This window comes from Stylophora pistillata, chromosome 7 (assembly GCF_964205215.1).
Source record: "Stylophora pistillata chromosome 7, jaStyPist1.2, whole genome shotgun sequence".
In the NCBI taxonomy this organism is placed as follows: Eukaryota; Metazoa; Cnidaria; class Anthozoa; order Scleractinia; family Pocilloporidae; genus Stylophora; species Stylophora pistillata.
The window spans coordinates 17,219,258-17,344,119 of record NC_142525.1 but is presented as its reverse complement, the minus strand read 5'-3'; the positions used below and the strand labels follow the sequence as shown (position 1 = coordinate 17,344,119).

At 38.5% G+C, this 124,862-nt stretch overlaps 8 protein-coding genes, 1 long non-coding RNA gene, 2 other non-coding genes and 1 pseudogene across 14 annotated transcripts; 8 read left to right on the top strand and 4 right to left on the bottom strand.

The window, feature by feature from the left end:
• Positions 1 to 9,716: 9,716 nt before the first annotated feature.
• On the bottom strand, positions 9,717 to 62,137 carry LOC111336213 (hemicentin-1). The gene is made up of 19 exons (XM_088726401.1): positions 61,999 to 62,137; positions 58,750 to 59,124; positions 52,862 to 53,107; positions 49,781 to 50,050; positions 40,424 to 40,681; positions 39,475 to 39,729; positions 38,515 to 38,762; positions 37,095 to 37,359; positions 34,162 to 34,410; positions 32,169 to 32,432; positions 31,344 to 31,592; positions 29,880 to 29,974; positions 29,383 to 29,444; positions 24,349 to 24,563; positions 23,880 to 23,924; positions 18,836 to 18,952; positions 18,187 to 18,217; positions 17,264 to 17,567; positions 9,717 to 12,878 (listed from the first exon to the last, which is right to left on the bottom strand). Exons 1-19 carry the CDS (start codon positions 62,057 to 62,059, stop codon positions 12,576 to 12,578), a joined length of 3,912 nt encoding a protein of 1,303 aa, XP_088582527.1. The 5' UTR covers positions 62,060 to 62,137; the 3' UTR covers positions 9,717 to 12,575.
• A 4,388-nt stretch (positions 62,138 to 66,525) lies between these two features.
• On the top strand, positions 66,526 to 68,595 carry LOC111336200 (uncharacterized). Its single transcript, XR_015989617.1, has 2 exons — positions 66,526 to 67,261; positions 67,651 to 68,595. It is a non-coding gene; the product is annotated as an uncharacterized LOC111336200 (transcript).
• Positions 68,596 to 70,487: 1,892 nt separating this feature from the next.
• On the bottom strand, positions 70,488 to 72,554 carry LOC148726917 (uncharacterized). Its single transcript, XM_088727995.1, has one exon. The coding sequence runs from the start codon at positions 71,352 to 71,354 to the stop codon at positions 70,935 to 70,937; it is 420 nt and encodes a 139-aa protein (XP_088584121.1). The 5' UTR covers positions 71,355 to 72,554; the 3' UTR covers positions 70,488 to 70,934.
• A 41-nt stretch (positions 72,555 to 72,595) lies between these two features.
• LOC148726916 (uncharacterized) lies at positions 72,596 to 75,196 on the bottom strand. Its single transcript, XM_088727848.1, has one exon. The coding sequence runs from the start codon at positions 74,990 to 74,992 to the stop codon at positions 73,832 to 73,834; it is 1,161 nt and encodes a 386-aa protein (XP_088583974.1). The 5' UTR covers positions 74,993 to 75,196; the 3' UTR covers positions 72,596 to 73,831.
• Positions 75,197 to 81,117: 5,921 nt separating this feature from the next.
• On the top strand, positions 81,118 to 82,589 carry LOC148726915 (uncharacterized; annotated as a pseudogene).
• A 714-nt stretch (positions 82,590 to 83,303) lies between these two features.
• Positions 83,304 to 88,140, top strand: LOC148726914 (52 kDa repressor of the inhibitor of the protein kinase-like). Of its 2 annotated transcripts, XM_088727700.1 has the most exons (5): positions 83,304 to 83,643; positions 83,838 to 83,882; positions 84,136 to 84,180; positions 84,274 to 84,345; positions 85,425 to 88,140. In XM_088727700.1, the coding sequence occupies exons 1-5, from the start codon at positions 83,607 to 83,609 to the stop codon at positions 87,809 to 87,811; spliced, it is 2,586 nt and encodes an 861-aa protein (XP_088583826.1). In that variant the 5' UTR covers positions 83,304 to 83,606; the 3' UTR covers positions 87,812 to 88,140. The 2 variants fall into 2 exon arrangements, with proteins under 2 accessions (XP_088583826.1, XP_088583827.1); XM_088727701.1 differs by lacking the exon at positions 83,838 to 83,882.
• A 139-nt stretch (positions 88,141 to 88,279) lies between these two features.
• LOC148726913 (uncharacterized) lies at positions 88,280 to 90,855 on the top strand. Its single transcript, XM_088727838.1, has one exon. The coding sequence runs from the start codon at positions 88,783 to 88,785 to the stop codon at positions 90,016 to 90,018; it is 1,236 nt and encodes a 411-aa protein (XP_088583964.1). The 5' UTR covers positions 88,280 to 88,782; the 3' UTR covers positions 90,019 to 90,855.
• Positions 90,856 to 93,152: 2,297 nt separating this feature from the next.
• Positions 93,153 to 94,912, top strand: LOC148726912 (leucine-rich repeats and immunoglobulin-like domains protein 1). The gene is made up of 2 exons (XM_088727977.1): positions 93,153 to 94,406; positions 94,558 to 94,912. The coding sequence occupies exons 1-2, from the start codon at positions 94,121 to 94,123 to the stop codon at positions 94,779 to 94,781; spliced, it is 510 nt and encodes a 169-aa protein (XP_088584103.1). The 5' UTR covers positions 93,153 to 94,120; the 3' UTR covers positions 94,782 to 94,912.
• A 796-nt stretch (positions 94,913 to 95,708) lies between these two features.
• Positions 95,709 to 96,667, top strand: LOC148726911 (uncharacterized). Its single transcript, XR_015989753.1, has 3 exons — positions 95,709 to 95,969; positions 96,191 to 96,427; positions 96,550 to 96,667. It is a non-coding gene; the product is annotated as an uncharacterized LOC148726911 (long non-coding RNA).
• On the bottom strand, positions 96,187 to 105,305 carry LOC148726909 (uncharacterized). Of its 3 annotated transcripts, none has more exons than XR_015989591.1 (12): positions 105,013 to 105,305; positions 102,657 to 102,708; positions 102,258 to 102,365; positions 101,805 to 102,161; positions 100,887 to 101,471; positions 100,121 to 100,462; positions 98,509 to 98,646; positions 97,902 to 98,143; positions 97,691 to 97,796; positions 97,080 to 97,334; positions 96,638 to 96,944; positions 96,187 to 96,421 (listed from the first exon to the last, which is right to left on the bottom strand). XR_015989591.1 is itself a non-coding variant. In XM_088727734.1 (12 exons), the coding sequence occupies exons 4-12, from the start codon at positions 102,307 to 102,309 to the stop codon at positions 96,787 to 96,789; spliced, it is 2,235 nt and encodes a 744-aa protein (XP_088583860.1). In that variant the 5' UTR covers positions 102,310 to 102,365; positions 102,657 to 102,708; positions 103,063 to 103,183; positions 105,013 to 105,305; the 3' UTR covers positions 96,187 to 96,786. The 3 variants fall into 3 exon arrangements, 2 of the variants coding, with proteins under 2 accessions (XP_088583860.1, XP_088583859.1); XM_088727734.1 differs by adding an exon at positions 103,063 to 103,183 and having other exon boundaries at positions 96,187 to 96,944; XM_088727733.1 differs by having other exon boundaries at positions 96,187 to 96,944.
• On the top strand, positions 98,844 to 98,916 carry Trnan-auu (transfer RNA asparagine (anticodon AUU)). The gene has a single exon. It is a non-coding gene; the product is annotated as a tRNA-Asn (tRNA).
• LOC111342371 (transmembrane and immunoglobulin domain-containing protein 1-like) lies at positions 104,263 to 110,089 on the top strand. Its single transcript, XM_088727849.1, has 10 exons — positions 104,263 to 104,423; positions 104,601 to 104,960; positions 106,616 to 106,873; positions 107,186 to 107,302; positions 107,515 to 107,551; positions 107,945 to 108,017; positions 108,323 to 108,376; positions 108,792 to 108,845; positions 109,068 to 109,121; positions 109,514 to 110,089. Exons 1-10 carry the CDS (start codon positions 104,363 to 104,365, stop codon positions 109,595 to 109,597), a joined length of 1,152 nt encoding a protein of 383 aa, XP_088583975.1. The 5' UTR covers positions 104,263 to 104,362; the 3' UTR covers positions 109,598 to 110,089.
• The last annotated feature ends 14,773 nt before the right edge of the window (positions 110,090 to 124,862 follow it).

The following is a 124,862-nucleotide window of genomic DNA, read 5'->3' as shown; positions in this document are numbered from 1 at the left end:
GTGCTGCGTGTTAGAATACATGCCCGGATATTCCGAGCACCCACACTTAAGTTACTTAACAGTTGCCCCAGATTAGAATACACCACAACGTACTACTGCTCACCTGCAAATTTCCTTTGTGGTAAATGCCTAAAATGATTATCGTTTCGTTCTAATTACGCCTATCTAAAAACCTGTATATAATATGATTCACTATGAGAAATAAATCAGTTATTACCCCTTGCATTGGTTGATGTGCCATTTTGTGTAACTACTATGGCGACATCGAACTCTTGGAACCTAACACTGCGTCGGTGGGGGTAACAAGGTAATTTGGTTATATCAACTATTTGCTCTGAGAAGGGCTAACGTTCGAAACGTCAGCTTTTAACTCGTTACGGTGGCCAATTTACAATTTCAACTTAGTTGATATAACCAAATTATCTGTTTCTTTGTACTTGCTTTGGGGCGGAACCCTTCAAGAATAGAAAGTCTTACGCAGTGCAAAGGAATGGTTTCAAGGGGATGCATGCCCCCCAACCCCACCCCCCTCTTGTTTAATACCAGAGAGTAAGTAGACAAAACCCTCGTCAATGATAACGTATCTTTACAAAACCAATTCTAGAATACTGATGGCAGCGAGGTATCAAGGAGACAACTGGGCTTTGAGAATTAAACAACAATAAATGTAAAATTCATCAGCGTTTAATTAACATTGCAGTTGGTTACATGTGTTGTAAAAAGGTATCAAGGAGTCACCAAAACAAAAAATAAACGTATGGTACAAGCGTAGAAAGATTGAAAAAAAAAAACAACAACAACAACAACAATAACAATATACATCAAACATCATTGTTAGCCTAGATATAAGTATTCCATTACAATCTGCAGGCGTGTTCAGATCAGTAATTCCGATGGATTAAGTCTACTGGTTTTCGCCTTTAGAAAACCAAAGGTTTCTGAACAGTAACTGTTCATTACAAGAACAGTTATGGACAGCCACATACCACACATTTGAGCTCTATCGGCTTCTCAAAAAAGTGTGAATAGAATATCTAAACCAACACTCGTTAATTAGACCAAACAGTTAACACGTGGTCTATGGTATTCATTAAGAACCAATAGGTATTGCATCATTCAGACTACGAAAAACCAATATCATTAAAAAATGAATCAAATGAAACTGGACAGTGTGGCAACTAGCTTTGACCAGCAGAAGAACCTAGGAGGTCTTGTAATGAAACCAAAACGAGGCGTTCGGGAATTTTCATGGAAGGGTTGTGGTACTTGTCCAAAGTAGACTGTACTTCTGTTTTGATTGGTTGACTGCGTCATTCGTGCGTTTGATTAGCTAGTGATTACTCCACATCTGTATTTGCACACTGGCAAAGTAATAAGTGACGTTGTAGTCCTTAATCAGGAGAAGTCTTTCGTACGTGTCTGTCACACATGTCCACTTATCGTCAATGGTTATTACTACGTGGTTGCTCGTCAACAGGAGAAACAGTCCCTTGACGTAAATAGCAAAACAAACGAACCGTTAAACAAGAATTCAATACCGACAAAGAGAAAAAGAGAGAGTGGTTGCCAGTACGAATTGGGCTGAACCACTTTGGAAATGACGAGTTCAATATAAACAAAATTTGTTTGAACGACCTTTCAACAATATACATATAACTGTAAAGTTTTTTTTTAAGCCTAAGATTAGTCGAGACGTGATTCAACCCATACTGAAAATTTAAGATAGTTTAGATAATTACGGTTACTCACAAAGGAGGGACCAATTAAATGCGTCCTTGAGGTTACTTCCTAGCTTTAGAACCTGAAAAATATGGGTTTTTTTTTGTTTTGTTTTTTTGCATTATTTGACTCAATTGAAGTCAAACATTTTACCTAAAGTTTCCAAAAAAATTAAATCTCTAAAAGCATCGGAGTTATTTTGTAATAGAAAAACGTATTTTCAAACAAAATTTATAAGTATGACACACGATCCTCGTAGTAGAGAGCGCTATTTATGCAATAGCGAAAATCAGACCTGAAAAAAAGCGTCGGAAAAAAAGTTTACAAATCAGGAAGGTGTCATAATCTCTTTCGTGGACGAGTCCCGTGGGGGAATTTTTGAGGCAGCCGTTCATCTTGAGGCTCGTTTTTCATGTTATTCGCGTATTTTGTTCACATCACGCACTTGACAAATTCTCAACAGGAAGCTCTTTAATTTTAGTTTCTGCGTCCCCTAAATGGTGTCCATGGCCCCTTAATAGAGGTATCCGCTGAATAGGAGTTCATTATAAAGGGAAAGGTGACTCGGCTTAGTGTTGAAAGAGGGAGTGTTGGTGGCTTTGCCTTTGAGTCCAAGCTGGTTACGGACCATTTTGCACACAAAATATAATCATTGTATGATTACATTGACTTACCAAGAACATCCAGGTCGATTGTGCTGTAGCTTCTTTTCGCTGACTGCAGCTTAAATCCTAAAATATACGTCCCAGTATCGGAAGCGAATACATTGCGGATTATCAAAGTGGCTGGCCGCTCAATCAAAAAACGGGGTCATCCTCGGTGTAAAAACCTGACGAGGTTTTCATTGTTTCATGAGGTATTGTTTTGCTGTACGCTATTGTTTACAATGTTTTATTGTCTTTGTTTTACGTCACTCGTGAGCTTCACAGGTTTTTACACCGAGGATGAGCCGACTCTTCTGCCACTGTTCTCAACAATCACTTGCAATCGCTGTTTACTCCAAGTAGCAACATACCACTATGAAGAGTGCATCAAGAAAAGAAAAATTCATTCTCGCGTCTTCATTAATGTTCATCATTATGTTTAAGGTAACACACCCTACTCTCAGTCGAGCAAAATAAGAACAAATGCAATTGCTTTGAGGAGATCTAATCTCAAAATTATCTGCTCCGACCGCTATCAACATCGCCATCTGCATTAACACTTATCTGGGGTGCTTAGGGTTTGTCTGTATTCGTAGAATATGTAGTTTCATTTGAGCTCCAAAAGGTCTACCTTGATCGGGATGGAACGGGTACGCAAGAGGTCGCGCTTAGTATGGACTTCTGTACGAACCCATGAATTGGAAACAAAAGGTTTTCGTACGTATGATGCACGATATTCTATCTCAAAAGGTTTTCGTATAGCTTTCGGGATGTCTTCGGTAATTTTCACATTCCCACACAGATTAATAATCACCTGAACCCAACATAAAATGAAAAAAGGTTTGCAAACAGAAAAATTTAAAGGAATTTTAGAAGCCTTTTTTGGCTTTGCATCTGATACAACAGCAACAAACATCGAGGCCGCGCGAAAGAACATGCCTTGAAGTCATCTGGTACTGGCTCGGCCATTCTCAGCATTTATTCTGACCTTAGTATTAGCAAAGTCGCGTGCTGCTGCTTCGCTCATGCCAGCTGTAGATCACAAACCGGAAAACAAAACGTCTATGTTAATTGATCAAGAAAAAATTTATTAATAATAGAGTACAGAAACTAAACAAATGGAAATATGTAAATGATGAAATGCATGCCGGGTAAACTTCTCATGGCATTGGTATATATGTTCTTCAGCAATCGTATATTTCATCCACATTATTCCCAACTGAAGCCCATACCCGCCATCCACGAGGGTGTAAATAGGTTTTCGGGATCCGAGCCTTGTTTGATTGCAAACTCGAGGTTTGGAAATTTTATGCCTTGTTAATTTAGGAATGTGGGGGACGTATGGCGAGATTCTGGACGGCAGATATTAACAGTAAGCGAGATTTAGGAACTTATCGGCGGGAATCGGTATAAGAACGGAAAATGCCACCGTCACAACTTTCTCAGAGATAATAACACTGCGTTCACTTTTTTATACTTCGAACCTTTTCCACGCGGTGTAATCCTCTACAAACGGTGGATCACTCTGGGCAGAGTAAACCCATACGCTTTGCGAGTAGACAACTAAGGCCTTTGTTGATGAATAAAGGGAGAACTGTAAAAGATATCCGGTACTAGCTATATTATATACTGAAAATGACATTAGACGCCACTTCCCCTCTCCTTCTCCTTCGAAAAACCCGAGGGTTGAAGGAAAAAGAAAAAAAAGAAATGGAAATATCCGTTTCATGACGGACCTATTCAGAATTTCCTTATACAGTAATGCGGTTGCGATATGCTTGCTGAAGAGAATAAATGTTAAGTATTGTACCGCCCTTATATGAAATAGGAGTTTCAAAACGTATGCTTCACTTGCTAAACGCCCACTGATCCTGAATCCACTGAGAAGGCCCTGATAATAAGGTAAGAAGCTTGATAGAATGCTTTAACGCATGACCGAGCCCGACCTAACACAGTCAATGAGTATTTTATCATTTGACCGTCGTTCTTCCTATTTCTTCCTTTTCTCTCGTACTTCTTTCGGATAGCATCTCGCCGCGCCGTACGGCTTTTAACGGCCTTAATGTTCATGCTATCGCGTACGGCTCTAATATGGGGATCTTTGTGCATTGTTTTTCAATACACGGAGGCTAGAAGATATTAATTTTCTGTTGGAGTGGCAAGAACAATAGCTGACGATTGAGGGCAGCAAACGAGTAAGATATTGTTCCTTTTTGAAAATCTTTAGATCAAACAGCGTTTTCTTTTAGGTCTTTTCGTTCTCTTGTTGCTTAGAAAATGCATTTACATCTTCTTTGCTTACCCTTCCTTTCCGCAACAAATCTTGCGGTAGCCACTATTCCAAACAACAGACAAACCAAGCTCATGCAACAAAAATTAAAAAGGCGGGAAATGTAACGTCGTGTTCATATGAAAAATATGCCACTGGGTTTCCGGAATTAGTAAACCAGTGTTTTAGTTGTCGGTGATGCAATCCCACTCATAAAATATTTTTCGTTCACTTTTTTAAACTTCGAATCTTTTCCGCCCAATGTAATTCTCCACAAACGGCGGATCACTCTTAGCAGAGTATACCCATGGGCTTTGCGAGTAGACGACAAAGGCTTTTGTTGATTAATGAAGGAAAACCGGATAAACATTTCCGATAGTGATTATACTATACCGTAAATGACAGAGAACGTCACATCCCCCTCTCCTTCTCCTTCGAAAACCCAAAGGGTGAAAGGGAAAAGAAAAAAGAAACAGAAATATCCGTTTCATGACAGACCTGCTCAGATTTTTCTTATATGGTTATGCGGTTGCGATATATGATCTCGTGAAGTTTCGTTCTAAAACATTGCTTGCTGAAGAGAATAAATGTCAAGCATTGTTCCACACTTGTATGAAAAAACAAGTTGGAGATGTGTGTACTATTTTCTAGGCGGCTACTGATCCTGAATCCTCTGAGGTCTTGATTCTTAAATTAAGGTAAGAAGTTTGATAGAAATGTTTTTAGCGTAGTGAGGTTCGTGCGTCACGACCAAGCCCGACCTTACTCAGTCAATGAACATTTTATCATTGTTAAGAAAGGCAAAAGGCACAGCCCCATTCCTTTCAATGACTATCATGAAGGTGCTTAGAAATTTCAACTTTGACGTTAAAAACTTGAGCTTTTAGAATTTCAAACAAAGACGCATATAAGATCTATCAGCGTTTAATGAGCATTACAGTTGGTTACATATGTGGTGCAAGCGGCAAACTGGAAAGATTGGAAAAACCAATCTGCATCAAACACTATTGTTTACCTGTAGATATAAGTAATCTATAACAATCTGCAGGTGTGTTCACTTCAGTACTTCCAATGGATTAAGTCTACTGGTTTTCGCCATTGGAAAATCGCTGAAGGTTTATAAACGGTAACTGTTCATTTCCAAAACGGTGTCATGGACGGAGCTTGTCCTGTAGGCACAAACCACACATTTAAGCATTTTTGGACTTCTCAAAAAAGCGTGATTATAGTATGAAAATCAACACTCGTCAATTAGACCACACTGTTAATATGGAAAGTGTGGTTTTCATAAACAATTAATAAGTATTGTCTCATTCAGACTACGAAAAAAACATTATGCTGGAAAAGAAAAACAATATGACAACAAATCAGAACAGTGTGGCAATCAGCTTTAACCAGAAGAACAACCAAGCAGTTTTCGTATTTAAACCAAAACGAGGCGTTCCTGAATTTTCATGGGGGACTTGTGCTAATTGTTTAAAGAAGACTGAACCTACGTTTTGATTGGTTGACTGTATCATACATGCGTTTGATTAGTTAGTGATTGCTTGACACCTGTATTTGCAATCACTTGCAATCGCTGCTTACTCCAAGTAACAACATGCAGTTATGAAGAGTCCAGGGGAAGAAGAAAAAATTTCACTCTCGCCTCTTCTTTTGGTCCTCTTTATATTTAGGCCGACACACCCTACTCTCAGTCGAGTACAATAAGACCAAATGCAATTGCTTTCAAGAGATCAATTCTCAAAATTATCTACTCCAAGTGCCATCAACATCGCCATCTGCATTAACATTTACCCGGGGTGCCTCAGTAGCGCTTGTCCATATTCGTAGAAAATGTAGTTTTCATTTGAGCCCCAAAAGGTCTACCTTCATCGGTTTGAAGAAGTAATAACTTTTACGGACTTCTGCACTAACCTACGAATTGGAAACAAAAGGTTTTCGTTCAAATTGTTTATCTTGCGAGATGTCTACGATAATTTTCACATTCCCACACAGATTAATCACCTAGACCCATCCCGGAAAGAAAATAGGTTTGCAAACAGACAAATTTAAAGGAATTTTCGAAGCTCTTTTGGATCTGCACCACCTACATCAACAATAAAGATCGTAGTCGCGCGAAACATGCCCCTTGAGTAACCTGGTACTGGCAATCCAAGCGTTCATTTTGAACTCAGTACAAAGCAATGTCGCGCATTACTTCTTCATTCATGCCAGCTGTAGAACACAAATAGAAAAACATAACACCTATGAAAATTGATCAAGAAAAATTTAATTAATAATAGAGGACAGAAAATGAACAATTGGAAAATATGTAGATAATCAACTGCATGCCGAGTTAACTTCTCGTAGCATTGGTATGTATGTTTTTTCAGCAATCGTATATTTCATTCCCTTTATTCCCAACTGAAGCCCATATCCGCCATCTGTGAGGGTCTTGATAGCTTTTTTGGGATCCGAGCCTTGTTTGATTGCAAACTCGAGGTTCGGAAATTTTTATGACTAGTTCATTTAGGAATGTGGGGGACGGATGGTGAGATTCTGGACGGTAGTTATGAATAATAGGCGATGCTTTGGAATTTATTGGTGGGATTCGGTATAAGAACTGGGAAAGCTACTGAAAAGAGATAATCAAACGGCGACCTTGAAGAAAAAGGAAAAGAGAAACGGAAATGTTCGTTTCATGACAGACGGTTATGCGGTTGCGATATATCATCAATTAATCGATCAATTTGTTATGTGAGCATACCGAAAAGGAAACGTCAGAGGTTATCCCTATCGAGGACGCTCCTACACAAAATATAAAAAATATATATTACAATGCAAAATGTAAAAATCATCAAGAAATGGATAAATAAAAAATAAAAAAACCCCGATATTTTGCAATTGAAGTTTACTACCGTGACGAAAAATGTTGAAATCCTGTTTGTGCACTATCTCTTTAGGAAGAGCATTCCACTTTTTTATAATTCTAACAAATATTGAGTGTAAAAAACAATTTACTCTTGCTAATGGCTGTCAGTAATTGAAATAAATGGTTTAATCTTGTTTCACCATAATAATTAAATTCAAAATAATCATCATTACAGTTGAGGCCATTAAGACCACGAATAGTCTTGTAGCACTCTAGCAAAGATAGATAAGACCTCCTTGATTGAAGACTGGACCACTTAAACATTGCTAGTCTTTCTTCGTACGGCGAGTCCCTAGATGACATCAGGAGAGTGTGTTTCGAGGCCCTACGTTGTACTCGTTCAAGAGCATCGATGTTCTTCTGTAAATATGGTGACCAGAGGGGGATAGCATATTCCAGAATGGGTATAACCAAGGTCTTGTACAGACGAGAAAAGACTTCTTTGTTCCCTGCACCAACATTCCCTTTAAGGAAACCCACAATCTTATTGGCTTTATTTACAACTTTCTGCGTATGGGTGTTCCAGGATAGATTTGAAGACAACGAGACCCCCAAATTGACCGTTTGGGTGACACACGGAAGCCGCGGCGTACAACCAGATTGCTTGTAAGGATTTCTGTATCATCTCTTGAAGTTTCGTTTTAAATCATTGCCTGCTGAAGAAAATAAATGCCAAGCATTGTACCGGCCTTGTATGAAATAACAGCTTCGAGATGTCTGCGTTATTTGCTGAACGGCTACTTATCCTGAATCCACTGAGGTCTTAGTTCTTGAGGTAAGAAGCTTGATAGGAATGCTTTTAGCGTAGCGAGGTTCGTGCGTCATGACCACGCCCCACCTAACACAGTCAATGAGCATTTCATCATTTGACCATCGTTCTTTCCTTTTCTTCCCTTTTCTTCCCTTTCTTCCTTTATTATTGTTAAACAGCTACTGATTGACGAGGTGCGTCATGACCACGCCCGACCTAACGCAGTCAATGAGCATTTTTATCATGTGGCCGTTGTCGTTCTTTTTTCTTCCCTTTCCTTCCTTACTTCTTTGAGTTAGTATCCCGCCGGGCCGTACGGCTTTTTACAGCCTTGATTTTACGCTATCACGTTCGACCCTAATATGGGGATCTTTGTGCAATATTTTTTCAATACACGGTGTCGAAAAGATATAAATTTTATGTTCGAGTGGTAAAAGCAATATCTCATGATTAAGGGCAGTAAACGAGTAAGATGTTCCTTTTTGAAAATCTTTAGATAAAACAGCGTTTTCTTTTAGGTGCTCTCGCTCTCCTTTTGCCTGGAAAATGCATTTACATCATCTTCGTTGCTTACCCGTCCTTTCTACAACAAATCTTGCGATAGCTATCATTCCAAACAACAGACAAACCAAGTTCATTCAGCAGTTTGAGAAGGCGGGAAATGTGACGTCGTATTTCATATGAAAAGTACCACACTCAGTTCCCGGATGCAGCAATGGAGTGTTTTAGTTCTCAGTAATGCAATCACGTCCATACAATGTCTTTCGTTCACTTTTATATACTTCAAATCTTTTCCACCCAGTGTAATCCTCCTCAAACGGTGGATCACCGTTATACCCAGAGGCTTTGCGAGTAAGCGACTAAGGCTTTAGTTGATTAATAAAGTAAGACCGGTAAAAGATATCCGATACCGACTATCGACAGATGACGTCACTCCCCCTCTCCTTCTCCTTCGAAAAACCCCGAGGTTGAAGGAAAAAGCAAAAAAGGAAACGTAAATATCCGTTTCATGACAGACCTGTTCAGATTTTCTTATACAGTTTTGCGGTTGCGATATATATGTCTGTAAGTGTCGTTTGAATTCATTACTCTCCGAAGAGTTTAAATGTTAAGTATTGTAATGCTCTTGCATGAAATAACGGCTTGGAGATGTATGTACTGTTTTCTAAACGCCCACTGATCCTGAATCCACTGAGAAGGCCTTGATTCTTAAGGTAAGAAGCTTGATAGGAATGCTTTCAGCGTAGTGAGGTTCGTGCCTCATGACCGAGCCCGACCTAACACAGTCAATAAGCATTTTATCATTGTAAGTTAAGGGAAAAGGCATCGCCTCATAACTTTCAATGCATATCAGAAGTGCTTAAAAATTTTAATTTTGACGTTAAAATCTTGAGCTTTAAGAGTTACCAGTGACGCATGTAAGATTGATCAGCGTTTAATGAGCATTACAGTTGTTTACATCTGTTGATATAGTAAAAAGTATCAAGGAGTCACCAAAAGAAAAAATAAATGTGTGGTACAAGCGGCATAGAAAGATTGGAAAAACCAATATGCTTCAAGCTGTTCATTGTTAACCTGTAGGTATAATTATTCCATCACAATATGCAGGCGTGTTCACATTAGTACTTCCGATGGATTAAGTCAACTAGTTTTCGCCATTGGAAAACCGCTGAAGGTTTAATGAACAGTAACTGTTGATTACCAAAACAGAGTTACGGAAGGTGTCTGTCCTCATGATAGGCACATACCAAACAATTAAGCTCTTTCGACTTCTCCAAAACGCGTGATTAAAGCATTACAATCAACACTCGTTAATCAGACCGCACATTTAATATGTGCGGTCATTTTTATATTGATTCTTAAAAGAATCAATATAAGCATTGTATCATTCAGACTACGAAAAAGCATTATGCTGGAAAAAATGAGTCAAATGAAACTGGACAGTGTGGCAGCCAGCTTTAACCAGCAGAACAACCAAGGAGTTCTTGCAATGAAACCAAAACGAAGCGTTCGTCGATTTTCATGCAAGGGTTGTGGTACTTGTTCAAAGTAGACTGTACTTCTGTTTTGATTAGTCAGTTGACTGCGTCATCCGTGCGTTTGATTAGCTGGTGATTACTCGACACCTGTATTTGCACACTGGCAAAGTAACAAGTGACTTTTAGTCCTTAATCAGGTGAAGGTACTTCATACCTGCCTGCCACACATGTCCCCTTACCGCCAATGGTTATTACTATATTACATGTTAAATATAAGGTTAAATAATCATACACTGCACTGCAGGGTAAAAAAACCAGTAACTCAATCCTTTTTGACTAGTTATCTATGTCTAAAATAAGAACCACGCCAAAGGCATTTGTCACTCTTTTGATCCTAAGTGCCATGTTAGAACTAATTAATCAAACATTTTGCCCAGGAAACCAACTTACTCTCTCTATACAAAAATCAACGATGGCTATCATTGACGTTTTACGTCCGACAATTATTTGTAATTAACACAACACACATGAATTCACCGCTGCGCCGTGATCTTAAAAAGCTGGTGTGTATGTGTTCCTTTAATCTGATCGCATTTCAGCCCAACGAAGTAGATGCCACGATATACAAACTGCTCAACAGCAGGTACATGGCGAATAGTGAAAAACTGGCATTTTAAAAAAGCATCTTCAAAACTTGTTCAACATCGCGTAAAAAGTGTCAGAAATAATTGAATTAAACCTCCTCTTCAAAAAATTATCGAAACGAGTATGCTAGAAAAATAAGCAAAATTCAACTACTACCAAAATTACCAAAAGGAACTAAAAGCAGAAAAAAACAAACAACAAACAAAGAAACAACCAAAAAGCTGGAGCAGATGAAATAGAGAAAAAAAAATTGCTGACCATTTTTAAAAGTAAGAAAGAAATAAGGGGGGAGTTAGCTGAAATTCGCAGCGAATTAAAGGAAAACATTCCACCTTCACGTGAACAATTATTTGTACTTTGAGTTTTCATGGCGTCCATTTATTTCTGCAAAATTTGATTGAAAATTACCAAACTGCACCAATTGCAGTAGTGATAGATCATGTAGCAAGCGCTTAAGGAACTAACTCTGTTTTCGGTATACATCCTCTACAAAGTAATATATAGAAATACCCGGTGTATGTGTATTATTCTCCGGCCACGCAATTCCTTCGTCCCCTATTCTTGGCTTCTCCCTTCTCTACCATGACTGCCGTCGTGTCTTCACAGCTTTCTACGTCAAAACATGATCGTTTTGGCCGTGCGCCAAATGTGGGCTTTTTTGGGCCGCCAAATCTTAATTTCAATGCGCAAAAAACGGTCAAGGAGAGCTCGCTAGGCGCTAAGGTCGATTATTTCAAATTTTAAACGCAGCTATCACCTAGAAAAAGTAAAAAAAAAAAAAATTTCGTGGCACTTTAAAGTGTGTTTTCTTTGGTTGGTGTCAAAACCCTACCCGCCGCCTGGCGAGCTCATGTTGTACTGAGAGCGCTTCAATGCTGTGCGGGAGGTCGAGGCTTCAAGCCCCAGACCGGAACAACACTCAGGGTCTTAAAATAGCTGAGAAAAATGTGCTGCCTAGGGTGATCGACGTTATCCAGACCGTCTATTTTCTTACAAAAAATTCTATGTATATTGGCACGGGCCATGTAATAACCACATCTTCACCTTCCAATTTTCGACTACGTATGTTAAAAAGTGTTTCCTACCAAAATAAAAAAAAATATATACGTTGTTTAACATTATGGTCGCTACGAAGTAAATTGATTATACTTGCAAAATTTTAAGGAAAATACCTATAATTGAACCGCAAGTTGTATAAGATGAGAGCTATTTTTGAAAAAAGGCTACCTTTCCGGTATATCGGTAAATTTATCTATTCATCTAAGTACAAACTATGTTATGAAACAGATTATATGCAAAACATATATTGATGTTCACATCTTCACATCCTAAATTACTATAAAGGTAAATGATTAGCCTAGGCCAAAAACCACACTGTGAGACTAAACAAGAAAAAACAAAAACAAAAACGAAAAAAATACGAAATGCTTGTTTTTACGAAGCAACAAATCGTACGCGCACTTGCTTCTTGATAATACTTAACTCTTACGGTGTTATAAAAACATATCACGCAAAATTTATCCTACATTACAACACATTTTTATGCCTGCGAGAAAATAACTATGAAACATGAGAATTAATTACTAAGGCTACGATTAGCATTTTCTTGTGAAACAATTGCAGCTCCTCTAATGTTTTACAACCTCAGTTAAGACTAAAATCCTGTCTCGTTAGCTGCCTCTGCACCATCACCTGTGTTCCTAGCTGAGGATTCCTCCTTGCTGCCGTTGGCAGTATTCTTGACAGCTGGGGTGGTATTGTCTTTAGGAAGCTCAGCGCCTGGGTCTTCAGGGTTTCCCTTCGGAAACTGGGTAATGTCAGCGTACTGTGTTTCAGCATAAGCCTCCGGCCGTTTGATCGGAGGCAATGCTTTGGGCGAGGTGGATACTGCAGGCATTTTCTTCATCTGATGGAATTCACCCAAGTCAGCATAAAGAACGTCACCGGGCTTGGGCTTCTGTGGTTAAAAATAATGAACTTAAGATAATTTTGAGATCCTCGAAATAAGTGTTGTCCGTTACCTTCTACAGGTATCCACTCGTTACGTACGCAGTCGTCTCGTACCCAAATTCAGACGATTTATACCTAGTTCAAGTTGGTTTGCAACAGAACTGCTAGTCGATTCGTACTCATCTCAATATACATTTATTTGAAATACCTCTGAAGGGAACACCTGAGCAGATGTTGTTTGTTGTTTACAACAAGTTAGTAGATTCAAACAAGTAAGATGCCCGCAAAATTCTGCTGAGTATATCTATTATCAATTGTTAGCTCAATTGGTAGTGCGCTGCAGTAGTATTGCAGTCAGTGGTTCGAATGCCGTACAGGCCTGAATTTTTTCAGTTCTGATTTTCACTATTGCTAAAATAGTGCTTTTACTGCGAGGATCGTGCGCAAATACGTTTCTATAACCGCAGTTCAGATATATGAATTTCATATATTCGTTGTGCATTTTTAGACTACCTTGCGACTTTCTAAACAATAACAGTGTGATTCTCCCTTTGTTATCAACAGCCATAAATTCGTTTATTCCTGTTGATTCGTTCACTCTATGTTCTTACTTTAACCATACTTGGAGTGGAAACATCCTATATTAACATGGACACGAAACGACTCAACTAAGTGGGTGCGAATCCGACCTGACTGGGTAGGAAGCAAACGTGGGTGCGGAATGACTGATGATGGTACTTCAAGATGAAATCGGTGTTTATGATTTGAGAAACATAGTCTATCACAGAAAATCTACTCATTATGAACGACAGTTTACAGGAAACCGACACACACCGACAGATTACTAGACGAGTCATCCTACAACCCTACATCACACAAAGCCACAACTATCAGAACTCTAACACGACGCGCACAACTAGTATGTGACTCGACAGACAGCTTATCCGACGAGAACAAATACCTTTTATTTATTTTTTTATTTATTACAATTTAATGACACATATAACTTACTTACTTACTTACTTACTTACATTAATAGATAATAATACAAAAGAGTGAAAAGAAAGGTGCCATAAGGATGGTCCGCAAAAGAGATAAATCCCCATGCACGCAAGACCACCTTTAACAAAAAAACAAATCCAAACTAAAATCAATCAAATCTTGCAGTCAAATAATCCCTTACACCCCTTTTAAAACAAGAAACACTTGGAGCCTGACGGACCGATAGTGGCAGCCCATTCCACATGTGGACAATCCTATTAAAATAGCAAAACCTAAAAGTATCAGTCCTCGCGTAGTTCTTTTTTAATTTAAGTTCGTCCTTACCCCTCAACGAGTATCTTTCCGAATGTGAATAAAATTGGATATAAGAGGATATATCTATATTAATATACCCATTAAGAACTTTATAAAAAAATAGTACGTCAAAAAAGAAGCGTCTGTCCTCTAGAGATAACAGGTTCAGTTTTTCTTTACGAGTGTTGTAATCATCATCAGTTTTTAGAATAAACTTGGTGGCTCTTCGCTGAATCCTTTCCAATTTATTAATGTTTCTAGCCGTGAAGGGTGACCAGACAATAGTACAGTATTCCAATTGGGACCTTACCAAAGCACAGTACAACCTTCTTAACATGTTAACATCTTTCAGACCCTTGCATGTCCTTTTAATAAGGCCAAGAATCTTGTTAGCCTTGCTTGATATCTTATCAACATGAGCATTCCAGGACAACTTGTTACTAGTAACTAATCCAAGATCACAGAATTCAGATGTTTCTTCCAGAGAGCTCTCATTCAGCTTAAGGTCAGAACGAAAAGGCATACTTTTTTTCGTGATACGCCTCAATTTGCATTTCTTTACATTAAAATCCATTAGATTTCGCTGACTCCAGATGTGTAGATTATTCAGGTCAGATTGAAAATCATGTTGGTCTGATGTACAGTTTATCAGTCTTGATGTTTTACAATCATCTGCGTACAGTGCGATTGTGTTTCCAGGCATAACCACATCAGGCAAATCACTAATGAATATTACAAAAAATAATGCCCCCAGTAGGGAGCCCTGTGGTACACCAGATGGGATAACAGACCAGGTAGAACTCTGTCCTTCAATAACAACCCTTTGCTCTCTGTGGGTCAAGTAATCCTCGCACCATCTTAGTAGGCTACCAGAGATGCCGAAATTACACAACTTCAGAAGAAGTATATCATGTGATACTCTGTCAAATGCCTTAGAAAAATCTAAGAACACGACATCCACCTGTAGTCCATCATCCAAGGCCTTTGTCCACTGATGGTGTGTTAATACCAACTGGGTAGCACACGAGCGACCCCTTATGAAACCATGTTGCCAATCTGTCAGGTAAGGGGCCACATGAGAATATATGGCATTATATACGATCTTCTCTTGGCATTTACTTGGAATCGATAACAGGGATATAGATCGATAATTCTCTACCACATCTTTAGCATCTGATTTAAACACAGGAGTGACATTAGCTCTTTTCCATGAAGAAGGAACTCTCCCACACCTGAACGACAAGTTAAACAGTAGAACCAATGGGTAAGATAGCTCCTCTGCACATTCCCTCAATATCCTCGCAGGAATGCCGTCTACTCCAGTTGCTTTATTAATGTCCAAGTTGCAGAGGATATTCTTAACTTCACTGTACGAAGTGAATACATCCATCAATAAGTTAGGATTAATCACATCAACATGAGAGCTGCCAGAGTTTGATGTTTTTGTAGAGAAAACGGAGCTGAAGAATTCATTGAACAGGGAAGCTTTTCCACAGGATCTTTTGCAGACCTGGCTTTGCCAGAGTAAGTTATTACTTCTGGTAGTCTCTTGCTCTTGGACTTAAGAGAATGAAAAGACCAAAACTTCCTTGGATTAGTCTTCAGCTTATCCGATAGAGACTTTAAGTACTGGAAATACTTAAAGGAGATAAGACGTTTGGTCTGTTTCCTAAGAAGTTTAAACTTTGTTGTCACATCAAGAGAAGCATTGGCCCTTAAACGCTTCCACAAGACTTTCTTTTTCCTCACTAACTTTAAGACCTCTTTATCTATCCATGGAGGTCTTGGCTTGCGTCTAAGCTTCATCTTTGGTACATGTTGATTGACTGCCGCGAGAACAAGATCTTGGAAATTCGCCGTACCTGAGTCAATATCCTCACAGGATATGTAGGAATCCCATAAAATGTGAGAGAATGTATTTCTTAGACCATCAATGTCAGCTTTATCATATCGGTAAACTAATCTTTGACTGTTTTTCGGCCTGTTGAACTTTTTCTTGATCGCGAAACCTTCACCGTGTTTTTACGAAGAACAACTACAACAACGACTTCATCCGACGAAACACTCACCGACCCACTACCACTACCGAAACAAACGACACCGCAACCCCTACGACTACAGCAACCATACCGTACATAAAAGGTATGTCTGAAAACATCTCGCGCATCTTACTACCCTTCAATATCCGCGTCGCCCACAAACCCATCACCACACTACGTCAGTTACTAACCAACGTTAAAGACAAAGACGAACCGAGGAACAGACAGGGAACGATTTATAAGATCAATTGTTCCGACTGCCAAGCCTCCTACATCGGTGAGACTGGCAGAAACCTCACAACAAGACTGACTGAACACAGACGGGCGACGAGGAAAGGTGATGTCAGCAATCACATTGCTGAACACCATCGACTTACCAACCACAACATTGACTGGGACTCTGCGCAATGCCTAACCTACAGCACTGACTATTTTCAACGACTGACTCTGGAAAGCTGGTTTACTAACTTAGAACAGACTCCCCTAAACAGATGTCAACAACTACCCGCCCCATACAAACGACTCATTCACGACATAAACATCACAAACGACCGAAAAAGAACAACCTAGCTTTACCGACAGACCGAAACAGACCAATCACGAACGACTTACGTCACTTGAGTCTTACAGCCAATAACATCACGGCAAAACCAACCGATCATTTCACACGAACTGGAATAAGAACATTCTACTGACAACAATCATTCACTTGACTCTGATGATGACTTCCGCACAGGTTGTCGAAACGTCAGTCACTGCCACCGACAAGAGTCCTTCTCAGGACTACACTCACCCGGACGATCAGACTACACCTTCACAAAATCTAGATTGTTCACATATCGGGCAGTAAATAGCCATTAAGGAGAAAACTAAATAGTATATAGGAAGAAACTGGGGGAGTTTCAAGTCATGTCGTTTTCAACAGGGAAAGGTTAGAAGTTAGTGTCAATAGAAGAAAAACTATAGGATTGCCTGTAATCTGGCAAAATAAAACAAATAAAAGAAATACTTAACTAACTACGCAAATAAATTGATAAACAATCTGTGGTTGGCATACCTTTTTTGAATTCTTTTGACAGTCCACTTCAGCGTAAGTGGCATCTGGTTCGTTCTTCAGCTTCGTCTTCTTCTTTGACTTGTCCACTATAGCGTACTGATCTTCAGTCGGCTTCATTTCTGCGGCTCTCTTATCCTTCTTTTTCCCTTTCTTCTTGGACTTATCCACGACAGCATAATCTGGTATCGCAGCAGCACCTTCCTCTTCCTGGTTGTGGTCTAAGTTGGCCCTTTCTGTGGACCGTGGACCCGTCTCTGCATATCCGCTATTGACTTGAGAATAATCATTCTTATTTGATGGCGAACTGCAAAATTTGCAAACGATTCTGTATAGTTTCTAAGCCCAAGATATAAGTAAAACACCAAAAGAACAATGGTATTCAATCAATAAACAAACGTCTTGCTGAACAGCCACTTTGATATACGTCGCCTGGTCAACAATTCGAGCACACACTTGGAATGAGTGGCTACTGCATAACAAAATAATTACCTGTTCACAAACTTAAAACGTCACAGAAGTAAATATACCTAACAGTTTAGACATCAACAAGGAAAACGTACTCAAAAGAAAGATTCTTGACTATAAACCGATGATTTCTAGCCTTTTTCTACAACTTAAAAAACAAACAAGGGACTGAATTTTGAAGACAACCGGAAGATCTCCAACAATCTTTTCTGGAGCCAATTCAATTTCGAATTGATGTTGACTGCGGTAAGCTACTACAAATTACTTAAACTAGAAAAAAAATTCAGAAACATTAATTTTCAGTACAAAAATTGTAATTTCATCCATTTGTAAACTAGTTATTTGCCTCACTCACTTTGAGAATTGTATGATACGCAATGATGCGACGACCTCAGTTCACAAAGCAATGTCGATATCAACAATGAGAACAAAAGAATAGACACCTGTTTAAAACTTACAATGGTCTCTCTTCAGATTGGGTACCGTGAACTTGTTGTTTAAATTAACATGTGGGAAAAAAGCAAATCAAGGTTAGCTGGCAAAATATATATCTACAATAATTATACGCTTGCTCAGCATGAACATTAGTATTAAAGCAACCATTCTTTGCAACACTCGCTTCGGTACTGTCCCGTTGTTCATTATCTATTTATAATTTAATTTGCGACCCGCAATTCTCCTATGAAAACTAAAAGAGCTTAAGCACTACTCCTGCAGAAAATTTAGGGGCGTGGAAAGGGCTAATAAAGTGTACCAAAAGGATTCATGGTAATTCTTTCAGATTTCCTTAATATCATTTAAAAAGATTTGATGATGAAATGAAGACCAGCATTGGAGATTACACATTTTACAACAATTCCTGCCTCTGTATTAACCCTGTAAAAATGATCTTCCAGACTGGACAAAATAACAATTGTGAGTGTATACATACATTCGGAGTACTTGCATTCCTTGCAGAACTTTAAATGCTTGTAACGTGTACTTTTCATCTCAGTTAAGTATGTCGACTTTGATATAATTTCATCTTAAATAACATGAATGTGCTGAAGCCCCTCATTCATACCTTGCCACAGTGAAAATAGACATAAACATCAACCCTATACTTACCCCTGGGATCTTTTCTACACTTCCTTCTTTTGTATAAGCAATAGATAATAATAGCAAACGTCACGGAAAACAAGATGACGGCCAAAACAACCAAGAAGACAATGAAGGCCACGCTCACTAAAACGGAAAAAATGTTCACTAGGCTGCATTCACGTGGACCTCGGCACCCTTTTCTCGGCGAATTCCGTCTCGCGATTCAATAGAAATCAGCAAAATTAATTTCATGTCGCTACATGCAATCTGGGAACTGAGAAGTGATTTCAAGAAGCACCGGCGGATTCTTCTCCGATTCCTATTGAATGGCGCGACGGCTTTGGCTAAAAAAGAGGGAATGCAAAAACACGGCCGCAAAAAACACTCATTTCTAACTATGTATGCCAGAATTATTCAAGCACTCAGTCGAGGGATTTCTTATGAAAGGGTCCTGTTTTATAGCAAAACAGTCACACTCAGTTTTATTAACGCTACTTACATCACTTAAAACTGCGACTTGTCATTAATTAAGAGCCCATGACTGTAAATATCGAGAATCGCTGGCTAAGCTGAAAAATCGAAAATTCTGATGATTTTCCTGGAAAACCCTTTTAGGGAGATATATTAGAAAAAAATATTTCAAAGTCTGAAAAATCAAATGTTTCCGAGAAAATGGGGAAAAACGAAAATTCGGGTTTTTACCTAGTTAATTATGCAAAAAATACAGTAAAATTGAGCAACTTTAGTGTGCTAGTACTAAAGGAGGATGTTTCGTAAGAAATCGGAGATGTTTTTACTTGAAAATATAATTCATTCCATTTTTATTTATGGCATTTTTAGGAGCTTTGGTTTAATTTTAAGAATTACAAGATTTTTTAACAAAGTACTCTCAATCACTTTTTGCAAAAAGCGAAAATTCGAGCAACTTCAAGCCTTCAAAACGCGTCTTGGTATGTGAGAAATCGTGTCAAAATGCATGCTGGCACAAAGTTTGGTCCTTATACTAAAATAATATTAAAATAAAAAATGTGGGTAGTTCAGAAAAGTGCCGACAAAATATAAGAGTTTACGACGCAATGTGGCCAAGGTCATGAATGTGCATGTTATAAATCAGCTCTAGAAATCGTACTTGAGAGCTACGAAGTAAACAAGATAGTCAAAGACGGTCAAAACAATTATTTGATATGGAAATGATATGAAATTATACAATAAAAAATCCATAGACATTGCTGAAGAGGGCTGTAAATTGATGTGTAGATACGAAATTTTCTGTTAATTTGAATTGCAGAAGACTTTGTTATTGTTGACTCGCTATTTCAACAGCACTACCTACACCTAACTATAGATAAGGGCCGCTGTATATTTCACCATTTTTTTTCACTAAATGTTTATTATCGACATTTTTTTTAATTGAATAGCTACGTTTTCAGCAACTGCGATAATATTTCTTTTGAAATATCTTGCATATCTTGAAAAATGTTGTGCGAGTAAACAAAGTCACGCAACACCGCAAGCTTCTGCTGTGGTTTTTCACCTAAGATAACAGCCCAACTATTTTTAATGCTATTTACTCTTATCTTTTTCGGAAAAAGGGCACATTTCTGTCACAAAAATTGATAGAAAGGACTTATGTCACTGTAACAATTATACCGTGTTGCAGTCTGGGCGATAATTCTCTATGATGTAATCACGGTCTTTTTCTTAAAGGTAAACACGTGCGAGGTTTTTCACAGAGCATAAAAAGGAAACGATGTCATTCTGTAGCTTTGCTTCTCTTCTTGGGGGGGGGGGGGGGCTTGTGGTGCAAGTTCTGGGATTCGTGTAGTGACTAGTGTTAGACAGTCTTGGGGAACGCGAAACTGTTCCCCCCCGCAAAAGAAGATTAATTACATCAGTTTACTGAACAACTTCAGATTTTATCCTGGTGGAATAAGGGTGTGGCAGACATTTGATAACGGCCCCGGCAAATGCATCTCTTTGGAAGGAACAAATGGTAAACTTTACGTTATATTCTCTTTCCAGTTTCTAGCTATAATGTAGCATGATCTCTCTTTAGTTCTGAGACTGAAAAATTCAGCGAGGGAAAGCTTGAAATCAAGATCGCTTGAAAACATCAAACCTGGCGCCAGTTTTTGTTATAAAAATTTATTTCAAGTTTTTTTTATTTCGAACGCTATACTGGAAAAAGAAACTTTTACTTCATTTAGGTAGCAGTGCACAAGCTGCACCTAACGCTATTTTCGCTGTGGGAAACACACCAAATCTCGCTCTGGACAATTTTTAGGTGTGTTTGATTTTGTCGTTAATCATCTTTCATGTTATTATTTTCCACAGAACGCCATTACCAAAATATTCCCTCGGCGAATTTAAAGAGATCGCCCCAAGGAGAAAACTTAAAGAGCCTACTAAGTGAAACCTACTGGCCGTGAAGCGAAAGGCGATGTTCAAGTGTTTCCATGTCCAAAAGAGGGCGGCACGCGTAGTTTCCAAAGGCATTCTTCTCTGGAAAAGCATCTCACGTTCGGAACATGCACAAAGACGGTTGAAAGGGAGACATTTCTTGATAAAGCGAAGGTTAAATATGCCGCAAGGCTCGAGGAAGGTTCAAGTTCCGTGCCAACTATTCCTCTACCTCCTGAAACCTGTCCTCGTAGCACTGAAGCCTTCGCTTTGAAACAAGTTAAGAAAGCTTACCGGTTTAACGAAAAGCAACGAGAATATCTGACAGTTAGATTTACCATCAAACAAGAAAGTGGCAAAAATGTCGACGCGGAAATGGTTGCAACAGAAACGAGAAGACCAAAGGGATCGAAAGGGAAGCGCTTGTTCAGTGTCTCCGAGTTTTTGGCGACTCAACAAGTAGCTTCATTTTTTCCAGAATGGCACCAAAAGTAAAACAGCAGACAGCCCTCTGGGCACAAGCTGTAACTGAGGAAGATATGGAAGAAGAGTTTAATTTGTCAAATTCTAAGGAGTCTATTTTTGAGCAGTTAAATTAAAATGTAACCTGGGGTTGATCAGAGAAAAAAGACATCTTACATCGCTCTGCTCGAAGACCTTGTTCGATGCTGCTCATGCAGCGCAGTTCAAAAGGCAAATGGCAAAAGGCTGCATCAAAAAAATTGAGTTTTATATGAACGTTGATATAAAATGGGGGCCATGGAGCATATTTTAGATCAGAGGAGCTATTTTAGTTCCCGCGTAGTGTGAGCTCATTGACACCAACTTATCAATGAAGGTCCTGGGGCCTTCCCTCCGAGGAGAGCCTCCATTTGTCTGTTTCTTAGTACGCCTTTCTTGGTTCAGAAAGACTGCTAGATAGGGTGTCCTGGGATATGCTCACCCCCGCAATTTTTGAAATCTAGAGCTTCTGAAATCACCGGAAACGCGCTTCAGTCCTAGGAAAAATTTGTCAACTTTTTCTTAATTACAAAGATTAAAATAAATAATAATGATAATAATAAATTGTTCTTGGTGGGGCTACAGCCCACTCAACCCCATAGCTCCGCGGTCCCCGTATTAAAGGCGCAAACCGGAAATGAAAAAGTCCCCTTCGAACCGCACTTGGCAGTCAGCCTGAAGTCAAACAGGATCAGGCCGGCGAGATGTTGTTCGATAAAGACTCATTAAAGAGTTTATACAAATAATTTAAAACGAGATTTATAGGACTGGATGCTTTAGAATGGAGTTTTGACGAAATAAAGGATCGTGTCCGCTTTACTCGGCAACTTCACCTTTGATCCAACGTGACAATTGTCACGCAATTGAAACATTTTGCTTTTCCTCAAGACAGTATCGAGACAAAAAACAAAAACCTCATTGACTTGAAAAAGAATTAAACGCTATTAAATACTGGTCATTATTCTTGTACATTTTATGTTGAAGCCGTCAAAAGAGCCCTTCCTACACCAGAACCGTTAGGCGGTACGATTTCTACAACTGGTTTGCATCATGCAAATTCGTGACCTCTGGCCACAGTGTGTCGCAAAGCTTTATGTTTTGCCGGCACGTTTCTGAATTACCCAAATTTTTTATTACATATTATTTTAGTATAAGGACCAAACCTTGTGCCAGCATGTAGTTTGACACGATGCCACACATACCAAGACACGTTTTGAAGGTTTGAAGCTGGTCGATTTTTCGCTTTTTGCAACAAGCATTTGACAGCACTTAGTTAAAAAATCATGTAAATTTTAAAATTACACCAAAGCTCCTCACAATGCCACATATAAAAGTCACATTAATTATACTTTGAAGCAAAAACACCCCCGATTTCTTACGAAACATCCTCCTTTAGTACTAGCACGCTAAAGTTGCTCAATTTTACTGTATTTTTTGCATAATTAATTAGGTAAAAACCCGAATTTTCGTTTTTCCCCATTTCCTCGGACACATTTTATTTTTCAAACTTTGAAATATTTTTTTTGAATATATCTTCCTAAAGGGGTTTTCCAGGCAAATTATCAGAATTTTCGATTCTTTTAGCCTGGCCAGCAATTCTCGATATTTACAGTCACGGCCTCTTAAAATGCAATGTGAACACTTCTTACACCACCAAGCGATGCGATAATGTACGACACCATTCTTTTGACACTATACTAGTATACATATTGCATCGTAACTCAGGTAGTTACAAATGCGAATAAAATTGATGGATGGTAAGAGAGGATCCTTTTTTTGTTTTTTTTGGGAAAGAAAAAGTTTTGTTCCATGTTCATTTAAAGAAAAACATGGTTGATGGAACCTCACTAACAGACTAGTTGTCCCTAAAAGGCTTCGACTCACCTTCATCAAGCCTCAGTTTTAGGACAAAATAAAAACTCGTGAGAGGGTGTGCGTTATCAGTGGCAGCATTGGTACGATTTAGAAATCTCGTCTTGGATTCATATTTTTCTGTATCCCCCGCTTGTGACAAATGAACAACACCTTTTCAACTATTTTTTACCATGACTACCTTTGAACAAGAAATGATGTCATTTACATTCTCTGGGATTAACTATGAAAAGGTAAACGACTGAAGATCATTTCTATGTGAACAGCATTAAAGCGTTTGTATTAAGCAAGTACTTACAAGGACAATTACTTTCTGGGATAAAACTTTCCTTGCACTTTGGCCCTGAAAAAGAAAAAACCAGTGATCAAGTCATTTGAAAGCCACCTTGCAGGAGTCAACCGGGGGCATCCTCATTTGATGTTTGCCCTATAGTTTGTCCATGTCCAGTGAACTAAAAATATAGTGTAACAATGTTTGGAAAACTCAGATAGGGTTGCAGTGAAGGCTGATCAAGTAACCAATGATTACCCCTGCTTCTGAGTAAAACAACAGTAATTTCATCTTAGTGGCTCGCGATAGATTAACCAAACGACTTGACCGGAAACTACTTTACATTTTCCGTATTCAATCAAAAATACGCCTTGGTTTACTAGAATAAAATGCAGGGAATGTGGGAGTCCAATAAAATACTAGTGATACCAGGAGAAAATTTTTATAATCTCTTGGTGACACGTATATAATCTAAGTGTGGACAAAAAAGACACACCTGAAGGATGTTCCTCCGTCGTCATGTCAACTGGGGTAGGCGTAGGCGTTGTAGGTATCCGTTCAGGAGAAATTGCTTGGATGGATTCCGGATCAACTTTTAAGTCGCCAAAACCTCTTTCCTCTGCCGAAGCCTTCTTCAAAACCGTTAAAACGTTTTCGATCTCGACATTTTGACTAAATATCAGTGACAAGTATACTGTTACACTGCCACACCTGGCATGAAAAATAACAAACGAAAAATAGACAGTCAAAGACAGCATGTGGCTACCGGTATAGCAAAATTTTTACAGCATTGAAAAGAACTAGAGATTGTATAAGTACGCTCGAGGGTAATGTTACAGAATATTTGTCCCACATGCAAAACAGTAAACCGGCCGCATCCCACATATTTATGGTACCCTGTTCTACAAGAGAAAGATGATTGAAGAATATATTTTCTAATCGACATTCAACCAATAATTAAATGGCAACAAATAACAATATTAAAAAAACTGATAATGATATCAGTGGTAATACAATTATAGTTTAAAGGGGTAGCTCAAAAGTCTCATGGTTTCCCTATCCTCTGGGCCAACAATGATTACCTATCATATCCTTTCAATTTTGCCTGTTAATTGTAAAAGGTTTTCTTATTTTATTGCAATCCCATTTTTTCAGTCTTTTGTTTCATACAAAAAGGTATTCTGTATTCTAGCATATTCCGTCATTCTGCATCTTAAGATATTCCGCCAATCCACCGTTCCTTCGTTCCATCATTCTATAACTCAAGGTATCGTAGATTGCAGTGTGCTCGCTTCGCAAATTTAGCAGCCCTTTTCGACATATCACAAATTCAAACGGTAAAATGTTCCCTTTTCAAAGAAAAAAATATTTTCTCAAAGCTTCCATGATGAGCAGATCACATATATTGAGATATCTATGCAAGGAAAGTTTGATTTAAATTATGCGTCGACGAATGCCACTCTGAAACTACCGTGAGATGTTTATTGTCGTTTGTAGCGTCACGGCATGAACTGAAGATCTATATTATTTGCTAAATGAAACGGTAAGATGCTTTCTTTTCAACTAAAAAAAAATTCTGCTAAGTGTTATGATACATTGATCACGCAGAATATCTTATTGATCATAAGATATTCTGCAGGAAAACTTTTGTTTAAAAAGTCGCGCGTTCTCCTGACATGATTGTGAGATATTTATCGCTTAGCTTTCTACTGTTTTCCGTAGTATCATGGCGAAAACTGAAAACAAAAGCACTTGTGGCTCTAAACCTAAAATCACGAAAGAGAGAACTTAACTGTGTATCGAGTGCAAACGACGAACTACCAAGATTCTTCGAAAAACAATAAGCAAGACCGAGAAACATCGGGTCAAAATTGGGGCAAGATCAGAATTCTGTTATTACACACTCACTAATCTCGACAACATACATGGCTTCACCTCCTATGGGAGGCAGAAGCCACAAAAATAGGTTGCCACTTTGAAATCTAGTGGTGAAAGGCAAAACAAAACAAAAATAACGCAAACAGACAAACAAACCAACAACAACAACAACAACAAAAAACAGCACTAGAGTGGTAAGATAAAAATGTATGAAAACCATGAGATAATTGTGATGCTCTGAGACGTTCAAGTCCATAAACGATTCTAAAAGGCCTTTGCTTGATATGAAACTAAAGGAAAAGAGCAGTGCCGTGAAAATAGTTTAATCGCAGCGAAAATCGCTGTGCCGCGAAAATAATTTATAACCGCAGCGACATTTCTTCATTTCATCATGACTTGAGAACAAACTCGAGCTTCACCAATCTTCCAAGACATATGTAACAAAATGGTGCAATCACAGGACCTTCATGGAAAACCATTTTCCAGAAACCATAAAATTTTTGTCGCTACCCAATTATGCAGCTACATCACTGTAGTTCTCTGTGATAGAGACCCTGTCCTTAAGATTGCGATGGGAATAGAAGATTGCATTTGTCTAGCTTGTTTCAAGAGTGAAAAGTGGTTTCATTGATAGGGACAATTTCTCGGACAAAGTCTATCACACTTTGGGAACAAAATAAAAAATTGTTAATAGCTGAAACCTCAGTCGCAGTTCTGTGCTTGCGAGGGGTAAGACATCCTCGGAGACCCAGGGGTTGTGAGTCGATTTCAAGTTGGGGCGAAAGAGCCCCTGGGGACATTGTCTCACAAGACTAGTTCTAAACGGTCGCAGTCATTCTGGCATCTGATCGGTATCAGAAAATCTTTGTGTTTTTCTGCCCAATCAGAGTGAAGTGTACTTAAGAGTCCTTTCGTGTGTTTTAACACGGACATATACAAGAAGTTCTGTTGCTCACCATGCATGTTTGGGCCGTGCGACGAAACTTTGCTCGAGGTGAAAAGTTTCAGTCTCAGCACACAGTGTAAGAGAAATCGATCAGATTGTCCGCGAAAATCTTATTGGAAATTATACTGATTACTTTCGCGGGTATCACAAGAGAACGTGTTTAAAAGTTTGCGAGGTTCGTGTAAAAAATAATGGTTGCAGGCGTTAATATGTCGCTTTAAACGTTAAACGAGATGTAAGCTTGAATATTTCTAGATTTTTTGTATAATTTGCTGTAACTGAAACTTTGCCAATCCCGTGAAGTTATTTCATCGAACGGGCCACGCAGGTATGTCAAGCAACTGGCGCTTCCGCAGCTTTCTCTTTGCTCCAAAATCTAATCTAATCTTAGCTTGAAAAAAAAAAACGAAAACCTAAGCGTGGAAACTATTGTTTATTAGATGTGGGTAGATGACCCTGTACTACGCTGACATTTACAATAAAGCAAACCCGCCCTTTCCATCCAATATTTCCTGGTCTTTGGTTTTGTTTTCCCCAATGAAAGCAGCATCGATTCCCAGTGATCAAAGGTATTTAACTTGGTCTTCAACAATCGACTAAAGAGGTGAAATGACAATGACCAAGGCACTAGAAGAGAATCCGTGGCCTTTCGAGCTCAAGAATTTGAACACTCTAGGCAGCAGTTAAAAGATTAAGCTCTTTCCAAACCCCTTCGGTAACTGTCCGAAAACATCTCTCCTTCCCACGATGTTCTCGATAATAAGTTTTGGTTCAGATTTTAATTAGCTAACCGGAAACACAGCTAAGCTTTCTCTAAGCGCTTGCTGGAGGTTTTTCACGAACTTAACGTTCTCTGCAATCTTGGCCATATTGTGAAAGACTTTAGGACAAAGCGAAGGTTAGATTTTGGCGCGCACAGAAAGCTCCGTAAGCGTAAGCGCCAGTTGCTCGACAGACCTGCGTGGCCCGTGCGACGAAATAACTTCACGGGATTGGCAAAGTTTCAGTTACAGCAAATTATACAAAAAATCTAGAAAGATTTAAAGGCCCATTTTCAACCGAGATGCCTTGCACGCCCAGATCATTTTTCATATATGAAAAATACGCAATTTTCCTCAAAGTTGCGGAATCGCTTTGATATCGTCTTCCATCTTACTAATTAGGGATTTCAAAGTTCCATCTTGAATCATGTGCGGGCAACAAACTATCGTAGTATCCATATCAGTAAATAGTTTTTAATTCTTACATGTATGACGGTGAAAAACGTCATTTGAAAAGTTGATGCCGCCGAAGAACCGGTCTAGAGGAAGGCCGGGTCTGCCCAGCTCGGCAAAGGTTATTCGACTTCGAGAGTCTGTGTATGATTTATGGAGGGCAAGGAAAACAACAATGGGTTTCGGTAACACTACAAACAGTGCTTTTGCAGAAATGTTATTGCATTGTTCCTACGATGGAACTAGAGACTCCGGGGAGATTTTTTCGAGGTGAGAACAATTATTTGACTGATTTTTACTTGAGATCTTGAGATATGTATGTAAGCGATCTCATTTGTTCAAGTCATTATTCTATAATTGAAATGCGTAAAGTAAATCAGTTTTGGCCAATATTGGTTATTTGTTTGTATTCTATTTAGTGTTGAAGCCGAACAATTTCCTTCAACATCAAGTAAGCTTTGTACAAGTTTTATACACAGACTCGATTTATGATGTTTCAGTCTCAAATATTTAGCTGCACATTTTTTTACTGTGTTCTTCACCAAATCTTTGTTTTTCTTTTTAATAGTGTTTGTGAATGACTATCAGAGTTCGCCATTTAACAATAGCGCGATTCCAAAACAAAAACAGACGACTGCAAAGGATCTCGGATGAAAATGGGCCTTCAAGCTTACATCTCGTTTAACGTTTAAAGCGACATATGAACGCCTGCAACCCTCGTGTTTTATACGAACCTCACAAACTTTTAAACACGCTCTCTTGTGATACCTGCGAAAGTATTCAGTATAATTTTCGGTGAGATTTTTGGGAAAATCTGATCGATTTCTCTTACATTGTGTGCTGAGACTGAAACTTTTCACCTCGAGCAAAACTCCGTCGTACGGCCTAAACAAACATGGCGTGCAACTACGCTTCTTGTATCTGTCCGTGTTAAAACACACGAAAGGACTCTAAAGTACAGTTCAATCTGATTGGGCAGAAAAACACAAAGATTTTCTGGCACCAATCAGATGCCAGAACGACTGCGACCGTTTTGAACTAGTCTTGTAAGACAATGTCCCCAGGGGCTCTTTCGCCCTTACTTGAAATCGACTCACAGCCCCTGGGTCTCCGAGGATGGGGGTAAGACTACCTTTGGCGATTTGCGAATGGCTGTGGTCGTTGTAGTCCTGAATCGATTTCATGGTAAGGTCATTACGTTCAAAGGTTTAAGGCAAACGATTTAATGTCGTCATTAATTTACACTGTTGTGAAGTCATGTGGTCCATTTACAGTCAGATAATTTTAATCTAAAAATTTGCGCACACCTCCAAAACGACTAAAGAAGAATCTAGAAATAAAAGGAACAAGCTTGTTTGTGCAATACTCTCACTACTGTCCTAAACATGAGATTATTTATTCTCTCGATTTAAGGTTTCCACATTTTCTACCACCAAAGTGTAGACTAAGAACTCTTCTAATGATACAGCACACAAGCAAGAGAATATCATACTCATAAGTTATAGTTGTAATGTGTTCAATGGGTATGTTCCATTTCTTCAAAATCTCAATCACCTGGAAAACGAAAATATCACCAACTTAATTTGATGAGGTGAAAGGTATTTTTCTAGCACTTCACTCGTGGAACTCCTGCAGCGCATCGAAGTCTCTCCAGGAGCTTCCCACGTCGCGCTGACATCAAATTTTTAACTGATTTCTTTAACTCGCGCGTCGTACTTCGCCGAAAAAGGAGGAAACACTTGTAATCTATCCCCTACAAGTAATCAGACTCCAGACCTTGAGATTCCACATTCCCATGCCATACAACCAGGCTACACCACAGGGAACTCAATAGTGAGCGTGGCTATCAAAAAGTTCCCTGCGTCCCAGATGTAGGGCGTAGGAACTCGAAACCCTGAGTTGTGGCGTCTGACTCCTGAAGCAAGACTCACATTTTATCGTTGTCCTTGGTTCATGACTAAAACAAACAACTGTCTCTATTTTACTTACATGTTCACGCAGCTGTTTCATAACTTCGCCAGGATTATCACGGCAGGCTTTGTTAATGATGGTTAAAGTAATTTCGAACTCCATAGCGTTTAGAACTGAAAGAAAAAAAAAATAGCTTGAACTTGGAAGGGCTCTTAGTTTTTTTACATGCTAGGCAAAATAACGACCACTCATGAAATAACTAACCACTGATGCAATACTCAACATTACTATTTCAAACTTCCCGTTGACGGATAAGTCGCGGAAAACTCACAATGCAATCTCTTTTCAAGAACTTCCTGAAGGTATGCTGTACAACATTTCATCTCAAGAACCTGTAGATGGTCTTTAAGATAATTTTCCTCTTCGTGGTCAAACATTTTCATACATGTTTTGACCAAGGGATTTAAGTTTGAAATAGTAGATTCGGCATAGCAATCGTTATCACTATATTAATGTCATGGGGAAATCCCATGCGACAGTCTTAGTGGAGGTTTTCGGAAAATCATCAATATATTTTTTCATAACCTGAGGATTTCCGTGACAAAATTGTGTATTATGACATTGTCGGAGAGAAAAGAACTTTGAGAAGAACATTTTGATTTTATAACGGACAAAGAAGTGGCGGGTACAGTAGTAAAATTCCACCTTTATCCCTATGAGTTTTGAAGAAAATAGAAAAAAAAAAAACAAACAAACAAAAAGCCCTTCGTCCAAAGCTATTTCAGATAACTTAAAAGGTTATTTTCTCCTTTCCCGGTAAATAACGTTGTATGATTTTCTTTTTTTTTTTTTGGTCGAAACTATTTAAAACTCGGTACCCATTGTCTTCATTTCTTACAAAGATGGAAAAAATCCATAACACAAAGAAATACAGTTATTTATTTTTGCCACAAAACGTGAGCAGGCGGTATTTCATAAATCCTGCAATCTGATTGGTTCCGTGAGCGGGTAGTATTCTCCCACCCAACCTACTCTCAGTAGTAAGGGAAATGAGAGTTTTCGGAAAATTCCTCATGAAAATTACTTTCATGATAGAAAAAAAACCCCTGAATTTTGTGTAATTTCAAGTGCAAAATGATAATACTTCTACTCCGTAAAAATCGCTCGTTTTTGGTCCAAACTGTAGCTAAAGCTGCGCGCTGATTTAGAAGCAAACACGCTTAAAACTTAGAAAAGCGAGTTTTTAAGCCATCTTTGGCCCATTCTTTTCCAATTTAGGGCTCTTTGAGGCGAGGTCACGTTCAAATTTGCCTCTTTATCGGTTATGAATAATAATTATTGTCCACATATTCTGCTCATTGGCCTTCTAATGGAAAGGAAATCAAGGTTAATCTCTTGTCATTTTTATGCACTCAAAAGAACCGTAAATTATGTGTTTCTAGAAGAATATATCGTATTCTTAAATACGATATATTCTAAAAGAATATATTGTATTTAAAATTACATTAACGTATAAGTACTGGTAATCTCGACTTTACTCACCTAAGTGAATCCATTTGACTTTTTTCGCCAATGCGTTTTCAACTGTGCACAGGAACCTCACAGCGCTATCAGGTTTTGCTTCAAAGCTGTTGCTTTCGGACACATTTTTTCGGTTGCTTGCTTCACCAAAAATAGCCACCAACGTTATTATCGGTTTGGGATTGCCTGTTCCGTTACAGGAAAAATTTACTTTCTCCCCAACCGTTACGTTCAGCGTTACATTTCCTGGTTCACTAATCATCGCTGGATCTTTGTAAATAAAAGAATTCAGGCTCCATGTTACATGAAGCCGTTTTCCAAAACAAGAAACAGATTCTAGCAAGGACACAAGGCATGCGATTTATATCACTGTTTCCGAGTTTTTGAAGAACAGCTTCAAAGACGATACTGTTGCTTAAAGTAAACGTTCTAAAGATTGTTTGGTAAAGTTACTGTGAACTAAATTACAAATTAGGTTGTAAATAGACATGACAAGACCAAGTATTTTGAAGATTACAAGTCTGTATCTAATGTGCAATTCGAGAGCAATCGGTGCTCATTTAAGTCGATTTAGAAGTTACGCGTTCATTCGATGATGACATGCACAAAGTTTTCTCTATTAGAGCATAGAAATCGAACAATCACCCAAAACCATCTAAAACAAACATAATTAGAACTAAAACCGCACAATTTCTAGGTTTGTGACGTGCATTTCCTGGAGCATGGAGAGGATTTCCACTGATTAGGCTACTGTTTTGTTTTTGTGCGCTAGATATAGGATAATTATACCGATTTCTCACTCCGAGTACAGCAAAATTGAGGACTATTGTGCATTTAGCTCCTTACAGTGAACAGTGATGCTGGCTGTAGCTGTATCAGGTGTACCCACTCCATTACTGGCTGTACATTGATATTGGATCACATCATTCAGAGCACCATGTCTGCTTACGGTCACGGTACATAACGAGTCATTGCAAGGAACATAAGAACTGCCATCCTTACTCCATTTTATGCTGGGTTTCGGATTGCCAAACACCGTGCATGTCAAATTCAAGGTATCGTTAACATTAGCAGTTACTTCAAGCGGTGAAAGTAACGCCAATGGAGCATCTGGAACACAGCATGTATGATAATAAGTTTATATGATTAGTAATGTTTGTTGTCAGTGCACACCAAAGTCAAATGTAATGCCTTCACAGATAGAGCCCCTCATCTTACTAAATTTGAATCCCTCTTATCACGACATATGGTTGACTGGCTAAATAAAAGTAAGGATGATAGCTGAAAATGTTGTTAAATTTAATATAAAAAGCAGCTGGTAGCTTCCGAACCAAAACCTCTCGTGGCATAAGGGTAGAGCTGAAAAAGTTTGTCTCTTCGTATTTGATGAATAAGTGCCCTACTACTTAACCAATGGCAAAATGAAACATACTTTTTTTCTACAACAGAAAGGCACCTGCGCCCCCATAACCTCTTCCTCCGCGGTCCCTACCATAGTGTAAGCTATTTGAACGAACGTTTATCATTTAATAAAAGAAACAGCGTCACTTTAATCACAACTGTACATACTACTGAAAGGACCTGTGGGTACTGGTTATGTTTTTTGAACATGTAAAACCAAAACTTGAGTTGGTGGTTATCGCTTGGTTCGAAGTAGTTTTTATTCGAAATGTGGTATTTGATGGAACAGTTTCGATAATATTCAACAACACGAACGACGTAAAGACTACAGTCAAGTGAAAGAACTCAACCTGTAATTCGCCTGTCCACATAGTCTCTCATAACATCTTGATCTCGTTTACATGATAGGTGGGGTAATCCGCCAAGGGTCACAATTTGCCATGTAAACGTCTCAAAGTGATGTAACCCACCTGGCTAGGATCGCAATCACGCTAAATGTATAAGCGCGCCAACAAACTCACCTCGGGATCCCGCGGTTGTAAGACTGTATCTAAACGCAAGAAATTTTGCGCTTGGAAAATATAAGTGCTACCATAGTTACGTGATCTACTTTTGTTTGCAGTTTCAATTTTACTCTTCCTGGACTGAGACACATTTTGCTAGAATAAGGCATTAAGCTGCCCTCTGCTTTGTTTCATGCTTTGCTGGCACGATTTACTCACAATGGTAGACGAAGGGCCTGAAGGCGCTGTTATAGGTGCTTATTAGGCATACTCTGGCTATATCATGATCCCATGTGCCATCTTACAGTGTTTGTCAGTTTTCTGCTGGAAAATGTTACACAGTAGGCTACCTTTTTTTACAGGCTTAGTCGTGACTTTCAGTATCTCGTTGAATCGCAAGTGGCAAGACCAAATTGAATACGTGGTTATTGGCTCGCTTGGGATTGAAGTGCGTTCCGAAAATTGAAAATACCATCAAAATTTTGTCAATAAAAAGGCTAACGAAATACAATTTGGCTGAATGCCTGTAACACTTTCTATTAACTCGACATCTCTTGAGATCCTCAAAACTAGGTCATGATCTCAGCACAAATATTGAGCTACGGAATTCGTGCAGACTTCTTGAACAGTCTTTCAGATCGCTTCCAGCCTAAACTATATCAAATTCTTTTGTAGGTAAATCATCTTCTCTTAATTTAGTGCATGGAGAATTCTCTCTTAGATGAATAAACTTCGCTGTAATATGAAATTTGTGAGATCTTTCCTTTCAAAGTCGTGAGAAGGTCGATTAGGCTAAATCTGGCTGTCAATTTGCCTCTAAGACTAGAACTGTAATACATTGGCTTGAATACAATAAAGCTCTCATTGATTATTACTATGAAAACGCCTATTCGATGATTTTGTTTAAATATACATGTATATCAACATTAACTCACCCACAACTGTAACCTTGACCGTAGCATTATCTCCTGTCCCAATTAAGTTCCGAGGAACACAGGTATACTCGGCATCGGATACCGCAATTACATAAAATGTTCCTGTGTTGTTGGTTTGATTTAAGCTGCCATTCAAGTACAAATGAAACTCAGCTGTAGGACTGGCATCTGTTGAGCACTTAAGGGTGAAATGACTTCTGCGAAGGACTGTGGTATTTTCTGTGGTAAAATTTGTGTCAACAGGATGATCTATAAAAAATAAACTGTTATTTAACTGAGTGTTTGTCAGCAAAACATTTCCTCGAATAGGACCAACAGAAATCTCTGTACCTTTAACATAGCACAATTAATTATAATTCGGGGAACTATTTCCAGTAAGATTCCTTTGAACTGGAACAGGCAAACTTTCAGGCTAGCATATGGCAGCTCTCACCCAATAAATACCACACCAGGCTTAAAACATCTACTCATTGTTCTATCATAAGAGAAGACACATTGTTAATAATTTGGTATCATCATGAATGACAATGAATAAATTCTTTAACGTTTGCTTATTGAGACAACAAGCTAGAAGTTAGTTGTGCCATTGCGCAAAATGGTTGAGCAAAATGTGTAGCCTTTCAAAAAGGTCAGGTTTTCACGAAATAAATATTAAAAAATCGACCAATTATATAGAACAACCATTCCACAACAGCGCAAGATACCCTGAATTGGTATACTGCACGGCTAAATGAGGAACAGTAGAAGTTGCCACGGTTTCCAACAGCTTCGAACATGTTCTTTACAGATCAAGTACCTTGGCAAAATATTTTCAAACGAACAAGGCCTTTCCCTTTTCTTATTGATGTCTCTAAATGTCCCAACGGATCGCGTAAATCTGCTCACTCTATTCTGCAATACATCGGCGCGAGGTTGGTAATATCCAATAGAATTGATCTTACTGTGCGGCTCTTCGATTCGAAGCAACATTCTAGGATTAGCATTGGTAACTGATGATAAGGTCCTAGGAATCAGAAAGATCCCCTCCATCAGATACAAATTTTATTGGTATTTATTAGTAAGATGATCCCTTGCTCGACACCATGCGAGTTTTCCATAATTAAACGTTTGCTACCAAGTAGCTTGCTGGACAAATTCCTAGCTCTAACTCAAAGAGAACTTTCAGTCCCGTGACGATGATCGCCTCAAGAGACAGTTCACATATATCTTATGTATAGACGAGTAGTGTGGGTTCAATAGTTTAAAGTAACAGGAGAGTAAGTTTTGCCGATTTGATATCAGGGAAATTGCGAGCCTCTGGGCCTGATCTGGTGGGCGTTGATTCTAATCCTGGAGAAAAACATGAGTGCTCTTTTACCCTTTGATATTTGAGGTCTTACTTTAACTCGATAGATGTATTGCACCATCGGTAGACGCATTTCACCCGCTATGTTAAGTAAATTCTCAAAACTTCTTCATAAAATGAAGAGTAAGCGATTACCTTTTAGTTTCCTGAATAAGTTTTCCAGCTTTGGATCCTTATAGGCGGAAAGATTTCTTGACGAAAAGTAACACTGTAGTCATAATGAAATGTTGCACGACTCACCAATCCTGTCAGACGACTGACTGACGGCGAACGGACAGACGGACATAATTCGAAAATCATGAAATCTTCGAATTTGACCAGACCTAGATTTTCAGTTTAAAAAATTATCCTTTGGTTGTTAATATTGAATAGAAAGCAGTTGAATGGCTCCATTTTAATATACATAGTAGCTTAAAATTGCTCAAAAAGATAACGCGGTAGTCCAGTAGAATTTTATTACATAATCTCTGTGTAAAAAAAAAAATTCTGCACACCATTTCCAACGCCTCAAGCACAGGGATAAGCGAATGGACAATATCTAATATCATGAACTAACTGGTTACTTGTAGCTTCTCATCTTTATGTTGTGGCATAAAGGTATGAAGCAGCTCTTCAATATTTTTAGTGAAACTCCAAAAAAAGAACAAATCAAAAAGAGTCGTGAACCTAGGAAAGTTGCTGGGCTTAGGACAGCAACTCCGTTTGTACCATACTACTCCAACTTTATAAAATTAAAATCAAACAGTCCAGGTAATTCGAAAACCAAAACTAATTCTTAAACTGTAATGGTGAGGAATATCTATTATTTATGTTCGGCATAAATCTCACAGCCTTTCAAGCCATTGAAATACTTGCTAAGCACAGCTTGTAACATGAATAACAAGTAATTTTAAGGGTACATTAACAACTTTGATACAAATAGTTGACAAGAGGATATACATGCAACTACATTTGACAATACTTATAATTTTACAGTCACTGTTCAAAAAATGGAACAGAAAACTATCAGTATAATCTTAACATGAAATCAAGGTACCATTACACATTTTAAACATATATTACTATAACTTAAAGAAACAAAAGACCACTGAAAGACAACCACAGGCAGTTTTGTGATGACATGATTTCTTTTAGTACAATTCAATGTATCATTTGACTGCAATGTGTGTGTAAGCTTTCAAATGACAAATGCTCTTGCAGCCATTCCTCTATTTAATCGACTTGGTTTCTGCAATGATTCACATTAAGGAGTTTGCCCTAACGGTATGCAGTAAGCGCTTCAACAACTAAAACGCACTTTACAATCCTTCTTTACAGCTTTATAGCGAATCCCTATCAGAATAAAGACGAATAGAAGTCAGAATAAACAATAAGTAAATACTTTGCTTTAGATGGGCTGTTTAATGAAAGGGGAAAAACCTGACTAGAATGTACAGTCTGTACATAGCTATTTGCATCTACTTACTATATCAGATGCAGAGATTATTTTTTCCAAATAATTAAATAAATGTAAAACTTAAGAGAACTGGTTACGATTTATGTCTTACTGCGGTAAAATAAGTTTTCAGGCGTAGGTGTGCTGACTTACAGTGAACAGTGACATTAACTGTAGCTGTAGCAGGTGTCCCCACTTCATTACTGGCTGTACATTGATACTGGATCATGTTGTCCGTTGTCCCAGGTTTCCTTACATTGACAAGGTGGTATGAGGAAGTATTTGAAAGCACCTCATATCTACCCGTTTCTTTCCATGTTATGATAGGCTTAGGGTTACCAGACACACTGCAAGTCAATGTAATATTGCTGTCCTTCAATGCTGTCACCACTAATTCGTGGATTGTTAGATGGGGGTTCTTTGAAATGACACAAAAGAATAAAATGAGAAAAGAAAAACCGACAACAAAAGACATAAAAATTAGTATACTAAAGCAGTTACACCGCCTATATTTAACCATAACCATGAAGAAAAACGTCATCTTTATCTCCATCATTGCAATTCGACAAACCCACTCGTCAAAGCTAAATATTCCGAAGTTCTTGGTCAGAAGTTCTTTTCAGACTAATGACCAACCAGGCACTTTTAAATGCGCTCGTGCACGATGCAAAACGTGTCCTTTCATTCACAACACTGATAAAATATCGGGACCTAAACGATCCATTAAGATCACTGATCACTTCACGTGCACCTCCGCCAATGTAATTTATTGCATAACTTGCACTTATTGCAAAAAGATATACATCGGCGAAACAGGCAGAAGACTAGTTGACCCATTCCGAGAACACCTTCGAGACGTGGAAAGGAATGACAGGGACACATCGAAACCAGTCGCTAGACATTTTAATTTACCTAATCATTCTAAGCAACATATGGCAATCTGTGGTCTTTCCTTACACTTAGGTAGCACGGAAAGCCGCAAAAATCTTGAACTAAAGCTCATCTTTCAAACCGGCAGTCTAAATCCCACAGGGATCAACGAACGCTTTTCATTCCACTAATTTATTCTTGTTTTTCTCGTTGCCATGTTCCCACCAATAACGTAGCTCCATTTTCTGCCTTTAAAAGCACACAACCAACAATTCCTCTATTCGCTCCGACGAAGGGCTAACGCTCGAAACGTCAGCTTTGTAATTGTTACAGTGGCCAATTTACCATTTCAACTTTGTTGATATATCCAAATTAATCCTTATAAAACGTCTGAAGGCTAACGAAATTTTCTTTTCAATAAAACATGAAAATAGATTGAATAAAAATAACCTTATAATTCTCTATCTGCTTGCATTCAAACGAAAGGAGTACTTTAGAAAATTCAAATTCACTAAGAGCCCTGCATTTAAAACAAACTCATAAAAAAAAACCCAAACTTAACAATGGTTACCAAAGTAAGAATTATTGTTGGCACTGCAGCTTATGGTGCTACCACAGAATTTGCAGCCTTACATTAAGAAAGGTCAATACCTGTACATCAGAGAGATGATTTTTCGCGATCATAATAACACTTACAGAGTACTGTGACGTTGGCTGTAGTTTGTACTGATCCCATAGAATTTCTTGCTAAACATATGTAAACAGATTCATCGTCTTCTCTCGTCACGATTTCTCGGTTTAGAGTCTCTGAAGGGGACAGCATTTTGCTGTTTCCCTGTTTGGTCCACGTTATGTTGGGTTTAGGGTTTCCAGTGGCATTACAGAACAGAATCACGCTACGTCCTTCTACAACTTGATAAGCTGATGGAGCATGGTCAATATCAGGAGCAACTAAGATGGGAAGAGATTGCAAATTTTTTTTATACTTTTATAAACTGATCTCAGAACAGCAATAATGAGATTAACCATGATAAATCTCTTGAAAGAGAAGAGTTAGTTTGTCTAATTGGCGTTTCAACAATTCCCAATCCCCAACCTTGTACATTTGTAGCGAATTCACTTGCCATGTATCATATTCTGACAACCCTTTCACTATGTAGAGATGAAACAATTTTCTAGTGTATATTACAGTTAGAAAAAAGGGGCAAAACTCACTTCAGAGATGATGTGAGCGTCTAAGAGAGAGACGTACATATTTTTTTGATACTTTGGCAGAGCATCAGAGCGCGGAATCCGAGGGTCTGAGGTTCGATTCCTCATGGGGACTCAGAATGTGTTCTCAGTACCACGCTCGTGACTAGACGAAAAAACATCTTTCTTATATTCTACTTTCTTCTAAAAGAGCAAAAATAAAAGGTAATGGCCTCCTGTCCTTCTTTAGTTATTCCAATTCAAAGAGTTCATGCTAATGTGAGCCAACCACACAGTTATATGAGACAGTTGTGCACCGTGGTTCTATGAGCACTTAAAATAGGCACTTAATTTAAATGTTTTAACATTTAAAATTAAAATTACCAGTACGCAAGCAAAGAGATTTCTCAAAATTAATCCCATTTGTTTCATCCCTATTATACTCGAACATAGTCAAAGTAACGACACTTACAGAGGACAGTGATTCTGACTAGAGCTTGTGCTGATCCCACAGAATTTGTGGCGGTACATTTATAAACAGATCCATCGTCTTCTCTTTTAAGCTTTGTTAGGTTAAGAGTCTCTGATGTAGACAATTCACTAGCATTTCCTCGTTTAGTCCAAGTAATGCTAGGCTGTGGGCTTCCAGTGGCATTACAAAACAGAGTAACTCCTCTTTGTTCCAAAACTTGATAAGCTGGTGGAGCATGGTCAATACCAGGAGCAACTACAATCATGGGAGTAGATTGTATATCATTACAGACTAGTTATGAAAATTGACAGGCAAGATAGAAAATAATTGTAATGCACTTGTGCCACCTGAGTTTCAACATAAGCACGAATTAAAATTAATCATCACTTATCATTTTAACTGATTGATGGATTTAACCCTGCGCATAGACCACTTTCATAAATGGCTGCCGGATTAATATTCTTTTGTTTAAATTGAAATTAGCCCTACTGGCCTCGTTCTCCAGTACAAATTCAAGAGAATACATTATCTCAAGCGAGGCCAAAAGGGCTAATTTAAATTTAAACAAAAGAATAGTTATACGGCAGCCATTTATGAAAGTGGTCTATTACATGGTTTAAGTTGGATGACAATTGAAGCGGAAGAGTATTTGAATGATATAAAAGCAATCTTACTCTTTTGGCCAAATGGACCTGCTCCTTATATCATTTACACAGTGCATAATATAACAAAGACATAAAGAATAATCAGTGCAACCCAGCCTTCCACTTGTCACAGGATCAACTCTGTAACTTTTGAAACTTTCCAATGCATCATACTTAATGATAGTTTTCTTTTCACTCACAATCTATATTTGGGAATTACTTGTAGCAACTACCAAATGAAAAGTAGCCCAAAAAATATCAGTATCTAACATATCATACTTCTCAAAATAAGTATCAAAACTTACAAACAACAGAGACGTTAAGAGCATCACTGTCACCTATGCCAACCTCGTTTAAAGGGACACAACTGTACACACCATCTTCTTCAACAGTGATATTAAAGAAACCAGAGCTGCTGTTACCAGAACTAGTACCATTAAAGTATAGGAAATAAACATGAGCAGTAAGATTGGCATCTGTACTGCAATTTAAGAGCAAACTTTCGCCCCTTAGTTCAGTCGCATTGGTCAGCTTTGATGTCAATCTTGTGCCTGCTGGTGGATCTGAAACAATAAGTTATCCCATTTACTTTCACAACACGAAACAGTGCTGGCACACATTCTAAGCAATATCATCAGCCTGAAAAACTTTGTTCGCAATGAATGCTTCATGTTGCATGCACATAAAGGGTATTTACCAATCACACCTGATGAAAGAACCACATTTCATTGCAAGTCAAAACAATTGAGTTAAGAAAATAACACATAATCTTACCTGAGAGACAAAGGCCACAACAACAGTTTGCATTGTGTCTGGATGTTGAAAAGGCATATTAATTGACTAAAAGACACTACCTTTATAGGTATAAAAGCAGCCAAGCTGACTTCAAGTAAAAAAAAAAAAAAGACCAAGGTGCTCATCGAATGATCACTGTAAGAAAATGTTTACACGATATTGAGGTCTTGATTTGTCTACAAGAAGCTTTGAATATTGTTGTTCACCGAGGGAAACCTTCTCCCCTGCATAAAAAGGTTGTAGTTGTTCACTTTAGAGAACAGAAGAGCAGATTATCATGGCTTTCTGTTTGTTACACAATGGTGTCACTAGAAGTATATGCTCAATGTTCATGGTTTGACAGCATGCTGCTCATGGTCCTCGTCTGGGAAAAAAGTAATCTTTTATGAAATAAAGCTTAGCTTTCATATTCGGTTAGAAACGACTGCAATCTTCTCTAACTTCAAACTTTGCCCTTCCTGAAGAATTATTTCCATAGTAGTCTGGGGTGTTCCTTGTGTCAAAACTCTTTGGTTGTAATTTCTTTATCATACATGTGGGCGAAAATACTACGCAATTTCTTTTGATGCTAAGATTGATGGTAATGACTTCTTTGCATGGCCTCTTTGCAAAGCATGCAGATGTAACCCTGCAACTGATCCTTCACAACAACATAGAGATCTAGGAGTCTCTTTGGCGTACTTGCAAAGACCAACTGTCTACCAAAGGAACAACTCCAGCCTTATAGACCCACAATGCTGAATTTTGCTCAGATCACAAAAGGCCCCCGTCTCTAACTGGGATCCACATATCTTAATAGGTTGAGGCCTACGCTTTTTACATATTGTATGCTTCTGCTTGTAGAATTTTGAAAGAGGAGTTTATAGACATTATCAATTTAACATTAATTACAATGCTTACAGAGATAGCTGAATCACTTACTATAACTTGCAATACATAATTATATCACTAACAAGAGAGATTACAGTATTCAAAAGGATCTTATAATGCTGACATCAGAAAAATAACTATATCTCCCATTATTATTCAACAGCACCAAGTAGAGTACAAATAATCTGTGAAATGTGTACCAACAGGACATGACATTTGGACAAATGTTTATTCATAATGTAAAAAGATATGTTTAACTGGTCAGCTATGTGTGCTTCCTTTCTCTGTCTGCTTTGCTTTTTCAGCCTCATACGAAGTGTGCATAAAATAAAGCATTTGGATAATTAATAACTTATTACACGTTTTAGTGCTTAGTATTGCTGAGTGTAATTTTTTTTGTTTGTCCTTTGATTCGCCCTACGGGCTCATCAAACACTGCACAGCTCGCACAAATACTCAGCAATACTACACACCAAAACATCTGATAAGATATACCCACAAACTACTTTCCATAAACATAACAGTGTTGTTTACCATGCTCCTGACATTCACTAATATACTCACTATATGAACTGATACAACGTATCAAAATAACTTTTACATTGAATATGTTAACCTTTCCATCGTGATTATACAACCCTATGAGCCACGCCGCTTTGGGAAACTAGGAGGAGTAACAGGCATCATTATTAGACGGTTTCAATAAGGTTAAGCATAAACTGCGAAACAGCTAAAATTAAGTTGTGACAAATTTAAACCCCTGGTCGTAAAAAAAGTGTCATTTAAAGTATCAAAACCTTAGACTGTTATGTGTCTTATGTTGTGGCTAAAAAAAACACCATCCAAAGTCATATTCTGCAACCTAGGAGTATCTGTTTTTGGCACATGTAATGAATTGACAGACAACTGAAAATTCCATCTTGAAGTTAATACAAAGACGAAATCATGCGCATAATTGAACTCCAAAAATTAAGGATGAAGATCTATCGACATTTGAGTATTGAGATTCCCGACAGATTACATGAGCAGGAGCAAGACTTTCTTAAGTTCTATTTTCAGGAATGTACATGTAAGGGAAATCTAAAGCACCTTGGAGGACTGCAAGACTTTTCCTTCCAGCAAAGGGTAGGGCAAACCACACGGATGAATTGGTGAAGACGGGTATATCCATGATCCAAACATGATAGTATGCAAGCTTGTAACCACTGCTGGATCCTGGTATGACCAAGTATATAGCATCACTTCCACATGAAAACATAGAAAGGGATACCACATTTATGTTTGAGCAAGTATAAAAGGAGGAAATTCATAAGGCCTTCACCTCTTTAAAAACAACTCACATCATGAGCACGGATAACATCACATCTAAAGTCTTGAAAGCTACTGCTGGTCAGCTGGCATGAGTATTCCATTGTTTAATGAGTCCTGGAACCCAGTAATTTCCCCTAAATTTGAAAATTACCTACGTTTCCCCTCTTCAAAAAAAAATTACAAACTAAGGTGGAAAGTGAAAACTTAATTTATTATCATTATCAAGTTCTTCATATCTTCCCAATCTTTGACTCAAGGTCTTCCCTTTTTTGGTTTTCAGCAGTTATTTGCTTCTTGGCACTCAAGAGTGTACTGTCATAACCCTCCCCAAGCAATGTCATCTTGTTTAAAGTGGTTTCATTACAGCAGGTCACTTTCATTCTGCATAGATGATTAAGGTTTGCCTGAATACAGAGAATAGAAAACAAAGTTTAAATCCATATTGCAATCATTTACAATCATGAGCTTTAAGCCTACTTCAAACAGAGTATAAGTAATGACTTCTTTTTTCAGTTTGCACTATTATTTTAATTAATGTACATTAATCACTATTATTTTGGTGTGACAATGCTGAATGAATATTATAAATTATAATTTATTTCTATTTCCCTTCCTGTATTAACTTAGGCTTAAATATGTATAGGCTTTCAAGCTGCTATTTAATAGATCATATAAATATTTATGGTACCTCAAAGGATCCAGTTTTCAGCATAATACCAATAGCATTTGCTGTAGCACTAAGGTGACGATTCCTTTGCTTCAAGAGTATCGAACCCACAACAGCAACACTAGGTAACCAGCTTATTTCTGTTTTCCTGCTCACAGCAACCGTCATGAGAAAAGAGTAAAAAGTGGATGCCTTTTCCTCCCATTCTTTCCAATAATGACTCTAAGTTGAAGTCTTTCAAGTCTTCTTTACTTGACTTACCGTATTTACCCGTGTATAAGTCGACCTTTTTTGACCAAATTTACACCCTAAAAATTCGACCTCGACTTATACACCGGGTATAAAAACTATGGTCAAACTATGGATAGAGAAAGTGTGGAATGCAAGACCTGGTGGTTTGTCCAGAACAAAAAGTCTTCTGGTGTGGGACTCATTCAGTGCACATCTTGTGGAATCCGTAAAGCGAAAACTACGTTTGAACAATACTGACATTGCCGTAATACCAGGTGGTCTGACTAGCATCGTTCAGCCTTTAGATGTTTGCTTAAACAAGCCGTTTAAAGACAGAATACGTAAGAAGTGGTGTGACTGGATGGTCGAAGGAGTCAAAGAGTACACGAAGGGAGGTGCCACGAAAGCAGCATCACTCGAAACTGTCTGAATGGGTCAGCGAATCGTGGAATGACGTACCAGCCAATATGGTGCAGTACTCATTCAAGAAATGTGCTATTTCTAATGCAATGGATGGTACAGAAGATGACCTTATTTGGGATGAGCCGGCCGAGGAAAAATGGCGGCACGCTCGATAACAAGTGAAGAATCTTTGCTGTTTTTTCCTCTCTCAGCCTTGACTTTCGCTCACATTTCATCCTAAAAGATACTTGATAATTCAAAAAAATTAGGGTCGACTTATACAAAGGATATACGATAAAATTGGCAATTTCTCAGGATTTTCGGGGGTCGACTTATACATCGAGTCGACTTATACACGGGTAAATACGGTACGCAAAAAGTGACGGATTCTTCATCAATGGAAGTTTGTTTACTTCCCACGAAAGTTGACTTAACACATTTGCAACGACAAGCTTCGCTATTGGTTTGCACTTTAAGACAGCATTTGCTATATAATGCGGAGGACCATTCACTAGCGACCTCCCCAAACTTTCCCAGGGCTGCAAATAACGGCCGGTCAACGGACAATGTCTGGTCAAAATTGGGTACTGACCGAACAAATCCTTGGTTTGCCGGACATCTTGTCCGGTCCTTTACCGACTCGTTCAAAGAAATTTTAACTGTTTGCTAATCACAAGGGACACAGTAATGTTTCCGAAAAAAAAAAAAAAACAATATAAAAGTAGACAAATAAGTGGTCGAGAAATTCCCGGCAGTCGCAAATTTCCGTGATGTCATCAAGTCCTGTCGCGACCACATATCATCGTGTCTTCCGTTATTTTATTTACTTTATTTAAGAGTTCCCAGTTAGTAGAGGGTTTTACCTTTGGCTAAATACCATAATTTACTCTTAAATAAAGTGATTGATTGTTTGATTAATTGAACGATCGGAAAGCACCCTCACGAAGAATAATCTTGCTGCATTGAGAATACTCCAAGTAGCATTTGCTGCAAAGTGCAAAATGCAACCAAAAGGCCCAAAACCTGGAGAATCCGACTACTCTTTTACTCTAACAAAACTTGACAACTGTAACTTTAAAAAAAGGGCTCTGAGCTGTACTGAAAACAAAAAAAAATTATTAACTTGTAATTTTTATTGCCAGACCGACTTGAATTCAGTTGTTTTTTAGTTGTAAAAGGATTACTGTGCAATCTGGGTTCACTATCGCAAAAGTTCCAACTGTTCAAATTTGACCGGCCAAAAACGGGTAGTGTCCGAGCAAAAGCATGTTTGACCGGACAACGTGACCGGCGACTGCCCATTAGTTATTTGCAGCTTTGTTTCATACTCTTCCCTTAATGTTTTTTTGGCAGTTTACTAGGATATAGTGACGATCACATCAGTCTTACTTGGTTTGTGCTGGCTTTTTACTGGTGTAGAGGCACTTCTTGGAGGTTCAAATGATGTTAGAAAATTGGTGTTCTGCTGCTGATTAACGATAACTGGAGTGTTAACTTGTTGTAATACTGGTACAAGTACAGGATATGTATGTTCGTTATGCCAATTACTTGGGAAGGCACTTGTTGTGGGCTCTGCGGCGTGAGGTGTTTGGAATGTGAGAGATTGCGAGGGATTGTTATGTAAAATCTATTCGTTAATTTCCGTAAAATGTTGAGCTTCTTGGCTTTGGTGGTGTTCCCCAGATACGGACGAAATATTTTGCGAAGAAGCTGAATAACAAGAATCAGAAGGCTCCGCTTCAGTAGATACTTGAAAACATGATGTGAGAGACTTTGATGACTTCGAAGATTTTCGGGATTTTTCTTCTTCGTTGAACGCTCGCTAAGCTTTGTTCTTGGTTTTTTAAAATGTCTCTTTAGCGTTTCTTTTAGTTCATTAAGTTTGTTGTTTAGTTTGTCAAATTTCTGCAATTGCCTGTAGCAACGTTTACAGACGAAAGAGTCACAACAATCGAAGGATGATAAATCAACATCTATCACCTCCGAAATAATTTCGAAGATGTTTAGTTTGGACTTTCCAAAGATCTTAATTCTCCCACTTAGGTCTGGCCGATCTTCACACAAAAAGCATCCCAAGTTTTCAACAATTTTCTTTGGTGTAGAAGCACTCATTTATTCCATAAACATGGCAAAAAATTCATGCAAAATGTGAGCGCTCACGCCTAAAGACTTTCCCGCGAATTTGAGCTACTCCTGTCTGATTGGCTAATTCGTAAACAATAACATTGACTTGCCGGGGAGAATTTTTAATTCGACACAAAAAGAACGTCTGCAAAGGAGGCTACTTGGTCAGCCGATTAAGAAAAAGTTCACAGGAATCGAGAGAAGGAGTAAATGTTCCATCCATACCTATATCTCAGAATAATGACTATGTCATTAACCAAGTCGGAGCGTGTTCTCTTCGTAGTACAGTGTGTTATGACAATTTCAGTGGTAATTTGTCTTTTTTGCCAAGTTCTAAAGTGACTGCATAATTGCTGCAATTAAGAAATATAAATGATGGAGAAACATCTTTAAACATACTCTGACCAAAGCAAAAGAGAAAAGCTCTCGTTCTTCTTGCTAGTCAAAAACATTACAGTGATGTAAAAGGTCAGAGGACAAAATTATAAGAGATTGGCTAGGGGTCGTAGGAAGCTAGCCACCCCCATTTCAGACTGTTATAATTGAAACAAAGTTTTTACACTTTAAACAATAAGTCTATGTAAAGAAAATCATGAATCCTTCATATCTGGCAGTCATGGGGAAACAAAATAAGGGCTTCTCTAAGCGCTTTGTCCATAGAGCACCCCAATGCAACAATGTACTAACTTCCATTGACCACATGGAAACATGGTAATGTCAAATATACATGCATGTACCTGTACTGATTTAAATTATTCTTTTTCTCATTATTATTTTCAGCGATAATGGTTGGACGAAATTTTAAAAAAGAGCTCATAGTTTTTAGCTGGACTTAATCACGTGTTCAGTCACAATAAACAAATGATGAGGAAGCACATTGGAGTAGTTAAGGCACATGACTTGTAATAGTTGAGCAAGTAGTTGAGACCTTCCTCCCTCCTACTCACTGGATTTCTTCTTGGCTACCCTTAGTTCAACTCGTGTTATAAAATATTCACATAAAGCATGTGCTGTGATTGGTCAATTTAGAGTTTACTATTTGCCAGTGGGTGCACGCTGCTGACATGGGCAAATGTTTTGCAAAAATTGTTTCTTAAATAATGGCTTGAGTCTTTTCTGCCAGAAATGCAGAAATATCTTCACAGTTGCCTGAAAATGAGACAGAAATGCCTTCCTTTGTGCTATTGATTCCCCATTTCCTGAGCCACCAGCACAGAGAGCAAGTTTAAGCGAAAACTTAAAAGAGCTTGTTGGCAAACGGCACACAAAAAAAGACAAAAAAAAACGCAAACTGGTCTGTGTCCACATTTAAGGGTAACAAGCAGCTATCAGAGATTAAGTGGCTGTTTTTAATACACTTCAATAATCCTAAAAATAAGACAAATTAGCTGTTGAAGCCTTAACTACTAACTTAAAGTAACATTTTTGTAACTGTGGAACCCCATTTAGTGCTCTATGTAGACAATTTTGATGAAACTTTTAACATTTGCTTCTTTCAGGAGCGTTTATTATGATTGGAGGTTAAAATAAATTGAATGCTCAAGGTCTATAAGAAAGCGTACTTTGATAGACCATCTCTTTTTCTGTTACTTTCAGCTTGGTGAACAGATGAACAAAGAAGCTCGACAAGGAAGAGCTTCAAGTTTGAAATCAATGCGGTTGGACAAAGGTACGCAACAAGGACACAATGAAATATCAAAGAATCACCCAAGAGTACTGAACGATGTATAAAGCAGAGAAAGAAGAAGCAAAAACCTATGAAACCCAAGATCAAGGTAAAGGCTACGAGGCGCTGAAGCTATACCTGCAGAAAGTCATTCCAAAGTGCACATCTTTTACCAGTATCCGAAGAAAAACAGTCGAACAGCCGAAGATGGAGTTTGGTACAAAGCACGAACACTTGGGAAAACACATCCTTGCTAAATGATGAAAAATATTAGCGACGAAGCGCAGTTATCCAAATCATTGCATAAGAGCTACTGTCATCACTCTCTACTCTAATGCTGGATTTCAAACCACCACATGGCCATTTCAGGATACTGCAGGGAGCAGTCTCTGGCAAGTTACAACTCTCATCCTTCAAACTCAAAGCTCCACAAGAGCAACCATGTCTTATCAAGAGCCTTTCTTCCTCCACCAACAATCACAGCCAGCCATCAGAAGTTTCTCAGCAATTCGTGTTGTTCCAGACCAAAAAGTCGCTAAAAAATCGCTTTTTGGCGACTGCAGCATTCAAAATGTGCAATTTGTTTTGAAAAGTTCTTGCTCTGATTTTAGTCCAATTTTCAATTTTTATATGAAATTAAAAGATGGTTTTTTATTTTCGTCTGACACTTTGCTTCTGAATGAACAATTACGCCAATTTTTTTCAGTAAACGTGATTACACTTGCCTTCGATTGACTTGACGAGTGAACCCACGCTGCAAGTTGTGCAATGACTAGTTTTCACGCGCCAGTTTCACTGGTCGTATAAGACTGCAAAAACATTTTTGGTTTAATAGAAGGGAACTCTTTTACTAGGATGTATTGATGTTATGTTATAAAACAAATGGCAAATACCACAGCGCACACTATTGCGTTATGGATGCACTTTGGAGGTTTGCCAAGCACTCAAGAAGCTAGAATCACTCGAAATAAACGGTCAAGCAGTAAGAGTTTAAAAACTAAAGAGGACCTTAGGAGGAATTTCCAAACTCATGTCCAATGTTAAGTGAGGAAGAAAATGTTAAATTCCTAATTATTCCAATGCACAAAACAATAAAAGAGGGATTTTGGAGAAAGAATAAATCTTGGTCTTATTTAGTTGTAAGATATGCAAACTGTTTTAATGCACACTCTTCGTTTCAGTCATGAAGGCAAATGACATACCCACTCTTCTACCTTTGCTGCACATCATTTGATTGCTGAGTTCCTTGAGCGACTCTTACACTTCTTTCGTGCTTAGCAACCTCCCGAGTGCATCCATAACTCAATAGTGTACGCTGTGGAGTTAACCATTAGTGAAGCCTGTGTTCTCTAAATAGCCAAACTGGTTAGGCTCCCACCAGTTGGAATTTTTAACCCCTTTACCTTGGAATATTTGTTTTGTTGCTTGTTTTAATTTAATGGCAATGAAAAACCCTGTTGGGGGAAGTGGTGAGGGAATTTATTGTCAGCTATTGTTATTGTCACTATCGTTCCACTGTACACCATAGTAAAAAACTGTCAATAGTAAATTAGTTGTGCAAAACTGGCTACATTAAAAACACAGTCATCTACTTACAGTGCACTGTGACAGTCACCACTCTTATCTTTCCATCACCATAAAAATTGTACGGAACACAGCGGTAGTCCACCTTTTTAACTCTTTCATTGACGAAAGTTGTAATCACCCCATCACTGTCTGTATCATTTACAAACTCAATTCCTTTGTAGAATCGATACTTTGCAGAGGGTCTGGCTGTGGCACTGCATGTGACATTGAAGGTTGTATTCACAACTACAGTGTTGTCAGTCAGATTAGTGGTCACAATGGTGTCTATTGGATGGTAGTCTGGAGTAAATTCAAAGCAGTAAGTAATAAAACACTGCATTAGTTAATACAAAGATTACTTTTTCTCCAAAAAGATGGTTATTAACTCAGTCTGTGATACATTGAATAAGCCTGTTTTAGACAATTTTAAAGTTTCATCAATGACCTTATGATACATATAATTATTTTACAGATCTTTACTTTAACGTCTGTTGTGGTTCCTGAGAATATCAACACCCACACCACTGATGGAGTTTGACATTCTAAAGAGGTCAAAAGCCTAAGCAATTCCAAAGGTTAGAGGAGGAGGAGTTCATTAGCTTTCACAAGCAAATTTAACTTCATTTTGTGTAATTTTTCATTATTCATACCAAAAACTGTAGTAGATTTAGAAAAAGAAGAGTAGAGCAGACATAAATAAGTAAATGGTTGGCATGCAGTGCCAACATCATCAGTATAGTTATCAATTGTAAATCTCAATGGCCACTCAAGGATCCTCAGGAATTTCCAAAAAAAGGTGACTGTATATTTTTTTTTTACGGCAACTATGATAAACCAAACATGCTGAACAAAGCATTTCACTGCATTCACCTTCTTCTATTGTCAGTGGCCTTTCAAAGCCGTTTTCTGATCATAAAAGCTCAACTTCTTGATAAACCTGCTCTTGGCAATTAACGAAAAAAATAATCGTTGTCACGAATGACATTCAAGTCACCAACATTTCATAACGTTCTTGCAAATGTTTACATGTATCTTACTTTTGCTACTACTTGCTAAACAATTTCCACAACGTTGTGAACACCTAAAAGTTCACCTGCACACTGCATTTTGTTCTCTGTAAGTCTAAGACAGAAACAAGTCCCAAAGGATTCTTTATCAATGCTTTTGTTGCCAGCCCTAATTTTGAAAAACTTCTTTTTTTTGTTGAAATTTGCATCCTGTCAAATGCTTGGGATGGGTGATTGAAGGACAATGAATGCAAATCACATGTTTGTTTGACATTGGTGAAATTAAAGTTCTCACAACATACTCCACTTATCTATTCAACTCAAAAGATATTGTCCTGCTTCAGAAAAAGGAGGTACAAATTAAATCAAGAAATACTTTTAACACACAAACTGAACCCATCTTTAAGCAGTTGAATATTCTTAATCTTTAAAAAATATATTGATTTCAAATAGGAAAGATTATGTGTTTGTTCAAGATAGGCCACCTTCCTGATGCTCTTAAAAGACTACTTTTGTTGTTGAGCAGTATTCATCACAATTACACCAGACAATGCAATTCCTCCTGCATACCACCTTGCAGAACAAACATCTAACAGTTTAGGCTATGTTTTCAAAGACCTAATTTTTTTCAATTCTATGAAAATAAAATTCCAAAATGTTGGTACACTTTCCCTGTTTAAGTCTGAATTGCAAACATTTTCACCTTGAAGTTGAATTCCTTATTCTTATTTTGCTTTTTTTGGTTTGTGACTGTATGTTCTCTCCTTTTCAAACTAAAATATACACATACTATATGTTATAAGGCATGTAGTGTACCTAAAGGAAACAGGTGCTGGCACTTGGGTCCTGGCTTCTAATAAAACCCCTACAGGGGTATGGCTTATCAGCGAGAAATCTGGAAAACTTGCCGCAAATTTGCATACAATTATTTATATTATCCACAAAAATTTACAAGTTTGTGGAGGATACTAATAAGAACTTCATAAAAATAAATAAAGAATAGAAAAAACAGATTATAAAAAGAGCTGTTTTTGTTAGCATAAGCCTATCTTTGCTGTCAATGGCATTAGACCTTCTTTGTTAATAGAGCTGTATTCACCAGTAAATGTGTGCCCTACTCTTGCATTATAGATTGGCTGAGTAGCTACTGGACAAGGAACCTTACTGTGTGCTGCTACGAAAATTTGTGACTCAAAAAACTTGTGTACAGCACCCCTTCTCCAGGTCAAATATATGGCTAAGTCTATTAGCAGGTGGATATGATTTCCATACCATTACAGTTGAAGCCAAAAGTAAGGATTTAAGCATTCTATGTTGTCAACGTTAGTAAGTGTATACAGGTGTGTGTTCAATGAAGCAACTAAAATAAAGCACCTTTCTCAAGAGTGGACTTATGATTTTTCTAACGTCATTTCAAAAACTTTTCTTCCAGAATTCAAGCTGCTAATCTAGGGGTGCAGTTTATCTGTGAGGGGGGCTTATCTGCCAATGTTAATTACAAATTATACATAGAAGGATAATTCACTTTACAGCTATTGAACTAAAGCAGCAGTTTCCCATCTCAAAACTGACAGTTAAAATCAGAAACATTAAACACTTGAGAGATTGAATTCATTTGTGTGAGTCACACTAAATGCATGAGAATTCAGAGCTCTGAGTTCACTTCCAATAACATGTTTTTGTTTTTCTTGTTTTTCAGCTAAATACAGCTACAATTATTTATAAAACTTCACCTGTCAGGTTGTTATGAGAAAATCTCAAACACATTAACCAAGCCAATGTTTTGACCAATACAATTCTTTTGAATGTGTTTGTGAAAAAAATATATTTGAAAAGCAAGCTCTAGGGGCTTTAAAATTTGAAATAAGTCGTATACATTATGTAATCTGATGCATCTCAAACTCAAACTGGTAAGTATACAGTGTGCCTATACTTTCACAATGGTAGTTTGTCACGTAGTATATAGCCCATGAAATATAATTAAGAATACAAAAGTACAAAATTCAGCTCTAAGCAATAATCTTTAAAACTAAGACTTTCTGGTGTTTAAAGTGGCTCACCCTCTCATTCAACCCATCAATATTTTTCGGCATTGCTAACTCACTTTCTACAATGATGTACACAGTCCTGCTGTCAGGGTTTCCCACACCATTACTTGCTGTACATCTGTATTCTCCTTCTATATGTTTACCAGTGATTTCCAAGGTAGAGTTAATGGTGCTATTGTCAGACAGTCTTGTCCAACTGATACTTGGTTTTGGATTACCATCTGCTGCACATGTAAGATTCAGTAACACACTTTCGTTTAGTCTCTGATTGCCAGCAAAGAAAGTTGTAATGTTTGATTTATCTGTAACAAAAACAAGCACACGAAGTTGTTATTGCAGAACATCATAATTATCTTCTTGTTGAGGAAAAAATATTACAAATGAAAAAGATACATGTGTCATTGGCATAATAATAATTATAATAATAATAATAACAACAATAATAATAATAACACCTTTATTCAGACACGATAATGTTTAAAGCTGAACAGCTTGTGGGGTCATGTGTAAATGCAACTAAACTTTTAATAATTAAATAAATTCAAACGATGATGGTTTTTGAGGAGAGGGAAAAACCGGAGTACTCAGAGAAAAACCTCTTGGAGCAGAGTAGAGAACCAACAAACTCAATCCACTTATGACGCCGGGTCCGGGAATCAAACCCAGGACACATTGGTGGAAGGCAAGCACTCTCACCACTACACCAACCCTCGCTGAGATTGAGAGCATTTTTCATGTAACACGAGTGCAAGACTATCTTTTTCACGTAAATTATTAACAAGTAATAGCATGATTTTTCATGCAATTTTGCATAAAATGAGCACTTGTAAAATTTTCAGACTATAAATTGCACTCACCCTATGGGCTTGTGCAGCATACAAAAAAGTCATGTCTTTGAAAAATTAACTTACGCTTATTAACATCAAATTTCACTTGAAACCATTTTGTCACTTACTGTATTTACCTGTGTATAAGTTGACCTTTTATGACCGAAAAATCAGCTCAAAAATCACCCTTGACTTCTACACAAGTTATATACAAAGACCTGATCCAAGCAATCCAAGGAATTAGTATAACAATTGCTTGAAGTCCATTAGGAAAACCAAGTTGACAAAACCAGTTCTAACTGTGTTTGAGTTTCGTCAGTTTTCAGCACATTCTTCATCAACAAAAAAGTTTGAAATAAAAAATATTACGTTGGCTTAAACAGACACCTTCTGGAGCTGGTTTCTATCGTACCTTCTGACCTGTAGAGCAGACATTTTCCTTACAGCTTCGCTGCTGTTTATGGTTGTTGAACTCTCGTTTTCATCGAATGATTAAAGTAGCTTAGTGACCTGGCAAATGCTGATTTCTCGCGTGGTCTTCTCTGTAAAGCATGTAGACCAATTATGTAAACAAAGGCTTAATATGTGAATATATTTTTTCTTTGTTGTTAGCAACCAGAAAAGGACCAATGACATTGTAACTACAGGTTAACAAGAAAACAAACCTACTTGCAACTATTTACATTGCTAACAAGGTCTCAACCACACTAATCACCTCACCACAAGTTTACGAAGATGTCTTCAAAATGAATGAAATATTCAGCTACTGTATGTTTAAGTTCCAAGTCGTCAAGTTCACACAGAAGTCAAACAACTGTGCAGCAGGCCATGAATTCTGCATCAGCGAAAAGTTGGTTTGTGACTGGTGAAAGCAAGTCAAGAAACTAAAGTGCATGCCTAAGAACAGGTGCAGCAAGTGGGAAACAGTGCCAGTGGCCCGAGTTAGAAGACAAGCTTCTCTGTTGGCTCAAAGAGCAAAGGCAAAGTGGCTACATCATCACCCAAAACATGATTATCATCAAGGCGAAGGCAATGGCCACTGAAATTCAGTTAACCTAATTTTTCTGAACTAGAAATGATGAAAAATCCAATTTTTGAGCTTGAAAATGGCGGGTCGCCTTATAAACAGGTAAATACAGTATGCTAACTTGTTCAAATATCTCAAGTATGCACATTCCAGCTGATAATAAGCTTCCCCATAAATTAAGTGCCACTATAATTTCTTTTCATAAAATGTTTGATTCATGAAGATAAAATAGTGATTACTAGCACATAAATATACATGGAGAAAAATCCTTCACCAGAATGACTGAAAAGTAATCATTATGAGAGAATTGGTGCAAGACCTAATATGCATAATTACTTAATAATCCACAACTTTAAAAAGTAATACCAAATGAGTCAAAAGAGTTTTCATTATTCCATCAAGTCTTGGATGACCACTAAACAGTACTGCAATTTGTTATTCAAAAGTAACATTTTGTCCAGGTCTCTCGAAACAAACTTGTCAGGGAGAAGCTCTTTCTGTTCTCGTCTTAATCTACACCTAATATGTACTAAGATTCAATTTTAATCATGTTGAGCTAAAATTTGCAAATTTTGCTAAGCTATAATTTTATTTTATTTCATATAATATGTTTAAATTGACATTGTTCAGTGCTCCACCAACTAAGCTGACATGCCAACCAGGAGCAGATCTTTTAATAATTGGTTTGTAATAAACCCATGTAGAGTGTGAAATTATCTTCGATATTATCCAGTTCTAAGAGGTGATATCAAGGGTTTATCTAAGGGTTGGGCACCTGGCAAATTGACCACCTATGGAAATGTCTTTTCCTAGCTGCTTTCAAAAGGTTGACCAAAAGAAGAGACAGAATAATTAACTGCTCAATATGACAAACCTCTGCCTGAGTAAAGGTCAAGAAATAAATAAAAATACATTTCATCAAACCTTTCCTGTTCTGATATGTTGAATAGCTTCTATTTGTCCTTCCTACATGGCAAATTCTCCTTGAATATTATGTTCAATTTGGAATTCTTTGTGAAGGCCCATTACCATGCGGAGACAATGTTTTTAATAACTCTATGAAATGATGTTGTTACAATTTGAGAACATGATTTTTTTTTTCAGAAATTATATTTGGTGCCCTTGCAACTGAGGTGGTAAGAGTGTTTACTTCTGCAAATATGTTTGAAATAAAAAGTACGTACACATGTGCAAACATTGCAGATAGTACCAAATCGCAAGAAAAGCTAAAAACCAAAACGATATGTTATAATAACAATATTTTCAAAAATATATAAAATAATATTTAGTCTTCCAGTCTATTCTGAAATGAATAATTTACCCTTTGTGAACAACTGATTTAAAGATCTTTGATTGCACTCTCAAATGGTTGCCTAGCACCTGATTGATTTCTTTCTTGCTGACTCTTGTTTCACTTTCTCAGTACATACAAGTAAAGTTGAGTACAGAGTAAGTCCATTAATCACCAAAAACTACTCCAAAAACTCAGTTTTGATGACTGTGTTAGCAATGACAAAATTTTATCTTCCATTCTCTAAAACTTGATGCACAGAAATATCTTAATAACCCCATGTGATTGTTTGTAAACCCATATAGCATTATAATCTTGACAGGAATATTTTTGGTGGTACTCTTTTGCAATATTGCTTGAACAGAGGTTTGGTAGGCTGCAACAGCATACACTTCCCAAACCTTCCTAATTTCAAAAGCCAAATAGCATTGATTTGTGTAGCCATTTGCTTGACAAATTACCAGTTAGTTTTTATCCTCTGGAGCTTATCATGTTAGGGAAGGACAAAAATGGTAATTTTAAGCAGTAGAAGCACTGAAGAAACTAAAATGCCTTCAACCCCAGCCCAAAAGAAATACATTATCTTGCACTGTTTGATGAAAAAAGGAGTTATAAGCATACAAGCAAGTAGGATAAGATGAACTAACCATGAAAAGAGGCTGATAGTTTCGAAAGAAACTGTTTGGGGCTGCGTTGGTGGGAGTAACGAAATAATTTGGATACATCAACAACGTTGAAATGGTAAATTGGCCAGCGTAACAATTACAAAAGCTGACGTTTCGAGCGTTAGCCCTTTGTCAGAGCGAATAGAGGAATTGAGGGTTGTGTGTGCTTTTAAAGGCAGACAATGGAGCTATGTTATTGGTCTGAACATGGCAATGAGAAAAACATGAATAAATTAGTGGAGTGAAAAGCATTTGTTGATCCCTGTGGGATTTTAACCATGAAAAGAACTCCTACTCCTACTTTTAACCTAACCTAACTTTCACTCCTACTCCTACTTTTAACCATGAAAAGGACTCCTACTCACCCCCCAAAAGAACTGTTTCCAAGACTAAGGGTTGTGCATGTGTATTTGGTAAATGTCAGTTGCCATAATTGTTTTTTTGACTGGTGTACATGTGTGGATGGTTAACATGCAGGCTTCTTGGGTCTAGAGGCTGGCTAGAAAAGTCAAGAAAAACATTTGTGGAAGACTGGAAATCAGCTGTTGACAGAAAGGAACTGGTGTACATACTGTCTACTGACTTGAGTAAAGCCTTTGACTCTCTTAGCCATTCTCTAATCGTAAAGAAACTCGAGGCCTATGGCATTGGACAAAATTCTCTCAACCTTCTTAGATCATACTTTGACAATAGGCTCAATAGAGTGAAAATAAAAGGAGTGACAAGTGACTGGAAAAGGATGGTGCTTGGCTGCCCGCAAGGCTCGTCCTTTGGCCCCATTCTGTGGAATTTGTTCCAAAATGATATGTCATTAGATATAAATAATGCTAATTTGAGCATGTATGCCGACGACCATCAGATGTATGTCACGGGGAAGAAGCATGACGTTGTCACGCAAAGTATCAAGATACATGGAGAGAAAGCTCTATCCTGGTACAAGAACAACTATCTCTCAACCAACCCAGAAAAGTTCCAGCTATTACCAATCAACCTGAGAAATGTTGACAAAGACAACGATAATCAAAATTTTTCTGTTGATGGTCATACTATTAACAGAATGGGGGAAATACGGCTTTTAGGAGTTCAAATAGATGAAAAATTGAGTTTTACTAGTCATATCAGTGATCTATGCTCTAAGGCCAGTCAAAAAGTAGGGGTCCTAGTGCGGCTACGCAATTTGATACCCTGTAATGCTAAACTATCACTTTACAGGTCTTCAATTCTGCCCCATCTAACCTACTGTCATTTAGTATGGCACTTTTGTAATGCATCGGATCGGAGAAAGCTTGAGCGGATTCAGGAGCGAGCACTTAGGGCGGTGTACAAAACTAGATCAGTGTCCTATCAAGAACTGCTAAGTCGCGCCAAACTACCGACGTTGAACAATTGGCGCCTACAAGACATTGCCACTTTGATGTTTAAAGTTAAGCACAGTCTCGTACCTAAGAATATTTCTGACTTATTTAATATAAAGAACACTCAATATAATTTACGGAACAGTGACTTCGAACTGCCAAGATTCGAAACTGTAAGATTTGGTAGGAATTCTATTAAATATATGGGACCTCTCATCTGGTCGAAGTTACCAAGACACCTAAGAACAATAGAAACTCTAAATTTGTTCAAGAAGAACATAAGAAAAGTCGACCTTTCAACTCTCGTTGAAATTTAAACCTTAACTAAAGAACTTTATAATCTTTTTAATTATCTACTGTAAATAACTATCATCTACATATGTAAATGTATATGACTTTTAAATTTTTTAGTGTCCCCCATTAGCTTATAGCTAAAAACATAGACACTTAAATAAAGTTTTTCTTTCATTCATTCATTCATTCTTGCCCTCACAATGTGTATCCGCAGGATTGTATCCTAAAGTGCCTGTACATCATTCAACATGGGAATCCCATTTCATGAAAAGGACTCAGTAATTCTCTAAATCAGGCAAACAATCATGAAATGGTATCTTATAAATTTCAGAATTTTCTTTTTATTTCTGAAACATCTGTGCAGACTGGAAGAAAAAAAAACCTATATAGTTTTGCAACTTTTAATATCGATTAAGTGAAAAGGAAAAAAAAAGGAAACAGTTCTATACAGATCATAAGGCTCTTTATTATGTTCTTGTACTTACACTGCACCAAAATCTGCACTTCACTTTCGTCTGTATCAAGGTTGCCAACGGTTATCCCATAGGTATACTTCCCACTGTCAGATCTTGTTATTCCAGTTATTTTGAAAGTTGTTTGTGTGTCTGAAATAATCTGCACATGAAATCTACCCTGAAATGCACTCCTGACGGTTGGGTTGCTGTTGGGAAATTTATTTACAATCAGCTCTGATGAACCATCTTCATAAATTCTCTTCAGTTGAGCCAACTGGATGACTCCACCAATGTTGTAACTCCAGCTAAGAGTGACATTTTGATCTTCTGTAACATTCTGTGGGCTGACGGGCTTCTGATTGAACAATTTCTGGGCCTCTGTAAATATCATGAAGACAACCATCACTGATGATGGTAGGTGCACATCAAGTTTGATATTTTCATAACATTATTACAATATTAGAATTAAGGAACAATATATATATATATATTCAACATTAAGTGACTAGAAGGAAACACACATGATTCGCTGCAACTCTGAGTTTCGCGCGTTACGCACTCATCAGGCAATCTGCCTGATGAGTGCTTAGCGCACTAAACTCAAGAGTTGTAGCGAATCATGTGTGTTTCCCTCTCGTCACTTAATGTTATATACCGCTCTACAAAAATGTGTATTGAGCCCTTGTCAACAGTGCTGACTACAATTCACAATTAGTAATGTGTGACCGGGCACAGGATTTCGTACACTAACGCTTTACCGTTTAACGAATCAATCCGTTTACTATCCGTTTACTATCCGTTTAAAACGGATCATTAAAGCGTTTAAACGCTTTCTTCATCCGTTTAAACGCTTTGCTCATCCGTTTAACGTTTTCGACAAAACGTTTAAACGGTTAACCTATCCGTTTAAAATAAAATACATCCGTTTAACGGTTACTTGCATCCGTTTAACGAGGAGAGCGAGATTTGTTTTCATGATTATGCAAATTTATTTCGATTGACGTGTACGGCAAAATTTACAAAATCCGTGGCTATCGAGTTTCTCATCTTTTATTTCCGTCGATTGAAAGGAAACGGAAATTGCTTTATAAAAGCTGTAATTACACATTACTTTACGAAATCGAATGCAAGATGAAACACGAGCGAAAGAAAGTTGAGTTTTGTTACATGCGTATGCAAAATTGTTTCGATTAACCGACGGTGAAATCTACAAAATCAGCGGCATTTCTCAACGTTTTCACTTGATAGCGCGTTTTCATTTCAGTCAATCCGTAGAAGAAACAATGTAGGAACATGAAAAAAAAAAACGACTTTGCTTCTCAACTCTATTTTCTTTCTATCGAGAATGTTCAGTCCACATGGTATGATTGATAGATTGCTTCCTCTGCTCATACAAATTTTCAAACGCATTGCGAGCTCTCCAGGGCGAGACTAACTCTCGGCTCGCTTCACTCGCCAGTGGATAGCTTAATTGCAGGCTAGTAATTTCATTTTACTTAGTTTTCTATCGTTGTCGGTCGAATATTATTAGTATGAAACGTCAGTGTTCCGCATGAACAATTCGTATAATTGTTCGCAACGGTTTCTGATCGATATGTGCATGACTTTCCGCCGTTCTTTAGCCCTCCTCGTTCGTTCAAGGTTTTTGTCCATCCGTTTAACATTTTGAGCCATCCATAAAAATAATATTTATAGATGCTGTTCAACCGTTTAACGTTTTAAGCCATCCGTTTATTTTTTTTTCTCGGCCGTTTAACGGTTTACGGAATCCGTTTTTGGACTTTGCTCTACCGTTTAACGCTTTGGACTATTCGTTTAAACGGACATGCAAACCGTTTAAACGCTCTTACTACCCGTTTACTATCCGTTTACAAACCGTTTATTTTTACCCGTTTAACAGAAAAGCGTTAGTGTACGAAATCCTGTGCCCGGTCACATGTAGTAAATATAATGAGTTGAAGATTTCATCAGCTATTAAATTGCTAAATAGGTAACCTAGAGCAATGTAGATTTGTAGACATGGGTTACTCGGTCAAAGACATTTATTGCTAGTTTCATGCTCCTCATGGAGCAATCAAACAGAGATGAACAGAATTTGAAAATGCAGAAAAATTCCTAGTGGCATTACGTGTAGAGATTTGATTGGTCGGTAAAGTTAAGTGAATACATTATTTAACAGGAATTTCTTAGAATGTCTACAATTTGATACCAGCTCGCTTCTGTTGTTCATTGTTGATATTTCGGGTTTACAGATAATGAAATACTTTTCCCATAAACACAAGCTGCATCTTTTGCTCACGTTAGAATATGATTGGGCCTGTTTAACCTTCCGCCATTTGTTTTTGTGTGGAATACTCTTATCCTTTACGCTCCAAATGTATTTAATTTAATTTATTCCATTTTAATTTGCAGTGGGGAGGAACTAGAAGGGAACATACGAACCATTCGAGCTAGTCCACCTTCCCACCCATCCCACCCCTGGGAAGGACATCCATCACACTGTAATCTCGTGTAAGGGAAATTAACGTCTCCTACCCCAACCCTGTAGGAGACAGGACCTCCATTTATTCATCCCTATCCAAGAAGACTAGAATATCTAGCCATTTCTTGATGTTAAAGAAAGGTAGCAAATTCTTCTCAATTATTTTAAGACCCTGAGTGTTGGTCCAGCCGGGGCTCGAACCCTCGACCTCCCACACAACAGTCCAGCCCACTATCCATTAGGCTGACTGGGCGGCAGTTATTGGTACTCAGAGTTTCATGCCATTTACTTATAAGCATGCAACTGAATGAATTAGATCTCAAATTAACACCAAGACTAATTCTATACTATGACAAAAACAACCACTGGCATCCCCAACACAGGAGCGATGCCATAGATTGTTGAATAGTAATATAAATGTACCCTACACGGACAAGGTGGAATAAATGAGACATATCATGAAAGTAAAAGGCTTCAGCTGAAGGTAGTGTAAGTAAAGTGAAGAATGCAGGTGACGAAAACATGGGTTGGAAACAGCCTGCAACGAAGTCACAAGAGAAAGCGATGCACAATACACTTAACGTTCACACTTATAAAAATAATCGACTACGTTTTTTGTCTGGTGACAAATAATGAACTGCAATATATAAGCTCACACTTTTAAAGCTATAAAATACGGACTCTTGTCTGTTACTATGGTGTAAAAACTGAGTCAGAAGCCCCAACTTCTAGGTTGATGCGTCTTCCGTTAAAGTACGAACGCTTTTACTCGAAAGTTTCTTTAGCCTTGTACTTACCAAAACCCTGAATGAATAGAAACATCACAAAGGAGCGGAATGATGCTAAAAACAACTCCATTTCTGATCACATATCAGTTCACTTAATTACAAATAATTTCAGAGGGTGCGAACGAGGAAGTGAAATTTACAAGTCGCGATAAACTTTCTGGGAACTCTGGGTAAATTAGACCATTTCCGAGTCATCTCTGTAAGTGATCTGGTGCCGAAACTACTGCGCGAGAACGAGGCTAGGTGAGAAGTCGCTCTCATCGGTGTGAAGAATAAAGGGCCGCGGTAGTTGAAATGTGCGAAAATTTCTCGAAAATCAATGGGGGAAAGTGAAAAAATTACTTTTGAGAGAGAGGCATTCAGGCAGTTTCAGACTCTTCACGGATCTCATCAGCTGTTGTTTGAATATGGTGTTGCAATAACTAACAACGTGTGATAAGCAGAAAAGAAATCAATCAACTACATTTCATCCCTACTGACCTGTTTCGTGGTTGCCCACTCATCAGGGGATCTAAATGACAGAATAACGTAGTACCATTGCTTATATACTATATGAATTAACATAATTGATTTAGCAAGAAAAGTGTCAGCTGTTGCGCAGGAGGTAATTTGGACATATCAACAAAGTTGAAATGGTAAATTGGCTACCGTAACGATTACAAAAGCTGACGTTTCGAGCGTTAGCCCTTCGTCGGAGTGAATAGAGGAATTGTGGGCTGTGTGTGCTTTGTGTGTTGCGCAGGAGGGCTTTGTTTCTGTGTCGGCAGGAAGAGACGAGTTCGTTACGTTTGTTTAGTGTAGATAGGTCGGGCTGGAAGATGATCAGGAATTTGTCTTTACGGCATAGGTTGCATCGTTTGCTTGAGCTGTTGTAGAGCAGGTGTGAAGATAGAGTGCGCCAGGTGATGGATTTGCCGATGTTGTTGTCTTTAAGTGTCCAGATGTATTTACTGAGCTCGGCAGAGTTGTGGTGCTTTGCGTGTCGGAACGATGAGGTGTGGTTATTGTAGCGGGTCTTGAAGTCTTTTGCAGTGAGTCCGATGTATGAATCCGTCGAGTTGTTTTCTTTACGTGTGACGGTAGCTTGGTAGATAACAGATTGTTGGAGGCAGTTTCCGTGAGCGGGCATGAGTTTTTCTGTCGGCAGTTGCATTTCTTGTTATTGCTAGCGGTAATGTCGGCGGTTGTGTCGGCAGCATTAGTCTTTACGTGGGAAATCAGGATTCTTTTGTAGTGGTTGTCAGTGATTTGTTTCGTATTGTTCATGCAGCTGTAACTGATCTTGATTGTGTTTCTTTTGAAGATTTTTCGAAGCTTATGGTCTTTAGGGAAGTGTTTGTCTATCAGTGTGAGGAATTTATGCCCGATGTTAGTGCTGGTGTTCTTGGTGAAAGGTGGGTTGTACAAGGGGATATAGTTGCGTTGACGGTTCTTGCGCCTCTGCGTGTGTGTTGGTTCTTAGTGAAGTATGTAGCTGTATCTACTCTTGTCTAGTGCTTTCTGGTAGGCGGGAGCTGCTTGGTTGAAGTAGGCTTTGTCGGATGAGAGAGAAGATAAGCGTCTGTTGATACCGGCGGGGATGTTTTTTGTGGTGATCGGTGGGTGGTTGCTCTCGTGATGGACGTATTGCAGTGTGGTGTTAGGCTTTGCGTATGGTTGGTATGTGTTTTGGCTGAGGTTAAATGTGACGTCTAGGAAGTTGATTACTTGTATGTTGGCTTCTATGGTGATGCGGAGTCCGTTGGCGTTAAAGATACGGCATATCTCTGTCTTGATGTTTTCAGTGTCCATAGGTGTGGCGTGGACAATTAATTCAGTGATGAGTGGGCAACCACGAAACAGGTCTGTAGGGATGAAATGTAGTTGATTTATTTTTTTCTGCTTATCACACGTTATACTCGCTCTACTATATGTATCGAGCACTGTTTTGCGGATATCAAGTTTAACCCTTCTGTGTTGCAATAACTAAGTATTTCAGGGAAAGGTAGAGTGGTGTTCTCGATCAGTCCGTTCCCGGATGGAAAATGCCTCTGTGATCTTTTTCAAACGAGGACAGTTAGGCTTGAGGATCGAGTTTGCATTATTCCTGTTGGTCCCTGGTGTTAGTTATTGTAACATCACATTCAAACAACAGCTGATGAGACTCGTGAAGAGTAGAAACCGCCTGTCCTGTTGTAGTCAAATTAGCAGTCGCATCAATGCTTGCCATTGACGATTCTTTGACTCTGAACATCGTCTCTAGGTTCTAGACCCCGTCAATTTCCCCCTTCCCCTCGTCTACCCGAACTGGCTCTAAATCCCCTTAGATAACCTCTGCGACAGGCAGTGCTAAGGATTTTCAATAAAATGAAGGCGAGAAAATAAACTAGCTGGTGCTTCTCTAAAAGAGCTGGCTCTAACACAATAGGGAGAAGAACAAAAAAAAAAAGGGCGCAAAGAGCGTAGAAACACTTTAATTTGAAATGTAGGCTATCAGCCAAAGAAAGGGAGACGCATAAATTCCAAAAACGTCTCTCGAACTATCACCTCTCTGACAGCCAAGTCAGCGTGCTATCAAAGGGTCTTAAGTATGATGCACGATCCTCGCAGTAGAGGGCGCTATTTATGCAATAGCGAAAATCAGACCCGAGAAAAAATCAGGCCTGTACGGGATTCGAACCACTGACCTCTGCGATACTAGTGCAGCGCTCTACCAATTGAGCTAACAAGCCAACTGGGAGAAGGCCGTTAAGCTGATTCGTAATAAACCCGTGATTCGTAATAAACCCGTGATGGTCAGTGCAGTATCGCATAGGTCAGGTCTGATTTTCGCTGTTGCATAAATAGCGCTCTCTACTGCGAGGATCGTGAAAAGGATTTGTATGGGATTTTCTACAAGATATCCATAGGGATAGTTAAAAGCGAAAATATTAAATAAAAATGGCTTACCTTATTCCATACGTGTGTTGCTTGCTCCTGGTGTCGTTATTTTTACCGATTTCACTTGATTTAAGCGGGTTTTTTTAATCCTGGTTTTCTCTTCTTAAAGATAAGACAAGGCCGAACACTTCTGTCCAGACAGCCTCCCGAACGAAGTAAAAAATCCCAAGCTAAAATGTATCCACGGCCACAAATCCACCGCAGAATTCAAGGGCAAGGGTTGACCTTTCATTTCGATTCTCTAGCCACACAACCTCAGCCCTGCGATCGACGCCAGGCGGCTCTTCGTGTCCTCAGTGAAACGTTAAAACGTTTGTAGACATCCGAGTCATTAGGGACCTTCAGATCCGACTATGAGTACGAGTACGAGAACGAGTACAATTTTTGCGCGCGGGAGTCCTGGGGCTTAGTTGTCGTAAACGCGGTCGTGGCCGTCGTCAGCTCGTAACAATAATACGGAGCTTAAGCAACCACGACGACGAACGGAGGACGACGACCGGAAGTAGCAAGACCGTCACTGCGCAAGCGCGAACCAAGAATTCTGTCGTCGTCTTGTCGTCGACGACTTGAGAAGGACCTGTTTCACGTCGTCGTGAACTTCCGAACTTCAAAGCAGCTTTTCTCATTAAAAGGTGCCGGTTTATGGTCAGTTTTTAGACAGTCTATGGCCGGTTGGAGTTTCTATTCGCTTCTTCGTTTGATTTAAACTGCCCAGTTCAGTTTTTTAAACAAATTAAATTCGAAAACCCACCAACTCATATTCCTTCCTCCGCACAACAGATGTCAAGTCAAGCGGTGAAAGCGACCACGTAAGGTTGAAATTTATTTGGGTATATTTTATGAAAGAGTGCTGTTTATCATTTTTATTGAATGAAAAGTTTTAAATGACAGTGTAATTCACCTCTGCGTTCGGTCAAAAGCTGTGTATGGAACTGCCGGATTATTGATACTTAAAAATTTTGCGTGTTGCTGTTCTTCAATCGAGACGCTTTAAACAACAAAGAATTCTTCAGATCGGTGTGTTAACATGAGCTTGAATACCTGTCAGGTTGTCCGAATCTATTTTCAAAATGTTTGATATAGATTTACAGCCATAAAAATTATTCCGACAAAATCACACGGGAAAAAATAGTATTCTTAGGTGAAGCGCTACGACTGCTATCTGTGCCGATCGCTAGCTAGCATTGATTAAATTGACAGACTTACGTCGTTTGCACGCCAAAGGAAGGAGCATCAAAGGTAGAACATATCAAGCTAAAGCATGTTGAAGATCAGACAAACCTTGTGCAAAATAGGTTTGATTATATCAGCAACACTTAGAACTGAATTTAAATCTCAAACAACTTGCGTAAAATTTAACATTTTAAACTTTTGCGATGCGTAAATTATTGCAAATAAAGCTAAACTTTCGATATATATGTGGAAATTTGATCCATGAGTGAGAAGAAGAAGGTTTTGGACGTCTATGAACGATGTCATTTCTTAAACTGACGAAGCGAGAATAAACGAGATTTCGGACGTCGTCGTCCTCGAGCAACTTCACTGCTTAAGTTTCATTTTCCCGCTAAAAACGACGTCCTCGTTCCAGACCCTCCTCGATTACTTGACGTCGTCGTCGTCACTTTCGTCGTGGTTGCTTAAGCTCCCTAATGCTCCAGCAGTTGTTGTGAGTATGGAGTGGCGACATTTTGTCGGTTGTGGAAACTTTTAGCAGACAAACCACACAAGATGCTCTGGCATTTATGTTCATGGAGGATATCATCGATGAAGTCGAGTTTTCGTTGCTTTTCGAAACGGTGAACAAGAAAAATCCGTCCTTTCCCTACTGGTCATACGATCGCTTTGACTTGACTCGCGTCACGGACGAAGAATGTAAGGCTGAATTTCGTTTTGGACTGCCCCTGTTGGCAAAAGTTCTGGCCATTCCTGATACATTTATATGTAGAAATGGGATTGTGGCAACTGGCATGGAAGGTTTGTGCATTCTTTTGCGAAGATTTGCGTACCCTTGCAGATTGAGCGATTTAATTTCAAGGTTTGGGAGATCTGTACCTGAACTAAGCGAAATTATCTCGGAAGTTTCAAGCCACATCTTTGATAACTATGGGTATCTTTTACGAAGCTTGAACCAGCCCTGGCTGCAGCCCGATTGTTTGCAGAACTTTGCAGATGCAGTTTCCGGTAGAGGATCTGCGTTTTTATTGGGGGTTCGTGGATGGCACAGTTCGACCAATTGCCAGACCAGGAGAACACTAGAGAGTGCTATACAATGGGCATAAAAGGGTGCACGCCTTAAAATTCCAGTCAGTTATTGCACCTAATGGGATGATAGCTAACCTCTATGGTCCAGTTGGTAAGACATTCATATACATGATTTAACTGTCAATTAGTAATTCATGATATTGTTTTAGTTCGCCACAAGTTAAGGTCCTTGTTGACATACTTATTGTATTCAGTTATGGCTTGAATCAAAATAATAATAATAAAACAACAAAAATCAAGAATATTGTTTAAATACTAGGGTTATTGGTTTATTTTTTTAATTCTCACCAACTGCATCCTTTCAATAATTCCAGTTTAGCTTTTCACTTTCCTTTAAAATTTTGGCTTTTTGAGACCCCCATCTCCCTTAAATTTTCACTGACTTTTTCTGAACCACATGTTTTGTTGTTACTAGTACATCTCAGTATGCTAGCCCACTTGAACCTGACTTACGTACATGTATGTTTTTGCCCCCTCTAGAAGGACAACGGCATGATGCAGGAATGCTGCACATGTCAGGCCTGCTGACAGAGCTGAACCATTATGTATATATTCACCAACAGGACAACCATTGTGCATCTATGGTGATCCGGCATATCCTCTCAGACTTCATCTCCAGGCAACATACCGTAATTCCCATTCAACAGAAGAACAACAAAGTTTCAATTCTTCAATGAGCACTACCAGAGCAGCAGTTGAGTGGGTTTTTGGTGACATTTCAACTTATTTTGCATTACTCGACTTTAAGAAAAATCTTAAAATAGGTCTAAGCCCAGTTGGGAAATTGTATTCTATTAGTGCCCTGTTAAGAAATGCTTTAACTTGTCTGTGTGGCAATACGACAAGCACATTTTTTAATTTAGATCCACCAACCATTGAGGAATACTTTCAATATTAACGTAGATTTGATAAGGAAATACATGTATATTAACTGGAGAGTGACACAGCATTTGGATTTAGTTCAATATAATTACATTAATCCTGATTATGATATTGTTACTACTTTTTCAAGAGGCAACAGTACAGTCTTTAGCCATGTAAGAGGCCATAATGATTAAAAGTAATCAAGTCAAGAATTGCTTATATTTATAGCATAAAATTATGCCAACCTGAAGAAAACAAACATCAGCAAGATGAGCCTTTGCTACCACCCCAGAATGCCAATGGAGCCAAATTAACAATGCAGGAAGGATAGTTATGATTTTCATGGTTTGAAAACTATTTATTCTTGACTTAAAGGCATTTACTCTAGATTATTTTCTTAATTTAGTTTTATTTTTCAAATTGGCACATTTTGTCCAGATATCTGCTTCAGCAGACTATTACACTACTTTGTTATGATGTACAAAATTTCTGGCTTGTACGTGTTATCACTCACAACAGACAGCTACAAGTGTATTGCTGGTAAATAAATGAGGAGTTTTTGTGTAGTTGTATCATGAGGACAGGAGTGTATTTTGAACTGACCCACCCAATGTGTATGGAATGTGACAATACTAACGTGCTCTGAACCCTCCTTAATTAAGGTCAGCAAAACATAAAATAAAATGCTGAAAAACCTCTCCTCTGTTAATTTTCTAATAATCCATTCTCTTGAACTTAAGACCTTTAAAAAAAAAAATTAACATTAATAGCTAACACAATTAATGGTAACCCAGTAGTTTACATTGTGGGCTATAAACAAATAATTCAAATTGAACATAACATTGTTAAGAATCCCAACTGGTCGGAAGCAAACCAGTTGGCTATTTACAAGCATGGCCAAGGATTTGAAGTCAGAGCCACCGTGAAACAAATTCAGGTAGTGGTCAGGGCGGGACTCGAACCCGGGAGCGACGGATTGCGAGTCCAACACGCTGACCACTCGGCCACGCTGCCTTCCAACATGTGAATTTAAAACAAATTACAAACAGGGAAACAATAGTTTGATTTACCTGTCTAGCAACAACCATTTGTTACTTTTAGATTGACCAGAAGCTTATTAGAGCTGGTGGTTTGAAAAATGCCCCTCTGTAATAATTGAGACTACACCCACCCCTGGAGAGGTCTCACTAAAAAAGGCAAAAGCACTCAGCACATGACATGACTTTTATTGGCATGCCCACACAGCTCATGGCTCATTATTACACAATTTATGTCACTTGAATGAGGACTTTGAGTTCAAGACTGAAAAAAGTGGTCAATATTTTTGTGAATACTCAAATAATTATTGGAGGACAATCTACAGAAAGCCCTAGAAAAAACCTTATTTTCCATAAGATATGTACTTGAAGAAATGCTGAAAAATATATTACAATGAAATATAAATATGATTGAAAAGCAGTAGTAGGAAAAGGGGGTTTCTGGCACATTTTCAAAATACCCTGAAAAACAAGGCAGTTTTGAAAACTGATTTTTTTCATTTTTTATCTCATTTTAAAAAAAAGAATGATGTTTTTCAGGCAAAATGATTGGCGCAGTTTCTTTCAAAAATCAAAGAAGAATTGAATTTTGAGATTTGATTCAGTGGGTTTCTGGCACAATTGCCTGAAAAACAGGGCAGTTTTGAAAAATGATTTTAATTTTTTACCTCATTTAAAAATGAGCAACGATGATTTTAAGGCAAAATGATTGGCGCAGTTTCTTTCAAAAATCAAAGCAAAATTGAAGAATTTTGAGATTACATTGATTCTCAAGACAACCTCAAAATTCGTTTGAACCATCAGAAAAAACTAATGACAATATCTCAGAAAAAAACACATAGAGGCTTATGAAGCATTCTCTTCATCGAAATCCTTCAGGAGGTAGCTAAGTTTTAGGTGGAACAATCTGAAGCTCTTCTCTGACAAATCCCCGCTTTGGTCCATCTTTCAGATAGTAAAGAACAGGTTCTTTTTCATTCACAAGTGCTTTTTCGATATTGAAAACTTTTAGAGACCAGATTGGATCTGTTGCTCTTCTTTCTCCACCTTCTAACTCGCCGGGAGCATGGAAATATCTCACGTTTTTTGAATAGTCAAGTCTCTTTCTTTCAAGCCAACAGGTCTTGAATAAGAAGTTGAACTCTTTGCGTCAACCACCTTTTCTTTGATTGCGTCAATTGGTTTCTTTCCAGTCAATCTTGTCTCCTCACGATTTAATGCTGAAACAACTTCTGGAAGCCTCTTCACCCATTCTGTTGATCTCGTTGTGTCTTTGAAGTTCATCGCTTGGCCGTATTGGAAACTAAAAAGGCGCTCACCCAAAGTTCGATTAAATCGCTCAGCTATCCCTTGATCTCTATGAACGTTTACGTTTCCCCTTCTAATTCTCACATCATGCTTTGCCATCTGTTTAGTTGTTTCACCCATGAATTCACGTCCAGGATCAACCTGAAGAGTTTTTGACCATCTCAATGGTCCTCTCTTGTAGATTGTCTGGAAAGCCTTTGAGACCTCAGAAGGTTCTTTTGAGGTGAGAGGTTCAGCAGCCTTGAATCTGCTCGCAACATCGACCTCTGTCAATGCACATTTATAGACCTTTCTAAAACGTTTGTCATGAGGAAGGAAAAGAAGATCAGCCTGATGGACTGCATTTGTAAAATCAACATCAAACGTTGGCCGTGGGATATGCTTAGGTGCAGGCAAATAAATCTGCCAGATGGCTTGTCTCATCAGCCAAAGCTTTGCAACATCTTCAGGAACCCGAGCTTCTTCTGCCAACTTTTTCACTGCACCCAATCCCTTCCAAAATCCTTTCGGGCTATGGTAAACTCTTGAAAGTTTTCTCTCCATTTTCTTTTGCTTTCACAAAAATCGACTTGCAGCCAATCCCAAAGCCAAAGCCATTCCTCCTGCATAAATCATTTCACCTTGTTTCTGTTGTGTGCTCGGTTTGCAGAAGTTAGAAAAATGTGGTTCTTTCATATCAAGCTCTTCACTTTGTGCCTCGCTGTAAAGCTTTAAAGCATAATCTGTATCAACAAAATTTTGATTTGCCTCTTTTTTGATTCGTTCGCTTGCTGCAATCCAATCGAGAAGCTTTGTTCGATTCTCTTGATATTTCTCATAAGCTGCCTGGTATTTTTCTACAGCAAGATCATGTCTCTTCTTCTCTTCTTCAACACTATTTTTATCTCCACTCAAATATTTTGCGAGATAGCTCCCACCAACAAATGCAGTTGCATTGATGAGTGCTCCTCCGATCATTATTGCTATGCTTGCCATTAATTTTTATTAATCGCTGGCAAGTTTTCATCATCAATCAATATCGATAGATCAATTTCTATAGCGCATTTCCATGTAAATGCTCTAATGCGCTTTACAACACTGTCCGGGGGACTTTTCCAGACTGCCGGCGGCAGTTTACAATTAATAAAGGAGAAATTTTTACAGATGCCCCCTCCCCCCCTTCCCAGTAAACAGGCCAGACCACATCACAGTAATCTCGTGATGTGGGTTCTTTAACGTCCCTTGCCGAAATTAACTAATTGATAGGTGCAGGAGACGGGACCTCCGGCTTTACGTCCTATCCGAGAAGACGAAGCAATGTGAGTGAAGCGTCTTGCTTAAGGACACAACGTCAAGCCCCAGCCAGGACTTGAACCCGGGCCATCTGACCTAGAGTCCAGCGCACTGACCACTGGACTACTCACGCCTCACAAATTAAATGAAATTCTATGAAATTCTATGAAAATTAATTAATTCTATGAAATTAATCTCATAGAATATTGAGTTAGTGTGCGTTGTCGCCGCAAACTTAAATGCATTTCTTAAGATGGCAAAATCTTCTGTTCTTCGAGATATTTTTTTGCTGTGATTGATCCAGCGATCACGAGAGTGAACTTTACATAGTTCATGAGATTTGAACGCGGATCAGAAGTCATCGGTTCTTTGATAACTCTCTTTGCTACCCATCCAATTCCAGCAGCCAATCCAGTCAATGTAGCTGAATCAGTCAAAGTTTTCACAAGTGTATTTTCAGACATTTTTATTTGAAAGACAAAAAAATCAATCTATTGGTTTTACTCCTTTTGGAATTTGAGGCAACTCCGCTGATTCCCCCGCAGAGATGCGCTGAATTTGCCTTGGTTCTGGCTTTAGTTCTGGGTTTGGTCGTGATTTTACGAGCTCCATCAACTCTTTCCTTTTATAGTACAGTCCAACCAGTGAAAGAACAATACTTGCTACTGAAAGAATTTGAGTGAGTGAGAATGATGATGATGATGATGATGGTTCTGGTTTTGGTTCTGGTTCTGACTCTAGGTTTGGTTGCTTCGAAGAAGCCTTCACCTTTTTTCGCTCTCTAACTCTTCTGTTATGTTCAGCAAGTTTTTTCCCAGCAGCGACACGCCCTGGATCTTTTTTCGGTTTCGTCTTATTTTGATCAGTTGATGCGACCTGTTGTGCTGGCGGTGACTGCGAAGGCTCTGCTGGATCTTGAGATTCTTTTTCTTCCATTTTATTTCTTGTCACATTATTTTTAAGTTCTTATTCAAGTTCTTATTCAAGTTCTTATTCAAGTTCTTATTCAAGTTCTTATTCAAGTTCTTATTCAAGTTCTTTTTCAAGTTCTTATTCAAGTTCTTATTCAAGTTCTTCACAATTACTTTCTACTTCAACATTAACCACATTTGGTTTTAAGGGAACTTCAACATTTTTGGCAGTGAGAAGAGCAGCACTTGCGATCACCATGTACTTTCCATACTTCAAACTCAAGCTTCCTGCAATCATTCCGAGTTCACTCTTCACAATGAAGTCATCGTTCAGGTCTTTCATGAGTTTTCCTTCATCAACAGGGAGAAAATACGCCAACGCTTTACACGAAAGCTGAAGAAATGTGTCGACTATCACATCGCAAGTCTTTGAAGAGATTGAGGCCTCATATCTTTTGAAGTACTTCTCAACATCTTTTTCAGAAAGCCTTTTGACTTGATCCTGGGTGAGAGAAGCACCAATCATTTCCTTTGCTCTTCCACTCGCAAAGAGAACAGCAAGTTGCTCTCGGTGATCTGAATCACTTGTGGATTCTGTTTCAAGAATGTTCATAGCAATAATATCTGTGATTGCTTCTTGTTCTTTGCTCGCTTCGCTCATCTCTATTTTATTTCTTTTTCAAATTTTATATCGAAGGGATGGCAAAGTGATAAAATCAGATGAGAATATTTCTCATTCTTCAGCTTTGCTATTAATTTAATTTGCTCCTCTTTCGTCAAATCACCTGCTTAATCATCAAATGTCGCCTTCATATCCTTGGCCGAAGGTGTGTAGAATAAAACCAGTGCAGCAATGTTTTCTCTGAAGGGTTTTGCAATACTTGTCATCTGCTGTGTGAGCACCCAAACGCTGATTCCCTTATGTCTTGCGCTGAATGCTAAATTCACGAGTTCATTTGTCCTCTGCTTCACATCTTTTGAAACCACACAGTCATCAAGGGTGATAAGTGTATTAGTTCCCTCATAAACAAAACTAATGAGCTTGAGACAAAAATCAATCTGATTTTGGAGTGGAGTCAAGATAAAGAGGCCTTTGTCTAAATCTCCAAAAATTATTATAAGTTTTGTTGTGGATGAATGTTGGACAAATCAAAAAAATGTAATCGAATTTCTGATTGAATTTATTGCTTAAAAGATTGACGACATATTTTGTCTTTCCTGAATTTGTTGGTCTAACTATTAATGCATTGAAAGGAATATTCTGAGGATTCATATTTTATAGTGGCCATGTGAAAAAGTTGAGATCTTGTCTTCTCTTATGATTCTCTTATCATTATTTGCGCTCAGAGCAATCTTGTTGATGTTCTCACTGAATATCTCATGTCTGTGTGATCTGATTACATTCATCTTTCTCATTTGTATGTTTCCGCTAAATAAGCACTTTTTGTAGTCTTCGTGAGTTATATTCTTCTTTATCACAGTCTTCTTGATTCCCTTGCACTTCTTCTCTTCTTTGTCCTCAAGAATCTTGTAGCTGTAAAGTTTTGCTCTCAATCCAACAAACTCCTCAATAATCTTTCCACCAGCCTCATCTTTCATCATGCCCACAACTTTTTTGTTGCAACCAGTTGGGATTTTTGAAATGTGGTCTTTTGGAAAGTTGCTGGTGTCAAACTTTTCTTCAACATCTGCAGCTATGTCCTTGTAAAAGTCTTCAGTTTCAATCTCGTACATGAGACTGTCAGTGTCTGTGAAAAGAAGCTTGGCTTTATCTCCATATTTCTTTTTTATGTAGTTGTAGTGGAAATCGTACATCAAAGTCTTGCTGAGATCAAGAATAGCCATTCCACAGAAAACTGGCTTGTCAAACTTTATTGATGTTCTCCCCATATGTATTGCAATGATATTTTCGTCAAATATTGTGCAATGCTTGAGGTTTGGTTTTGCTGAAAGCTTTTGTGCTTTCTTTCGATTGTTCGGAAGCCTCACATCAACTCGTTTCCTGATGTTTTCCATTGTTTTTCCAAACACAGAGTTGTTCATCAACTTGAAGAAATCCTTTTCAAATTCATTCTTTGCATTCGTGCGCAGATTTGTGTTGAGCTCTATATAACTTTTCAGCCAAGGTTCTTCTTCAAATTTGATTCCTCTGTAAATCTTTTTAACTCTCAAGCCGAGTTCAAGGCACTGTTTGAGATTCTGGTGATGAATGACATATTTCTTCTTATCGTTTAGATTTGGCACAAGTTTCTCAACTTTGTTTGAGTTGATCATGATTCTCTCTGAAGCAAGAGGATAATCATTGTGAAGATCATGAAGCTCTTTTGGATATTCAAGATCAACCTCAAGAATGCAGGGAATATCTCTCCAGTCTCCAATCTCTGCCTGACTCATCCATTTGAAACCTCTGACAGGAAGAGGTTTGCACATTGCCCATCCATAAAGATTGTTTGCGTCAAGATAAGTCAGATATTTTGATGGTTTACTCTGTCAAACTTTAAATTCACGTATTTGCTGTTTGCTTTTCCATAGCGATTTGGGATCATTGAGATTCCTCCACGAATTCCTTTCTCAAACATCAGAAGCATGTCTGGATCACTCAAAAGCTGAAGCTCAACTTTTGTCACCTTCAATGCTGCATCCCAAGCCAATCCAGGAGCAGTGTAATACCAAGTAGGATCGAGATTGTAATTCTCAAGGCAGACGTTTCTGAATTCTTCAAACACATCTGCAAGCAAGAGAACATCTGGTTTGAGATAAAGATCATGATAATCACCCATGTTCTTCATCTTGAACTCATTCCAGATTTTCTTTGCGTGCTCATAATCTTCCTCGCTTATATCACAGTCATTCAGCTTTGAGTAAAACTCTCTTTTTGGTGGAAGTTCTGTTTCTCCGAACTTTTCAATGCTGCTCATGTAATCATATGGATAAACACCCTTTCTTGAGATCAATTCGATGTCAGCGTCTCTAAACACCTCCCCAGTTTTCTTTAGCTTATCATGGCTCAGATAACTGACTAATTTATCGAGAGAAGAAGCCATGAACTTTAAACTATTGATAAAGCGAAGCTCAGTCTTGATGGTAACTTCTTCTTTTTCTTTGTTGGTGTAAGAGCCAACAGCAAAAGATTTGCTGAAGCTGATGTACTTCTCTTCATTATTGGGAATGCATTTTATGTCACCCTCGGTCTTTCCAAGATTCTTGACAAAAAGATAAGAGTCATAACCAGCCAAGTTGTGAAATATGACAGGAGTGACCTTCGGCTTTGCGAATTGAAAATTGCAATTTCTGTGTGCAGCTCCTCTATACTTGCTAGTGAAATGACAGTGAGCTCTAACTTTGTCGCGCGAGTTGCCAATCAAAGCGAGCACAACAGGATCAGTGGGGAAAGACTCACCACATATCCAACAGCACTTCGCCGCATTCAACATTTTCTTGTCTTCATCAGTCAAGATCATCTTCTTTTTAAAGTGAAATTCTTTGTGAATCTTCTTGATATTCTCTTCTAGCATTTCAACAAAGATCTGAGCAACATCCTCATCTTCAGACTTTGCTCTGTAGATGACTGGCTCTTGAGAATGAAGCTGGTCATCAATGCAGACAACCTTATAGCAAAAGCCGGACGGTTTATGTTTTTGATATTTAAGGGTGACACTCTTATCGCTTCTTGGCTCACAAGAGTGAATTGGTTTTGTGAAAGATTCAAAGTCAGCATAAACAACAAAGGGCACTCTTATTGATCAGTTGTTTCTTGAATTTGATAAAAGTTCCTTTTATTGGCATTTGAATCTTGACAGCCTCATTGTTTGCGCAGAGCACCTCGTGCTCCGCAAGCTTTTCTCTGCTTGAAAAGTGATTCAAACACCTGAGACAAAATTCTTTTGGTTCTTTATCCTTTGAAAGTTGACTCGAGAGAAGCCTGCTGATGTTGTTTATCAAGCAGTAGTGCTTATTAGCATCTCCGTCCTTCTCGATAAGAAGAAGATTGATCACCTGATTCCTTTCTTCGGCTGGTGACTTGCTTATTCTGAGAGGATAGACTCTGGCCTTACTTTCATAACCAAACACGTTTACCGCGATATTTTCGTTCTGTTTTTCAAACTTTTTTATATTGTGAAGCTCAGCCGGGAAGTTGATTCCTCTCTAGTCGAGTTGATCAGATTGTTCTTTAAGAATCTTTGTTATTCTTTGAGGGTTTTTCTCAATTGGATAAAGCGCTCTTGTAATGCACCATTTAAAACATTCATTATCTTGATTTTCCATATTGATTATTGATTTTTTTTCCTTTAAGCGCTTTTGGAAGTTCGGTGTAAGAGCTGCCGTTCAAAGGGTTTACTCTACAAGATGCAGGTCAAATGTTATGACTCTGTGAAACTCCCAGTTACTTCCATTATTGTTGAATTCTTCAATTCTTTCTTGAATGGTTTGCATAAATCTTTCATACGCTTCGCTTTCATCAGTTGCATTAAGATTTTCAATTGTGTTGGTGTGGAAATAAGCGTCACTGAAGATACTGAACTTCTCCATCCATAGCTCGCCTCTTCATCTCGCAAGAAAGAATCATCTTGAGTCTTGTCTGGCGGTTCTCTCTCATGATTTTCAAAACTGCCGATTTTGCCTCCTGCATGAATTGATTTGGCCCAAAACCTTCAACTCCATCTATTCTGAACAGCCTTGCGAAACCTCTCAATGCAGATGCTGACTCCCGAACTGTAGCGCTAGTGCTAAATGGATTCTTTTCGTAGTTTTCAACGAAGTCGTTCCACTCATCTGCTATTGTCGCGTCATCCGAATTGGTGGCGTATGGTCTCAATCCAAGCATCTCTTCAATTTCTCTTATTTCTCTTCTCCTTTGTTCTTGCGGATCAAGCGTTCTCTGCTGCCCAGAATTTCTTGTTGGTCTGAGAACTGGAGCATTGAAATCTGCTGGAATTGGGTGGTCAATAATGTTTGATATCAACTCAATCAACTCCTGCTTTTTGAGGCTTGAATTTTTTTTTAGCCCGAGTCGTTTTGCCTCGGCTTTTAATTCTTTAACATTCCAGTTCTCCATTTTTTATAAAAATATAAATTTTTTATATTTTTATAAAAATTTTATCTCGGTTTTTTTTTTTTCTGCTTTGGAAATTTGCTGGAATAAGATCAGTGTAGTAATTATAAAAATCTGCTTTTCTTTTCAAAGTAAATTGTGAAATTTTTCTGAGCTTGCCTTCGAAGTGATCTTTTATTTCTTCATCTGTCAAAAGCAGAAAGAGGTTTTCATCAATATCTTTTGGAAAGCGATAAGTTTTCTTCAGTCTTAATCTATCTTCTTCTATTCTATTTTTCCAATATTTATTTTTTATCTTGTGAATGAGATCAAAATCTATGTATATCATTGTGAATTGACGGCCTGTTATCTTTTCACGCTCGTCTCTCAACCATTTTTGATATTCCTTTCTCGGTTCAAGATATGCAGCTTCAAGGCGCCTTTGAACGAGAAAAGTTTTGCTTTTTCTGAGTCTTCTGTCAACTTCTCTCTTTTCTTCGTCGCTAAGAAGATCATAATCATCAAGAGTCCATTAGAATGGTTTTAATAATCTTCTCACTGTTTGTGTTTTTATTTTTCTTGCTGGATCTCGAAATTTACAGAAAAAGCGGAATTCTTTGTCTGCTTCATCCATTTCTAATTCTTCTCGCCTCGCCTCTCGCCTCGCCTCTCGCCTCGCCTCTCGCTTCGCCTCTCGCTTCGCCTCTCGCTTCGCCTCTCGCTTCGCCTCTCGCTTCGCCTCTCGCTTCGCCTCTCGCTTCGCCTCTCGCTTCGCCTCTCGCTTCGCTTCTCGCTTCGCCTCTCGCTTCGCCTCTCGCTTCGCCTCTCGCTTCGCCTCTCGCTTCGCCTCTCGCTTCGCTGCTCGCTTCGCTGCTCGCTTCGCTGCTCGCTTCGCTTCTCGCTTCGCCTCTCGCTTCGCCTCTCGCTTCGCCTCTCGCTTCGCCTCTCGTTTCGCCTCTCGCTTCGCTTCTCGACTTCCTGACATTTTTATATAATATAAAAAATATTTTTAAAAAAAATATAAAAAATGGAAGAAAAGAAAAATTTGATTCCAATAAGCACAAAAGATTTCAGAGAAATTGCCAAAGGCTGTGGAATAAAAGACAGAAACAAGATTCCAAGCAAGGAATTGAAAGAAATGCTCGGCTATTCTCCTTTGAAAAACAAACGGAAGGTTGAAGTGAGCGACGAGACGGGTTTTCGCAAAGAATATCAATCACTCGGAGAAGCCGCCAAAGATTGTGGAATTTCGAAATCTTCTACTATTAAATATGCGCTGGATAATCAAAGAAATTTCATCAAAAGAAGATCAGACCAGAAAAAACTATTTGTGAGAGAAATTTGACATGATGTCGATAAAAACTGAAATCAAAGATTGTTTTTAACGATGAATTATCATTGAGGGGGAAGAGGATTCATTTTGGATAAGTCATCACAGAAAGCGAATGTCTTTCAGCGTGGGAGATTACATCAGAGTTTTAAATAAATGACAAATAGGGTTAAAGAACGTACTTTACCAGCTAAAATATTCGTGTGTGAAGAACTACGCTCTCAATTTGCATTCGTGGACAAAATACATTGAATTCAACATCCTAGAAGCAAAAATGGCAAGAAACTTACAAGACCTCTCTCAGATTTATGAAGAACTTAATGCGATCAGTACGGCGCACCCGGGATTTTCTCAACATTTTGAAAGATGTTATGAAGCCACAAAGAGAGAGATGCAGCCAGAAATCGAAAACGAAGACACAAACACAGAAAAGAAAGAAAAAATCAGAGACATCATCCTGAAAGGAATTGACGCGGAATTGGAAATGGATGTTGACATTGATGAACATAATGCGCCCACAGTTAGCCAAAACGTAAACGACACAATCTCCCCTTTGTTGGATTTGCAGCAATCTATAGATCTTTGCAGAGGGAGAATCCTGATGCTCTCAGAAAGATGTGGAGGCCACTTACACATGGCTAAGACTTTTTTAAGCAAAGCAGATTACAAGCAAGTGAGAGACGTTTGCGGCTACGAAAAACGCTATTGTGATATTTTGATTTGGTTCCATAAACTTTGCCATAAATATCCAAAGATAAAGAAATCTTCAGCTCCAATAAGAACATTTAACAGAAATCAAAAAATTGTAGTTCGAATCTGTGAAGAAAATCGTGCCCGACTTATTTGATGCGAGTTTAACTTGCAAGAAAACTCATTAAATATGCAGCGACGCGTTTTTTTTCTGAGTTCTTTTTTCAGAGAATAATATTGATCAATTTCGCTCAGTATCGAAGCGAATTCGACATCTGTTATCGAAGAGTCTTTCAAGGCCTTTGAGACGAGTCGGCTGATTGTTCGTTGCTTCGCTTCAGCAAGGGAGACGGTTTTTTCATGTTTTTCAGTCTTTTTTACGAGAGATTTGTTCGCGATAGTCATCGCGGCAGACGCGAAAGCAAGCAAACCCGCAATTCTTGTCAAAGGCACAGAAATTATAATTCCCACACCGCTCAAAGCACCTGCGAAACCACCTATCGACAAAAAAGCTGCCGTGATGGATGTGACTGACGATGTTATGCAGCACACAGCTTTTACTCTCTTGTATTATTTTTGCGACTTTCTGGTGATGTAAAATCTCATTTTCAATTTCCTTCTGGCAATCACAAATCTTTTTCAACCTGAAATCAGAGCCCGAATTTGGGAGAGAAGGATAAAGCGGTGGAGCACTTGGTAAAATATTTTCAGGAGACATTTTTAATAATTAGATTATCTCAAACTCAAATCTCATTGGCATTCCATTAAAATCTATTATTTTGTCATTTTCATCAGTCACAGAAATCTTCATTGATGTGATGTCATTCCTTTGAGATATTTTTCGCGGTGATGGGGTTTCAGAAAAATAGTTCACCCTCTCAAAGGGTTCTCCTGCAATGTCAAAGCACGCAAGAACCTGTGACGGCTTTCCATTGAATAAATTTTCATTCTCATCCAAAAGATCACAGCGGACAAGATAGTTGTTAAATGATGAAAAAGTTTTGACAAAATTGATTTTTTGCAAACGCCGTTTAATTCCAAGAGGATCAGCCAGATCATTATCAAGAACAATCTTTTTGTTTTGAGGATTTTTAATTTCCAAACTTGCCCTTGTGGCATTCAGTTGTACTTTGACTCCTTCGTTTTTCAATATATCCTCAAGAGCTTCGCCAAGGCCTTTCAGTGAATAATTTCCTTCAGGAATTGTCTTTACAGATGAATTGTCCTGAGCATCAAATATAGAGATTTCTCCAGAGCGACTCAAGTTGTGCCATGAGTTGTAAAGAGAACAGCTCACCAGCCTGATATGCTCAACGCTTCGCTCAACAAGGTTCAAAGGAGGTTCTTTGAAAAGAACTGCGAAATCATTTGAAACTTCAATAATTGTCAAAAAAAACCATTTTGATTTAAAAAACAAATTAAAATGCTAACTGCGTGGTTAAGATCACATGAAGCAAAAAGAATTGCTGAGAAAAAAAGAACAAAAGCCTGGAATGATTTCAAAGCAGAATATCCGAACGCAGATTTGAGCAAGTTCGAAGTGGTGGTAACATTCCTTAGCAAAAAGGAGGGAAAAGCAGAAGTTTACTTAAATCAAGCTAATGGTGTTCAAACTAGCGTCTCAGGATCAATCAGAAAAGACTGGGATGATGAAATGAAGCGCGCGCTTGGAATAGCAGGATTTCCCATCGAGCTCACTTTGAATCCTTCTGCAATTAAGGAGGTTCCAGCAGTTCCATTTCACGAGACTTCGAAAAGTCGCTTGAATGAAGAGATAAAGATATTTGTCACCCCAAATCAATATTTCGAAGCAAAACTCAGAGAAATATTCACAAGAATGAAAATTCAGCACAGCTCAGGCGCAGAATCAAAGAGATGGCTTGCTGGGCCGAATATGAGCTACTGGCCTCAACAACTCAACTTTGCTGTGTGGTGCGCTACTTCAGGCCGTGGAATCTCTCGTGAACTGCTCGACATGGTTTCAGAACAGATCAAATCGTTTCTACAGTTTCACATTTATTTCACAACCAGAAGAATTCTCTTTGAGATGGGTGGAATACAGAGTGGATCGGCTCTCCCGGGCGACACAACTTTCAGTCAGATGAAAAATAACTACGATCAGCCGTCGTTCCAAAGATTGTGTTCAGAATTTGGAATTTCGTCAAGCACAGACTTCCGCTTCAAAGAAGGAGGCAATCACGGTCTCGGATCTGTTTTCATTGATGTCACAAATACTGGATCTATGGCAACTGCAATCCCATATCCTGGTGACAACAAGTTCAGCGATGAAGGTGGAAAAGCTGCAAAAGGCAATCTGATATATTTCATAAGGAATGACAATGTTTAAGTTGAAAAACAGTTTGAGTTTTTCATGTCAGATAAGTCAGAAGGCTTGGCGCAAGCCGGGATGGCGAGATTGAATCAGTCGATTGAGGCATTTGTTTATTGTATTCTTGGTTCACAAGTCAATGTAAGATCGTCCATCTTGGGTTTATCAGGAAGTGCGAAAGAGGCTCAGAGTGAGTTCCTTGTATTAGTTGAGGATGCGATCAGAATGACAGACATCTCAAAGAGCGTACAGAGGTTTCAGCTCGCGATTGATGAGGCGAAAGTCAGGCTTGATCTTGCAATCTCACCAGGTAATTGGCTGATGCCTTCAAATCTTGTTTTGAACACACAGAGCACAGTTGGGTATAATAACAAGCTGAAGAAGGCACGTTCTGACATGAAGTTTGGGGTCAATAAATCAGGGAATTTGGAGATGAAATCAGTCCGAGTTATGCATATGAATGGGGGCTCATCAAAAATCAAGAGACCTGCTTCTCAAAAGACTTCAACTGAGGTTCAGTCTGAGACCACGAAGACAAGCGTGAGCAAGATCGACAGCAACAGCGTGAGCGCCAGCGAGAGCGATACAAATCATGATAAAATTAAGGTTGGATTGATTTCAGTTGGACTGGTCTCTGCCTTCCTGATTCATCGCCTTTTGTTTTGAAATCGCTCAACCATGAATATGGCAACACCCATTATCAGAACCCAAGCATTTTGTCCGAGAAAGCTGATCACTGAGCCAGCAGCTCTAAAACCGAAGCCGACGATTGTACCAATGAGACCTGGTAAAACTCCAGCGATCTTTTTTCCAAGAGTCTTCAGCCCGTTCCCCACCCCTTTTGCAACAGTCTTCAGGCCTTTTTTCAATGTGCTCACAATCACTCCAATCGTTGTTCCAACTGCCAAAACAACAGCAGAGACTGTAAAACCATACTTTTTGAAGATGTTTCTAACTCTCTCACGGAGCGATAATCTTTCTTCTAGTCTCTCTCTTTCATTCTCAAGAGCATCAATCCGTTCTTGATTTTCTGCTATCCTTTCTCTTGCTCGTTCTCTTATAGCAGGGTTTTCATTCTCATCATCAGCAATATCTCGATCATCTTGAATTGACTGTTGTAGCTTCTCAATTTCTTCGCCCTTCTGTGCAATCAAAACCTCTCGCTCTGGACCAAGTGATTTTTTAATTTCTTTTGAGAGACTTGGACTCAACCTCTGCTCATTTGTGCCTCTTTCTTCAGTAAACAAAGGATATGTCTTCTTGCCTTGACCAAACATCTTCACCTGCAACCTTCCTTTCTTGCAGGGGCGGATCCAGGGGAGAGGTTGAGGGGGTTGCAACCCCCCCTTTGAGCAGCATTTTAATTTTTTTTAATTCTTCTTTAAAAAAAATAAGAACAAAATTGTCTTTTACGAAGTTGTTTCACTTCCACCATTCACCTGCTTTTGCGGATTTAAAAAGATAATATACATTTCGCAACTTCTGTCAGTGTGGGGGATCAGTTACTTGGGAGAAAGTCTTATTAGGATCGCGTGACGTCCTCAGGGTCATATATAATAGGAACACAGGTGAAATTCATTCAAGCGTAAACGAGCGGGATTGGGACCGAGCGAATGTTTGAGTCAGTTGCTGAGGTCGAAGAACGTACGAACTGGAAGCTGTCATGAAGAAAATAACCGATTTTTATGCGAAGAAATCAGGTAAGTTCGTGTTTTTTTTTTTAAAAGACGGTTAATTATATTTAATAACAATAATAACTACTTTCAACACCCGATAGCCTTGACATACCGTGCAATTCATACAACAGATACAAAGTGTATTTTTCATTGTCCACCAGTTGAAAGCTGACTGGCAAGAAAATCATGTCTTTTGAACATAAATAAACATTTTGCAGGTTCAGCCCAATCGAGGCCTGAAGATAATGAAGGTATTAATGAAGGTAAGCAGAAATAAAATTGTTCTTAAACGGAGACAGAGAAAATAATTTATTATACTTCACTACGTGAACTGTCATTATAATTATAAACACAGAAAGCTTCGACATCCGATAGCTTCGACACGCGATAGCTTCGACACGCGACAGCCTCGACATACCGTGCAATTCATACAAAGTGTATTTTACATTGTGCACCATATTGAAAGCTGACTGGCAAGAAAATCATGTCTTTTGAACATAAATAAACATTTTGCAGGTTCAGCCCAGTCGAGGCCTGAAGATAATGAAGGTATTAATGAAGGTAAGCAGAAATAAAATTGTTCTTAAAACGGAGACAAAGAAAATAATTTATTATACTTCACTAAGTGAACTGTCATTATAATTATAAATACAGAAAGTGCTCCTCCTAACAAGCAGCCAAGAATCAGCAACCCTGACGATCAGGCTGGAGGGTCTGGGATCGAAGGTAGAATTTCTTATTTTTATTTATCCGAAAAGTAAACTTATATCGGCCAGCACCAACAAAAAGTATTTATTCCAACGTTGCAAGAAGTCTAGTGAATTCCAAATAAAACTGACTAGTATTATAATTTCGTTTTGTACACAGCTTTGCCCGATGAAGTATTGGTCGAGGTGTTTAAAAACTTCTGCCTTAAAGAATTGCTTAAAACAGTGTGCATGGTCTCAAAGAGGTGGAGGCACATTATAAACAACAATAACATTCTGTGGAGTTGCCTACTTCTTGATGAGTGGCCCATGCAATATTTAAATGAAGAACAAATTGTTAATTTCATGTCGCACTCCAGTGGGTTCAGATATTTATCTATAAGATATATCGAAATAACAACATCAGAAAGGAGGCTTCAAACATTGTTAGGAGATAGTCTGGGATTTTCTAAACGTTTGAGATATCTGGATTTAAGTGGCCAACCGATATCATCCCTTAATTTCCTATTGACTGACTCTAATTCTTCTCCTCTTGAAACCTTAATCCTAAATGACTGTAGAAAAATAGATACTTGTTGTTGCACGGCTATTTTAGAGCAATTACAAAATCTTACAGTACTATCACTCAACAGAGTAGGATTCACTGCCAATCAAGTGGCAACTATTACTTCCTCATTATGCTCATTGAATGTTCTGTGCCTGGTTGGTGTAAGCCTTGAAAGAAACGACGTAAGGCTGATTTTGCAAAAATTGAACAGCCTTCAGTTTTTTGAAATATCTTGCAGTTCCGAAGATAAAGAATATATTGATGCTCTAGGGGAAGAATATGACGTTACTTTTGTCTGCCTCTAAGAGTAAAAGCATGTTACATACTATAGCGGCATAACAGTGTTATGTTATAGAAAATAGTTTGTCATTTAGTGAAGGTATATATAACCAAGACATTTTTCATGTGACCTGTAAAGTACAATAAAAGCAGGCTATTGTATTTATTTAATGCATGTGTGTCAATTTTATTGAGGTTATTGCAAATAGATAAAGGACTAACCTATTAAAAGTTGTGAATGTATACAAATAAACTCTTTTTGTAAATTTTAGATGTAGCTGCAAAATGTCCTGTGCCTACCACTTCTGGTTCAACCACAGGCACAAAGATTGATTTGGGAACTGTTGTCAAAGATGCTGCAGGCTCTTGGGATGTTTTGAGGCGATTATCGCACGAAATTACAGATGAAAAAAGAATGCAATACCTTACATTACACTGCAAACCTTCTGAGTCTGATATACTTCATTCTCATCAAGTTACCAAAGGAAAGAAGACATGGAAAGTTTCTTTTCAATCGAAATGGCTGAAACAGTTCCCATGGCTTTGCTACAGCTACATACTTGAAGGTGGGATTTGTAGTCACTGTATCTTATTTCCTAACAAAGTTACCAAGGGTACAACACCAGGTGTATTGGTCACAGTACCGTACCAGAAATCTTACACTAAGGCACTTGGCAAGGATGGCATCCTCAACTGTCATGAGCAATCTGCGATGCATAGATACGCAACTGAACAGGCAGACCTCTTCAAACAAACTTTTCAGAATCCTGAGAGGTATAGAGTAGATTCCCAGCTGGCGACGGCCGAAGCCAATCAAGCCACAGAGAACAAAGAAATTCTACGACAGATTGTTCTAGCTGTTGAGTTTCTAGCAAAGCAGAGTCTGTCCTTTAGAGGACATCGTGATGATCGTGTCGATTTTTCAAGTTATGAAACTAACAGAGGAAACTTTGTTGCTCTACTTCAATTACTTGCGAAAGGAAACGAGCCTCTTAAGAAGCACCTCATGTCAGCAAGCCGACAAGCAAGATATACCAGCAAAACTATTCAGAATGAGGTCATTCACGTGTATTCATCAAAAATTAAGGAAAGGCTGACAGCAGAGCTGAGGGACAAGGGCCTCCCTTTCACGATTATAGCAGATGAGGGTACAGATCCACACTCAAACCAGGAGATCTTATCTTTATGCCTGAGGTTTGTGGACCAGTCTTCGCCAAACGATCCTCATGTCAAAGAATGCCTGATTAGTTTTATGCACTTACAACGAACAAATTCCACCATGATTTCAAGGAAGATTTTGGAATCTCTCTCTGATCCATCTGTTTCTTTGGATCCTAGCAACATCCGTGGTCAGGCATATGATGGAGCTTCTGTTATGTCAAGTGGAAAGGAAGGAGTGCAGGCTAAGATAAAAGAGTTCAGTCCGTTGGCTCTTTTCACGCACTGCTATGCTCACTGCCTAAACCTCTCCATCGCAGCAACATGCAAACTGGCAGAAGTGCGAAATTTGATAGGTCTGATTAACGAAGCATATCTTTTTTTAAATAACAGCCCGAAGCGACAGCAGCTGTTTGAGTTGACACTGAAAGAATACCTTCCTGAGAATTCTCACAGCAAGCTTCCAGGTCTATGCAAGACACGCTGGGTGGAAAGGCACACATGTCTAGATGTTTTTCTTGAAATGTATGAGATTCTTCTCACATTTCTTGATGCTATTGTTGCCCCCCACGAATACCCGAATTTAAAATCATCTACTGGAAGCTGGAACTGGGACAAGGATACCATCACAAAAGCCCAGGGACTGAAAGCCTCTTTGTCGTCATTTCAGACAGTAGTGGTTTTCATTACAACCAAGAATATTCTTGATGAAGTCAAAGCTCTTGCATCAAAGCTGCAGAAACGGGACCAAGATATTTATGAAGCATACATGATGGTTGATGAAGTAATTGGAAACATCAAGTCTGCTAGAAAAAACATTGACAGCGACTTTAAAGTGTGGTACACAGAAGTATTAAACCTTGCCGAGAAACTGGGAATCGTGGAAGCCGTACCCAGGAAGACAAGCATACAGAGGAACCGCTCAAACATTCCCAGCTCTAGTCCAATTGATCATTATAAAAAATCTGTGGCTATTCCCCTCCTTCATTCCTTGATTAGTCAAATGGAAGACCGGTTTTCTGTCGAAGACCGCCACGCACGCCACTTGCTTTATCTTGTTCCCTCAATCATAGTTCAAAACACCATGGAGCTATCTGAAGCAACAAAAGGCATGCTGTTCTGGGAGAATGACCTTCCTTTTCCCAAATCCCTTGGGAATGAGCTGCGAAGATGGCAAACTATGTGGCAGTCAACAGAGAAGGACCTCCCAAACAATCTTTTATTGGCACTTGGCGCGTGTGACGAGGATGCTTTTCCAAACATCCATCGTCTTCTACTCATCGCATGCACCCTACCAATCAGTAGTGCGGAAGCTGAGCGGTCCTTTTCGCTCATGAAACGGATCAAGACCTGCACCAGATCAACGATGTCTGAAGAGCGCTTCTCAGACCTTGCTGTAATTGCGATGCATTACCCTGAGAGATTCGAGGTAGACGAGATCTGCGAGGCTTTTGTAAAAGCCCATCCAAGAAGACTTTTTCAGGCTTCGTTGTTTGATTAATGAGGTATGCTAATGCAGTAGAAAAACGACAACAACTGCTGGACAGTTCAATCATACATTATTATTTTTTAATTTCTGTCTGAGAAATAAGATTAATCCCAGATTTTATATCATGCCTTCACAAAATCTAAACATCATATTTTTGGGGGACAGGTATGACACTGGAACTGTTAAGAGCTCACGCCAGAGGCATGGGGCCATCACTCGCCTTCTGCCATTGGCGATAAAAGTGTACTACAATAATGTACAAACGGGCCGCCGCAAGGGTTTCAATAAAAGCCGGTTACCGGCGGTTTACTGCCGCCTGTCATGCCTCTTTCAGCCGTCTATTCACAGTTTGTAATTCTTAGTCTCTCTTCTACTAGAACTAAACTAATAAGTAATGCAAGAAAGCAACGGAAGAATTCTAGAACGGAAGACAACGTCAAAAAAAACACTCTTTCCAACCTTGAAATACAGGCTACAACAACACGCCTTTTGATGCCCAGAATGCTGGAAATTGCATTTCCGAGCTTCTAGATTTCAAATTTTTCTGGGGGGGCATGCCCCCAGACCCCCCTAGTTGGAAGGGGCCTTGCGGCCCCTTCTAAATCACCGACATCTGTACAACCCCCCCTTTCAGAAAATCCTGGATCCGCCCCTGTCTTGCTATAAGAAACCTCAAGCTCTGAAGCTTTTGCCTCAGGAAAAATTATAGTAAGTGATTCTCATGCATTCTCATTTGAAGTTAAAACTCGCGAACCAAAAATATCACCTTCAATAAAAGATGTCTCAGCAGTTTTTGAGCCCTTTTCTTGCTCTCTGTTCATTGTCGTCTTTGGAATTTCTTCGCCTGAGGGCCCTAGAGTTGAATTCTTGTCTGGTTGAAAAGGTGTTGTTGTGTCTCCTTCATCATCATCATCATCGTTATGTTCTAACAGAGGATCAGTATCTCCAAAATCTGCTATTTTTTTTAAGTATCTTTTATAAAAATGGAAGTCAGTGAAAGAATTGGCCCAAGTTTTGAAAAAAAGATGTCAAACGCTCTCAAGGCAGACCGTGTGATTCACAGAGTAACATTCAACCCGAATAGTGCTTTCCCTGGTGAAGTCCTTAGGGTTCCAGTTCCAAAACTTGATAATGGGGTAGTACTTGTGCCTGGATCGCTTGCACTCATCCTCAACTTGACAGTCAGTGGGCATGCAAACAATTTCCTCGTGAACAATGTAGCAAGAGCTCTTGTTGATCGACTGACTTTGAAATTTGCAGGAGAAATTGTGCAAGACACTGATGGTTATGATTTATTCAAGCTTTGGGAGGACCTCTTCTTGACTGAGAATGAGAGGGCAAACATGTTCAGAGAAGATATTCTGTCTGAAGATCTTTCGAAAATCAGATGCAGCGCTGGAGATAAGAAGACTTCAGGCGTTGATAAAGAAAATAAGCTCAATGAAGTTTATGGGAAAGTGTACAGGATTTCATTGGATCATAATATTTTGAAAGATCATGGAGCCTTTTTTCCGAGAGCTCTTTCTGATGAGCTTCTCTTCGAGCTCAGGCTTGCACCTGCTGGTAGTGTTGTGAAGGTATCCGACCCAAAAAAACTTTATTATAAATTGACTGACATCCAGCTTGAGTATGAAGTCATTCACGGCGAAAAACTCGCTGATGAAGCCCTTTCTAACTACAAAAATGGAAAGAGATTCATGTACGGGCATATCACTCATCTCAAGACAATCTCAATAGATAAAGGTTCTGACACGATCATCAATGAGAGCATCAATGTTCCAAGGAGGTCCATGAAGGGGCTTCTTCTCTTTTATGAGACATACACAGCAGGAACAAGAAATAGTGAAAAGGCGTTTAATCCCAACATCACTGATGTTAAGCTGACTGTTGATGGTATTCCAAATAAGATTTACAGCCAAGGAATGCAGGCAAGAGATATGTGGGAAGAAGTCTTTAGAAGATTTGGGAAGGAGAACAGCGCGATGAAGGCAACAGACTTTTATGCTGGAGAAAGATTCAGTCTCTTTATCGATCTTAGAAGCATGAAAGACAATGATCTTTATGGTTCAGGATTGAGATTGGTGAATACAAAAGATGGAGTTCATCTTGCCATTAACAGGAAAGGATCGGGTTCAGGAAATGTTAAATGTCACATCTTCATTCTTTCTGATGCTCAGCTCAACATCCTCAACAGAGAGCTTGAAAGTGTGACCTATTAATAACGCGATCATGAGTTTTTTCTGAGATATTGTCATTAGTTTTTTCTGATGGTTCAAACGAATTTTGAGGTTGTCTTGAGAATTGTTCATTTTTAAATGAGAAAAAAAATTAAAATCATTTTTCAAAACTGCCCTGTTTTTCAGGCAATTGTGCCAGAAACCCACTGAATCAAATCTCAAAATTCTTCAATTTTTCTTTGATTTTTGAAAGAAACTGCGCCAATCATTTTGCCTGAAAAAGATCGCTCTTTTTTTTTTAAATGAGATAAAAAATGAGAAAAAATCATTTTTCAAAACTGCCCTGTTTTTCAGGGTATTTTGAAAATGTGCCAGAAACCCCCTTTTCCTACTACTAAAGCTGTTAAAATTTCATAGTCAAATAATTACTTAACAAAAATCTAAAGCCACAAAAAGTATTTATTTTCAATGAAATAGGTACTTGATGAAATTCAAGAGAATAATAAAATTAGTTTTTAAAGTGTATTTGTGAATATTGAATGTCAAAGTTCCTACCAACATCGATGCATACTTGTAATAACAGAGGGTTCCTGAGGGGCTTATTTCTTAATCACCTTTAGTAGCTCGGTAAGAGCCATCCTCAGAGACCTAGGGGCTGGGAGTCGATTTCAAGTTAAGGGCAGAAGAGCCCCTGGGGACATTGTCTTACAAGACTAGTTCCAAACGGTCGCAGTCGTTCTGGCATCTGATTGGTGCCAGAAAATCTTTGTGTTTTTCTGCCCAATCAGAGTGAAGTGTCCTTTGAAGTCCTTTCGTGTGTTTTAACACGCAAATATTCAAGAAGCTCTGTTGCTTGCTATGTTTGTTTGGGCCGTGAGATGAAGCTTTACCCGAGGTGAAAAGTTTCAGTCGCAGCACACAATGTAAGAAAAATCGATCAGATTGTCCGCGAAATCTTACCGGAAATTATACTGAATACTTTCGCAGGTATCACAAGAGAACGAGTTTAAAAGTTTGCGAGGTTCGTATAAAACATAATGGTTGCAAGCATTGATATGTCGTTTTAAACTTTAGATGAGATGTAAGCCTAAATCTTTCAAGATGTTTTGTATAATTTGCTGTAACTGAAACTTTTCCAATGGCGTGAAGCTATTTTGTCGCACGGGCCACGCAGGTATGTCGAGCAACTAACGCTTATGGAACTTCTTGTCCACGCCCGGCCAAAATCTAATCTAATCTTCGCTTGAAAAAAAAGAAAAGCTAAACGTGGAAACTTTTGTTTATTGGATGTGGGTACATAACCCTGTACTGAGCTGACATTTACAATAAAGCAAACCCTCCCTTTCCATCCAATATTTCTTGGTCTTTGGTTTTGTTTTCTTCAATGAAAGCAGCATCGATTCCCAGTGATCAAAGGTATTTAACTTGGTCTTCAACAATCGACAAAAGAGGTGAAATGACAATGACCAAGGGACTAGAAGGGAATCCGTGGCCTTTCGAGCTCAAGAATTTGAACACTCAACGCAGCAGTTGAAAGATTAAACTTTCTTCAAAGACTTCAAACCCCTTCGGTAACTGTTCGAAAACATATCTCCTTTCCACGATGTTCTCGATGATTAGTCTTTGATCAGATCTTAATTAGCTAACCGGAAACACAGCTAAGCTTTCTTTAAGCGCTTGCTGGAGGTCGTCCACGTACTTAACGTTCTCTGCAACTTTGGCCATATTGTAAATTCTTTACTACAAAGCAACGATTAGAATTTGGCGCCCACAGGAAGCTACGTAAGTGTAAGCGCCAGTTGCTTGACATACCTGCGTGGCCCGTGCGACGAAATAGCTTGACGGGATTGGAAAAGTTTCAGTCACAACAAATTGTACAAAAAATCTAAAAAGATTTAAGCTTACATCTCATCTAACGTTTAAAGCGACAGATCAATGCCTGCAACCATTTATGTTTTATACGAACCTCTCAAACTTTTAAACACGTTCTCTTGTGATACCTGCGAAAGTATTCAGCATAATTTCCGGTAAGATTTCGCGGACAATCTGATCGACTTTTTCAGTGACCCACAAAATTAAAACAAACAGGTAATGTATTGCCGCAAGCGAAGTTATTCCTTTGAAATTGTTATGAAAGCACTACATGCAGCTGTACGTGTATGAAGACCAGACAGTTAATAGTTTGAATACGAGAGAAACACTCGATCGTGAAGTCTCATGTTTAAAACTATCTCGCGGATTCTACATTCCTACAATGTCCACGTCGCTAACAGACCGATTACTCAATACTTCATAAGGAGCAGTTTTCAAGATCTGCCTAGACTGCAGAGCCTCCTCTATCGGAGAGATCGGCAGGAAACTGAACAAAAGACTGGCTTAACACAACGAGCGACGAGAAAAGGCCACGTCGACAGTCACATTGCTGAACATTATCGACTTACAAACCAATCTATTAACTTGGAGTCTGTACAATGCTTAACCTTCAGCATGACTGAAGTACTTTCGACGATAGACTCTGGAAAGCTGGCTCAGTAACTAAGCAATGACTCTACTCAACAGATTTCAACAACTACTGGCACCAGTCAAACAACCTATTCGCGAAATTTACACAACAGACAAACCGAACGGAACGACGGATCGAAACAGACCAATCAAGATCTATGTAAGCCGCAGTGTCAACAACTTTATGGCAAACTGGCCGATCGGTTTGAAACGGACTCGACTTACATTTCTCCACTCGCAATAGTCCTTCAGTTGACTATGATGACAAGTTCTGCTACAGGTTGTTGAAATGTTTACCAACAGCAGTCCTTTTCAGGACTACAGTCGTCCGGCCGATTAGACCACACGATCACATCGTGTACAGACCCTATTTACTTACTGGTATAATTTTATGTTTTGGAAAATTTACACGTGATAGATTCAAATGATTGGATTTTTGATGTCTTCATTATTCTTACTAGTTTGAAGGTGATGTTTGAAGGTGTAGTTGGTAGTACTGCATTTAGTGATATCGCTATTGACGATGTCGAGTTCCAGGAAAATACAGAGTGCGAAAAGACAGTCGAAACGTTAGGTAATAACCTCTGCCAGTAAAATTGTGACTGAACAGGTTACACAGAGTTTTAACTTGGTCGCATGAGACAAAGTGGTGCCATTCCACATAATTTATAGAAGAAAACTTGTTTTGTTAGTTTGGAAATCCTTCTTTTTCTCATTTTTAGTAACATCAAGAGAATATTACACAACCAAAAGCGGTGCACCTTATTGTATCTGTTATGGTAATTTAGTAGGAACCCTGTGACCGAGGTGTTTACAGTATTAATTGACGTCCTTTCTATCAAGTAGCGAGATTAATCTCGTATTCATAGTTTTCGCACATGTGATCAGTGTTTTAGCTACACGCTTGACCGACGATGGTGCTCCTATGAATTTGCGAAAGCCACTATGTTTGAAACCGACAACATGAACAAATTTCTTTAACTTTTAGTTCCACCAAGAATCTTATCGATTCCATCGAATCAAACAGCCGATTTTGGAAGCAACGTAACACTAGTTTGTACCGCGATTGGTAGCCCTCAACCTACCATTGTGTGGTGGAAAAATGGTAAGGTCCTCAATGAGAGTCAGGTGACTGGTAACATCACTTTACTAAACATCTCTCAAGCAGATGGCGGATTTTATGAGTGCTCAGTAAGCAATCATTTGGCTACTGAATCAAGAACAATGGAACTCAAATTTGAAGGTAAATGGTTAGGCTCTCAACCCCACCAAACGTTTTTGAGTGTTTTTTCTTCTCCCTTTTTTCATTAGTAATTTTTTTGTAGTGATCAAAAATGCCTTTATGTAATTATACTGGTCTTCTAGGGAATTCTAGCTTTTTCTTTTGTAAATTATGCCATTATTTAGACTTGAAATAGATAAAAAAAACTTTCAAGCTAAAGAGGTCTATTATGACATGATTTTCATTCCCTTTACTGAACTGTTATCATTTTTACATGATTTATACCTTTAAATAAGTTTTGGCACCCGTTGGAACTAAGGAAGATGATGAATCAGTTCATGTAGAGGATCTCTGAGCGCATCAGTTAACCACTAATTCTAAACGAGGTTTCTTTAACAATAGTTTTCTTCCCATTGACGTATGAAAAATAATGACGATCGCTTTGTAGGATATCTCAGGGAAACGACGATTACAGCCAACATCTCTTTCAGTGCGGTCGCCCTTGGTGATGCTGTTGTCATAAAGTGCTCGTCTAATGGTTATCCTACTCCAGTCTGTCGAACTCAGCGAGAGGATAACTCATTTAACATCAATGAGAGTGTATATGTTATTCAAAACTTCACCCCTGTGGATCAAGGACACTACCTGTGTAGCTGCTCTAATGTTGCTGGTGTGAAGAAGGCGAATATTACACTTGCTCTGTATGGTGAGAATTCTCAGTAATGAGAAGCCTTCTATTGCATATAGCCAATATAGAAGAAAAACTTTCCTATTTGGTCTCTTAAATTACGTATGAATTACAACTTGATCACGAAAACTCTCAAAATTTTCACATCTATGCACTTTCTTTCTTTTAGAATCTCCAAATATCACCGCCATTCATCCAGCCTATCAGCTTGTAAATGAAACGGACACTTTTGAAATCTTCTGCAATGTGACGGGAAATCCAACCCCGGCAATAACATGGAGTAAACTAAGCAACACAAGCAAAGTAAATTATACAGGACAAGCACTGAGGATAACAAATGCTCAGATATCAGACTTTGGGAGCTACCGATGTACAATGGTCGCATTGCTTTGACGTGTATAACTGATGCCAACCCCCCTCCAAGTCAATATCAGTTTTATCGTGACGGTATCTACCTTAGAACCAGTCTCAGCGGAGTATATGTTATTCAGAAGGCCAAATATTTTGATGCAGGAACCTACCTATGTGTAACACTCAACACTCTTGGCTCCGGTTATAACGGCACCACCCAGGTTTATGTCACTGGTAAGTAATAGACATATGAATGAGTAAATTTTTCACTTGAAGATGACTCTAGGACCTTCTGATTTAAAAGTAACTCGAGAAATCTGAAAACAGGATTGAATTCGCAAAGCGTGATTATTATCGACGAGAGATTTTTACTAAATGAGGTGATAGTGTAATCCAATTTATTTCATTTTTTTTTTCCAGGTGCGTTCTCGATCACTTCTCTTCCACGAAACATAACCGCCAACGAAAGCACAAGTGTGTCTTCTTTTCTGCAATGCTACTTCGTATGCTCCGTATGACCGATTTGTCGCTATGATCTCATGGAGTAAACTCGGAGACAACAGTAAAGTATTTCCGCCAGGTGAACAGCTTGTTATACAAAACGTGAGTCGATACGACGGAGGAACGTACATTTGCACAGCTAAGAACGGACTTGGTCTTCCTGATACTGCAGGAGCTGTACTGAACGTATTACGTAAGTATAAACTTGCTCTGTCGTGGGATCCAGTAGTTTGCATTCAGCTGTTCTCTAACTTAGTGTAATTCGATATCGAGTTAATTGGATCTAGGTCTGAGTTTGGTGCTCTACATTTTGGTTTCAAAAAGGAGGAAGAACGTACATAACATCCTCAATGTACATGTAACAGGGTTTCACGGTACCATCCGATGTACCATGAATACCAATAGAAATGTAACGGCATGTTTGAGTAGTACTCACTACGGTTATTTATATCTGTTTTGCAGATAAGCCATACGACACCAGGCTGGAGGCATCAATTCCAGATAACGTGGCAATAGTTAACTCATCACTGATCTTGAATTGCACTGCAAAAGCCAACCCACCGGTTACGTCGTATAAAATTTACCACAATGGCATCCTGGTGTCCAATTCATCCACTGGTATTCACAACATTACACACACCCTAGCTGAACATAATGGATAGTACGTCTGCATACCTTACAACGAATTTGGGGAAGGCGAAAGGGCAACTTTGAACGTGTCTTTTACAGGTGTGTTATTTGCGACCTTTTGAGTGTTGATAGTATCTTTCGATAGGCGCGGCGGATGGCAAATTGTGATGAGAAAATAATTATTCAGAATTATTCAACGTAACAATTTGGCTTTAAAGGAAAGAAAATGGTACCACTAAGTGGATTGCAGAGTATCACAAAGTTTCCTCAGTGTGCGATTGTTTTTAGGTCATTGTATCATTTTCTCTTTTGTGAAACAGGACCCTGTGGTGCTAAACGTGTCCATCATACCTGGTCACCGCAGATTGTGGCTGGAACTTATGCTAAACTAGGAGAGTGGCCGTGGCAGGTCCAGCTGGGATACTCCGACAACACCGAAAGCATCCCTCATCTTTGCGGTGGATCCATCTTAGATCATTACTGGATTGTTACTGCAGCTCATTGTCTGAAACGCGAGCTTCAAGAAAAGCCCCCAGCCAATTTTAATGTCACTGTTGGTAAGGATCGAAATAAATTAGATTACTCGAAAGGAGCTGAGAAGGCTCTCTCTGGTCTAGTTTGGATATTTCAAAATTTTATTCGATGCTCTTTCACTCACGGGATGTTTTTAAATCTTCAGGAGAGCTTCACAGGGGTATTAATGAAGGAAGTGAGCAGAACATGCCTGTAGAGAAGATAATTTACACGAGAACTTCGATGATATTGACCTACAAAATGACATCGCGTTGATAAAAATGCAGCAACCCATTCTCTTTGGTCCTCACGTGTCGCCGATCTGCTTTCCAGATTTTGACTTTGATGTCGGTACTAGTTGTTATGTTACTGGGTGGGATATCTGGGACCTTTGGGTTCCCCATCAGACATTCTTCAGGAGACCACTGTACCACTGATGAACCACACAGTATGCAAAAACCATTACGTGGGAATACAAAATGTGACACCAGACATGCGCTGCGCGGGAACTGTGGGTCAGAGTCGAGGCACGTGTCGAGGAGACAGCGGTGGGCCGCTGGCCTGTGAAAGAAACGGCCGCTGGTATTTAATGGGTGTTACAAGTTGGACAAACGAAGGATGTATGCTGATTCATCAAATGCACGCAATTTCACTGTATTCACCCCGGAATAGTCAAGAAAAAATTAATCCACCAACCTAAAACGTCGAGTACTGTAGCTCTCGTGTCAGTGCCCACATCATTAGCTGCCCTGCACTCATAACTGCCAATATCGGACTGAGAGATATTCAGTAGATTGACGTTACCAGTCACCTGACTCCCCGAGAGAACTCTTCCATTTTTCTTCCATATCACACGTGGTGTGGGGAGACCGATTACGGTACATACTAACGTAACCTCACTGCCAAGTTCAGCTGTTCGATTTGGGGAAATCCACACGATTTTTGACGGGACTGAAAACAAGGAAAAAGAATGAGAATATGAGCGAATGTATGACAACAAAGAGGAACTAAAGCTTTGAAAATCGTTCGTTGGAGCTTTCCAAATTATATTTGAGACCGTGAGTTTTAATCAAGAAAGGTAATTTCCAAGGGTCTAACAAGTGCGGTGCCATCAAATTGACCTTCCTGCACACCATCACTGATAAAAATACTTTGTAATACTTTGTAGTTTTCATTGTGGCCCACTGATTAAACAAACCGTCAAATGACTAAAATTTAATAATAGCATTCAAGCGTGACACGATCGAAATCACCAAATGGCAGGAAGGAGCTACCATCAAAATTTCGAAATTTAACGGTCCACTAACCTAACGTTTCAGCCGTCTTCTCGCACTCTGTATTTCTCTGGAACTCAACATCGTCGATAGCGATATCACTGCGTGCAGTGCTACCAACAGCACCTTCAAACATCACCTGAACCAAACAAGGATAAAGTAAAATACGTGAAAAAATCGTTTGTCATGAAATACTTTACTTCATGCAGGTGACGTATGTTCGTGAAAAGATCAGCTGCCGTACCCTGTAAGTGGCATTGAAATTAAGGGGTACAGTTGCCCTGTACCAAGCATTTCCCTGGTTGCCTGATAACTGCCACAAAACTTGATCTCCAGCCTTGACTGTGAGCGTACCAATGGACTGTCCATACATATGATAAAAGAATACCATACACGTGGTGTTTCCATCACTTCGTATATATGGAGACACGAGTGAAGCAATTTCACCCATGCTTCGTCCAGATGCCTCAATGTAAAAGTAAAAACCTGCAGTGGGGAAAGAACTACAATGAAATAAGGGTGGTCATGGTCATTCCTGGATGTAACGCAAAAGCTTTGCGTGACATCCCTTAGGCAGTTAATAATGTTGGTGGAGTTACTGATACTAGCGGAGAGAAAAAAACAACAATCAGTGATTCTGACAGTTACATGCACATTCAATACTGAAACAAACAAACCAAAAAACGGTTGATTTTAAGTTCCGTCGACGAATAAAAGAATGTAAATCCTTTTATCGAGAACGTGGAACCAAAAACTAAGCTTCTTCTAACACTAAAATACACACGAAAAATTTTAATTGTATCATCATGTTGATAACTCGTTCACATTCCTCGGTATGAAGCATCCCTTACCATTCCCAGAGGTGTGATCCTGGGATGGTCCGGTTTCATGTGATATCGTCGAACCAAACTTCCTGATCCATGTAAATCCCTGGCTGCCTGGCCCATTCTCCCAACCGCAATACCAAGTGTCAAATGAGCAACTTGCATCTGCAGAGAGAGTTTCAGACATTAAAGACTTTAATGTCTGAAAATAATATTTTCACTTTAATAGTGCTTTACTGCGAAGGATCGTTCTCATATACGTCTCATAACCGCAGTTCACACATATGTTTCATATGTTTGTTGTTGTTTGATTTATCATCTACGGGTTTACATCGAATTAATTTGATGGCCTGCTCCCAGTTGGCTTGTTAGCTCAATTGGTAGAGCGCTGCACTATTATCGCAGAGGTCAGTGGTTCGAGTCCCGTACAGGCCTGAAATTTTTTTCAGGTCTGATTTTCACTATTGCTCAAATAGTGCTTTACTGCGAAGGATCGTTCTCATATACGTCTCATAACCGCAGTTCACACATATGTTTCATATGTTTGTTGTTGTTTGATTTATCATCTACGGGTTTATATCGAATTAATTTGATGGCCTGCTCCCAGTTGGCTTGTTAGCTCAATTGGTAGAGCGCTGCACTAGTATCGCAGAGGTCAGTGGTTCGAGTCCCGTACAGGCCTGAAATTTTTTTCAGGTCTGATTTTCACTATTGCTCAAATAGTGCTTTACTGCGAAGGATCGTTCTCATATACGTCTCATAACCGCAGTTCACACATATGTTTCATATGTTTGTTGTTGTTTGATTTATCATCTACGGGTTTATATCGAATTAATTTGATGGCCTGCTCCCAGTTGGCTTGTTAGCTCAATTGGTAGAGCGCTGCACTAGTATCGCAGAGGTCAGTGGTTCGAGTCCCGTACAGGCCTGAAATTTTTTTCAGGTCTGATTTTCACTATTGCTCAAATAGTGCTTTACTGCGAAGGATCGTTCTCATATACGTCTCATAACCGCAGTTCACGCATATGTTTCATATGTTTGTTGTTGTTTGATTTATCATCTACGGGTTTATATCGAATTAATTTGATGGCCTGCTCCCAGTTGGCTTGTTAGCTCAATTGGTAGAGCGCTGCACTAGTATCGCAGAGGTCAGTGGTTCGAGTCCCGTACAGGCCTGAAATTTTTTTCAGGTCTGATTTTCACTATTGCTCAAATAGTGCTTTACTGCGAAGGATCGTTCTCATATACGTCTCATAACCGCAGTTCACACATATGTTTCATATGTTTGTTGTTGTTTGATTTATCATCTACGGGTTTATATCGAATTAATTTGATGGCCTGCTCCCAGTTGGCTTGTTAGCTCAATTGGTAGAGCGCTGCACTAGTATCGCAGAGGTCAGTGGTTCGAGTCCCGTACAGGCCTGAAATTTTTTTTCAGGTCTGATTTTCACTATTGCTCAAATAGTGCTTTACTGCGAAGGATCGTTCTCATATACATTAAAAACTTTGTCGAAACACCCAGGTACCAAAAACTTACGAAGCACAAATCGATTGCTTGACGGACTGGCTGACTTCTAGGAATTAATGAACTTGCGGTTTGCAAATATTATCTGATAATCATATTTGCTTATTGCCCTACCTTTTGCCTCCACAGTGTAATTAAAGTCACATTTCACCCCCACATCTTTACTGTGATCACAGTTACTTTTTCCCCAGCCAGCATGTGGACAAGCTGCGAGGGTGCTCTCATTTCCCGTGCAGTTGACGTCATCTAACCATATTGGTCCATCGTCAGCACTACCGAAGACTGTCCTGTTGGTAAAGTCAAAAGCTCTTGGGTATCCCAGCATACGACACACCACATGGGCATCATTCGAGTCCCAATGATCTTGGCATATTGTACCCCACTGGCCATTGTAGTAAAGTGAAACACGACCTTGATTTGGGTGACCACCGCCATTCAGCACCTCAATAAACACAACTGTTTAAAAAAGTCATATTGTGATCGAAAATGCCGAATTCACTCGTATCTCCATGTATTCGGTGTTGAGCTCAACAATTAAGTCATAAAAAAGTGACTTGTTTATCATTTAATGGTTCATGTCTGTAAAATAGAACTGCGTGGTGAGTGTCTGCCTCAAACCGTTCTTTTGTATCCTCTCAACTTCATTTTCTGGAGGTTAATCTCTATGCTAAGCACACCCACATGGAAGTCCCTGATTGATCACAAAATCTAACTTATTTTACTAATCGAGAGCCGTTTCTATTTTAACTAAACTTGATAACCACACTGACAACAAAGGGGTAACACAACTTATAACGTCTATATTCATGTCAAAGCCTTGGGTAGTGATTGCATTTCGACAATTGTTAATGAGCTGGAACAACGACTGCAGGCTACTTACTGGGGTTTGTGGACGAAATAACAGAGCTGGACCTGACGGCCAACGACGCAGAACTCAGAGATACTACTAAAGCTTCTGTAACTCGAACAATACGGGTTTGGAATTGTATTGATGTTGGACTGAAGGGTATTGGTGGAAGCACCTGTGTCGAAATAGACTGAGCCAATGTGGATGTAACTGCTGTTGTGCTAGAAAAAAAAGATTTTTGTGTTCTTGCTGACATGGTTTGTCCACTCCAAAAGTGAGACGGTTTTACTGTCGGCGAGCTGTAACATACGACCTCCGCATCTTTTCTGTGTTCACAGTTATTGACACCCCAACCACTGTGACCACATTCTAATAAAGACTTCTCTTGTCCTGTACATGTAATATCACTTAGCCATACTGGACCAGTCCCACCTCGATAATCAGTACAACAGCCAGCTTTCCAGGCTCCCGCATAACCCAACATTCGACAAACAACTGAAGCATCCGGAATATCCCAACTGTCTCTACAGATGGTGCCCCAAAATCCATTACGATACACTTCTACTCGGCCTCTATTGGGAGAAGTTCCGTCCATAAGACGTACGTATATCGGAGAATCTAAAACAAGAAAGAAATAACATCCCCAATTAAAAGTGTGAAGAGTACCCCGCTGTCCTGTTAGATAATGATTGTGCAAGGCAGCTTATTGGTACTTATGGATTTCTTTTTCTACTGGCTGACTATATATTGTACACAATCTGTAGAGAGACATTGTGAAAATGTTTCTTTAGAAACAGTGCTGATATTGGCTTCCTGGAACCTGAAAGTCCCCTGGGTAAATTCAGAGACATGTTAAAATTGTGATATAGCCTCTCAGTAGGTCAGGGGTACACCTGAAAGATTACCTATTACATCTAAAAGTAGAGACTTCCACAGACGACAAAGACTCGCCTTCTATTTCCACCTCTATGATACTCTTCGGAGATGCAAATGAGCTAAGAAATGTGCAACGAAACCGGGAAGCATCAGTGTCCGTGACATTGTTCAATTTGAGTGCCATGTCCTTTCCAGGAATCACATCAAAAGTGTCCTCATTGTCGATTTCCTGATAAATACCATTGTAATACTGTTTAACAGCCATGATCTGCCACTGATTGCTGTAAAGAAACTTCTCACGTTCCAAGAGAATCAAAGAAAAGCGATCCGCTCTCTTCCTTTCTTCTGTTGTTAGTGATATTGTCCATTCTAGTGTGATGGGTGATCCTCTGTATACACTGCGGGGCTGTTTGATGGTCCAAGACAGAGATTCTTCGAAAAATGAGAGGGATTAAAAAGTGAGTAAAAAGAAAAAAAAGATACTTGGCTATTAAAATAGGTTTCGAGAGGTATTACATTGCACCTTACCTGACACACAAAACAGCGAAAAAAACGTCCAAACTGTCAGGGAGTTATCCATGATCAACAATGACCAAGAAGTTCTTATTAAAACTTGAGGCGGCCGTTCAAGTTCACCTTAAGAAAATGAGAACTCAAGAATTACACACGTCCGGATTAACCATCTTTTCATAAACCAATTAATTTTCGATCCAACTGAGGCGGGGCCACCTCGATTCAGTGTACGTACGTGCCTTCTGCTAAAAGACAACTTCGGTACCCTTTCTTTTGTTTTTCTCTCGAGCGCCACGGATTTAATCCGTGACGCTCGCTTTCAAGAAAAGCATATGCGTGACGAACGCGAGCTATTTAACGCGCGCGGGGTATTCAAAGTTCTACCCGGAAATATTAAGAAAAAATTTACCACACCTTCAGTGTTATTTCCAGATGGAGACACTTCATGATGACTTGCAACACAAGGCTGCGGAATATATAATAAAACTTATTAGCATTATGGGAAGTCAATATTTTGCCGCATGATATTTCCTTCACCGTCGAAAATAGGATAATTATGTGGAATCAATATTTTGCCACCTGATATTTCCTTAACTGGCGAAAATAGGATAAAATGCTAACCACAGAATCAAGTTGTGAACATTAATTACAAAAACACTTTTCATAAAGCTAGTCATCATCTTCCGAGTCATCTCAATTCCTTTCTTTCGACGCACAAATTTGAAAAGCATTGTTTACATACGTCAGATCTTTGATGAAGGTCTACTTTATTTTTAAAATAATAAGGTCCAAAAACCTTGCATATTCTTATCTAACCTACCGCTTAAAACTTAGTTCTAATTATTGCAAATGAATGAAGGAATTCTTTGGTTTTCGTTGCATTCAGTCGTTCACTCGGCATGGCCGCTCTGACATCGCCAACTCACAGATTTACAATCGCACTGAGACAAATACAAGAGAAATGAAATCACACAGATGTCTCACTAAAATCTCTTACAGACAAAGCACACATTACTGCTATTGTTCCAAAAGGAAAAACATAATAGGTAACCATGTGGAAAGGCTAAAAAAAAAACTGCTTTGCCCACAATAATTACCCCAGGCATGAAAATTTTGTCCTAGTTTCATGTTGCAAATTGGCGATTTTGAGATTTGCGAAAAGAATTGTGGAAAGTTAACTGAATTCTGTACAATCTTAGAAGGTAATCGATGACTTCGTAGAAGATTTGACGCAACAAAGAAATCTAACCGATAGCTTGCCACTTATCCTTGTTAATACCCTCGAGTTTTTTCATTGCACTAACAAAAATTTTTTTGTGACGTCTTATTTCACGGTGTATTTTGAAACCAATATTTGCGGATCAAGCTAAATTCGCAAAATTTAAAACTTGCATATAATTTTCAAGCTAGGCACACTGTTTGATCTTAACACAGCCTCGAGCAAAAGTAAGGCATCTCTACAGCGCAGCGTCGTCGATTAGTTTCTAATTAAAATTACCCCCAAATGTTACAGAGTCCACAGCAGTTATTATTTTGTTTGGACAGATAACCCTTACACCTTATATTTTCCAACAAAAACGTTATATGCCTTGATCCTTGACAAATATGGATCAATATCGGCCTCGTATATTTTACACATTTAAAAAAAAAAAAACCTGTGCGACCTGACTTTTTCTGTTTAGATTTTGCAAGTATTCTTGAGAAACAATTTTCACTCCTTTCGAATCCCACCCGCTAACCATTTTAAACGATTACTACAAAATAAATACTTAAGGATACAAATGAAAAAAAAAAACCATCAGTTAAGTTGGCTTCCAAGATGTTTAGATTGTCCCCCAGGGCTGGGGCTAAAAATTTGGAGCCAGAAATAGACATACAAGAGAGTGACAAACATGTACACTGTGTACAGCAAATAACAGTATCAGTCATTCTCGGCATGTTTTCATTTCCTGTTGCTTACATAATCATCTTTGCATGATTGAAAAGTTCTAAACAATAGCTCGGGAAAGCGTTTGACGTCAGTTAAGGAGGGACCGCAGAGTTTGTCGCTATAACACAAATAAATATACAAAGAGCTTTCGATCATGCCTTACTTCCTCTTAAAGAAGATCGCGTGAAGAATGGAAGATTCCAATACCGCCTGGGTGTTACTACTTTTTCTAAACAGTGTAGTTTTACTAGGTAAGTGATGTTGAAATTGGTTTTGTCACAGTTTGGTTTGATTGTATCTTTTAAGCGAGCGGCGGGTAAAACTTTCAAACCATGTCGCTAATATTGAGCTGTTTGCCGTATGTAGTCGGTACTTTCTTAAGCCGTCGGGTTTGAATTATGTCTGACTAATGGCTTATATGGTTTTAGAGGGATTTCAATGGTCTTATCAGCAACAAGCAAACCATGTAATCGACGTGGTCGCTGGTTTAAATGTTGCACTCCCATGCGATTATGTGCTGACTCCTCAAGAACAACAACAAGCCGATATATTTCATTTGCTTACCTGGTCCAGAGAAGAACCTTATAACGGTGATGAATGGGCCGGATTGGCCATCAACTCAACAATGACTGGAAGCAAAGTCATTTACGATGATCCACAACGCATTTACATTACGGACAGGACTTTGAATGTTATGAACGTGACCGAAGAAGATCACACTCGCTACCAGTGCTCATTTCGAAGCAGTTTCTTCACATCACCGAGTATTATCGAGTTAAACGTACAGTGTAAGTATTACTCGACTGTTAAGGAGTTCTGAAAGTTATATAGTTATCCTACCTTACGAGTCGCACGGTAAACGTTCTGTGTTGTCTCCTTTACGCCGTAACTCTGATCATTATTATTCATAAAACATTCTCAAAGCAAAGTTTCGTTCGTACATATAGCTCCAAAATGTTGTGGTCGCCGATAAGGAAAAGTATCAGATTTCGTCACGTAGCGCGAATCAAACAATTTTGGAGGCTAACGGTAAATTTGGAGTGCTAAAAACTTCACGATCGATTGACGCCATTTCTTTCGATTTGTATCTAGGCCTTTGATTGTCATCAAGTTTGTTATTCACACATATGACTTGTCAAGGGTGATGAAAAATGTATATCTATTAGATAGACACATGTCAGATCATTTGTTGTCACTTAGAAATTAATCTTAATTGGCTTCGTAGAAGAACCGTCTGCCTGCATCTTCTATTTGCTTTTTACAAATATGTGTTCCCTTTTGCTCCTTTTTTCAAACTTACTCTTCAGGAGCCATTTTAAGAAATTTGGAAAGACTCTGTGTTTAATAGAGAATACTTTCTCTTTCTCCTGCCAATCAAAGTTATAGACCTTCTGAGTGAAAATAATATTTTAAATACATGTAATGGATGAAAATTTCAATTATTGGACATCTTCAAGCGAGACAAGCAAACATTGATGTTAAGCAGGTGTTTACTACAGGACGTGTCATTGATTTGCATACCAGAAATTTGGACTGAAAGGAGAAATGCAAAATTTAGCACACAATCATGGTGAACAAGCAAAATGTTATTAGGACATAAAAGCTGTTCTTTTAAAAAAAAAATTACCCTTGATTTGCATTTAAAAAAATATATTGTAAATTATTTCAATGTGAGTCAAATCTTTGGCATCTCTTAGAGGTAGAAACTATAAAAGTATTGTGTTCCAATTTTCCTAGCCAGGGGTGTTGTGCTTAATGTAAGTATATAACTATTCTGGATTTTAGTTGTAGTATTAGATGCTTTTGGAGAATATACAAGTATGGAAGAATTGTGGGGGAGGGTGACAAAACATTCCACAGACTCTGCTTTTTCCTTAAGGGGGAAATACATGTTGTATGTAGACTCTTGCTACACTAGTAGCTTGTTTAAGTCAGAAGAAGAGTATATCAGTGTGGACCTCCCTTTGGTAGAAAGGTTGTCAGTTCTAAATCCCAAGTGCTAAAATTGAAGTCTCAGCAATGATATCATTAGAATGTTGCAGCTTGTCTGTTTTGTTCATCAAGTGTTATAAAAGTTTAGGCAAGTAACAAAGATAACTGACATGTTAGCTGCTAGGTAACAGACATTGTTGCCTGGAAACTTCAACTGGGCTGTAAAGAAGATGAAATCCATATATTTTAATTTTAATATATAATTTTAATAATTTAATATTTTAATATATAAAGGTCTTCATTACAAGTCCCTAATGTACATCTTTCAAATTTATCCTCACTTCATTGATTTTTGGTAAAGCTGTTCCCCTCTTGCTGAAGCCCCCCATGCAAGAGAAGTGAATAGTACTTGTAAATAAATTGCTGGATGCTTTATTTTGCTATGAGTGAATTAATGATTGTAAAAATGTTTAAAATAAGCTGTTCTTGTGATTTTTTTGTGATTCTCCAGACAAACCTACAGACACTCAGCTCAGTAGTTCAGTAGAGCCAGCACAAGAAGGGAAACTGTTAGTGATCACATGTGCGGCACGTGCCAATCCCTCAGCAGAGTACAAGTTTTACCATAACAACAATTTGATCAGCTCTTCCGGTACAGGTGTGCTTACTTTCATTAGTGTCAAGAAAGAAGATCAAGGAACTTATCGCTGTGTTCCTTCTAATAAACTGGGTGATGGCCCAGAAGCTTCCCTCACTGTGACTGTTGAAGGTATGTGACCACATACATCTTGATTTTACAAGTGGAGTTTTTTATATATGTTATTTAGAAAGAAAAAGACACTTATCTTCAAAAAAGAAAACACTCCTGCTTGTGATGGATTTTGTCCCATCTTTATTAAATGTGCCTGTAAACCATTCCAAGAGATTTGGCATATTACAAAGCAATCTACATTTTTGCAACATGCTAGAGGAGTTACTGAAAAGACTTAAACCAATTTTGGTTTGTTTTAATAATTAAGTTGACTTTACTACTGTTTTCAGCTATTTTTGTACATTAACTTACGATTTATGTTTAATGTAGATGGAGAGGAATTCCCAGTTTGGGGATATGCTGCTATTGGCGGAGGTGTTTTATTTGTCCTGTTAATAGCCTCCTTGATCATCGTATATTGCCGTTCAAAGAAACACAATAAGGAAGGTAAACGACACCTTCAGTTACTGAGCTATACTGTGTAATCCTGAAAGTGTCGCATGCTTAACAGGTTAAAATATTCTAAGCTGCTAAAAAAAAAATGGAAATAGCCAGTCATAAAGTGAGTTATTTAATTAAACACACGAAAGGAACTGAGATGGATGGAAGCTTTTTTTAAATAAAATAATTTTCTTTTTTTTTTATTTTGATTTGAACAGATAAGGGAGATATGGGATCACAGAATAATATTTCAAGGTATGATAATTATGATTTGGTGATTTAAAGTAACTTAAACTTACAACCAAGGCTTAGGAAGGGGTCCTTCTTTTGGGAGTTCCCGGTAGTTGGAATGACTTTGTCTGGTTTTGTACCAAAAAACTTATAACCAAGAACATCAGCCAGGAGCTTGTTACTAATCATCTGCCTGTTTTTTCTTTCTTTTCCCTTTTAATATCAATGTTGTTATTTCTGGACTTTCCCATGTTGATGTTATGTTTGACAGAGTCAAGCAATTAAATTCAAAGCCAACAAAAAATTATGTTTCCATTTATTATAAAACAGGAGCACACCTTGTGCCTCAGACCAGTGTAATTTAACCTTGATCAACACTTTCTGACCTGAAGTCATCTTTATCATTTGCTCTTTCAGACAAGGAACCAAAAGAGGCTCTCACATTGGTCCCACAATCTATGGAGATCAGACAAATGGGGGGGGACTGGAGGTGAGCAATCTTTGAGTAAAAACTTGTCATACATTTCATTTTATATATATATGTGAATAAATAGTTTTGTTTTGCTGAAATAAAACTTTTGTTTGGAGTTATTGCTCCTTATTTTGATAGTTTGTTTTTCTAGGGGGTTGAGCGAAGAGGGGGTTGATAAAATAAAATTTTAAATATTATTCACAATGAACAAGGCAATGTAAAAGTGTTCCCACCAATTAAAAAATAGTCACCGGTTGGTCCTAAGGCCATGTTGTTTCATTTGCACAGCAAATATTTGATTTTGATGTTTCTTTTTCTCATAGATTGGTTATCTGAATGGAGCCATGAGCCTTAATGATGTTAGAATGAGTCGCGAGGTTTGTTTTCGTTTGTTTTCAGTGTATTTTTGTGGAGTATCCTAAAAGCAATCTCTTTCGATAAATGTCGTTGCTGTGCCGTTGTCACGTGTTGCACTCAGGTCATTATCATCCTCTGCCAGCGAGTACATTATATAAGCCCAGCACCAAACTGTTGTCTTTGAGGACTATCTTTCATTTATTTTGGTTCTTTTGCTCAGCTGTCAGTTTTCTTACTCAGTTTGGTGTTTTCATCCCTTAGATGCCTGATCTTAAAGAAAATTTCAATTATCATTACCTGGAATGACACATTGAATGTAGCAATTGGCAGAGAATGTTCCCACCACTTAAAAGAATAGTTTCATCAATTGGTCCAGCAGACATTTTGTTTCCTTTGTGTGACAAGTATTTGATTTGATGTTATTTTTTCTGATAGATTGGTTATATGAATGGAGCCTATAGCCTTAATGATGTCAGGAGGAGTCACGAGGTTTGTTTTTGTCTGTTTTCATCCTCCCTGCAAGCATACTCTCTTTTGATCCCAATGTTCTTGTTATACTTTGATCACGTATTGTACTCTGATGGCCATCATCCTACCAGCTAATGCATTGTAAGGCACCAAACTGTTTTCTTTGAACACTTTCATTTGTTTTGGTTTCTTCACTTTGTCATTTTTTTTACTCATTGCGAAAATGGTATTTTCATCTCTTAGATGCCAGACTTAATGAAGGGAACAATGAGTGCAAATGACATTAGATTGGCCGAGGTAAGTAAAGGTTTTCATGCCCACAATTTAAAAATGACTTGATGCTTTTGTGAGAAATACATCTGTTAACAGGTTAGGGATTTACTGTGCACATAGGTGAACCAAGAGATATTACAGTCTTCTTTGATGAAAACCCTAGAAAGCGATAGTCCACCTCTGCCGCTAGGGACCCTCGTCAAACACATTATTATTTTCCCACTCAATCTCTTGTGGGAACACAATGTTTGCTAACATATTTTGGTTAACACATAGAGGGTAAGCAAAAATGCAAACTTCATCCCCAGGAAGCAGAGTGATGTTTGCCAACTTACATTATCATTTCAGGACACTTCTGATCAGAATGTTGCTCAATAGTTAATGTTGAATTTTTTCTTTATTAAAACCTGAACCAGCACCCCACAGTGGACAAAGCTTATCCTACCCGCTCTGTTATCCATCTGATTGAGGCCGGAGGAGAAGTAGACTCCACAATTTAACCTCACAGAACACAAAACCCTCATCCAAGACGAGGAAAGATGCAAGCAATCCCCATATTGCTACACAGTGCATCACCTGTATTGTTCAGTTCACAGCCAACAGACTATAGTGGACAGGTTCCACTTAAATAATTTTATATTCAAACGAAAGTCATTTATTTATTACCATCACCGTCATCACTATTTGTGACTGTCACAGTTTTAATCATCTTTTAAAATTTTTTACTTTATCTTTTTTAACGAGCTGAATTTTTACGGTTCACTGTCGATGTATTAAATACAGAAAAATTATATGATAGCCACTGAAAATTTTATGAAGCATTGATAGAGGAATGTGCATCAACTATTCAGGGTACTTATCAAGGTGTGTTCATTGTACAAAAAAGTCAAATATATTTTAATTCATATCCGTTTTAGTGGAACTTTTCGATAGATCCCTATGGTTAATAAATCTTTTTTAAGCCAATAAAGATCTTAACCATTTGAAAGGTACCTGGGTAGGTTTGTTCTGGTGTTTAGTCGTTTGGTTGTGACATTTTCCAATTATGAGGGTGGGGACTGTCAGTATTTGCCTAGAAGTTAAGAGAAGGGGGGAATAGTAGAAACAAGTCGGTTTGAGGGGGGGGGGGGAAGAGACTTTCACTTTCACATACAGTTCACCATCATCGTTTTGGTTCTTGTTTGAAAGAAGGCAAGTTCTGTAAAAACAAAACAACTTCAAGGTTCAAAAGGGTTTTGGTTTTAAGTGTAGTAGTCTTGTCTGGTTTCAGTTTCGATGCTCATCTATCTTAAACCGATATACATATTTCCACCTCACAATTTCTGTCTTTGTTAACTGGCCATGAAGTCACATGTGGGCAGAGAACAGACGCTGCTGTACATAAATGTGTGACCTAAAAGCAGTGATAGTGACTGATGCAAATCATCAACTGTAACATGCAGTTTCGTGTAATGTTTAATGTGAACGGTGTGAAATTGCCTTACACCCAAGTACGAAAGTACTTCATCAACAGCTAGGAATTGAGGGTGGGGGGATGAGACTACAGTCAACTCTCGCCTTTCGGACACCCTGATATAAGTTACGGACACCCGCTATTACAGACACGAACAATATCCCCGACTGAAAATACAAAGAAATGACAGAACGTAGCCCATGCTGTTACGAACTCTCGCTAATACGGAATTACGGACACTGTGTGGTCCCAATTGTTTAACTCTTGTTACAACGGACACTTGCTGTATATACTGTCAAATATGATGAATACATTGTTCAGTTAACAACGTGTTGAGCTTTAGCGCCCACTACACAATTTACTCGCTCGGAATTTTAATCGTTGCTGATTTTTAGCAACAGATTTGCGTTTTCCAGGTCGTCATCTTGCTGACTCCTCGTTTGTTATCCCCTCTTGATTCTAAACGCAAAGCCATTCTCGCGGTCTCGCTACTCTTGATTAGCTTAACGAGTCTCTTCAAAGTAATCTGTTTTGCCATGGAATTTAAACATTACTGGAAACTCGAGTCCCATTCCAGCTCCTCTGTTTACTCGCTTACCACAAATAACTGCAATTCCATTGTGGTCTTCTCGTTTAGAAAAAGAAGCAATTCTAGATAACCCCAAAGGGATGTGTCCAACAATTTGCCCATTTTCTTCTGTAACTGCCACCGCATACCTGTCCTTACCATTTTCTGGTTCTCGTTGAAGAGTCAACACTTAATTAATCCCTGGATTGAACACACCTAGCTACCTAACCCTAACGGTAGTCAATTTAATTTGTGTTCCTAAAAACATGATGGTTTTAAATGAATAACGATGATGACAGCTGTTATATGCTAGAATTGAACATTTTACAACCAATGACTGACTGACTTTATTTGCACCCCGCCATTACGGACTCTCGCTATTGTGGACACCAAATCGCGGTCCCGAGGGTGTCTGCAACAACGGCAGTTGACTGTAATCCTTCGATTGAGAAAAGGAGGCCTGAAGTTAGGAGTAAATTATTTATCTTTCAAGATACTCCACCCACCCCTCCCCGCCTACCATCAGCATAAATAATGACCAGTACCCTACCAATTATTATCGAAAGTTATTTGATTAGTCGGTACTCAATTGGTTTGGTTTACGAGACAAAAGGAGTCACAGCTTTGTGTACTTGATTGTATTTCAAGGTTTCAGTGAGCAGAGTAACAAAAATAGCTTAAATCATTCTACAAGGAATGAATAAATGGTGTGGAATAAATATTGGAAGATCATTTCATGCAACAAACCAGCTGCATTCTGCAGGAAAACATTTGCGTTTTCCTTTACACTCCAAGCTGTGGGTGAAGATGAGGTGCTAATAATTTCATTCTCTTTGCAATATAATTTTGAGTGGCTTAAAAACTTTATTTCCCAGTAGAACAATAATGGGTAATTTTGAACACCCCGTTTGCAAGCTTATGAAAACAGAAGGATGTCAATTTTCAAAATGTCTTTACAATTTACGAGCGAAATCCAAAACAATTCCGAAAGATTCCTTAATTATCAGTAAGTATGGGACAAGATACTTCCTTTCAGAGCACTTCGTACAGTTCGGCTGTCAAAACATAACAGGCATCAGGTTCGCGTGAACGTTCATTTAAGAATTAGCCTTTGCATTAATCGGTTATTTTCCTTTCCTCGTCGTTTCTTCCCTTCCTGAACCTTGTACAACATTCTTGGGAGCCCCTTCCTGAAAAATAAATAGTTTTGTGTAACTTCTCAGGTTTTCAAGACATTTTGTTGGTATTCGAACATTAATTTTGTAATACTAGTTGAATTTCAAACAGGGCACATTTATATCTGTTTCAATCATTTTATATTCCTGATGCCAAGACCTTACATCATTGTCTCATGCGGTTCAGTGATTTTGTGCGCAAACAATGATCTTGGTTATTGGTAACTAAATAACAGGCATGTCAGTCTAACTTCACCATTGCTCTTGGGTACTGTGCCATCGTAGGGACCTCTCAATTCAACAGTACCTTCCTACAGAAATGTCAGTTACACTTTTACCATATTGATAGACCGAAAAAAGCCTCTACGTAGTGTTTTAAGTAGAACTACGCGGGAGTTATGCCAATTGTTGCAGAAAAAAGTCTCAATCGCGATAACTTCTCTGTTTTGTGGATTAGAACACAACAGCAGCCTTTACAAGAACACTGGAAGGGTACTTGACATATCCTTGGCCATAATAATAATTTGCGTCAAACACGTCACTGACTAACACGGGGCAGGTGGCTCTTCCAAAGAGAACGCACCCGTCTCACCGACAGAAGAGTTTCTTTCCCAATTTTTTTGCAGATACTTCCTCTCTGAACAGCGTCTTAAATTTGAGTAACAATAAAAGTTAACTACTCTTCGAAAAGATCATCCCTAGCACAGTCCTCTGTTACATCCGATTACAATCAAGAAACAAAATGTTAAAGGTGACTTCAGATGTCGATGTATTCTTCCTGTTAGCAAAATAAGCAGGAGAGATTGGGAACTACACAGTGAGAAATGTAGAGATTTCTTGTTCCCATTGCTCTTTCATTACAGTCACTCTTAACAAGGTAATCATTGCTGATTTTCGTACCTGGTCATGAGGTCCGCCCTCGATGAGAGCCATAGGATTAGTTATAGCATAATCCTCTTGAGAGGGTACATTTCCATTCTTACCATGCGGCAGATCGACCCATTGTTCACTACCAACAGAAACGATGAAAACACACTGAGTACCAAATCAATACTAGCAACTAAAACTCGTTCTTTGCCATCGTTACGTCAAAACGTCATGTTCTTACAACAGTACACACTGTGACAAATTCCACCAATAACATTTTAGGTATTAAACCATGAGCGTTTGAAGAGATAACACCCGGATGATCTCATGGTTGTGTTTACACCTAAAACACTTCCTTATTCTGTAGTTTGTGGTTTTGTTGTTTGTAATAAAACCTGCATTAAGAGAATTTTCAATAATTGAGAAGCCAGGCCTACAACTTACGAGTTTTCTTTCTTTATCAGTTATATCTATGGAGGAAAAAATATTTAGCATGTCATTAACAAACACTTTTCAGACTGATGTGGGCGATTTGCAAGCATACAAATATTGCGTCAAGTAGCCATGAAGAAGCTACTTCAAAAAATGTTGTAATAAAAACTCTTGAAGGAACAAAATCAACAACTGCATTAGCAAATATACAAGGCATGAGTCAAAATTGTCCTTCAGCGAGAAAATATATGATATGAACTGATAAAAATACTGTTCAAATATCTGTTTCTCACTATGTTCCTTTGCCCCCCTCCTGCCACAACAGGCAATGAAGGCGTAAAACAGCGCTAAGAACACCAGTCTACCAATAGCTGCGATCAAGGAAATCATCCACGTTTCAAGTTTCTTGCTCCGTGCGGCCATTTTTGGAGGAATAACAGTAGCTGGTGCTGGGGTTGCTGGGGTTGCTAAGGCAGAACAGAGAAGAAACAGATGAGTCTTAGCTAAGAAACATGTTTCTTACTACCGATAATTTTTTTTTACAAATTATACTTCAATGCCAGATGCAGTTTGGGCCTGATTTTCAAACCCAGTTATACTGCACTTTATTCCCTGAAAACTCAACATCTCCCGTTTGTAGCCCATGCCTGATTTTTATGCCTTTTAAATAAAGAGAATGAGAAAATCCTCCAAATAAGACAAATGAGTTTTAAAACTAGAGCCTAACCTCTGAAAAAAGCTTTTTCCTCAACCTTTTGGAATCTCATTAGCCCTTGTGATATTCAGCCTTTTTAAGACTTGTTCCTCTAATACTTAGGTTTTACTTGTTGATAATCGATCGGAAAGTGCTCTGCACAACATAGAATGGTGAACTCACTTATTAGAGTCAGCCGGAGTGCGCCACTTTCCACTGGTATAGAATAAACACTGCCATTTTGCACGGATTTTTCCAGGACCTGAAGTAGCTCATCAACAGTATTATTTCCTTTAAAGAAAACTAATGTGAAGTTCACCATAACGCTGTCTTTGGTGCCATTGCTGTCAAAACAGCAATGGCACCATCGTAAGTACATTATGGACAAGCAGTCTATTGTTCGGAAGATAAGCTACGGAATAAACGGATTCTTTTTTGCGTTTTTAGACAAACAGAGACAAGCACGAGGGCGAAAATATCATTTCCTCTGAACAATTTTTTAGTTATTGTACGTTTTGGTAAAATTCCCAACATCCTAATCATTCCCTCTATTGATATATTTGATCCTTTGGGACGGTTAGGTATGCAGCACTATGAATAACAAGTGAAAAATAAGACATCAATAGAAATAGAAATAATATTTATAATAATAATAATAATAATGCAGTAACAATAATGAATAATACTAAATAATAGTAATAATTTCCTCTCACTAAATGTCGTTAACTGTGACATGACCAAACTGGTTCTCGTTTTGGTATAATACAATCATCTACAGACAGAGAAACAAAGATTCATAATAATTTAGGAATACAAACTATTTTCACAAAAATTGTCTGCGGATACGAACCATGCCAATCCCAGTATTAAAAGATAAAGGAGATCTAACAAGCCGTTTGGATCTTTCAATTCAGTCATGCAATATTAAAATCGGAGTCTACCGAGTTAACCTGACCTGATAAACACAAGTGTTTGCCAAGCGGAGATTCCATGCGTCTACGCGTTTTAAGTCAACATTCTTGTCTCGTAATACAGTAAATGTTTTTGAACCTGGGGGTAACATGTGATGGTGTAATGTGATCGTCTGGGTGAGTGTGGTCCTGAGAAGTGCTGTTGCCGGTAGTAGTGACTGACGTTTCGACAACCTAAGTGGAAGTCATTATCAGAGTCAAGGAAATAGTTGTTGTCAGTCGAATTTTCTATGTCTGGTTCACATAATGACTGCGACAGCAACTGATCCCAACTTTCCAGGACAGAGAAAAGAGCCCTCTCAATAAAGGTAATGGTTCAGACCTTCTAAGGAAGATTTCCAGGCCGTCAACGTGAACTGTTTCTCCTTAAATATTGCACAAGATCAGGAAGTGTTTAGATCTATGGAAATTTTGACCAGCCCCAACAACGTTTTTTTTTGACAGACAAAAGCACATTCACAATTCACTCATTCTCTTTATCAGTGTTCTTGGCAACTCCCACACTCAATTTAGCACCCTTTTAGTGGGTTGAGTTCACTATATGCAGCAACTTTACTTGCGGTATTAATTTATCGCAACAGTGCTGCGAACATTGCTTCTAGAGGGACACATGGCTGGAAATGGTACCCCTGAGTTGTCTTCAAAAAGAGAAGCAACAATAAAGGGATGCAGACCATCTATTATCCCTAAAATAATTTGCTTTGCAAGGAGTGTACTGCCGGGACAGAAACCAGGAGGAAATTCACATCAATGGTTAATACAGCGCCTTTTAAAATAATCTACACAAAGGCAACCCTCAAAACAACTCACATTCTCCATAAAATTGTTGCTGAGCTCGTTGCATGTACATCTCACTGCTGTGGTTATTGTATTCTGGGTGATACTTGTATTGCTGCCTTTCTAGTGTTACTTTCCCTCTCACTCTGTCAGTTTCTTTTGTGACTAAAATTGAGAGCATAAAAGTAGCATGAACATGTATCATCAGTTATAAAAGAATGGGACAATTATAAAGTGTTCAAAAATTCCAGAGTCCTCGGTAACATGAGTAGAACACGCGTGATTGTTTGGTGCTAAGATTGAAGGCAAAAGCTGGAAAATTATGGGTTTAATAATTAGGAGGGCTGTTTATGGGCTTTTGAACAACCTGCTTAGAAGTGTAATTAGCCACACCAGATAAGCACTGTTGGAGCTGTAAAGGCCAGTTATTCACGCAGGGTCTTACCCAAACTGCAGTTTTACGCAAGCAGCAAGGATTAGTAGGTTTCAGACCTTTTGACACAGGAGGTAATTTTGTTTGTTGTTGTTTCATTTCCTTTTGGCATTTTGTTTCATTTGCATATATCTTAGGCAACAGTATGTGTAATTAGAACTTTAAACATTGAAAGAGCTCCTGAGCATTTTTCGTCTTAGAAGAAAGCTAGTGGATGCATGCTTCGTTCAATAATGATGATAATACTAACATTAATAATAATAGAAAACAAATAATGTCCATAATGTTCGCTTAATAAAAGAAATTTACAAGGCTAAAAGATTAAGAAAAAATTATTAAAAAGTTTAAACCAAACGTTTTCGGCTGTTTGCCATCATCAGAAAATAAATAATAATGTTAATAATAATAATAATAATAATTATAATAATGATAATAATAACAATAATAATAATAATGAAATATATGCATGAGCAATATCAAAGTCAATGCAACATCTTTATTTCAAGCTGTTCATAGTTAGTAACGTAATGTAAGAGAGTTGCCCTCCCGAAAAAACCAATGATTTTTCAGTTGAGCATCTTGTTGCTTGCAGTTTAAACACAAAAGTAAGTAATGTAATTAATGTGTGCCACTCGACTAAAAAATGACAATACCAATAATGGTAATCACCATGGTTATTAGTGATGGGTATAATTTTTTACACGTATATTTTAAAAAGGTTTTGGAACAAATCTTGAAAACTCTTCCCAAATTGATTCAGTTAATCATGTTGTTGTTGATGATGATGATGATAAATTTAACAACAATAATTATAATAAATAACTATCGTGAAGATTAAGGCAGGTTAATTTAAGGAAGGTAAAGAAGACTTACTTTGCTGATTACAGTTTCTTCCCTGATAATCAGAGGGAGAAGTGCTACGGTAAGATGGCGGCGTCTTTATGTCTGCACAGTTTACATTAACACATGGAGAACGAGAGCAAGGTCTTGCTGTTGGAAAAAGAAAGGGTGTCATATACCTGATGATATTACCAACTGAAGTGTACACTTATATCTTTCATTCACTTCTTTCTTTCTAGTTTTGGATGTACGTTTGATAGGAAGACATAAATTACTTGTTTAGACCACACGTCACCACTAGTTAACTTTTTACAGAGGCAACTTATGGGTGGTAAAGTTAAAATCAATTGTCCGAACGGCAACCTTTAGATTCCCTTTGAGGAAATTCATCCTCATTGGATCAAACATAATAAACAACCTCCTCTAAGGAACCAAGTGAAACAAACGTGGCATACAACACTTACCCAACACAGTAACAGTCGCAGTGACAGATGCTGGTGTCTGTATTCATTAAATGCTGTACATGTATAGATCTTAAAATAAGTTATACAGGAGCTGTTGACAACAAGTTTCTTGCTGTGGACAACTGTGACATTCTCTCCAGAGAAGGTTATGTTCGGCACAAGCTTACCAACAGCGTCACAAGATAGAGTTGTTTTCTCTCCTATCCTCAACGAATGAGATACTTCACTTTACACTCAAACACAACCCTACAGTATATGAAACACATCTTTCTATGATCGAGTCTTTGTTGTAGATTTGAACAAATATGGATGAGATGAATAATTTCGAACTGATAGTTCCCTCGACGTCCCATCTTAGTCCAAGTTATATTTGGTCATACATTCCCAGTAGTTTGGGAGACAAGTTTGATATTGCTACCTTCAGTGACGACTGTCGTGGATAGAGATATCTGACTGTCTCTGGAGGACCTTTAAAGTAACTAATTACTTACAATTTGGAACATGTATGTATTTGCAGAAAAAACGCCTTCAAGCAAGATCAACATCGACCAACAGATCTCGTTTTCACGCGTGAAAATAAAGATCATCTCGTGTGAAATATAAGGTGTTTTTTTAAATAACATGTTATCAGTATCTCCAAGTGGCCATGCAATATCCTCTATTTCTCCTGTTTTTCTCCTTCTTCTTCTTCAAGCACAGAGCCTTTTCGTAATGAAATGCAATACTGGTACAATTAACAGATAACCATGCAGCACATAATTATATATAATTATGAAGTTATCAACTCACAATGAACAGTTGTTAACTACAACTGTAGCAGGTGAACCCACTCCATTACTGGCTGTACACTGATACTGGTTCACGCTATCTGGTGTCCCTGGTCTGGCTACAAAACCTTTGGGTTCCAACTTGAGTCCAGACAGCAGATAGAGAAGGAACACCTGGTGTCACAGATCTAGGTAATGTTTCCACCTTCCTCAACTGTGCCAGCTTGAAGAACAACCTCAGCAACTGGGGACACTGATACAAAATATCGTGAATGCAATAAGTTATGACAAAGAACTGGATAAGATGATCATCAGGGAGAAGGATAAAGCTCATCAGAGATGCATGTATACAAAAACTGTCAATCTGAATCTCAGTAAAACAATGACAAAAATAATAATTCACTCATTGATCAGGCACTGCATCAGTTTAAATCCTAGTCAGTACCAACATAGAGTGCAGATTTTTTTCAATCAGTAGAGTTCTGGGAGACCTGAAAAACCTTATTGTTGAGAAAACTCACTGGATAAGTATAATACACAAACATCATGGATTACCTCTTTATTTGAACCCATAGATACATCACTCATTGTAGTTTCTCAACATTTTTTTTTGGGATGCACCCTTTCGTGTATCAAAACATTCATTTCCTTATCAATCTGCTCCTCATCAAACTTACCAACTACATTCAAACTGACACTGCCATTGCTTCCTATGCCTAATTTGTTGACAGGAACACAAGTATACTCTCCATCTTCCTTCATACTGATGTTTAACACACCAGAGCTACTGCTACCAATAAAGTTGCCATTAAAGTAGAATTTATATGTCTGAGCATCAGGGTTGGCATCCACACCACACCTCAGCACCAATCTACAACCATGTAGCACTGTATAGTGTATGTGAGGAACAGCTGTAATCATGGTTGATGTTGGTGGATCTTTTGGACAGAAACAAAAATAACTATGATTATTAACACAAATACTGCCAAGTGTACAAAGGTTCATCAGATTTTCATTACCAGAATGTACTTTACAGGGCCCAGTTGTATAAAGGGCCGATAACGCAATCCACCGGACAAATCACTGTCCAGCGGATAAGTGATAGAAAAATGTATAGTGTTATCCACCTGATAGAGTTTTATCCTGTGGATAGTGTTATTCACCCTTCAAATAACTGGGGCTAGGAGGGTAAACACCACAAACAGACTGAGCTATTGTCTTACAGTACAAAGTTAACTTACAGTGAACATCAACAGTGCAGTGAGAGGTTTCATTTCTCGTAGTTCCATTCCAAGCCATACACTGGTATGTTCCAGCCTGACTTCTGTTAATTGTTGTCATAACATAATCACTGCCTGTCACTAGGAACCTTTCCAGACTTTATCCAGGCTGTGCGAGGTGATGGATTACCATTTCCCTTACAGTTTAATGTTACATTGTCTCCTTCATTTACTGGAGTGGAACAATGTTGTATTGAAGGTTGTAGTAGGTCTGTAAAGACAGGCAGACATCATCAAAATAGCAATAGAATTCAGGCAAATGAAGCTGGTCTTGGTTTAATTAATCTTTGACTTGGATGGGGGAGTACCACTGTTAATGTGGTTGGATTTTATCCATCAAGATTATCTCTTTTACCTTGTTTTACATAATAATTTAAAGAAATGCAATTGACTTTTTGGATCAAACCACATTATCATAACATGTCACACAGGAGCATACGACAAAGTTAATAACGAAAAAAAGAAGCGGAACAGAAGCATCTGCTTTGTATAACTATTATAAAGTACAAACAATACGGAATTCAAAATATCTGTTTCATATATTATTTACTGTGTATAGAACTTAAAAAGGACAGTAATTTTAGTAAAGACTTGTGTCGATCCTATATAATTTTTTGCTTCACATTCGTAAATAGATTGATCTTCTTCTCGTGTCAGCTTTGTTAATGTAAGAGTCTCTAATGTGGGCAGTTCACAGCTTTTTCCTTTTTTAGTCCAAGTAATGTCAGGCTTTGGATTTCCAGTGGCATTACAGAAAAGAATCAGCTCATTTCCTACTACAACTTGATAAGCTGATGGAGCATGATCAATACCTGGGGGAACTACGCAAAAAGTATCATACACAAAGTTACATTTTTTAATTCAACCGCTTGTAAATTATTTTCAGTAGTACAGTATTTCTCTTTCTAAACCATTCTATTAAAGTGTAGTGCAATCATTCAGGTGAGTGTAGTCCTGAGGACTGCTGTCGGTGGTGGTGACTGACGTTTCGACAACCTGTGCGGAAGTCATCACCAGAGTCAAGTAAATAGTTGTTGTCTGTCGAATGCTCTTATTCCAGTTTGTATGAAATGATGGACCATTATAATCTACTGGACCATTTTATCTGGCTAGACCATTTTAATCCCTGGACCATCATCTCTAGTTAGACTATTGCTGAGAACATTCAACATGCAACCTTTAGTGTTATGAGAGCTATTTGTGGCCATTAAGTATTTATGTATACATCTTTTCATTATCATTCTAAGGGGTTGCAATCTGATTTGAAACTTACCAAAGGCAATGATACTGACAGTAGCACTGCTTCCTGCTCCTGCACTGTTGACAGGAACACAAGTGTACGTACTCTCCATCTTCCTTCACAGTGACGTTAAACACACCAGAGCTGCTGTTACCAATAAAGTTGCCATTAAAGTAGAAGTTATATGTACGAGCATCAGGGTTGGCATCCACACCATACTTCAGCATCACTGTACTATTGCGTAGCACTGAAATGTTCGTAGGAGCAGTTGTAATTACACTTGATGTTGGAGGATCTTTTGGATGGAAAAATCAAATAAAACAAAATGAGTGTGTGCATATTGGCAAAAGTTTAGGATTGAGCTAGATAAATATACAGCAAATGACTCACAAGACACGTGTTGACATCATTGGTGTAGTTAGAAGTAACATTTCTCATGATTGCATTCTAGGCCATGCACTGGTGCATTCCAGCGTGACTTCTGTTAATTGCTGTTATAACATAAACACTGTCTGTCACCAGAACCTTTCCAGACTTTATCCAGGCTGAGTGAGGTGATGGATTGCCAGTCCCATTACAATATAACATTACTTTGTCTCCTTCAGTTACTGGACTAGGGCAAAGTTGTATGGCTGGCTGTGGTTGGTCTGTAAAGACATGTTTATCATTATATTACAAGAGCAGTATCACTTCATTATCAGTATTGATAATTAGTATAAGAAAAGGAATTGCAAGTAAAATCCTGAAATAAGCTCTACATGGAATTCAGGCAAACAAATTTGTGCACATGAAGATACATGTAAACCAAAAGTATTCTCTTAGTCACTCGGCTATGATATTTTCATTATTTGTTGTAACCTTACTAGTACAACTGTATGATTCCTTGGAGAGTTTAAGTTTGGAACACTCAAGTAGCAAGCAGATTTGAGATATATTTGCAATGACAAATTTATGTCCTAGAAATCTGAATGTATGCTTAATGCAACTACAAATTTAAGGCCATAGTGTTCACTTTCAATGTCTAGTACAAACTGCCCTCTTCACTGCAATTTCTACTTACAGTGAACAGTAACATTAACTGCAGCTGTAGCTGGTGTCCCCACTGTTGTGTTACTGAACTTTGATCTTATGTGTCACGTGCGTGTGTTGTTCGGTATTTAGGCATGTGCACTGGAGAAATGGGGAGGAGAATAAAACATGGCAGTTTATGAACGCAAGCACGTTGTTGTCTCTTGAATAACTCGACACCCACTCCATTACTGACTGTACATCGATACTGGATCATGTTGTCGGCTGTCCTGGGTCGATCTGTTCATATTCACAGACAATGGTTAATGATGGTACTAGAGAGAACTTTGGAACTACCAATTCTTGTCCATGATATGCTGGGTTCAGGTTTACCAGATACATTAGAGCTCAATGAAATGTTATCTCCTTCTTCTAGAACCACTGCAGAGATTGACACATGCACTGATGGAGCCACTAAAATCATAACAGAGAGCAGAAAATCATTTTAAACCTTTCATCCCTAAGAGTGACTAACATCTAACTTCTCTCTCTGTCAGTATCACTGTTTAATCAAACACCTAGGTCATGAGAATAACAAAAGCAATCATCAACCAAGGAAGAGAAAAGTTTAGTAATAAAAGCAAAGAGTTACATAAACAAACTAAAAAACTGACACATTAACTTCTATATAACATAAGCTAAAGGGGGTAACTTTCTAAAGAAACTGTGGTGCTGCCTCTGTAGGAGTATCACATAGAAATGTTGCTTTTATCAACCCAGTAGTTTAATGTCAATTGGCCACATTAGGGGTTTCAATGCTCATGTTTCTAACATTAAACAAGCCCTTTGTCATTGCTCTGATGAAGGCCTAGTGCTAGAAACATCATTGACCTTGCCAGTTTGAGCAACCTCTTCCACAACAAGGGCCACTGACTCAGAAATAAAAATACTGTAAAAAAACACTAGCACTTGAAAACATATATCAGGTAAAGATGTGGAGCCCAAATTGATAAACATGCATTTAGACAAAATTGTAAGATGATGAGAATTAAAGTGCTATAACTATTTCTATCTCTCAGTTTGCACCATAGGGAACGGGCCACTTACACCATGTATAGTTAATTGGCAAGCCTAAAACAGAAAGTCAATACTTCAAGGATGGATTTGATATCTTTGAATGATTATGATGCATTACCATCATCACCCTTGCTTCTAATAGGGAGATGACAAAATGCGGAGCCCTACTCCATGGAGTACCCTATGGAGTACCTTAATGGAGTACCCCTAAAAGTCATGTATTGGTCAAATAAAATAATTATTTTATGAACATGGTGAACCGTTTAGATGTACATATCCTAAAATATATTGAGCTTGCCAGCTCACCAAGTGTCACAGTTCAATACAATCCAGTTTTGTTTGGGGACAGTTGACTAGGGCTCCCAGTCTTACTGGTTCCTCCATTTTGGTTTTACCGCTGTATGAGTCCTTTGACGAGAAGACAAAAAACTCCATGTGATGAACAAAACCCACTGTTTTGATTTCTGCACGAGGTAAAAGTTAAGCTTACTGCATTTCCCAGATCAACAACCCCAGTCGGATTTATTTGCCGACCCATCACAGTTTTTTTGGGTTTGTTTACATGCCTCAATTTTATTGCGCTACAAATAGATGGGTGAGGAGAAGCTCAGTTTAAAGATATGGATTACCTTTTTTAAGTCTCAACCTACAAATGTAAGCTTGTATCCTCATCGTTTCGCACAATTAAGAAACCCATGAGGTCATATGTTATTAAATGGGGTGCCACACTTCTTACAGACACCACACATAAACAGGTATTTTGGAAGACGTGAAACCCGTTGCAGAATGAAGGTTGTCTGTCCTTTTGGCCTCTTGAAGATCATATAAAAATAGATGGTAGTCGGCCTATTAACGATAACGTTCATGGATGCTAGCTACATTAAAGCTTTCTGTTGGAAGTGGTCAGCAGTTTAATTTTAATTTCAAGATGGCAGTCAATTAATTTTCCTGTACTACATCAAACTGCAACAATCAGAGAGCTGACAAGCTCCAAATATATCAGGATATGTACATCTAAACGATTCACCATGTTCATAAAGTATTTTATTTGACCAATACATGATTTTTGGGGGTACTCCATCCAGGTACTCCATAGGGTACTCCATGAAGTAGGGCTCCCCGTTTTGTCATCTCCCCTTCTAATATCACTTCACCTGAGTAGTCTCTTAAAAATTGTAGCTTATCAAATATCTACAAAGGATATTGTGCATGCATCCTTTACAGTTATAATAATCATTAATGGCCATTAAGTACTAATATATTAATTTTTTAAATAATTATTCTCAAGGCTGCATTCTCATTTGAAACTCACCAACAGACATGATACGGACAGTAGCATTGCTTCCTGCACCTACACTGTTGATAGGAATGCAAGTGTACTCTCAGTCTTCTTTCACAGTGATGTTAAACACACCAGAGCTGCTGTTACCAATAAGTTTGCCATTAAAGTAGAAGTTATATGTATGAGCAGCAGGATTGGTATCTACACCACACTTCAGCATCACTGTACACTGTACACTGTTGTGTTTGTAAGAACAGTTGTAATCATGCTTGATGTTGGAGCATCTTTTGGGTGGAAAAATCAAATAAAAGAAAATGAATGTTTGCATATTGGCAAAAGTTTAGGATTCAGCTAGAAAAATGTATAGTAAAAGACTCACAAGGTATAACTTAACTTACAGTGAACATCAATGGTGCAGTTCAAAGTAACATTTCTGA

Coding starts and splice junctions, on each gene's coding strand:
- LOC111336213 (XM_088726401.1), bottom strand. CDS start 62,059: ATGGAGTTGTTTTTAGCATCATTCCGCTCCTTTGTGATGTTTCTATTC. Junction 31,593..32,168: donor AGCCAGCATCACTGTTCACT/GTAAGGAGCTAA, acceptor TTATTTACAAAG/ATCCAGCGATGATTAGTGAA. Junction 18,218..18,835: donor GTGTAGAAAAGATCCCAGGG/GTAAGTATAGGG, acceptor TTAAACAACAAG/TTCACGGTACCCAATCTGAA.
- LOC148726917 (XM_088727995.1), bottom strand. CDS start 71,354: ATGGCAAGCATAGCAATAATGATCGGAGGAGCACTCATCAATGCAACT.
- LOC148726916 (XM_088727848.1), bottom strand. CDS start 74,992: ATGTGCAAACCTCTTCCTGTCAGAGGTTTCAAATGGATGAGTCAGGCA.
- LOC148726914 (XM_088727700.1), top strand. CDS start 83,607: ATGAAGAAAATAACCGATTTTTATGCGAAGAAATCAG. Junction 83,883..84,135: donor TAATGAAGGTATTAATGAAG/GTAAGCAGAAAT, acceptor AACATTTTGCAG/GTTCAGCCCAGTCGAGGCCT. Junction 84,346..85,424: donor TGGAGGGTCTGGGATCGAAG/GTAGAATTTCTT, acceptor TGTAAATTTTAG/ATGTAGCTGCAAAATGTCCT.
- LOC148726913 (XM_088727838.1), top strand. CDS start 88,783: ATGGAAGTCAGTGAAAGAATTGGCCCAAGTTTTGAAAAAAAGATGTCA.
- LOC148726912 (XM_088727977.1), top strand. CDS start 94,121: ATGAAAAATAATGACGATCGCTTTGTAGGATATCTCAGGGAAACGACG. Junction 94,407..94,557: donor TATTACACTTGCTCTGTATG/GTGAGAATTCTC, acceptor TCTTTCTTTTAG/AATCTCCAAATATCACCGCC.
- LOC111342371 (XM_088727849.1), top strand. CDS start 104,363: ATGGAAGATTCCAATACCGCCTGGGTGTTACTACTTTTTCTAAACAGT. Junction 108,846..109,067: donor ATGTCAGGAGGAGTCACGAG/GTTTGTTTTTGT, acceptor TTCATCTCTTAG/ATGCCAGACTTAATGAAGGG. Junction 109,122..109,513: donor ATGACATTAGATTGGCCGAG/GTAAGTAAAGGT, acceptor AACCTGAACCAG/CACCCCACAGTGGACAAAGC.
- LOC148726909 (XM_088727733.1), bottom strand. CDS start 105,081: ATGAATAATAATGATCAGAGTTACGGCGTAAAGGAGACAACACAGAAC. Junction 102,709..105,012: donor TTTACCGTGCGACTCGTAAG/GTAGGATAACTA, acceptor TATATTCCGCAG/CCTTGTGTTGCAAGTCATCA. Junction 98,144..98,508: donor GGATCACACCTCTGGGAATG/GTAAGGGATGCT, acceptor TCCCCACTGCAG/GTTTTTACTTTTACATTGAG.